The sequence below is a fragment of the Colletotrichum chrysophilum genome (genome assembly GCF_026319265.1).
Source record: "Colletotrichum chrysophilum strain AFK26 chromosome Unknown scaffold_44, whole genome shotgun sequence".
Classification (NCBI taxonomy): Eukaryota; Fungi; Ascomycota; class Sordariomycetes; order Glomerellales; family Glomerellaceae; genus Colletotrichum; species Colletotrichum chrysophilum.
This window is the reverse complement of record NW_026517331.1, coordinates 1-101,975: the sequence shown is the minus strand read 5'-3', so window position 1 is coordinate 101,975 and position 101,975 is coordinate 1. Positions and strand designations below refer to the sequence as shown.

The following is a 101,975-nucleotide window of genomic DNA, read 5'->3' as shown; positions in this document are numbered from 1 at the left end:
CATTGGGTCTGCTGCAAAAGTACAATTTTCTACCCTCTTGCAATGAGATTTTTGAGTGGAGCATGGCTTTTCATTGGCAGGTTGGGAGGCAAAGCGCCGCTAATGCCTCTCGTCATCGCCGAGTACACCCACCAGGAGGCATGATTCCTGTCTCGGGCTCGGCGAGGAATGTTTACTTGTCAGCCTCCAGTCTAAGCCCAGCATGCTCATTTGCGTTTCAGCAGCCACATCGATGTGTTGTTCACTCGTAGCCTGCCTGATTGAGACATCATCCCAGATCAACCCTTACTCCCTTGGAAGGGAGTAAGGCAGTCTTGTCAACAGCGTTACTGATGACGGTTGTTTGGCGAAGCCAGGGTGGGAGAATGGAGGCCAATTAATCGATTAGAGACATTTCAGTTGTTCCATGATATTCTTTTCAACCGCAACGCCCATTCCATTTTATCCTGTAGCAATGCAATGTCTCGCGGAATCTAGACGACATAATGTTGGGACTGACTCCTACATAGTTCTTCTACTCCGGTTCTCCATCGGCCCAAACAACAATATTCGCCGGCGGATCCTCCAACCCATTAAAGAACTCCACAATATCCTTATTACTATACCTCATACTGAAATGAATCAGTATAAATGTCGTCTTCGGCCACTTCCTTACCACCTTCTCCAAATCCTTCCACTTCGTATGCTTCGTCTTCTCCGCCTGCGCATCATGCTTATCATACAGAAAGCTACACTCCGTAATCACCACCGCAACCTCCTGCCGCAGCCACTCCGGCTCCGCAGCCAACGTCGTCGCCGTCCCATCCCCCAAAAACGCAAACACCGGCGTCGTCACCGGCGCCGTGATCTCCACGCCCGACTGCCGCAGCTTCTTGATCTCAGGGCCCGGCAGGGAAGTGTACTCGGGCTTGAGCTTGTGGTTCGTCGTGGAGAAGAGGTAGCCGACGCTCGGCACGTTGTGGTCGCACTTGAAGACGGAGACGGTCATGTTCTTGACCTTGCGCAGGGGCAGGGTGTCCCCCGGCTTGACGGGGATGGTGTTGTGCGTGCCGAGGAAGGCGCGCTCGCCTTCTGTCCTGCCGTCGGCGTCGATGCCTTGGCCGTCGACCTTGAGGCCGAGGGACTCGGCGTCGGCGCCGGTGTAGGTGCCCCCGCGGTTGAGGAGCGTTTTGGCGAGGACGTAGTCGTCGAAGAGTTTCCTGCACTCGGCGGGGAGGATGATGTCTGGGGGGTCTTCGCGTTTTGTGAAGGCTGGTGCGAGGAGCTGGCGTGGTAGTTAGCAAATAGGTTATGTGTGAGATGGTCTCGGGTAAACGAACGCAGTGGTCGCTATGTGTATGTGTCAGGACGATGTGTTTTGGTCTAAGATCGTTGACGACGAGGCCTGCGTCCAGCAGGAGGTTGAGTTGCGGAATGACGAAGCTCGTGTGCCATGCTGCCCGGGACTTGCCGATCAATGTGTACTGGTACGGCTTGGGGAAGTGCCACTCGAGAACCTCAGAGCGGGAGGACTGCGGTAAGGGCGTCGCGAATGAGAGAGCTGATTTTGCCATGGTGAGGATGGGTGAAGGTCTCTTGCAGCCTCCAGTTGGGGTTTTGGGGTAGGCTCAATCAGGATTCGGTTAGTTGTGACTGCCAGTCTAATCCAGACAACTACTAGTAGATTGAAGCAGTTGTTCTTTGAAGCTATATTGACCAAGGCCGGCTGATGTCTCTCAGTTTATGTTGTGATCTAAAATGGCGGCCTCAGTGACTCTTCATCCCTTGAGTGAGTCAAGCTGGCACTTCAGCCACCGTAGGTCGCGATATTGGGCCAACAGGTTGACCTCACAAACAGCAGCCGGCGCTTATCAAAGCTGATGGCATGGATCCAATGGCGGTCACTTTGGAGGTCGGACGGTGTGGCTGATGGTGTTTAGGCGCGTAGAGAGACAGTCACCGAGCAGAGGCAGATTTTTTGCTGATGTCATCTCTGCGTTTCTTAACGCCGACAGGCTTCGGCGTTAAGGCATCTTCCTCATTGCAAATCACGATCAATCATTGGCTGGCACTCTCCAAAGACACGAGAATGCCCAAGATGTGTCGCGGCCATTACTCAACACCACGGAAGTCTCATGCACAGTCATTTCAGAACCTCACTTCCGTCCGTTTTTGGCTATCTGCCGTGTTCAGCTGCTAAAAGGCAAATACGTGTGTTCCCATCTCCTATCAGACACCCAGCGTTAGGTAACGGCTTCGACCACCAAGCGCGCACTTGAATCCACGCCAAACCCAATTAGTTAATTTTACCCGACACCTTTTACCAGCGACACCGGTCCCGATCCTTGTCCCGAGCAAGGAACCCCACCCAAGATGCCGAAGGCCCGCCAGCAGACCGCGCGCTCCGGTCCCGGCGGTGGATGCGCCCTGCCACTTACCGTTTACCTCAAAGTAACACACCAACAGGGCGATAAGATAAAGATACCCGGGAGCTTATCGTGTCGCCCTTCCCCATCGAGCCTCTCGTCTCGTCTTTCCCCCCCGCCCGCCTTATTTGCCAATCAACCAATTCGAAGTTTTTCCTCAGTCTGTACTCCCCGCGTGGTCGCTTGGGCTAGCCTGAAGGTCCCTGGTTCCTCTTCCCAGCGGCCCAGAGAGACGGGCCAATTGGCCAGGCAATAGCTAATGCACGGCGTGTATGAGACGATCCCTATCTGGAGAGTCGAATGAGACCTGGCCCTCCAGCTGGGACTCCCCAAGTTCGCTCTGCGGAGAGCTCTTATCAGACACCAGGAATCTCCACCCTGCCTCTCCCAAATGACCTTATCGCTTCACTTCGGCTTACAACGCCTTTTGGTCATTGGATTGGCATGACGAGCCTCCCGTCCACGTCCCGAGAGTATCAGATGTTGGAATTGCCAGATCCGGCTGTCCGTGGCGGGACGAAGCCGCCATCACCCCGGCTCCCCGGTGAGGGGGCCTCAGTCTCGTTGCTGGTGTAGCTCCCCCAGATATAAGCTTTATCTAGAGCTCTCTCCAACCCTTCAGTCGCTTTGGTATCCTCATGGTTCTTCACTCTCTCGTGTCAATTCCCCTCCCCCTCACCTAATTGACACACGCGCAAGTTCACACAAACACCAACCATGGCTCCTCCGCACCCTCTAGATCCGCTCTCCGCCGCGGAGATCGAGAAGGCCATCGCCGCCGTCACCGCGGCGCATGGTGAGGTCTTCTTCAACGTCGTCTCCCTCCACGAGCCCCGCAAGGCCGAGATGACGGCCTTCCTCGCCTCGCCGACCACCGCCCCGCGCCCAGCCCGCATCGCAGACGTCGTCGTGATCGCAAAGGGCGGCAAGGTTTATGATGGTCTCGTCGACATCGCCTCGGGCGCAATCACAAAATGGGAGCTCATGGAGGGCGTCCAACCAATCGTGAGTATCCCTGCCCCCACACCATCTCATGCGCACCGCGACTAACACCCCCAACCCCAGATCACAATGGAAGAGCTCCAGATCGTCGAGCACATCTGCCGCACCGACGAGCGCGTCATCGAGCAGTGCGTCCTCTCCGGCGTCCCCCGCCACGAGATGCACAAGGTCTACTGCGACCCCTGGACCATCGGCTACGACGAGCGCCACGGCAACACCGTCCGCCTCCAGCAGGCCCTCATGTACTACCGCCCCGACCCGGACACCTGCCAGTACCAGTACCCCCTCGACTTCTGCCCCATCTACGACGCCGACAAGCAGGCCATCATCGCCATCGACGTCCCCAACGTCCGCCGGCCCCTCAGCAAGGCCGCCCCCATCGACTACACCCCGGCCGCCGTCCAGAAGCAGGGCGGCTACCGCACCGACCTCAAGCCCATCAACATCACCCAGCCGCAGGGCGTCTCCTTCGCCATGGCCGGCCGCGAGATATCCTGGCAGAACTGGAACTTCCACATCGGCTTCAACTACCGCGAGGGCATCGTCCTCAGCAACATCACCTACAACGACAAGGGCACCGTCCGCCCCATCTTCTACCGCCTCTCCCTCGCCGAGATGGTCGTTCCGTACGGCAACCCCGAGCACCCCCACCAGCGCAAGCACGCCTTCGACCTCGGCGAGTACGGCGCCGGCTACATGACAAACTCCCTCGCCCTCGGCTGCGACTGCAAGGGCGCCATCCACTACCTCGACGCCGAGTTCCCCACCCGCAACGGCGCCGTCCGCACCATCAAGAACGCCATCTGCATCCACGAGGAGGACTCGGGCATCCTCTTCAAGCACACCGACTTCCGCGACGACTCCGTCATCGTCACCCGCGGCCGCAAGCTGATCATCCAGCAGATCTTCACCGCCGCAAACTACGAGTACGCAGTGCAGTGGATCTTCCACCAGGACGGCACCATCCAGCCCGAGATCAAGCTCACCGGCATCCTCAACACGTACGCCATGAACCCGGGCGAAGACACCAAGGGCTGGGGCACCCAGGTCTACCCCGGCGTCAACGCGCACAACCACCAGCATCTCTTCTGCCTGCGCATCGACCCCAACGTCGACGGCCCGCGGAATACCGTCTTCATGGTCGACGCCGTCCCCTCCGACGCGCCCGTCGGCTCGCCCGAGAACTTCTACGGCAACGCCTTCTCCGCGCGGCGCACCAAGCTCGCCACCACCGGCGAATCCCTCACAGACTACAACGGCGCCACCTCCCGCACCTGGGAGATCGCCAACACGGACAAACTCCACCCGTACTCCGGCAAGCCCGCCTCCTACAAGCTCGTCTCGCGCGAAGTGCCCGGGCTGCTGCCGAAAGAGGGCTCCCTGGTCTGGAAGCGCGCGGGCTTCGCGCGGCACGCGGTGATGGTGACCAAGTACCGCGACGACGAGCTGTGGCCGGCGGGCCGGCACGTGCCGCAGACCTCGGGCGAGCCGTCGCGCGGCATCCCGGAGTGGGTCGGCGACGGCAGCGAGAGCGTGGAGCAGGAGGACGTGGTGTTCTGGCACACGTTCGGGGTGACGCACATTCCCGCGCCCGAGGATTTCCCCATCATGCCCGTGGAGCCGATCACGTTGCTGCTGCGGCCGCGCAACTTCTTCGCGAATAACCCGGTGATGGACGTGCCGCCGAGTTATTGTAGTACGCCGAGCCAGGTTGCGAAGGGGCGGGAGGGGGTGGTGGATGCGACGGACCAGGTGAGCAAGCTTGCGTTTGAGGGGGAGTCGTGCTGTGCTGGGAAGAGCAAGTTGTGAGGCGTTGATGGGGAAGTTTTAGTTCACGTAATTAGTTGAGACATGTTTTTTATTTTGAATGAATATATTATCGTCTGAATAATTCAACTCATTCTTTGTAAGGCGTCCTGTGATCCGATGAGATCTAGGCGAAATCAGGGGTTCAGATGAGATGAACGTCACGCAAACTAAATCTACGGCCGCCATCTGAACGACGGATGCTTCCAGTCCAAATCATTCTCCTCCTCGGACGAAACGCCGCTCAGCTCCTCCTCCGCAACCCGCCCCTCGCGCCGGCGGTTGTCCCGGTTCATCCAGATCAGCGTCACCGTCGACAGCACCAAAATCGTGCTGATCGTCGCCAGGTTGAGCCCGTTGCCAATCTTGTAGTCCGGCGCATCCCACGGCAGGAACGCCCACGTGCTAACGAGCCCGCCGCAGTTGCCCAGCATCACGTTCGTGCCGATGGCCGCGCTGCGCGCCGTGTCGGAGACGACGTTCGCCGACGCCTGCGCGTTCGTGAGCGCGCCGAGCGCGAAGACCGACGAGGTGATGAGGAATGTGGCGCCGTAGCGCACCTTGAGCTCGTGGCTGGCGAGGAAGAGGATGTAGCCGACCATGGCGAGCGGGCAGGAGCAGATGAAGAAGATCTGGCGGCGGTCCATGCGCCAGCTGAGCCAGGGCAAGAGCACCGTGAAGAAGGCGCCGACGACGTAGGGCGGGACTGTGAAGAGCTGCTGGCGCTCGACGGAGGAGCCCGGGAAGATGCCCTTGACGATGGTGGGGAGGAAGAAGGCGAGCCCCTGGACGGTGACGTTATTGAGCAGGAAGACGAAGGCGGTGGAGAGCACGACGGGGTTGAAGATGCCGCGGCGCAGCTTGCGGGTGTCCATCTTGTCGAGGAGGTGCGCCTGGCCGACGCGCTCGGAGCGGACGCGGGCCTCGGCGAGCTCCTTCTCGGCGGCGGTGAGCCAGCGGGCGGAGGCAGGGCGGTCGGTCAGGGTGATGAAGCCTAGGAGGCCGAGGCCGATGGTGATGATGCCCTCGATGGCGAAGATCATGCGCCAGGTGTGCAGGCCGCCGAAGTGCGGGAGGCGGAGGATGGCGGAGGCGAGGAGGCCGCCAAAGGCGCCGGCGAGGGGGGCCATGACGATGTAGAGGGAGAGGCGGAAGGCCAGCTCGGAGCGGCGGTACCAGCGGGAGAGGTAGTAGGCGATACCCGGCATCATGCCTGGTCACGTCAGTTTTGCGATGTGATGGACGGATGTTGTGCGTTGTGCTTACCTGCTTCAAAGATTCCGAGAAGGAAACGGACGCCCATCGCCTGGGGGACTGTGTGCACAAAGGCTGTGCCGAGAGAGCAGATGCCAAAGAGCAGCGTGATGAGCGGGATAAACCATCCTGGGCCGACGAGCTTGCAGAGAATGTTTGAGGGAATTTCGAAAATGATGTAGGAGATGTAGAAGACGGATAGCGTGCCGTTGTAATCGTAGCCTTTCATGCCCAGGTCTGTCTCGAAGCCAGCGATACGGGCATTGCCTGAGGCGGGTTAGCTTGGCTGGCGGACGCAATCACGAGAAATAGACTAACCGATGTTGGCTCTGTCGATGAAGCAAAAAAGGTACAGCAGGCTGACGGTCGGGACGATGGCCAGGTCGATTTTGAGTCGGAGCTTCCGCTCGGCGGCCCGATCGTACACGAACTCCTCCGGATGGCTCCTGTGACGGTGTTAGTGGGATCCATCCGGGTGGTTGTAGCTTGCTGGCGGTGTTTACTTCTCCAGGTCCGGCCTCTTGAACTCCGAAGATATCGTCTGGCCCATGTTTGCGTTGATGTTGTCGATGTTCTCGACAACCGGCTTGTCGTTACTCATTTTGACGGGAAAGAGGGGGTCTCCTCCTCGGAGACCGTCTCTTGCAAGCGAAAATTCTCGGTTCTTGGCGGAGCGATCACGGCGGTGACCGGGGGCGGCAGCGCTGGTGGAGCTCGGAAATTCGGCTGGGAGGTGGTACGGCCTTACTCAACACCGAGAGATGGAGCAAAGCTGTTGTGTAATGAGAATGTGCAGAAAGGGAGCTCAGGGTCCACGAAGATGGAGCAAGATCTCGCAGGGACGTGTCGATGTTTCTATACTTCGCGGCCACAACCACAAACAACACCCCTGGTCGTCTTTTCCCCCAGATTTGGGTGTGAGTGGAGAGCGCCGTGGCGGCGCGGCGGCGTACCCCAGACGGCTTCTCCCACACGCAACGCGGGGTAAGAACATCCACCAGCCCGGGAGGCGTAGGTCATCAATTTGCATCGGATGCCAGCTCGGGAGACGTCCAAGGCCAATCCGATTGCATCGCATTTGGCCCACGCCCGAGCCCTGGCTAGTCGGCGTCCTCGTTTCCTCTCCCGTCTGAGCCAGTGAGGGTGGTGCTTTTGGTGATGACGTGGTAAGGGAACGGCAATGATCTGCCTAGACCGTTGCAACGGCCTCTGGGTTTCAGGGATGGCAGGATGCAGGTGTGATGAAATGAAGACGGCGGGTGTTTGTTTACGCGTTTCTTCTCCTGTGATTGAGCTGCAGCAGCATTGTTGAATGTGACACCGATGCTTCTGAAGACTGGAGCGCTGATAAGCAAAATGCGACAGACAAGCTGCACATTCTGAAAGGAGAAGCTCGCAATAGACTTTTCGCTTTTTGATGCTGTCTTGCAAACGGGATTGCGGCGTCCTCGCACATTGGACTAGCCAATGCTCGGCGCGACTGTGGAGGAATGCAGATCGGAATCCATTCCCTTTTCTCGTTTCGGGATGAAAAGTCGGCACTCGACATCGGCAACCGGCGCACCGTTGGTGCTTGAGGTTCATCTGCCTTTATCCGATGGGATGGTCCAGGCCAGAGCTCCCAAGGGTGGCAGCCATTTGTGCTTGATGCCGGGGGTGGCCAGGGAAGCTGTAGCTCGGTCCTCCAATAAGACACCCTCCAGCAGCACCCATCCTGAGGACGAAATGCTCAAGGGCACACATGTCAACTGCCACATTGCAGCCGCAGGATCAACAGCCTTGAAGCCAAGTCTCGATGTTGGCGATAGCTTGTCGGTGGGAATGCGGTCGCGGCCAGCTCCAGACGGAGGCACACGCCGAATTCGAGACATATCTCCGGGTTTTCCGGCTGCGCGTGTCCAAGTCTGACGTCCGAATGCTTCCTTCTGCAGGTTGAGTCGAGTCAAGTCTCAGCTGCCTAGATGGTCGACCTGGAGTGCGTGTGTTTCTTGGGGCCGGCTTTCCCGCGCGCTGTTCGGCCGGTTGCGGTGTCTCAGTGGAGCAACGGAGGGGTCTGAGGGTCCGGGATATCCGATCCGGGCAGATTTATAATAATCTCAGGGCACCGTCGCAATCCCCTACAAATGCAAGTCGAGCCTCTCAAAAATGACATCTCGAACTGTTGAAAGATGCGATGGAATGGTAGCAGATGGCCCCTCGCAAAAGCCCCATATCGGTGTGACAGCCCTCGGACCGATTTGGATGCTGTCGCAATGTTGCTGCTTCAGGGAAGGGACGGAGGGAGGGCAACGGCGGCACTTGCCGTGATGCGAGGTTCATAAACCTGGGCCAGATACAAGCAGCCGTCGAGTTACAGGCCTCTTTTCGTCCTCGGGTGCATCGCGGCTTCTTGCCTCGTCTGGGACGTTCCTTTCGGCCGATGCTTCTTGTGCTCTGGGGCTCTCGGAGTTGTGCAGGTGCCCCGCGGACCATGCTGCCTCGGAAAGGTGTCGCCCGGAACTCGTAACTCGGAATATCGTAATCAAGCCGTGGGACAGGCGTCGACCGGATGGAGGTAAGCTTAACGGCGGCAGCACGTGGAGGCGGCCCGCGTCGTTGGGCTGGGGCCGTCACACGGATCCGTCAGGCCGTATTTCTCGGGGGCCTCGATGTGCCATCAGAGTAGGCATGTTGTGTGGTCGATGGCAGCGATAGGAAGTCCCAAGAACCAGTTCAAACCCGTGTTTGTGCTCCCTGGTTCTCGCAAAAGGTGGCTGTTGACGATCATCGAGACAGACCAATGCGACGTGGTTTGATTCTTCGATGGCCTGCTGGTGCTTTAGCAGGCGTCGTAAGGCTTGACTCGGACACCCGCGCAGGAAGGGTGCCCTGGTATTTTCGGTCGAACACGTCGAGAAAAACCTTAGGTCCAAGGTTTGGTGTTTGACACGAGAACCAGACGATGTTTGCTTCGGCCGGGAGCCCGGTGGTCAAGCCGGTCGACCTGGGGCAGACCCAGCGCTCAGTGGACACCATCAATGCCCAGGCCTGGATCCACTCTGTCGGCTCGTCACCACGTGCCCGCCAGTCGAGCCTGTTCTTATCTGTTATCGCAATTACCTAAGCAGATAGCCGAGAAAGATAACGCACTCCAGCGTTTCTACCATCGAGGTACGTAATGCACGGTCGTCCACTGAGGTACCTCAGCTTATTCGAGATCGGTTCTCCTCTCTCCTTCTCTTCCTACCTAAGTACGCGCAAATGGCATTTGTCCAGTGTTTTTTTCCAATCCAATCCACACTTCCAATTCCATCGCCAACAGAGTCATGACGCACATATCAGCCGTTCCAGCCGATTGGAATCGGTTTGGAATTGACAGCCTGCACCGCCGTCGCTGGCACACGGCCACACCTCGAGCACAATGCCAAAATCACAAGCATAATGCCACAAATACACCATCGCCTAGAATAGGAACACCCCGGCACCAAGAGCCGCCAGTCGTCCAATAGGGCCGCCATCGGGCACACAACGTCGCTTCCTCGGTGGAGATTCGCAATCAACCTAGGGCTCCTACGCGTCCCAGGGCTTCCTCAGGCCCTTCCTGCGGCTTCCAAGTCCCCAGGCGCCTCAGAACCCCCCATGCCCGGGTCTTATCGCTGCCGCTGCTAAGACGCTGCCGCCCTGCGTGCTGCGTGCTGCTTGGTAGGGGGGCCGTAGCCTGGTTGGGCGATGGACGCAGCGCACTGACTGGAGGCAGACTCGGTGCCCGACGTCATCGAGCATGGTGGCGGTCAAGTCCATCCCCGCTCGCCAGAGAGCTCAACAACGCACGCTGGCCGGCGCAGCTGCAGCAACAGTGAGGCGGCCGCACTGTGACGACAGCGCGACAGATTCCAGTGTCGAGAAGCATTCCGCGGTTGAGGCTGAGGTGAAGAGGCCACGAAAGGGAGGGAGGGACAGATGAGACGCGTTGCGAGGCCACCAGAAAGAAGCAGACGCTGAGGGCGACGGACGAGACGTCCCGCGGTCCAAAAGTCCAGACGAGACAACTGACAGCCCACCCTCGCCAAACCCGCCGTCAAACGAGAGAATTAACCTCTTTCCGCCCATCCATCCGCCGACCGGCATCCCCAGCATCCCCCATTCTCCGTCGATCTGTTCAAGCCCAACAACGGGGTCGTGGTCCATGGATCACCCGGGGGCGATGGGCGAAGATTTCACCCTCATTTCAGTCTCTTTCCCCGTCGATGGCTGCCCAAGCGGCGACTGTCAGGTTCGAATCGCGAACAAAAGCGGGTTAATCAACTGAGGCTAAAGGACGCGGTGGACCGGGTCTGGAATGGTCAAAGGCTGGAATGGAAGCGAAAGGCAACGACACGGGCCTTGGTGGGCTGCTGTCTGCAAGGAGTAGCCTTGTTGCTGCAGCCCCCGACTTCCCACCAAGTTTGGACGACGGTCGCTACGGCTCGATATGGCGCTGATGGCTGCTGTTAAGGCCCGGCAATCACTGCCCCTCTGTGCGGTGATGGCATTTCACGAACCAGAGCTTGTCTGACGATGAAACAGGCTTTGCTTCTCGAGTTCGGACGCAGATTCGCATCCTAATTGGTGTCTGTTTGCGGCATGCGGGAGAGCAACGGTCCATCCCTCGTTGGCAGCTCTAACAGCCGGCATCTCTGCCCTACCACCCGTTCTTCCCACCACCAAGTTGCACCATCCAGACGCCAGACGCCAGACGAGCCGGGATCATCGCTTCAACGAGGCATCACCAACACCCACCATCCTCCCCGCTGCCACCGGCGTCGATTTTCCAAAGCAGCCCCTGCCCCGGCTTCCGTCGTCAAAAAGCCTGCTTTGGCTCTCCACCAAGAATCTCCGTCGTGCCCAAAGACTAAATCTACAATTACAAAAACGCTTCAGCTCGCCCAGCCCCCTTCTTTTTCTCGAATGATCTCTTCTCTCAAGGACCCTAAAAGCGACCATAAGGCTGTCATCTCTCCCACCCCAGGAGCAGCAGTAACAGCAGCAACAGCAACAGCAGCAGTTCGAAAGACTCTTGTCGTCCAGTACGAGGGAGCAGCGTCGAGACCCAGGACCGTCCATCATCGGGTCTAGGTCACAGGTCCAGTTCGGTGAGGTCAGCTGGCATACTCGTGGGCTTTTCCTGGCCTTGCATCGACTTCTCATAGGCCGGCTACCACCCGCGTCTACCACCACACGAGGCGACTCTTGCTGGAACACCCAGTCATCCAGCCAGTCCCGTCGGTCTTGCATCACATCACCCGTTATCGAGCCCCATCGCTCGTCGGTCATCGGCCCAGCCAGCCAAAGGGGTCTCTCTGCCTCCCCCCGCGCCTCTCGCTCATCGCCGGAAACTCGCACTGCCACTGTTACAGTGTCGCAGCATCTGGACCCTTGGCCTTAAAGCAACTACGGTACTCGCACGCCACGCAACGCAGGGCGGCACCGGTACACTATTCCATTATCCAATCCATACCCACACTGGACCACTGAACAAGGCGGGTCAACGATCTTCACCGACACTACCAGCGCTATTCGCCCGGCTCGCTCGCGTTAGAGGGAACATTCCACCACTACGCAGCACACATTATCCCGCTTTTCCCCCTCTTCTCTCGCTCTTTCTCCCTTTTGAAGTGTCGTCATCGCTCTGAAATCTGGGATCCCGCAACACGAGCACTCACTCAGCATTTCTCCCGGATTCACCACCACGAACTTCTGTCATCATCCGACCATTCCACCGCCTAAAGGACACCGTCAGTAAACACCCGGTCCTCCTCTAGCGACAACCACGTTTTTCCTGCGAATTTTGTGATACCCTAACCCGACTTTATTTCGTCTCCAAATCCACCCATACACACGTTTCAACTGCCCACAATGGCCGGCCGCGCTGAACGCTGGGACCGCGACCGCTTCATGTACGAGCGGGAGCGTGACCGCAACTACGGAGACGACCGCCGCTTTTTCGATGAACGCAGCCGCTTTGAGGAGCGCGACGACTACAGAGATTACCCGCCCCCTCGCCGTGGCAGGGAACACTCCGATGAGCGTTACGACCGTAGCGAACGTGGATCCCGCCGCGGCGGCTACGACGAGGAAATCGTTCGGGACCGCCGCTACTATGAAGAGGATCGTTACGCTCCTGGACCCCCTGGACCTGGACCTCGCCGTGGTGAGCCTTTTGATCGCGAATTCGATCGTCGTCTGCACCTTGAAAGAGAGCGCCGCAGCCCTTCTCCCATCCGCCGCCCGACTATGGTCCGCCGTCAATCATCCCTCGACACTTACGACCGCAAACCCCTCCCTCGCTTCTGGGAGGAGCACCGTGAGGAGTATCCGGTTCCTGTCCGCAGAGAAGACATCCGCCGCGAGGACTACAGGGCGCCGCCTTACGTCCCCATCCCGCTGCCCCGCAGCCGTCAGCTCGCTTCTGCACCTTCCCAGCGCTACGAGGAAATCCAGATTGCCGAGCCAGGCTTTTACGGCGATGAGGAATACAGGGACATGCCCGAGCGAGTGAAGGAGCGCGAGGTCGTACGGTCGCGCAGACGCAGAGACCGCAGCAGAGAGTCCAAGGTCTCGAGATCCACCAGGACAAAGTCACACAGAAGCAGCTCCAGGTCCAGCAGCACCTCCAGCAGGTCGACCAGCACCAGCGGTGCCACAACCATCCGCAGCGAGTACCCGAAGAAGGGCAAGACTCGTATTCCTGCCCGCCTCGTTTCCAAGAGGGCCCTCATCGACTTGGGATACCCCTACCTCGAGGAGGTGAGTTTCTTTGTGCCGCTCACCGCATCAAACAGCCGACTAACGCCTGCAGGGTAACACCGTCATCGTTCTCAAGGCCCTCGGCCAGGACAACATCGATGAACTCCTCAAGTTGAGTGAGGAGTACAAGCAGAGTCAGTATTCTCATTTCAAAGTTCGTTGCACCTTTCTGACATGATGCAGGTGAGATGGAAATTGCCGCAGCTCGCTCTTCCGCCGGCAGAATCGAGGAGCGCCACGAAGAAATCTACACCATTCCCCCACCCGTAGCCGCGCTCCCGCCGCCTCCGCCCGCCTCTGTCCACGCTCCTCCCCCACCACCCCCCGTTGTAGTAGCACCCAGCGCGCCTCCCACAGTGATCGCTGCTCCAGCACCGCCGCCGCCCGCCCCCGTGGTTGTTGAGGCGCCGCCGCCACCACCCCTAGCCCCCGTCGAGGAGGTTTATGAGAGGAAGAAGACAACGATCGTTCGTGACGTCTCGCCTGCCCGCTCGTACACTACTACGACCTCAGGCACGACCGGCACCGTCTACGAGCGCCGTGAAATCAGCGAAGAAATCCCCATCGGACCCATGGCCATCGCCGAGCGCCGGCGCAGCCGCTCCCGCTCTCGCTCCCGTAAGAACATCCGCAGCGAGATCAAGGCCCTCGAGGCCGAGCTGCACGCACGCAAACACGGCCGCGCTCACTCCCACGGCCGCGAGCTTGTCCGCGCGGAGCAGATGCCCGACGGAGCCGTCGTGCTCTTCGAGGAGAAGGTCGAGAAGGTGGAGGAGCCGCGACGCGGGGTGCGGATTGAGAAGGACAAGAAAGGTAGGATGGCCATCAGCGTACCAAAGTACTACTAAGGTGCGCGTCATCTGTTGTACACCGGCGTCTTGTCGCAAAACATGTGGACTGACAATGGTCTCTTCAACAGGTCCTCCCCCGAAGCTCATGCGCGCCATGCTGGCGACCCTCACGTAAGGGCGCCACTCACCGCCTCACTGCTTCGCGGCCTACGCAAATTGTATGAATATCACACAAGACGAGCTACAGACCTCATCTATGAAGAGACGGACCATTTTTGTTGCATTTATTTATACCGGAATCTGGGATCTGGCATGGCGATATCATACTACTATTATTACCCTATAGAAAAAAAGGACAATCGGTTTGGAATTTTGGACAGGATACATGTTTACGAGTATGGAACTTTTGGCGGCGAACCGACGCCCGGGCGGTTGCGATTGAGGGAAGGCCTGACGGGCTTTCCGCTTCGTCCAGGTGGATGAAGACCTCTTTCTAACACGTCTTATAATGAATTTACGATTTTAAATTTCACTTCTTGCTTAAAGAGACATCGATTGTGAGCGATTTTGCTGAGACCGAACCTTGAGTGAGATTTCACTTGAGTTCCGGCACATCTCAGGTGAGATTCGGTCTCACGTGAGACAGAGTGTACCTGTCCTAGCGGACCTACAGTGCATGGCGTGCGGAGATGTAGCCAATCAGTGCAGATGGACTGGAGGTACAAGGTAGTGTTGTTTAGTCGCACCCGGTGGGATAGATATCTGACCTCAAAAGACTTTCTTGTCATATATTCACGTCGCTACTGTTTCTCATTTCTCTAGTTTCCTTATCCGTATTGCTGCAACTCTGGCAACGCAATTCTCTAGTAGGCATGAGGGTATATCGGCTTGACCTTGTCCTCTGTGTGACTCTTGACACTGTTGCCGTCGCTGAGAGCTACTACGGCCGACTTTCCGAAGCTCTATCATCTCTCCCATATTTTCCGTTCTAGGAACCTGGTTCGGATCGCGTCCAGAGCCGTCGATCGACAGAGCCGAGGTACGACCTCACGCTGACGATTTAGCACTAATTTATCGTTAGCAGTTTCATGGTGGGAAGTCTGGGTGGGAGATCTTACGCAAGCACCGAACTGGATGTCAAAAGTCAGCAAATGGTCATCAGCATACGAAAAATTTGGCGGTTGGACTTACACCATGAGCATCACCTCCGCCCTTGTTCTTCAGCACATTCCCGCTGCTGTCGGTGACTGTGCAGCTTCCAGTCACGGTGGTGCACTGGCGGTGGACGGGGAAGCCGGCGGAAAGACCTGGGTCCTCGGTGATCCAGTCGGGGTAGGTACACTGCGACTTCAATCAGCAACCTAGTTTCTTCCAGTCCAGATTGGGCTTGGGGGTGGTGAGGCGTACGCAGTAAACATTCTGACCCTAGCCATAAGTTAGCACGGCGCTGTAGGAACTTTGGAGTGAGGGACTTACGTTTCCGCAGTCGTTGAGTTGCGGGACCTGGTCGGTGCCGTAGTTGCAGTACATGTTTGGGTTATTCCATTGGCCGCGGACGACGGCCAATGCGCCCAGGTATACGACGAATGAGATTGCACGGAGGGACATCTTGTGAGCTCGAGGTGTTTTGCGGATAAGAGAGATCAGGAGGGAGAGTTGCGCAACTCAGAAGGTCAAGAAAGCTCAGATCTTATATCGAGAGCAGACTTTTAAATATAGCAACCGGAGTTAGTTGCAAGCACATCGCAATGCTATTTCTCTATTTTACTTTCTTGGTTAATCACCTAGACTTTCTCATAGTTAGGCACAGCACAGCACTGATTCATGTTGTGGCAGGGTTCATGTTTGCAGATCATGCGGCGCGCCCAGAGCTTCTGGAAAACTACACATTAAGGAATACCCGCCTAGATAAGTATGTGCGTTTTCAGAAGGCAAAACACAAGCAGTTGCCCTCACTATAAGTTGACTCGGTCCTTGTCAGCAATATGATGAACGTGTTGCGGAATTCAGATCCTGAACATCCAATGGAGTAGTAGCCTGTCCCCTGAAAGCACCAACACGGCGTGCATTTTGTCTCCCGGAGTTGATCCAGAAGCAAGAGGTGTCAGACTGGTTGCTGAAAGAGCTTACTTGGTGTCAAAAGATCTAAAACCCCAAAGATGAAGACCGCAACATGATAAACCCCTCGAGAACGATCACTCCCCAGTGACCGCCCGGCAGCAAAGCCGAGCGCCCAAACGGAGACCTCCCCTCCGCGCACGTGACGTCCAATTTCCGTCCCGTCTCATCCCAGTCCACCCTCACTCTATTTTGCTTCAACGCTCCACACTCACCACTCTACCCCACACGCTGTGCGGTTCAATCGGCACCTGTTCGGACGACGGGGAAGGAGAACGATGCGATGAACCCCCCTTAACAGAAAGCTTCTCGCAAGTTGAGACAATCGTTGCCGTGTTTTTCACAGGACTGTATAACTCCCCGAGTTCAGGATGGAGAATGCAGCTCGCAGACGCAGGGCGCCGACATACCCACCCTGCCAGGGAAAAAAGAAACCTCCTTCGGAGCGCCATGCCGGCTCCTTTCCCAACGGAGCCCGTCCGAGCACCCCGGAGCCCACCGTACCCCCGATCGCTTGCTTCCGTGTAAATTGAGGGGGCCGCCATCTGGGGCGACGTGAGATGTAGATTAAACATTTCCCCCTTGGTGATATTCCTTTCCTCGTTTATTAATCCCCCAGTTTTCCCGTCGATCTTCTTGAGGCTATCGCCCATCCCACCGGCTTCTTTCGTTTTTTTCGTATCGATTTCGTATCGGACGCCGTTCGTTTTTATTTAGACATACATTCGTTTCTTTGAGGTCGTGTTTCATTGTGCTGGGTACACGATGAAGTCTCAAATCTTGACAACAGGGCTGCTCGCCGCGGGCGTGAGTGCCGCCGCGACGGAGAAGAGGGCTTGCAGCGCCACGGCAGAGTGGCCTGGCTTCGCCGGCATCAAGCACGCTTTCGTCTTGTAAGTCGGCCCCCATCAGTAGTTACACATTCTTGCCCGAAATACTGACCTCGCATACCACAGCGGTGACTCCTACTCCCAAACAGGCTTCAACACCTCCCTCGCGGCCCCCTCCGCCGCCAACCCGCTCGGCAACCCGTCCTACCCGGGCTGGACCTCGTGCAACGGGCCCAACTGGGTCGACTACCTCACCGTCAAGCACAACGCCTCGCTGCTGTACACGTACAACCTCGCCTACGGCGGCGCGACCGTCGACGCGGCGCTGGTCAAGCCGTACGCCGACACCGTCCTCACGCTCAAGGACCAGGTGTCCGGGCTCTTCAACACCTCGTACGCCGCGCGCACGGCGCCCGCGTGGACTGGCGCAGACACCATCTTCGCCTTCTGGATCGGCGTGAACGACATCGGCAACTCGTACTGGAACGGCGCCGACTCGACGGGCCCGCTGAACGACAAGATCGTCGGCGTGTATGAGGGCTTGGCCAAGGAGATCTGGGAGGCCGGCGGGCGGAACTTTGTGTGGTTGAGCGTGCCGCCTGTGGATCGCACGCCGATGCTGACTGCGGAGAGCGCGGACGCGCAGAAGCTTTGCAAGGAGGACGTGGCGGATTTCAACGGCAAGATTGCCGCGATGGCGAAGAACGCGACGGCGTGGGAGGGTGTGAATGCGTGGGTTGTGGATGCGAATGGGGTGTTTACGGGGGCGATTGAGGAGCCGGCGAAGTTTGCGAGTACGGCGGGGTTGAAGAATACGACGGCGTATTGCGAGGCGTATGAGAAGTAAGTTCTTTTAATCCTGAGATGAGATGAGGGATGGGATGCTAACTTGAGGGACAGCGGTACTGATGCGCAGGATACGCTTATTGCGAGCTGTGGGGTGCCCGTGAATGAGTATTTTTGGTTGAACACGCTGCATCCTACTTATCCCATCCACGATGCGGTTGCGGAGACGGTTGCGGATGCTTTGGTTGCAGGACCGAACGTTTGCTGAGGCTGAAAAAGGAAAGATTGAGATTCTTGTAGTTACTTTGACAGATGTGTACATACGGACAAAAAGGAATGGAGTGTTTGTCATTAGATTATGCGGTGTAACGAAAATAAGCTTGCTTGCAAGCTATCTCATGTCGACTGGGACTCGGCCCGAGAGGCAAATATGCAACCCGCCATTGTGGTACCCGACATTTCTCTCTATCAAGAGAAGTTCGAAAACGGCCGTATGGTCGATAGGAGTGGCCTCATTCTTCGCCTTACAATGCCAAATATGGCAGACGCGAGGTGGACCATGCCTCAAGAGTGATCACCAACACAGGCGAGGGACCTGGTCATGCGCACGCGGGGCGCATTGAGAAGCTGAACTTGGCATAGGACAACTTGAACTTGAAAAGCAGTGAATTGGTTAGACTATGGGCTTTATGGGTCCTTCGCCAGCTGCTACACTCGGTTGGAACGCTCTGTTGGTGGTCGATATCTTGTTGGGACCGGGGTTTGGATGGCACGATGGAAGGGCGAACCCATGAGGCCAGTAAATAAGACCCAACCAACGAGCCAAAGATACCCCCGGTGACACTCATGATAGCCCGAAAAGGTCTGAAGCCCCAGTCATATCCTTGCCACAATATGCAAGTGCATGGTCCGTTAGCAGTGCGGTCCTTCTTTGTCCATGTCGTGTTGTCTTGCCCCAGGCCACCAGCTTGGCCACCGCCGAAGTACATACTGAGGCCAACCCCCGTTAGAAGCCCCCCAACCCCATACCTGTCTGTTTGGCACCTTTACCCTCCCTCTCCTCGAGCTGTCGGCGCTTGTTCTCGAACCCGAGGGGAAAAGCCCCCAACTCGCTTCTTGTCGCGATGAGGGCCACCGCGGTTATTTACGTCCTCGTCGCCTGGGCGGTTCGCTGCGCCTTAACACAGGAGCTGGAAGACATCCCGTACTGCTCCCGGATTTGCTTCACAGTTGGAAACTCTGAGTGGTGCAGCCTCGGAAAGACATCGAACTGCGTTTGCAGACAAAGCATCGCCAGCTACTACCGCGGAAAGTTCAAGAGCTGTATAGAGAGTAGCTGCCCAGGAGACGTAACGTTCAAAGGTAGCTAGCAACCCCGTTTAACCCCCTCTAGCCATTATGAGATTGTAATTTGTCGCGCTGACAAGTCCTTGCAGAGGCCTATGCCGCCTTTGCGGCGTACTGCGTCGCAAATGACTGGATAGATGCCGCCTCAACAGCATTGGGCGAAGCAACGACGGTCACCATCGGACCAATCGTCATAGCCACACTGGCAACTATAGTAACAGGTTCTGGTGGTTCTACGGCGACTATCACATCGGAGATCACTGCAACAACAGGAGAAACTGGGTCATTTACGACAGGATCAGCGACAACTGCGAACCCCTCTACTGAACCGACGGCAGAAACGGCACCCACGACCGACGGGAGCGACAGCAACAATAACTCTTCTAATGCATTGTCAGTAGGTGCAAAGGCAGGTGTCGGAATAGGAGCTGCGCTTGCGGTGGCTTTGGTGGCTGTTATTCTGTTTATCTGGAAACGGAAACGGACGGCTGCGTCAACCGAAAAAGACGAGGAATCGTCAGTCCCAGAGCTCGATAATGGAGACGTCTCTAACAGACATGAACTGGACTCGAGCACCATAACTTCTGGGCTGGACAAAACGCACTCAACGGCATTCTCAAATCATCAAGGCATGGTTGAGTTGGACGCAACCACTGCGTTGATCAAAGGACAGACGAGGCTTGTTGAAGGCGAGGTCACGCCTCCAGTGGAACAAGGCGCAGTTTCGCCGGAGGCTGGATCCATGATCTCGCATCCTATACCGTCACTGCCCCCAGCAACGAATATAGCACAGCCTATGATTGGAGATTATATCAATTCCAACTCATCGGAACCGTCACTTCCGAGCACGGCGGAGTTGGAGCACCTGCTTCACGAGGAGCAGCTCTTGAGGCAGAGAAGGCGGACGTTAGAGCAGCTGCAACGGATACAAGAGGATGAACTTGCTTTGGGAGAGCGTATAAGGTTGCTGAGACAGAGGCATAGTGGCCAATCAGCAGAAGGTGGGGGATAATGTCGACGTTGGGAGGTTTGTACCCGCGCGGTGGTCCACACCAACATCACATTGAGACTGAAGTCCTTCTGAGATTCTTGAATAAGTGCTTATGGCATCAGCGCCGTGGAAATTTCATGCTGGGTGGTGGAGGCAACTTGTGAGGGCGAGGCAACCATTTCGAAGATGGTTATTAATATTTGACTGATGACGTGGACACGGTGATGATGAAAGCTACAGGAAGTTGCCACTACTTGTACATAATTGATATTAACATGTTGCGTTCGTATTACTGTAAGTAATAATACCATGGAACGTTTGGTCAATCATATACCACCAAGGTCTTTTCCTGCCTACTTCAAGTTCCCCTTTAGTCCCGCACGCCGCGCACTCACGAATCCCTCAGTGCGCGGGACTGTAATATTAGCCCCTTCCTTAATCTCTTTTTGGTATATTATCACCTAAAAGTGGTTTAAATAGCAGCCAAGGCCACATCATTTGACAGGTTGCCGAAGACATTTCCGGTGTCAGCTTAGTTGACTCAAGGGACGCTTTCGCCATTCCAAATAGTCCCAAAAGCAGACTTTGGGCTCATTAGCACACTAGAGAAGTTCAACTTGTCATTTGGCACGTCGAACACATACTCAAATCACACTCCGGGACTGGGCGGAGCATTCAAGTTAGTGGTTGACATCTCGTTGGGACCGGGGTTTGAATGGCCCGATGGGTAGGCGGACTCCATGAGACCTGAAAATGGACCTGACCAACGGACCAAACAAAAGACCGACCACATTCTTATGATTGCTTGAAGTCTCATAGGTCTAATGAACCCTTGTATTCTCATGGATAAATGCATGTTCCGTTGGCTGCACCGCCAGTCCCGCTCGTGTTTCTTGCCCCCATGCAGCAGGCCACAACTTTGGCCCCCGCCAGGATACATACCTAGCACAGCGCCATTTCGACTCACTCTCTTTGTACCTCCTCTGTCTTGTTTATTTCGCCCCCTAGTCTGTGCGCCTGCTCATTGTTGGCGCATCTGCTTGCAGCAACTTGATGCTTGAGCTACACGCTCAGCTGTATCAGACCTCTTGAGTCTCATCCCTCCGTCCCCAATGAAGGCCTTCCTTTTCACCGCCGCGCTAGCCATACGCTTTGCCAGCGCGGTCAATGGAACGACATGGCGGACCAAAATGCCATACTGCGCGCAATACTGCTTCGTGACTGGCGGCGATTCCTTGACAGACTGTCAACTGGGACTTGATGACGAGTGCATATGCACTGAAAGTACGGATGACGTCCTGCGTGCGGTTATGAAGACATGCGTTGAAATCAAGTGTAAGCGATTCAACCGAAAGTTTCCAGGTCAGTTATCATCCACATGACTGGCTCTTGGAGTTAAAGTCATTGCATTTCGTTGGTCGAGTACCTATGGATGATTGAGCTCACAAGCCCAGGGGATATTTGGCCTATTTTTGCCGAATTTTGCGTCGCAGAAGGCTACCTCGATTCTTCCGAAACAGCGCTGCCTAGTAGTATGACAGCTACAGCCGATCCGTCAACCGTTACATCGGCGATAATGACAAACACTCCATCAACTACAACATCTGGAATAAACACGACGGAACCGACAAGCCCCGCCGCAGAGTCCAATTCTTCAGGCGGCAATGATGTTGACGCCTCCTCTTCGAATAGGCTTTCTCCAGCTGCGAAGGCAGGCATTGCGATCGGGGCTACTCTGCCCATGATAGTAGGCGCCGTATTACTCGCTCTATGGCGCAAGAGAAGCAAAGGAATATCGCCTGACAAGGATGGAGAGACCGCTATGCCAGAGCTTGGGAGCGGCGACAACGCCAACAGACATGAGCTGGGCCCTGAAGCAAAGCTGTTCGGGACGGGCAGCACAGCGGTAGCAGAGCTTGAGAGTGGGCATGTCATGGCGGAGCTAGACGGACCCTCATGCCTCGTCTACGGCGCGGAAACGAATAATACGGTGGACGAAACTAGAACAACGGCTGAGCTAGATGGCACGTCACCAGGGCCAGAATCTTCCACTCGTTCGCCAAGATCACCTGCGGACCCTGGAGGGAATGCTGCCCGAGCACCCGCGCGAGAACATTGCGAATCCAATAGTTCAACCTCGCTATCACCGAATGCTGGCGAGGGTGAACGACTGCTTTGTGAGGACAGAGGATCGGGGGAGGGGGCACCAGCTGAGGAGGAGTTGCAACGTAAACCGGATGATGAAGTTGCTTTAAGGGGTCTTAAAGCAGAGGCAGAGTACCCAGTCGACGGGTGTTGGAGAGCGATAATTGTGTGGTGGAGTAGAAATGTTCACGAGCCCACTACTGCGCGGTGGGTTTTTGGTAATTGCTTGTTTCGGGCATCCTTTCAAGTTCCCCATGAGGATTTCCGCAGCTTCAATGGCACTGAATGCAGGAGCACGCCAATTGAAGTATACTTCCTCTCTTACTTTTGGCATGATCGTCAGCGACAAAACCGTGTTGCTTATCATATTCGACTCTAAAGAGGAGTCCAACTGCCCCTCTATAATTGAATAGGGCAGCTGCATGCAGCGGCGTCCGTCCGTCCTCACCTTGAACATCTACATCAATGGGGGCAAAGAATTCTGTTCTAGTTGCCAAGGACCCGAGAAAAGATGATAGAGCTTGTGAAACGATTCAAAATTAAGGGAAGCACATTGTTGAAAGATCTTAGAAAGGTATCAAAAAGTCCGAGGAGAAATCCAAAGGCTGGGCTGCGAGCTACTGGAGAGTCTCAGCATATATAATTATTTCCAAGTATGCCACCTTTCTATTCTCACTTAAAGCCGTTCTCTACTGGATCAACTCGATAAAGCTGTGGGGTTCATGTTCCCGACCAGCCTGTCAGCATCCAAAGAAGCCTGAGAGGGGATGCACACTTGGTTGGACTTGGTCGCTAAACAGGTCTCCATTGCAAGTCTGATAACTATAAAATGGCCCCTTCATCCACACCTCAAGCGGATTGCGGCTTTAACCTCTTGTGATACGGAACCAATGGCTTTCTCTCCCGGCTTTCATTCTGCCAAATACCGCTTCCAGTTATTTTCTTTTGGGTCCATCCGTTTGCGACCCATTTTCGTATTTTCCACTACGCCAACTGACTTTTCCCACTTGGGATTGTGCGTCCATTAGAAGTTTTGCCTGCGATTTCGCCGATCAAGACCGAAGTCGCATCATATCTCCTGGTAGACACATATCGGCAATCAGGTTACAATGACGGAACATGAATGCCGACTTCCGACAAAAGCCCAAAAGACCTCTCAATTTCAATCCAAGCACTGGAGAACCTCCAATCAGTTGATACGCCATGAAAAATAAAGGAAACGAGCCCACAGACTTACAGCCACGGGAGTTTTGCTTGAAAATACTGGAGAAACAACCAGACAATGAACTGCCAACCCGTGCATTCAACATCACGACGGGAAAGGTGGAAGTAACTTTTGGAAGGATGGGCAGGTACGCCACCGTCAGCTACGTTTGGAATCAATACGACGACGAGACGCTGAAAAGAGACTTACGGAGATGCTTGGAAAGTACGGGAATCCACCTGGCTTGGGTTGATAGATGGTGCATCAATCAGCAGAACGCTGCTGACAAGACTATCGAGATACCTAAAATGGCCCAGTACTACAAGCAGGCCGCCCTAGGATTGTGTCTTGTACCCGAGGTGGAGTGCCTGCCTGGCACATGGGGCGTCAAGGAAAGCAAAAAGAAAGGGACGGAAAAGATGATCGAGATAAGAACGAAAGTGGGCAACAGTCAATGGATGTCGCGGGTGTGGACATTTCAGGAGGCCGAACTGGGACCGAACCCTGTTCTTGCAAAAGACTGAGACCTTTGGCCGCTGCCAGCGTTGCTAGGGATGAGATGGGCAACGAAAACAGAGGTTGGAGGCGATGCAGATCCTTTTGGATACACCCTCACGATGGCATACAGGCAATCAGCAACGAGAGATCAATTTGGGTTTCAAGAAGCAGTCCAGGCCATAATTAGTATGGGAGGACGAGGAAATGAGACCAAACAAACACTTAGTAGCTTACTGGCCCGGACGATCTTCAGAGAATGCACGGTGGAAGTGGACAGGATATATGGGGTGCTTGCACTGGCTTCAGATGCGGCGCAGGCAAAGATTGACTATCAGCGAACACACGGCGAGGTGGTATCCGAATTAGTTGGAACGGGACTACTCCCGATTCATTTCATAGAGGGAGACTCACCAACACCAGCGGCACAGGGCAAAAGCTGGCGCACCACTTCATCGCGGACCTCGTTTAACGTGTCCACATGGCAGGGAGTTTTCTCGCAAATGCGCCAAGAAGGTTTACCAATAAATGGAAGGGAGGTGAGATACGATAAACGGGGACAGCTGAAATGGAAAGTTGGAAGGAGAAGATACATGGCGATGTCAGATGGCCCTTGGGAGGCTGGGGTGACATATTTGGTAGCCAACTTGTGCGGAAGAAGCCAGTGTGAGCAGACACAGCATTGCAAGTTTCTGGAGCAACCGACGTGGCTGGTTCTTACCGGCCAAAGAATGGGTAGTAATGCGTGGCACAAAACGAAAGCAGACCTGATAGAGACCAAGGATAGAAAGACACTAGGGTGGAAGACGAAGGACGAGCTAAAGGAATTGGTAGTAAAGTGAGAACTACTTGAAGGGCTCCCATGTGTGGTGATCAAACGGTACGGCTCACCAGGATAGCATGTTGCTGGAGAAGAAATATTGTCGTAGACACCAAAATAACCAGCTTTCGGCTTTTTCCCCATCATCTACCCCTCATCTGGATCTCTTGTATGACCTGGGCTTTTCGCTACTAGATCAATTATCTTGACGTATCTCGAATTTGTAGGGCACCGTTGAACACGTATCTGCTCCAACTTTCAAAAGCATGTGTAAGACATGGTTTAAAATGGAATTGTTCCAATTGTCAATTTGGCGTCGAATATGTGCGTATATATTTACAATCATATATGCCATGTGTAACAAGAAGTAAATACAAAATGAATTATGTCCACAGAATGTCCTATGTAGGTGAAAGAAAGCCCTATACCCCCTCGACAGGCACAATCACATGCCCGTCCTCCATTTACCAAAATTGCTTAGAAGCTGAGAGTCTGGCCAGCAGTGCCAACAACCTTGCTCTTGACGTTGGCCTTACCGTACAGAGTGAAGCTGTAGGGAATCTTGCTGGAGCCGAGGTCGCCCTTGGGAGCAGTGTTCTCACCACCACCGTAGGACATGTCGGAAACGGTAGCGTATCCAGTCTCCTTCGAGTCGGCAGACAGGATGACCTTCTTGCTAGAGTTCTCGAAAACGGACGACTCAACACGGACCTGGGCGCCCATGCGGGTGTTGACACCGGTGCTGCCGACTTTGTTATAGAAGTTGTTGTAGATGTGAACGGTGCCGAAGCGGACGGACGGGTTGCGCGAGTTAACGTTGTTCCAGTAGTTGTTGGCGTAGGTGACGTGGAGCTTGCCCTTATCGCTGGTGTTGGTGTCGACGTGGCCGATCAGGGAGGTCTTGTAGTGGTCGTGGATGTAGGAGTTGGAGATGGTGACCCAGTCGGAGCCCTTGGTGATATCGAGGAGGCCGTCGTAGTAGTCCTTTCCGTTGCTCATATCAGACGAGACATCGACGTGGTCGACCCAGACGTTGGTGGAGGACTCGATGCCGATGGCATCGCCGTAGGCCTCCTTGACCTTGGCAATGGCCAGGTTGCGAACGATCACGTTGGAGACGCCCTTGATGTAGAGGCCGGCACCGGTGATCTTGGAGCCCTTCTGGCCGACGATGGTCTTGTCGGAGGCGACGCGGACCTTGGCGTTGCCGGAGATGGAGCCCTTGACGACGATGTTGAGCTTGCCGCTCGACTCGGCGGCCTTGGTGAACTGGGCCAAGGTCGACACGGTGGTGGTGGAGCCGCCCTTGCCGCCGGTGGTTCCGCCGTTGGTGCTGGCGTAGCCGATGTTGCAGGACTCGGTGATGGAGGCGCGCTTGACGATGGCGGCGGTGGACTCCTCATCGACGGTGGGAGTAGGGGCGGCGGAGGCAACACCCAGGAGGGCGAGGTTGAGGACGTTGGTGAACTTCATTTTGAAAGAATCAAGGTAACTTGGTTGGATGAATGATGGAAGATTTGCAAGTGTTTGGTAGAACCCAGTTCTCAAGAAGAAGTGAAAATGTCGAAAGATTGATGCGAAAAAAGAGTGACGCTGGTTGAGAATGAAGCTCAAAAAAGACTTGACTCAGAAAGGATTGACACTGGTTTATATGTATCATGAAGCAATACGGCGAGATGTTGCTCGCGGGGCGTATGCTCCCCAACTCCACTCATCTCGAGTCCCGGCCAAGATGGTTAAGTCGGCAGTGAGGCGTTGGCATCGCGTTGGCATCATTTCCAGACCTGCATGCCGCTTGCCCCGTTAAAGAAACAATGGCGAGACCCACTGGCCTACCCAAATCGCTGGTTCATGCCCGCTTAGGATGCTGTCGACATTCACGCTAAACTTTGATTCTTTCTCCGCATTGTCTTAAGTGACAGGACAATTGCCGGCAGCTCGATGCAAGTTTTCACGATTGTGACAACGCAAGTTGGAGAGCAACGAGCACGATACGGGCTCGTCGGAGTCGTCAAGATGTTCAGCGACTGTCGTTCTCGGCAGAGCCTCATTGCCACGGCGCCAGGAGGAAACCAAATTAGCCCAAGACTTTTAACACCTCTTGGGTACTATATATCCCCGGCGGACTCACGGAGCCATTCCGTGGGTGACCCTCGTGAGGCTCGATCGGGTCGGTAACTCGCTCAAGCCTGACAGGGCTGATGCCCACGAGACTCTGTGATGGAAGTCTGCCCACGCCCCCTATTCGTGGGCATCGTATTTCACCGCACAGGAGAATCACCCTTAAATTTACGGTCAATGTCTGGACCAGAAGCCAAGCGTAGCTAAACCAAAGTAGGCTCTTGGTATTGGGGGACGTCGTACGAACAGGTAGGATCGTTTCAATGCCGGGGTAGGATACAGGAGTCTCAGCCGCGATCAGCCTGTCATGTTGGGTTTTGTAAATCCGCAAATCATCAACAAGCTTGGATGCCATCAGATCAACCTGCAGCATGCAAGGAGGGTGAAATCACTGCCTGGGCAGCTTCTCAAACCACAAACATTCATGTTTTACTTCAACCAAGAGGGAGAGCTTACAGGTGAGATGGAATGTGGAATACGTACGCAAGCATCTCCACTAAGGTACAAGGGCCGGCTTCACTACCGATCACGGTGCAGCCTCCGAGCCCCTCTCGTGAGGTTTATTCCCGAAAGATGGCATTCTGGTGCTTTCGGACTCCTGAAAGACCCATCTGATCCATGGGCCAAGCAACCTTATATTAACGCCAAGGCCAAGAGGGATCTTCGGCATCGTGGTCTTGGATCGCCAGGGCGTCTTGGCATGGCGGAGCGGAGCGGACCAATCTATCGTCCGTGTGAACCAAGGTCGCAACAGACTTATTGAGTTGTATTAATATGTCTTGATCTTATAAGGTTTCTTGCCGCCATCAGTGTTCGTTCAAAAATACCTAGTAAATTCCGGGCTTTGTCAAATTGTCAACTCACTTCTAACTCAGCTTCGAGATTACTCAACCGATGTTCCCAAACCGTGCTATAATCACCAACTATGCAACGCTTTCGTAAGAGGTCCAGTGCAGATATTTCACTATGTGGAACGGTGCTGTTCGATTTCAATGAATATGTAACGTCGACAAATGATCAAATTCCAGGTCGTGTATATCGACTCAAGCCTGAAGAAATATGTGCATTTGCTTATCGCAAAGGACTCATGAAAAATAGGACAGAGCTAGGTAAAAGAAGAATGAAGATGAAAGAAACATTTTATAACCCGAACCCTCTCTCTTTCTTTTTCATCTTGAAAATTGTTGGATCACGGTTCGAGAGGCGCTCATCTTCAAGAGTGGGCAGCGAAAGTGGGAGTCTCTGAAGTGGGCGCCGTAAGTGGGGGAACGCCGCATTCGTGACGACATTCGCCCGCTGAAACCCAACCCTTTCACTATCTCTCGTACGACCAAGTCAGTGGTGAATACCTTATTCAACAAAACAATCAAAAATATTCATCCTTCCAAAGAGAGTCAAACGGCAAATGTTTGAAGCCTGGTTCCTCGGTACCCAGAATAACGCGATTACGAGGCTGACTAATACCATTGAAGCTTACGGAATCACGAAAGGCAATGAAGCTTCCACCAGTGACTCAAGACACGTCTCCGCACGAGGGGTCGCGATACAAGAATCCCGCTTGGCCCTTGGCGAAAGCTCGAAGCTGTTCCCTGTAGAAACTATACCAGCAACCCATACAATCAAACAATCAAAATGGATCTCATGATATGCGGCACTTGCGGCGTCCAATTCGACAGCCACGCCGTCAAGTCATGCAAGATCTGCGATGACCCGCGCCAATACGTCGCTGAAGACGGGTGAGACTATCTCTACTACGAGTCAGTCCTCAATTCTAACCTGACAATGCACAAAAGCCAATGGTTCACCACCCTCCGCGAGCTCCAAGACTCCAAAGAGTACACAAACACCTTCACAAAGGACAAATTCAACTCCGCCGTCATCGCGATCCGCACCGAGCCCCAGCTCGCCATCGGCCAGCGCGCCTTCCTTCTCCGCTCGCCCGGCGGCAACGTCCTCTGGGACTGCATCACGTACATCGACGCCGACACGTTGCGGCGCGTCAAGGCGCTCGGCGGCCTCGACGCCATCGTCATCTCGCACCCGCACTACTTCTCGACCGCGCTGCACTGGGCCGAGGCCTTCGGGTGCAAGGTGTACGTGTCGGCCGAGGACGGCGAGTGGCTGACGCGCCGCGGCAAGGCGCACGAGCTGTGGGAGGCGAAGACGATGGAGTTCGTTGGCGGGGAGTTTCTGGTCGTCAAGGTGGGCGGGCATTTTCCCGGCAGCTCGGTGTTGTTGTGGAAGAGCGAGAAGAAGCTATTTGTGGCGGACTCGGTGATGGTGGTGCCCAGTGGGGTATATCATGTTGATCGGCCGAAAGGGACGGCGAGCTTTGCGTTTATGTGGTCGTATCCGAATATGGTGAGTGAAATTCGTGGGAGACGATTTGAAGATGAGTGACTGATGGGGAGTTTGTGCAGATTCCGCTCTCGCCTGATGATGTGCATGGAATCTGGAAGGCGATCTCTGCGCTGGATTTCGAGGATGCGCATAGTGCATTTCCCGGCCGCGATGCGAGGGGCGGTGCGAAGAAGCGGCTGCTAGAAAGTGCGCAGTTGTGCGTGAAGTTCATGGGATACGCTAATCATGCCATTCACTCCGAGAAAATTTGAGAAAGATGGGAATAGAATCGCTGCCGTGTTGACGGATCCCTCTTTCATGGCCATGTCGCAACTTTATCTAGCAAGACAGACTTATTCAGTTGCTGGTGCAGGAGGAGTAGTCCATGATCTACAATGACACAAGACAAGACATGAACATGCAAAGTTATATTCAATTTCATTACTGGGGGTATTCCTCGGATATCCTAACCTCATTGTTCACCATCCAGCAGCGCCTCTAAAATCCACCGGTACCTTCCAATCTCTTGATCGCCCCAACCAAGCCCTTCGCCCAGCTGAACCGCCCAGGATCAACTCCCGTCGCGCCATCCGCCTCTTTCCCATTCTCATCTCTCCAAACGCCATCATCCCTGTTCAGTGCTCCATACCGATGCGTGTTTTGGTTCCGCCTCAGACCGTCGATCCAGACCTTGCACACGTCGCGGCTCTCTAGCATGATGTTGACCTCTTGGCTGTGGAACCAACTCTGCGTATCCTGGTTGCCGGACCCGACAATGGCGATCGACTCGTCCACGATCATGAGTTTTACATGGCATGAGCGCTTCTTCTTCTCTGCGATGATGGGTTGTATCTGGTCTTTGCCAATGTACCAGGAGTAGTGGAGGTGCTGCCGCCCTTGAGGTGAGAGCTTCTCGTACATGTGGGCGGCGACCATCTCGTTGTGACCTCCTTGCATCGGCAACAGCTCGCCCTGAGTTGTATTAGCAATCATCCTCAATTCCAGCGCTCGTCTTCAAAACTCACAGCATCATTGTACCCAAGACAGACATACGCAAACACATCAACCCCCCGCTCGCACGCCTCAATCATAGCCGGCACCAGCGGCTCCGCATTCAACGTCGGCGTCTGGATAAACACGTTCTTCTCCGCATTGCGCAGCGCAGACAGCCACGCTGCGTTCTGCGGGTTGCCCACCGACTTGTGGTTCGGCGGCCCGTACGGCGGCCTGTTGACGAGCGCGATCGGGAACGGCTCGTGCGTGGGATGCGGGATGTACGGCGTCATCTCGTCGGCCGGGTCGCACTCGGGGGCGGTGCCCTTGAAGTCCTTGTTGATGGTGTGGTTGAGGTGCCGGCTGATGGCCTGCATTTGTGACTCGTTGGGTTTTGCGGAGACTGCGGCTTGTACGCGGGCGATTTCGCCGGCGATGTCGGTGTCGTAGTGCGGGTCTTCATGGGTGTGTTCGGGTAGAGAGCCGTTTGCTATTACTTCTGAAGCTGGTGCGGTTTGGGAGACTGAGTGCCCGTTTTGGGAAGCTTGGGTCGGGGGAATCGTGGTGGTCGTTCCGTTCGAACCGTTGGCCTCGCTAGGTGTGAGGATCTGGTCGGCGCCGGGGCCGTATGCAGCAGCACGCTGGGGTATCCGGGCCGGGTCAAGCACAACTCTGTGTCCCTTCAACGTCCCTTCGGGGGTGAAGATGGAGTCATGACTGAGTCCAAAGCTACCCAGCTCACCGAGCGCAGCTGGTCTATCTCTAGTCGGCAGAGGCGGATCAAGCTTCTTATGCCAAGTAAGCAGCGCCATATCATACAGACTATCAACAATCGGGCCCTCCACATGAACCATCATCTCCAGGTTATCGTTATCCTGGATATTATTGCTCTGCACCACGCCAATCTTGCGGTCCACAACCATGAACTTGGAGTGGAACGTGCCGAGCATGGGGTCGTGGTAGTTCATCACCTCCAAGTCGATGTTGGGAATCTCCGCCTTCAACGGCAGCCCGACGGCCTTGCCCGTGTACTCCTTCTCGGGGACGATGTAGTGCGGCTCGAACAGCTGCTTCGGGCTGCCGCGGTCGTAGAGCACCTTCATCGTGAGCCGGCTGCCGCGCTCGCCGGCGCGGCGGGAGGCTTCCTTCATGGCGTTGGTGATGTACTTTGACGCGGCGCCGTTTTGCCAGAAATTCGTCGCGAGGATGACTTCTTTCTCTGCTCGCACGATGAGGTTGGACATGTGTCTTACGATGTCGGGGATGCTGGTGATTGGTGAGCTCATGGTTGGAGTCAATTGAGTCAGGGGGGACTTACACTGAGAGGATGGTGAGCGGGGCGACGCCGCTGCTGCCAAGCAAGGGTGGACTCGCCATCCCGTGAGCGGGATTGTCGTTGAGTGTGCATAATGCATCGTGATACAACTTTTCACGGTTAGCGACGCAGAATTTGAGATGATGAATGTTATTGTTACTTACCCTCAAAAATAGCCTGCTTGGCCTTGTCGTCCCCCATTTCCCACACTTGAACGCGACTTCCAGCTCATCGTCGCTCACCTCTCCTTGCCCAATATCTCTAATATCCTTTGGCTCATGTGAATTGCTCTTGTAATGGGTGGCCAGCTTCTTCCACGCATGGCCAGGCTGCAGCGTGGGATCCTCAGCAAGAAATCCGGAGACGGTGTTGCTCGACGCGCAGAAGCTGGCAAGCGGCTCGCTCAGCGTGTGCGCATTCCGATACTCCGACTTCGTCCGTGCGTGAGGCATCGTCGATGGATCAGAAGAAGAAGAAGGAGAAGGTATCTTTTGGTCGGGGACTCTGGGGACTGAATAGGCACTGTAGGGGAATTGAAACACGGTCTGGTAGAGAACGTTGCCAAGCTTTGGCAGGCCGGTCTGGCCCGGGGAAGACATGTTTGCAGTTATACCTCAAAAGAACAGCAGTTCTCAGTATGTCACCATCAGACGCCAGCAAGAGTAAGTTGAATGGGTGTGGAGAAGGATAGCTTCGCCCAGAGATGCGTCGTCGTCAGTGAGGGCGAAAACTGGCCGTTCTAGGCGTTATGTAGGTGCCGTGCCAGCCGTGCGGCCCACGGGTGATGATGTAAGACGAGTAAGGTTTGACCAGACCACTGCCAACTAAAAATGTGGCCATCTGCGTCACTCCCCCCCTCCAACTACCAACTTGCCCCCAGACCGAGCTCAAGCAGACGTGCCGCGCATCCGATACACTAGCTGGCGAGGCCGTGCCGGCAGCCCGTGGCAGGGCGTGTTCCGAAGGAGGCTTGTAGGCATCGGTGCAGCCACAGTTGCAGCAGCGAGGAACGTGATTGTTTCTTGGGGGCTGGTGGTGATTGATGGCGCACGGCACTCGGCCCATGGAATGCGCACTTCACCAGTGCTGCTGTGGTGGCATTCTTTGGTCGCAACCGAAACCAGGACATGATCCCTGCGAGGGAGAATCCGTCCCGGCTGTCGCTGCCGGTCTTGCTCGTGGGGATGACGCACGACAACTCTAAAACAGAGACAAAGATGTAGGCTCGGCGTGGAGTTTAAATTAGCTAAACGCTTGCCCGAATTGATTTGCCGCGCAGTGCACTGTCGTCGGCCCGGTGCATTGGCCTGTGGCCCCGTTTTCCAGCGCATTTCCGTCTTCGGCGTCTCCGAGTGCTGCTCGCCCGTCAGAAGCCGCCAAGGCTCCACATCTCCGGCGCCGGCCAGTGCAGGCTCGGACGGGGCAGAAGCTCGGGGTAGAAGCCCGTCGCCGATGGGTTTGCTCCGGTGATGCGGCGACAAGTTCGGACAAATTGTCTGTCGCCGTAGCTCAAGGCCTCAACCATGGTTTCATGCAAGGGTCGTCGACTGCGAGCAAACTGCGTTCTTTTTCAGCAGCCTTTAGAACAACCGTGACTGGACACATGACTACGAACACTTTCAATTGAACGATAGCTCATTAGACCGGTTTGAATACTGTCTTCGATGAGGACAGGTTTGTGGCTTTTTCTCTCGTCCCTACCCAGATACTCCTTTCTTCATCGTTTGTGCCACGATACCCACGCCGCCGCACGACTCTTCACATCAGCAAAGAGCAATTCGGCGCATTCCTCGCGAAAATTCATAGGTAGACTTTCAGATGTCGACGACGTTAACGCAAGAGTTCCATCAAGAACGTTCGTGTAATTTTCCAATAGTGGAAGTCCTCGGAAAATCTACCGGATCTGGCAGCTCGGCACCATTGCCCCCATCTGTCAAAATCATGGATACCATGATAATGGATCTATCCGTTTGTGTTCCCGAAACTCAAATTGAGCCCTATGAGACCATCTATCAGACGCCTGTATAATACGCGCGACAGGCAAAATATCCGCCGGCATGGAATCCACCGGAGTGCTCCGCTAAAGCAACTCATCATCCTCGCAAAGACTTCCGCCGGAAAGCTTACCTTTTGATCGCAGGTCGGCTTACTCAGGGTGTAAGTATCGTGACACAGCTGTATGATAGCTTTATAAGCTCGATGCAAAGACACCCTCAACTTTTTCATCATATATTCCCGCGATCATCAACTCGTAAACAACCCTCATTAACTTGAAAACTAAGTCCCATTAACTTCAGTAACCATCTCCCAGGCCTATTCACCCAACCTGGTTTCCAAACTCAACGACCGCAACATCTTACACCACCAACAAACCAACATGCCTCGCCTCGCCTCAAAAGTCTGCATAATAACAGGCTCCTCCTCCGGCCTCGGCCGCGCCATAGCTCTAACCTACGCTGCCGAAGGCGCTCACATCGTCTGCGCAGATCTACAACCCACAGCCCGCGCCGAGGTCGAGTCCGAAGGAATCGCCAACACAGACGACCTCATCCGCCAGAACGGCGGCAGGGCCATCTTTGTAAAAACGGACATGACGAAACCCGAGCAAGTCCAGAATCTAGTCTCAAAATGTGTTGAGGAGTACGGCAGACTCGACGTGTAAGTCTTTCCCTCTCCCACCTCACAGCGCTGGGCCTAGGTTACCAACACCCCAAAAAGCCTCGTCAACAACGCCGGCATCTCCCTCGAAGCAGGCCGCCCGCCACTCGGCATCCACGAAACCCCCCTCGAGACCTGGAACGTCACAATGTCCGTCAACGCCACCTCCGTCTTCCTCGGCTGCAAATACGCCATCGCGCAGATGCTCACCCAGCCGCTGCTCCCCTCCGGCGACCGCGGCTGGATCGTCAACGTCTCGTCCATCTTCGGCCTCGTCGGCGGGCGGCACAACATTTCGTACGCGGCGTCCAAGGGCGCCGTGTCGAATCTGACGAGGCAGGTCGCGATGGACTATGCGGAGGCGAGGATCCATTGTAATGCGATTTGTCCGGGGTGTAAGTGCTTTCTGTCTTGTGTGGGCTGAGTGAGGCGACTGACGAAGGGGAGTAGATGTCAAGACTGCGATTTTCGTGAACACGGTCAAGACGCTTCATAGTCCGGAGGCGATTGCCAAGCAGCACCCTTTCCGCGGCGTGGGTACGCCGGAAGATATTGTTGGCGCGGCTGTGTTTTTGGCGAGTGATGACGCGAGATGGATTACTGGGATTTGCATGCCTGTGGACGGAGGCTATACCGCGCAGTAGACGATGATCTACGGACACGGCTCACTGAATGACGAGAACGATAAAGCATATAAATCGGAACTTTTAGCATTTACCGTTTGAAAATGTCACACTCTACACGTCTATTCCTCCCGTGAGCGTCCCTGATTCTCAATAGCCCATAGCTCGCCAAAACGGCTCCCCTCCGTCTCCACAAGCTTCCTCGGGCTGCCCGTCTCCACAACCCGCCCCTTATCCATCACAATAACCGCATCGAAAAAGTCCATCACCATATCCAGCCGATGCGAGACCATGACGATCGTGTACCTTCCAAACTCCTCCTTGATAATCTCCTGCATCAGCCGGTCCGTCGCGTGGTCGACGCTCGAGCTGACCTCGTCCAGCAGCAGGATACCACCGCTGCGCCGCTTGGAGCGCGCGTCCTTGACGCGGCGGCGGAGGATCGCGCGCCCGAGGCTGAAGAGCTGTTTCTGCCCCGCCGAGAGGCTGTCGGCGGTCATGCCCTCGTGCAGACCGCCGCGCTCCTCGACGAAGGTGGAGAGTTGGACGGTGCGTAGGACAGAGAGGCATTCTGCGTCCGTGGAGGCGTCGAAGGGGTCGAGATTGGATTTGATGGTTGTGCCGTCGGGGAGGAAGACGGCGTCTTGGGGTACGGCGATGATGCGTCGGCGGAGGGTGGCGCGGTCGATGCGGTGAAAGGGGGTGTTGTCCATTTCGATGTTTTGTGAACAGCTTGGGAGGGGGTCGAGGAGGCGGAGAAGCAGGAGAATGAGGGATGATTTGCCGCTGAGGTGTGTTAGTGGGTGGGTAATGTGATGGGAATCAGTTGACTTGCCTTCCTGTGCGGCCGCAGAGGGCGACCTTTTGACCAGGTTGGATGGAGAAGGTGAGGTCTTTGAGGGCTAGGCTTGGTGGGGTGCTGTCGCCATCGAGAGTCTTCCCTTGGTCATTGCTATAATTTCACGTTAGCTTGATTCAATGAGAAGGTGGGTTTAGCTTACTTATACGACGCTGAGACGCCCTTTAGCTCGATGCTGCCATTCTCCGGCCACTCCTCAGGGGGCTCAATGTCCTCACCCTCAAGACTCTCAGGCTTAACCCTTTCAGAAAATGTCTTGATACGAGCGACGGCGCCAATGGAGGTTTCCAATTGGGTGTAGAAACGAATGAGGTAAGCGATGGTCTCGCCCCACGACATGAGCGTGACCAGGGAAGCGCCAGTGAAGCCAGAGTTTGCCCTCAGTTGAGTAGCCAGGGCGACGAGAACGACGGCGATGCACGCGACCATGAGATGCATCGCCACGACAAGCCACTGCTGAATCATCGCAAGGAGGTACGCCGGACGTTGGGAGGTGTCGAGGAGGTACTGGTTGTGTGCAATATCCCTACCTGTCCAACCGAAGGCGCGGATTGTGGCAACTCCCTTGATGGTGTCGAGGAAGTGGGTGCTAGACTTGGTCAGCATATACGATAGTTAAAGGTGAGGCTTTTGCTGACTAAAGTGGACTCTTGGACTCTAGATCCAGTAGACGAAGCTGCCGCGAAGTCCTCAGATAGAACTTTTGGATGATCCAGCAAAGCCCGATGACGAATGGGTAGCTGATAGACATGTACGGCGACGCGACCGCAATAACTGCTCCCATCGCCACTGCATCAAAGCCGGAGATAACCGCATTGAGGAGGGCGTTGGGCAGCTCGTTGTCAATGAGGGTCATATCCTGCGAGAAGAGGTTGGTGACGACGCCAGAGTCCGTGTTGGTAAAGAAGCTGAGTGGAGCGTGGATGACCGTATGTAGAGCCTGTTGATGGAGGATAGTGCCTGAGGAGGAGGTCATCCAGATGATTTGGGCAACACCGGCAACCAAGAGCGAAAGAAGCTGCAGAACCTTGAAGAAACCGAACAAGCCAGCGTAGTAAGCGCTGCTCTTGTGGAGAGTGTCTTCCGTCCAAAACTTCATCCAGATCGTGGGGAAAGTGTTCCAGAGGGAGTAAAAAGCGCAGCCTACGACAAAGATGGTGACGGCGTAAAGATTGAGACTCCTGAAGTAGTGGACATAGACCTTGAAGTCTCCGGTCTGTCTCGACTTCTCCATCAACTCTGCAGCGACAGCTAGCGGGCGCTTGGGTTTCGAGGACGACGCTGCTTTTTCTTGATCGGCGGGGATGTCGCTGGAGACGGACTCCGTGTCGGAGTCTGTGCCGGTGACGCCAAGACTGGCAACGTACTTCTTGTCCTTCATCAGATCAGAGAATGTGCCCTCTTCGACCATCGTGCCATCTGCGCCGAGAGCAATGATGTGGTCGGCCAGGGGAAGATACTTGACAGCATGCGTGCACAGAACAGCCGTGGCTCGGCGGCGGCGAATGATGCCGTCCAGTCCGAAAACGCGGCGGAAGACTTCGCCGGCGGTATCATTGTCGAGGCCACTGAGGATGTCGTCGAAGATCATGAGATCGCAGTTGAGATAAAGAGCGCGAGCAAGAGAGACGCGCTGCTTTTGTCCGCCACTGAGCATGATGCCATTGCTTCCAATCTTCGTGTCGTCGCCATAGGGGAGTAGGAGAAGATCAGTCTGCAGCATGCACGCTTCAATGATCTCGTCATATCTCGCTTGTTTGAATGTGGAATAGCCGACGATATTGTCCTTGACGGATCCGTTGGATAGGAATGGAGTTTGCTCGCAGTATCCGATAGCTGCGTTCCGTGAGGGCACAGAGACGAGACCACTGCTGTGCGGCACCTCTCCGAGGAGAACTTTGCAGAGGGTAGACTTGCCAGATGCAACGGGGCCGACGACGATGGTAAGCTGAGATGACGGGATCGTGGCTGTGATGTCGCGAAGTACCATCTTGTCCGAAGTCCACCCAAAGCTGCCGTCCACGATGTAGATGGACGGGGTCGAACCCTTACTCTCGGAGCTCTGCCGTCTGTCCTTACCAACGGGGCTCAAAGGGATGCCCTCCGTGTCGTCTCCAAACGTGGTGTCTCCGGATGATCGGTCTATCGACGGGCGGGAAGACTGGCGGAAGTCAACACGAGAGTCCGCTTCGAGGAACTTCTGGATGCGGTCGAGACAGGTGAAGCCGGCGACGACGGCAGGGACCATCTGGAAAAGCTGGCCCAGCGGTGCATTGAGGAGGACCAAGAACGAGAATGATGTGAAGATTGTGGTGGTATCCAAGCGCGAGGCGGCGAAAGCAAAAGTAATTGCCGGGGAAATCATATTCGGTGCGAGCGCCGCGAGAGCAGTGATGATGAGCATCCATCGGAACTGGGTACCGTAGTGGATCTCTTCGACACGCATCTTCTGTACGAATTCGGCGACAGGCGATGTGATGCCCGAGATGCGCAAGTACTTCATGTTGGAAATGACGTTGGCGGTGAGACCAACGCGTTTTTGAATCTGTGCCATCCATCGAGCCTGGCGCTCACCAGTCACTTGGGCGACAAGGACCGTCACACCCGTGCAGACCAGAATGACGACAATAGGCGCGAGAAACGAGATACCCAGCTGGCGCTCCAACAGCCAGCAGCCGAGGGCAACTTCAATAAGATTGGCCCAAAATTCATGGAGCCCGTAGAAGCCGCGGATAATGCGCTCGGTGTCGGTGCTCATCAGCGTCACCGCGGCAGCATCCCCGGCAGCGGTGATGTCGGCCTCGGTCGTCTTCTTGTAGATGACCGCTGACAAGCAGCCGCGCGACATGTAAAGAGACCGTTGTGAGAAGTAGTTGTACAGCGCAGTTGAGACGGCGATACCAGTGTAGATCATGACAGCGGCACCGATGAGGCCATATCCAGTGCTTTTCGGCGCCTCGGGGTCCTGCAGGTATTCCAGCAGGGTCTGGATGAAGAAGGGCTGGCTGAAGTTGAATCCGATCAATGCGATTCTCGGCGCGACTGGAAGAAGTAGCGGGACTGCAAGAGCCTTGCCGAGAGCCCTCGCAAGACCATATTTCTGACCGCGATAGGTGCCTTTCTCCAGCTCCTGGTCCAGGGTGATTTGCATCGTCTCGGCAATCATGCCTTGGTCGAGGGAGTACAAGTCGCGGACTGAGAGGACGTTGCGGTATCCGTGAAGGAAGAGGCGATTGAGCCACCAGTATACTCCAAGACTGAAGAGGCCGCTCGTTTCCTCAGGGCTGTGCTCGCTTGCCGTCCACCGGATCCATCGCGTCTTTCTCTGTGCCTCGATGAGGAGGATCACAATCTTCACAACCAGCGACGCGGTGAAGAGCCTGGCGAAGAGTTGGGTTGAGAATGTCCTGGCCATCAGCCAGGACGTTCGAGTTTGAGCGATGTCGAACAGAATTTGGAGGAACACGTAGGCTGTCAACAAGATCGACGGCCTCGGGGCTCTTGAGTGCTCGGCGTAAGACAGGCCCAGCATGAACAAGGCTGCGACGAAAGCGAGAGCTGACGCTGACACGGCGAAGCCATCAACGCGCGAGCCATTGTTTGTTGTCTGAAGAACGAGAAGAACAAATTGGAGCGTCGCAAAGACGGTGATCGTTGCCTATATACCTTATTAGATTCTCACGTGAAGGTCATCCTTCATCGGTTTGTTCATCACGAACCAGTTTAATCGCCTGAATGCTTTTGGCGCCCACGATCCGCGGTTTCCTAGCCAAATATGCGATGCGGGGTAATGAAAGAGCAGCAAAGACGGCTGCAGGAATGATGGCTAGAAATATCCTCTCAAATCGGAGGGTGAAATCGAAGTTGCCTCGACACCCTTGGACGCCGGGCCCGAGGGAGTCGTCGTTGAGACACCTCGAGCTCATGGTGGGGTGTGCCTTGGCGCGACGGCCGCTAATGTAACTCTACCACGACCGTACCGGGCTCGTGGGATTCAGGGTCCAAGTCTGATTTGAACTCGCAGCTATACAGAAGGGCGAGGTGACTTGGCTCAACGATTGACAATTTAAAGACAAATTGACCTGGACCGAAGGAATGGAGTCAGCCGCGGAGGGGGCTTGTCAAATAAGCTTAATATTGATATCGGCGAGGATGGTACCGAGGATGACGGTGCTCGTTGACTCACGTATGTGAGTGCCAGGGAGGGACCCCGGGGGCGGAGGAACCGGCGGGACGAATCTCACGCGCGGTCTGTAATACCATGTTGACGAGGCCTGATCAACGTCGACATAAGTGCCGCTTGGCTGGGCCTCCCGGCTGCGCTTGTCCGGGCTGCAGAACTGTGGCGTCGCGGCCATTTAGAGTCGCAACAAAGACGCGCAATGCTGTTCACAGTAATTTTGCTGGAAGCAGAGCTCTTGGCAAGGGTACGCTGGCGGAGCTCGCAGGTCCAGACGTTGGCTCGAAATTCTATGTGAGTGGTTCGGCCGCGAGTCTGGCTTTTCGCTGCCAGCTGCAATGGATTGTGGCCCGGGACGAGTACCAACATAAGCGCGAGGACAGAATAGGAAGGTCGTTAGCCATGGGTTTGGCGAGTTGGAGAAGACGCTTCGGCGGGGTAGCATGGGAGTGCCTGTTCAGTCGAATGAGATCGGAGCGGTTCCGCTGATTAGGCAAACCGATGCGCCAGGATAGCAGTGTCGTTGGTGCCGGGACCCATGATAGCACGTAATGCGTCGAGAGGACTTCTCAGGCGGCTGAAAGCTTCGAGAGATCTCTTAGAGCATGTTCCTGGCCTCGACAAAGCTCCTTCATCTCGTAGACAACCCAATTTCCAGTGGTCTGTGATCGAGTACGATAAACATCCAGCGCGATTTGCCGCCTCCGTTTGAATCTCTCCGCTATCGTCCATCCCTAGTCGCCTAACACCAGAACTTCCTACCAGGATAATTGCGGCCGTCGTTGGCTCTGGAGGGGCCGCAACAAGGCAGCGACATATCCACTTTGCCGGAGTCTCCATGTCAGTCGGGTAATCTTCACGCCGTGTATGACCGGCGACCAGTTGTGATGAGCGAGTGTCATCGCTGACGAAGCCGACCCATTCGATAAAAAGAATGGGAGTCACACATGGGCGTGATGGGCAAACGGTGAAGGTCGACGCGTCTTCTCAGTGCGTCGGGTGGTTCTCTGGAAACGAAACTGCTGACGAGGCCGGCAACGTTCGCTTTTGAAATCATTAGGCGAGTCCCGATCGACGTTGGACTGGGACCCAGAGGGCTGGTATTCGGTAAGCCAGTCCGCGTTCTTTATGTTTCGATGGACGCTTCCAAACTTGTACCATGGGTCCCTGGGCTGGTCTTGTCTGTTGGGCCATTTTCAGTTGATTGGGGTGGTTAGGTGCTGGGCGCGGGTGATTGCGGATGATGAACAGTGGCCGGGAATTATCCGGAGCAACTGATGGGTTACATAAGCAGCAACGACAACACCGCCACAGCCATTCAACTCCAGCCTCGAGTTCTCTCCCGCAAGCCACACCTTCCTTCCCCACGTCCAACACCAAAATGGAGAGACCAAGTCCCCCGCACGTCACAGTGCTGTCAGCTGCAATCAGCTGGTCCATGTACAGCGCTACCTTTCCCTGCAGATTCTGTCCTAGCAGGAGGCACGGAACGCTGGGCACAGTGACAAGGCCCCGACCTTGGAAGTCTGGCAGCCCACATTGTGTCATTCTCCGGCCGGCACCGCTGTCGGAGTGGACGAACGGGGACGCTGCCACGCTGCCACCAGCCGCCAAGCGTCCGCCGTCAGACGATGCATGACAACCCGAGGCCGAGGCAGACACACGTCCAAAAAGCCAAGCATACGTGTTGGGCCGAGCTGATCTTTGCGTTGCGTTTTGAAGGTGGACTGATTTTTTTGAATCTGGATCTGGGCTTTTTTTAAAAAGGAAGCGGCAAACAGACAGTCGAAAAGCTTCCCCGACAGTTCTTCAAGCCAAAGCAGAAACACCGAGAGCCACCACATCAGTCATTCATCCGTACACCACGTCCGGGCGTTGATTCATCCCAGCTGCTAGGTTGAAAGGATTACGACCCCCGCTATCGTTGCAAATCAGACCGAGGACATCGTCAAAGACGCAGGAAGGAAGGGAGAATACGCACACACGACAGACGGGCCATCAAAGAAGCCTGACTCGACAAAGAGAGGAACACCACTCCTGGAAACCGCCAACTCGAAAGACAGCAACGAGCACATCCGCCCACCATGTGCATCGTCCTCCTCACCACCGCCCACCCGGACTACGCCCTCATCGTCATCGACAACCGCGACGAGTTCATCCTGCGTCCCACCTCCCGGCCGCACTGGTGGACCCATCCCTCGGGCGCCGCCGTCCTCTCCGCCCGCGACCTCCAGCGCGAGGAGAAGGGCACCTGGCTCGGCGTCACCAAGACCGGCCACCTCGCCGTGCTCACAAACTACCGCGAGACCGATCTCGGCGACGCCACCCACCCCATCCACGCCGCCCGCAGCCGCGGCGGCATGACCAACCACTGGCTCGGCTCCGACCCCGCCGAGCCCGCCCCGGCCTCCGTCGCCGACCTCGTCAAGGACGGCGGCGTCAAGGGCGTCGGCGGCTTCTCCATGGTCGCCGGCAAGCTGAAGCGCAAGCGCGGCGAGGATGAGAAGCCCGCGCGCGCGCTCGAGGGGATCGCTATTGTGTCGAACCGCTGCGACCAGCTGGAGGACGTGCCGTGGATCGCGGAGAAGCGGGGCGAGGTGTACGGGCTCAGCAACACGGTGTACAACGACCCCAAGCCGTGGCCGAAGGTGGAGCTCGGGAAAAAGCTCGTCAAGGAGGCGGTTCAAGAGGCGGTCGACAAGAATCTGGACGAGGATGCCCTGGCCGAGCGTCTTCTTTCTGTGCTCGACACCGACACGCTGCCCAAGCATCCGGATATGAGCCTGGCGGATTACATCAAGGAGCTGAAGCAGAGCATCTTCGTGCCTGCCATCGGCGATGAGAGCCACCGCAAAGCGATGGCGGACGCGGTAGCGAGGGGACCGGGGCATTTCGCAACGGATGACCAGAAGGCAGCCGAGAGTTTGCAGCTGGGCGAGCGGCCTGACCCGCCGACGAAGCCTAACCTTGGCTTCGAGGTAGGGCTGTACGGCACGCAGCGACAGACCGTCATTATGGTCGACTGGGACGGCAATGTGTCGTATCGGGAAAGAGCGCTGTGGGACGGCAACGGCAACCCCATCGAAAGGGGAAAGGGCGACGAGGTTTTCCGCTTCAAGATTGAGGGATGGGAGAGCTAGAGACGCGGTCTAGGGAAGGTTTCATCTAGAGTAGAGTTTGCATAGGCTGGTGCGTGCAGTTGGACGCTCTTGCCGTGCATCGTGGTGAGAAAGGCCTGATGAAATGAGATTCATGAACAGCAGCCACGTACAAATGATGCAATGCGAGGCTACCTGAACGCAAGAGACCGACTATTCTCGCTCTGTATAAGTGACTACGTTTCCCGTATTCTCGGCCACTGCGATTTATGGACCAAACACTGGCCGAACTTCTCTTACTGGTTTACCACTCCCGTGCAACTTCTCGCTGGGCGAGCTATAGTTACGCAGATTCAGGATATCCATGGATATCAATGGCGTGTCTAAAACAACTGAGTGGTAACTAGATGCTCAAGCGCAAATAAAACATCAAAATGAATCATAGAAGAAAACCCACGGTAAAAGACAAAAAAAGAGTAAAAACAGAATAGATGATAGTGGAAAACTCATAAAGAAAAAGTAAGTAGAGAGAAAACAGAATGAAACAAAAAAGACACGCGGGATAATTGTCCCCTAATGTATCCCTAACAGAGATTGAGAGTAGGAAGTAATGAGAATAACAATAGAGATAGAGACAACAGCATTAAGTAACAACAGCAACAGCAACAAGGGACGACGACAAAGAACGACAACATTAGATAACGACGATAGACGTGACGATGGACGAAGACGATGGACGATGGACGAGGACGAGGACGATGGACGAGGACGATGGACCACGACGATGGACCACGACGAGGGACGACAACGAGAGATGACGGCAGAGGCAACAGAGACGACGGTGAACTATAGTCGATATAATTGCTATGTCACGCGCCATTAAATTAGGCAGTCGCAGCTCCTTCAATTGAGGATATAGAGAATAGATACAGAAGGCACTTAGAGACGTGATGTCTGTTGTTGTTGACCATCACGAGAGTTCCTGCCGTGTGTGAGGCAGATGCGCACCTTCCGCATATTATCATCCGTACCTTCCTTCCTTCCTGCAGTGGCAGAAGCTGCGACCAAAGAGCAGATTAATCGTCATCGTCCGTGCCTTCGGCGTTTACCTTGCGACGCAGTCAAATCATCCAACGACATCGAAACATCAGAGCACCTTTTTTCATCTGAAGCTGAACTTCACAGATCCCACGGCCCAATTCACCCAGCCCACCGCGCGTCTTGTCGGTTCGCCCAACCGAGCACTCTGCGGCCCGTCTGAAGGAGCCTTTTTCTTTTTTGATTTTTTCCTTCTCGCGACTTTCTTTCACTTTGACAATGCCCCCCGCGAAACCCGGGTCCCTCGGCTTGCTTCTGCTCTTCCACACTACGCGAGCACTCTACACCCTCATCGCCCACAGTCTCTACATCATCCAAACCAACCTCCACCTCTGCTTATATCTTGCCAGGACAGTCGCTGTTTGTTTTTCTATTTTTGCTTCTACCTTTCTCCACGTCGGCCAGATCTGCAGCACTGCTGTGGAAGGCGCGCTGGCCACTTGGACGATTTCCCTTTCCGTCGTCTTTGTCTGGGCCGTCCCCTACGCCATCTTCCTTTCCGGCGTTTTCTCTGTCGCCGTTTTCGTCGTCGTCCTGGAACAATGCGAGACCGTCTATCTAATTCTTCGTTCCTTCCTACGCGGAACCGAGGCTCCCGTCTCTCCGGAGGCGGCGTCGCCCGCCCGACAATCTCTGGCCCCGTTGGACCAGTCCGTCGCAATGACGGAGCTGACCTCCAACGAGCCGACGCCATCACCATCATCCACAGCATCAACGACGCAACCCAATCCCAGCCAGAACTCTCACAGCCGCAGCCGCAGACCAGTGTCATTCGGCAGTTTCATCGGCCAGGCCCTGCATCTCATCACCAAAAGACCCCCCGTGGCAGTCGAATGCCCCGATCAACTCGAGGAAGAGCTCCCACCCCGGGCCCGGATGGAACCATGGAGAAATTGCAGCAGGGATTCGGAGGACGAGATGGATCTGAGCAGTTCAACGAACCCCGTTTCTCACCTGAAGCACTTCCTGGTCTCAACGATCGTCACGTTCTGGGAGAAATATCCCACACCAACACGGACTCCGCCCGCCTTCCCTTCAGTGCCTCGCATGGCCACTTTGGAGACCCCAGACGCCTCCCCAAGCCCCCATCGACAGGCAAAGCAACAGGACACAGCGCTGCCTCCCATGCAAGACGAATCTCGGCAGGCTTCTCACACGGCGGACCCCTCTCCAGCAATCCCACGGTCGCCAGTTTTGACGTCAATGCCCTCACCGGAGCGGCTGCTCGAAACGATGAGAATCAGCCGCCTTTGTCAAAGTCCGGAGAAGTCACATTCACCTCTTCGTCGGAAAGCAGCCCGTCGCTTGCTCCTAGCTCAGGAATCCAATCCAAATTCAACTCCCGTCCTTCCAGCCGCGTAGAGAAGAAACGCATCCCAAAGTCACGGACTATGACCGTCTTATCCAACCTCACGGCATCTCTTTCAAGGACGTCACTCACGAGCTTCACAAGTGACCGCAAGGCATCTACTAGCAGATCGGTTTCCTCGCGCAAAGTCAGTGGCTCATCAACTAGCACACTTAGCACCACGGACACATCCCGAGTCCCCACGCCCATGAGCGCTGAGGTCAACCCTCTCATCATCAATACTGCCCAGTCATCCCAGTACTGGGCAGGTCGCTTTCAGTCTCTCCACGATCGCTTCCACAACGAGGATCTCCAGCCTCACTCTCTTGGAACCCTTGTTTCCGCCCACGCCTCAAGATCAACTGTTGTCCGCGACCAGCGAGCGGCTTACCAAAGCCGCGGCAATCTCCCTCTCAGCACGACTACCGCATTGGACCGCTACAGTACTACAGCTGTCAGCAGAGAGACCAAGGTTCTCGACGAGGAGGACAACCGCTGTCTGCGCGTCTTCTTGCATCTCGACTCGCTCTGTGCCACACCCGAGGCGCAGAAGAGCCTGCATGCCTGGCAGGAGATCTACGCGCGCCGCAACAACCGCGTGGCACTTCTGCCTCACGGCGCGAGCATGGACAAGGGGTTCGTGGCGAGGATTTTCGGCGGCGGACGACGCAGCATGGGCGCCCCTCGCCCTGAGAAGCAGGTGATCGAGGGAAAATACCGCACTGGCAAGCGTGTCAGTATGCTTTGAGGTTGACGTGGTTTGGCATGAAGGATTATTAAAGTGCGACAACATGGATAGGCGTTTTTGTTTTGGGCTGAATTGGAGGGATAACTGGGAAAAGCATCATCACATTGTCAAGACTCTCATGAGAGAGCTATCGCGAAGCCTGTACAACGGACACAGAAAAGTCCCTGCATCTGTATATATGGAGGCTATGAGAGACGAAAACTCAGCTGTAGACGAAAACTCAGCTGTTAGGACCAATACCCATTTACTTCTACACCGACCAGTCCGTGGTTCCTCTCTCCCAAACCCCAACGCCTGCTAATGCATTTCAGTGTGTGTATTTCCGCGTGTACTCGGCGCCTCTTCTGTGGTGTAATTCCCTTGGTTCGCCCGCACGCGCCCGCTGTCCAGTCCAGTCTATCTTAATCCTCCGCCTTCTTCCGCAGCTTCAGGTAATCCCTGATCTGCTCATGCTTGCTCGCAAAGAACATGCCCAACTTGTCGTTCCGCCACGTCAACACGCCAATCTCCGCCGCGTAGCCCGCAATGTCCTCGTACTCCCTGGGGCTGTCAAAGTCGCGGAACAGGAACCCGCTCGTGGTCGTCATGCGCTCCGTCTCAAGCTGCCACAGGCGGATCTGGTCGATGACCGTCGGCGGGAGCACGGGCTTGTTCCGGACGGCGGCGAAGCGGTGCATCTGCTCGTGCGCGTGGGACGCGAGGTAGGAGATGATCTGGTCGGCGGTGATGCCGCGCTCGACGGCGTTGCGGATCGAGTTGCGCGTCAGGCGGCCCGAGACCATGTCCGCGAAGCGCAGCTTGAGCTTGCAGAAGAGGGAGAGCACGGCGATCTGGAGAGGGGTCTGGCCGTAGGCGTAAACGCGGTAGTTTGTCTCGACGATGATGCTGCCGCTGCGGGTTTCTTCGGAGCCGCCGCTGCCTGGGGTGGCGCCGTTGCGGGGCCCGCTGCCGCCGGGACCGGGGCCGGATGCTGCTGCCAGGGCGGCGGAGAAGCCTGCGCCTGCGCTGCGGAGGGCGCTGGAGCTGCTTGTGAGGGTGGTGGCGAGGCGGGTGGGGAAGTACTGCTGGGGCTTGTGGGAGGGGATGTAGATGAGGCCGAAGTCCATGAGGGAGGGGAGCATGTTGCGGCGCTCCTCGGTGAGGGCGTTCGTGTCGTAGGCGCGACCGAGCTCGAGGGAGGCGAGGAGGAAGAGGAAGGAGAGCATGTCGGTGGACTCCATGCCGGCGGAGTCCTGGGCGTGGTCGGTGGCGTCGAGCCAGAGGAGAAGGAGGGTCCAGACCTGGGCGTTTGCCTCCTGGAGGAGGAAGGTGAAGCCGGCCTGGGTGATGCCGACGGCGCCCTGCTGGCGGCGGACGAGCTGGCCTGCGACGAGCAGGTTCTTAACGGACGACTTAGGCCCGCTCAGGTCGGCGCTGCCGGGGTTGACGGTGGCGACGATGTAGTGGAGGATGTCGTCCCACTTGCGGCGGGCGTAGCGGTCGAGGAAGGGGATGGTGATCTCGGGCGGGACGGGGAGGGTGGAGGGGACGCCGAAGGAGTTGTGGTGGCCGCCGCCCTCGAGGGCGAGGCGGAGGGAGGATTTGAAGTTTGTGGTGAGCTGCATCTCCTGCGGGCGTTCTTTCGACGGGACGGTGATTTGGAGGATGTGGAGGGAGCGCAGGGTCGAGATGGCTTGGTCTTTTTGCCTGTGGGAGGGAAGAAGCTGTGTTAGAAAGATTGTTGCTGCTGCGCGGTGGGAGAAAGGGTAACGCGTGAGGGAGAGGGCGTTGTACCGTCGCGAGTCGGGCTTCACCCAGAGATCGAGGTCCTCGAGGAGCATTGGCTTGGGCATGTACAGGATGGCCATGACGATGGTTTTTGCTGGGGAGGTTTGGATGCCTGGGTTAGCTAGCTTGTTCCATGCTCAGCGAGCGCCGCGGAGACGGCGACGGCGACGGCGAGGCTCACCCAGCGGGGGGATCATCCTCCTGAAGATGGCAAAGGCAGTCGACGGCTGGAGGTACAGCTTCCTGAAGGTCGTGCCTGGCAGCTTCTCCAGGTAGTCGGCCAGCTGGAGTGATTGACCCGAGCTGACCGACATGATGGGCGAGTTTGCGCGCGGTGGTTTTGGGGGGGAGGAGGAGGTCGGCGAGATTTTCGTGTGTTATCTCATGATCGGGCGGAGAGGAAGGCGCGAGGCTCGTTCGGGGGGTTGTCGCTGCGCTGGGGGCGTTGGAGTCGTGGGACTCGGTCGTGGTCGTGTGCTTTTGGGTTTGGACAAGTTCTCGACTATTTGCGACAGGCGATCAGGTCCGTCATTCAATCATTGAGCAGGGATTACTAGCCAGCGGAACTTTCCGTCTCAGGCCCCCCTGGTGCTGCCTGCGCTTATCTTATCGGCTGGTTATCGGCGTCTTATCCATGTCGGCTGTGAGAAGGGACGAAAGCCGGGAAGGCACGTCATATTAATAGCTTGCGGGCGGGTGCAACTGCCTCCAATTGCCGAAGACCGCCGAACTCTTACTCACCTGGACGAATGAATCTCATCTCAACAGCCATTCATCGAATTCTCAGTGCCAAGATGCCTCCCAAGCTGCCACCTCTTCGCTTCGTGCGATCTGTGAGTCTTTTATGAGTCAATTGGTTCGAGATCGGCACTGACCATCACTCCAGGTCCTCAACTCCTTCTCCAAAGACTCTGGGCTTGAGCCGAGGTGAGTTGGGGTTGCATCGAGATGCTCGTCCCTGCATTCTTGTGATATATCTTTCAATGTGCATGCAGCTAATGAAATCTTAGACTACTTGGTAACAACGTATGGAAAGTTCTTTAGTAGTAGTGTTATTGGCGCGAGACTCACTTCACTGCAGTTCAGAGTAACTGGCGCCTCTGTCGGTAAGGTCGAGTTCGAGCTAGCCATCCAGAAGGAGCATACGGTATGAAGTCCACGATGACCGCAGGGTAGACGTTTTTCGTGGCTCATGTCATTTAGAACCGTCTGCAAACCATCCACGGAGGTACTCTCGCCAGTCTTGTCGACCTTGGCGGTTCCCTCGCCGTCGCCTCAAAGGGCCGCTTCATGACTGGCGTATCCACTGATATCAACGGTTCGTCACATCAGGTCTCAGATATTCACCGGTACTGACAAGTCTAGTCACATACTTGAACCCCGGAGGAACACCTGGCGACATCATGACGGGCACTGCCATCTGCGACAAGAGTAGGTCACTCTGAATTCAACGCGCAGAAACCATTGTTGACGACTTGCAGTGGGAAGGACCCTCGCCTACACGACCGTTCAATTCTTCAACAATAAGGGAGAACTTGCTGCTAGGGGAAGCCATACCAAGTGAGTTTCGATAAGGGCGGAAACGGAATCGAGGGCCTGCTGACATGTGGCTAGGTACATCGCAAAGACTTGGGTCTCTGAGGATTTCGTTGCACCTGACGAGTACGTTGCCGAAGAAGAGAAATGAGATGACCTGCCAAGTCCGCAAAGAGCAGCTGGTGCTGGCGGCTTTGCAGACAATCTTACCAGGCCAATCTCAGGGGGCGTTTCAAGCCGGAGATCGAGATCTACAATTCTAGATAATAGACGTCTATTACTCATGTTCTGAGAAAGCAAGTGTATAATATCGCTCGTTTTGGAACGTTCTCATGCGGGATTTCCATTGATAACCCTCAATCCATTCCATGCATTCATACCAGTCTTCTTTGCTAATCATTGCTACGTAACAACTCCCTTAACTTCATGTCACATCATAGTCTCGTTCCGTATCTCCGTCTCCGACAACCGACTGCTCAACCCTCTCAAACGCCCTTGTCGGAATCAATGGCTTTCGATTGGTACTGCATCTTGGACATGGCGTAAGACTCCTTCGTCGCCACGGAGTAGAGCAGGACCAGAATGACGAGGGGTAGGTAAGTCGTCAGGACGATGTCCAAGACACAGAGCACGATATAGTAACCCCAGTAGGACCCGCCTCCGAAAAAGACGTTGACCAGGCCCCAACACTCGCGAACGAGAAAGAGGGAGGAAACAGTCACCACGATCTTGGCCGCCTGTAGTAAATGCATTAGGATACCCGCGATCTTGTTGCCCTGAGAGACGGGAAGCCCCAACGTACCTGTTCCAATCCGCTACCGAACGCCTTCTTGCGTGACTTTGCAGCATACACAACAGACCCGATGGCCATGATGATCAAAATGCTGTAAGAGGCAAGCATCAAGCATGACGCGACCAGATACTCGTATTCCTTGTAATATCTGCCGAACCTGTCGTCGAGGTAGAGACAGAATGCAACGAACGAAAGCAGGACGACCAAAATCGAGCCGCCAAGGGCGAAGCCACGGCCCTTGCGATAGGCGCTCGAGACCTCATCGCCCTCGGTCCGGAGCTGTGTCAGGGCGTGTGCCATGTAGAAGACGGCGAGGAAAAATGAGAGGTTGAGCACGACTTCGACGAAGAATTGCATGTAGATAAGCACATTGACGGCTACGCCGACGGAGTGTCGCGGCGCGAAGAACCTGTCATATGCAGCGCTGGCGAGGCAGGACCAGACGGCGATGTAGAGGAGGTGCGATCTGTTGAGTTCGTTTTGTTAGATACGTTTTCCTGGCATATTTCTGAGGGCGTGGTTGAAGGCAGCTTACAGCATCCAGAGGCCAAAGCCAACCTTTGTGTAGTCTACCCATCTGCGTGTCGTGTCATGGCGGTATCCTGGCTTGCGGACGAGCTTTGCGAAAAGGACCACCATCGGGATCAGAGCTAGTACGACAACGACAATCCGTACGATGTACATGATCTGCTCCGGACTGAGTGTGCCGCCCATATTGATAGTGTTCTTCGTATCCTTCTCTTTCTCTTCTGTGTAGATAGTGAATAGCAAATGTCGTCTGGTGTATGAAGCGTTCTCGAAATTGTTGTCTCGATGTTGTTCAATCCAATGATCAAGGGATAAGATGCCGTAGTCACACAGGGCCGCGGATCAAGAGACACCTTAAGTAATCTACACATCAACCAGAATTCCAACGGCGAAAACCGCATCTTGGCGAAGGAGCGCCGTAAAACTTGGCGGCCCTCACTTCCAAGACCCGCAGCCAGGCTTCCGTCTGCACCCCGGCCGGGCGACGGCTGTGCCGCACTAGTCCCGGGCACCACACGAGATCTGCCTCGCCCAAAGCTGGGCTGAGCAAATCCCGCACAAGGGCCGCGGAGCGCAGACCTGCAGTTTCAGTGCGAGTCGCCCACTGTCGTTGCCCGACGGCGTCTTGGGACATGGACCGCTGAGCGAAATGTAGTGCACACGGCGGTGATCTCGCTTGCCGTACGGGGCGAGACACAGCTTCGCCTCTGCACCATTGGGCGCGCCCCCTGCCGTGCTGCCGTCGGGCGTAGTCGCGTAGGTACGATGGGAGTAACCTGCAAGTGTTTAAATCCCGCTTTGCTGGCAATAAAGCGAAAGGTCCCGTGATGGAAATGCTTCGCGACACTCTCGCACTGCTGGCTGCGGGGCTTTCGCACGTACGTTGGCTGGGCGTTTTCCCCCATCTTTTGCCCTGGTCTAGCATCGCCTAAATTCAAGCTTATTTCTATGGGTGGACGCCACAAATGCCCTGCGACATGATCGACCAGTTCCATGAAAGGGATCAATAAAGACTGACGTCGGAGGGACAGTCAGTGGAGCGACGCATGTGTTCAACTGAAGTTTCTCATTCAGCCGTTGTTGATCCATGAGACGGCCTCAGAGGTAAACAAGGGAGCGAAGATCGCAACGTAGGTCAAGATGGAGGTCCAAGAATTCGTTCAGCCACAACGTTTTCAGGCAAGAGCGATGTTGCAACCATCACGTGAGTCAATTGCACCGCCTGAATGCGATGAGTCGGTCTTCCTTTGGTGGCTGTAGAGCACTGCGATCGACAGAGGCTGCCGCTTACATCCCTAGCCGCTACTGTGGGCAGTGTTGCTGCAGCCACCTTAGGTGATGGTTTCTTGGCAATGGTACATCGATTGCATTTTCACCTTCTCCTATGGGAATTTCCTTTCACGCAAGGAACCATTCCAAAGCTATGATATACTGGCTGGTCTCTACAGCGCATAAAGTGAGGCGGTCAATACGCTCAGACGGTCAAGAGAAAGAAATTAGGACATATGTAATGTTCGACCTAACGAAATTCAACCCATCTATTCATAACATAAGGGGTACTCATAGGACTCCTTCTAATCTAAAAACTTCCTGCCATAACCGGAGAGCCTAAGAGCGGTCAACACGGTCCAACAGATATTACATTGACAGAACTCATAATAATCCGCATACGTCCATGTTCTTGCCACCGAATTGGTGCCTTGCAGCAAAAGACGCTTCTTCCCTTCACACAACTTCATGATGACTCTTCAGAATCCAGAGGCTTCCGGCCATATACCGAGTACCTAAACACAGTCAGAAAGTCGATTGGCGATCGTGTCGAAGACACTTACAGTGGCCAGTACGCATGTATGGTCTTGTCCATGAATTCTTCGCGGCACAGGGCGTTGGAGACAGCCACCTCTTCCTTCGTCCACCCGTGAGCCCTTGTCAGCAACGTCAAGCAAAGGCCATCCCAGCCAGAAACAATGTTCTCGTGGCTCCATGCGCCGATATCCTTGAACCTCCTTTCCTTTGGCCAAGTGTTTGTGGGCCACTTGTACTTCAGCACATTGACGTCTACGAATCCAGCCCTGCTCAAAATGCCTTTGAAATTATCCACGTTCATCGTAGGCCGCCCGCTCTGCTCCATGGCCTCCTGGATCAGGTCTGCGATCTTCGCAATCTTTGCGTCCCTCGGGATGGTTCCGTCGTCACATTGAGGCTTGAGAGGGGTTTCGTTGAACTCAACCCACCCGCCAGGGTTGAGGTTGCTGCGGACGCCTGTCAGTCTATGCAGGTCTTTCGAAACTCATGCCGCAAAGCAAAATAACGAAAGCAAGACAACGAGTAGAACGTATCAAGATTTACTCACTCAAAGCACTTCCTAGCGTAATCCTCCCAGTCCTCGATACATCCGTTCATTAATCTGCTGTGTATGTAATCGAACTTTGGAGAGAATGCCCACTCCTCCTCAATATCATCAACCTCAAACGTGACATTCGGCGGCGGGCTACATTGGCTTTCAGGTTAGCAACGCAGTCATTCATGAACGGGGCTCAGAGGTCGTATGACTTAGCAAAGCTAGCCGAAAGGTCAACGCCAAGGACTTCGGCCTCCGGGTGTTCGTCGCCGAAATCGATGGCCCAGACACCTGTTCCTGTTCCGATATCCAAAACTCGCCCAACTTTGAAATCCCTGTCATTTGGGGGAGCGTTGCCCAGTTTGTCGTTAAAAGTGAGCAAGAACAGGTTATGCTGGAGCTCTTCCTCACTGTCAGAATCCATGTCTCGAAGCTTTACGAGTACTCACCAAGCCTGTCGTTCTCCGTTTCATCGTTCGGCAGGTTGTATTCTGGAATAAAGGTTAACAAGTCCGTCAATAATTTGGCTTCAGAAGCTAAAACCTACTGCCTTCTTTATAACCATGGTATGTCCTTCCATTCTCCATTCGATAGTCCATGACATCCGCGGCAAGACTCACATTTGACGACGAGACGCTCTACTCATCTATTAGCAACAACGCTGCAGCATGAAGCTGGAGTCGTCATATCTTACTGGGGCGTTTATAGACTCTGTGTCGTCAAAATCAGGCTGAAATGATGCAGTGGTTAGCAAGCCGTCGCAGCAGCAGTAGGCAAAACACTACCTCGTCGTCTGGCTCAATTACCACTCCGGGGTCGAACCTTTCTGCTCTAGTTCGAGTCGAAGACATTTTGAGGACAGAAGGACGGCGAAACGTCAAGAAACTGGACTTGTGATGGTCGAATGATGTGTCGCGGTGTCTGGGAGACGCTTGTTCGCGATATTTATCCGTCCTGGTCCAACAAGCGCCTCCGTGATTATGACGGCTGTTTGTCCCGAGATACCCATGAACCCACTCGTCGGACTTGGCTTCCTCATTGAGCTACAAATCCATGCATGAGTGTGCAGTAGGTCGGCGATGATAGGTCTGCGAGCATCGGGCCAGGGTGGTTCATATGCTGTTGGTGGTGCCCCTGCCTTTGTCGAACCACTAAGCGCCCACACAAACAACAGAACCCTCCACTTCGCCATCCATGTTGGTGCATGTGCATGCAATCACACGGCCAACCTCCAACGCGTTCGTGCACAAATGTTTTCAACTTGCATTATTCTATGAACGAAGTCTATCGCACCTGTCCATGATGCTTCTATGAAGACGAGCCTCCCGGTTCGCCACGTATATTATTGTTGGAGTCATTACAATGAGAGGACAAGTACTACTCGCAATGATGTTTATGGAAAGTTGTATTCAATATGAAAAGTCTAAACAAATACCACCAACTTGCGGCCGAGAACTAGTAGCCATTATCAATTAGCCCGTGTTGGCTAGGGGGTCGCTGCGACCTCTGCTTCAGTTGGCTTCCTGCCAAAAGCCGAGTACCTACACATGGTCAGTATATAAGCTAAGAACACGACTGGGCTGGAAAACTTACACGGGGTAATACGCATGGATGCTCCTGTCGTTGAACTCATTGCGGCAGTGCATGGTCCCAACCAGTACCTCCTCCTTCGTCCAGCCGTGGGCTCTGGTGATTGTCGCTAGGCATAACGGCTCCCAGCCTCCCAAGATATTTTCCTGAGACCACTTGGCAATCTCCTTGTATCTCGCATCCTTGGGCCACATATTCGTGGGCCACTTAAACTTCAGGACTTTAACATCAACATAGCCTGATCGGATCAGGACATCCTTAATGTCCTCCATGTCGGTGGCGACGCGGCCAAATTGGATAGTTGCCTCTCTCACCAGCTTGGCCATTCTGAAGATCATGGCGTCGTCCTTGAGAGTGCCGTCATCGCTTTTCGGCATTAAAGAGATCTCGTTGATTTCGAGCCATCCGCCGGGGTTGAGATTACTGCGGAATATCAGCGGCCGACGTTCGATAAATGAATGTTCCCCAAAGGGCAAGTCGAGATCGTCTTCTTACTCAAAGCACTTTCTCGCGTAGGCATCCCAGTCTGCGATACAGCCGTTCATCATTCTGCTGTGAATGTAGTCGAACTTCCGCGAATAGATCCAGGGTTCCTCCAAGTCGTCGACCTCAAATCTAACGTTGGGTGGAGTACTATGTTACGAGTGAGGAACAGGCTTTTCCTCCCAAAAGGATTCGGAGCTCACAATGATGGGAATGTAGCGGAGAGATCAAAACCGAGCACTTCCGCCTCCGGGTGCTCGTCGCCAAACTCACATGCCCAAATGCCGGTGCCGGTGCCTACGTCGAGCACGCGTCCCACCTTAGCACCCGGATCGTTGGGCGGCGCGTTTCCAAGTCGGTCATCGAACGTGATGAGGAAAAGATTGTGTTGTAAATCTTATTTGACGGTCAGTTTTACATCATAATAGCTTGGCACAGAAAGTCAGAGGCGGTGGCTTACCCAGTCGGTCGTTTTCCCTCTCATCGTTAGGCAGGGTGTATTCTGCGAGACTCAGTATCAATCTGATTTCCTAACTTTAGTCGGGGTGCTTGGCACTTGAACTCACTGCCGTCTTTGTAGGCGTGGTAGGTTCTCCCGTTTTCTTGGCGATAGTTGAAGATTGAGGCCGTAACACTTTGGGTGGACTCGCTCGTACTCTAGTAGTTGATAAGCACATGCCTCTCGCTATCACCGTAATAAACAGGCTTATCTCACTTCTCCTCTTTCGGACGCAGTGTCATCGAAGGGCTATTGGCAGATGAAATTAGTAGACATTCATGCAACCAGTTCCAGCAGGCCTACATTTTCATCGGCGACAATTTGTTCTTCGTGATCCAGCGCAGGCGCGGCGTTGGTGGGTGTTGCGACCGGAGAAGCTTCTTCCTCACGGCCAGGGGTCGCCGCAACGGTGGCGGGTGTTGCAACAGAAACCGCTTCTTCCTCGGTTGCAGCAGCGTTGGCGGGTGTTGCGGCCGGGACCGCTTCGTTCTCTCGGCCAGGCGTTGCCGCAGCGTTGGTCGGTGTTGCGGCCGGAACAGTTTCCTCCTCGCGGTCCACCGCAGGCGCGGCGTTGGTGGATTCTACGGCCGACATCCTTGAGAGTTGAATCCGGCAGTATTTCTTGAGAGTGGTTACAGGTGCGTGGAAAGCCTGCTCTCTCTCTGCATTGGCATGCGATCCGGGTTGGGTTTTATCTGTTGGTCCTGTAAGATGGGTCGGCTTACCCCTCCCTTGGCTGTTTGCACATCGTCGCCAAATGCGCGTTGCTCCCCCGCCAGCGGAGATGGTTTCCCCAAGCAGAACTGCGTTCCACGTATCACAAGCATGCAGCTTTGCAACGACAGGTGTTTGTCGGGAGTACGTGGGCCTGGTGCCGCCTGTTGTTGGTACTGTTTTCTCAAACAAGACGCACCAAGCCCAAAATCGCAGGACCCTTCGCTTCGCATTACGACCTCAAATACCTAGCCAATCAAGCTGGCAACGGCTCAGGTGAACCCGTGAGCCGTTGCATTAGTTTGGCGAGAGCATTAGCCTCTTTGATCACGTCTCCGTAGTATCCGTACCCAGCGAGGCTCGCAAACCCGACTCTGGCTATGCTACGGAACCGAACGTTTTCTCGACCGGTGATTCAAGTTTGGATCTCCCCAGGCGAGATCCAAAGACCCATTAAGGTACTTGGTGAAAGGGAATGGCAAGATCAAGCTGCAAAAGGCGGATTCCTCGGCACACCGCGGGTCCCAAATCCCCATTGGTTTGGTTTGTTTTCCGGCACCCCGGAAATAAGGCTTGCACCGAAGAGTCCAACACCACCCACGCTGTAGGAATGCCTATTGCATCAGCAATAGCCGAGTTGAAAACCCACTAAACACACCAGCTAGCGCCTTTGTCTTTGGTCGCTCTGGAACAGCCCATTCTAATAATCGTCAGTTGAGGACATGGTACGTATGGTGGCTGAGCTCACAATCAGGTGTTCACTTCAGTGACGGGCGGCACTGATAAGATCGATAACAATGTCCAATAGCCTGTTTAATACCCATGTCCAGTCGAAGACTGTGAAGATGTGGCAGTGTTGGCACACTGCCAGGTTCTGTCTTCACGCCGACCTGCGTGTCTCACTGTCAAATTGAGCTGCCTTCGAATGGCGGGACGACCACGGTTTGCCTCACTTGTAATTAGTAGGCGACGCGATGCACGTTGATTATCGAGAGAGATTTAAGCCCCCGACGCCTCCCAACCTTGTTTCTTTCACAACACATGCATATTCATGGAGAATTATGCCAATCAGCCTTCGCCGTGTCGCTGAACGCCATTCCCAGTCAGCGGTATGGCCAACGTAACAGACTATCTCGTAGCCAACGGGCTGTGCAGGGCGCTTGCAGACGTTGAAGATCCAGATGTCACGGGCCTAGGAGTATGATAATTTGACGTCAGCCACGAGGGTCAAATTAGACGGATATGCTAAAGTCCCGTAGGTCGTAGTCTCATTCATGATATCCATGGTCTTCAATTTCTTTGTGATTACGATGGCGTATGTCTTTGACTGGCTACCCGAATCAACCGACAGCAACTCAATTGACGAGGCCTTTCGCCAAAACTTGCGTTGGTTCTTTTCGTGCTCCAACGACCACAGCAGTCCCGAAAACGTCACCAGACTCAAGAGAATCCAGGCCTTTGAACCGTTCGTGCTTGGTATGAGCGATCAGCACTTCATTATCGGAGTAGCCCTGGCGATCGTTAGCATGTTCATGACGTTCAACAACAACCTGAGTGAAAAGTTCTCGGTTTGCTTCTTTCAGATCGCGACCAGACTCGGGTACTTCTCTTGCATTGTACGTCTTTGTACAATCTCTCTCCTGCGCGAACATTTCGAAGCTTACAAGCGCCTGAGGACATTCCTCGTATGTGTGGTGGCCGTACTACTAATCCTTTTGTAGTATGCATGACGATATCTGAATCGGTAACCTTCAGATTCAATCGCCACATCTCAGTCAAATGCGTAAAACAACATTTCAAATTTATCGACCCTGACCAGCCTTGGTACGTCTCGTTTTCATACAAGGTTGTGGTACTTTTGATTCAGAGGGCCCTCGTCTTGGTTATAGTCCTCGGCTATTCGAGGCGGTCCCTTGAACTTTATCACAAAGATGCCCGGGCGGACTACCACTACTGGTCTCGATGGTCTCTGCAACGACTGCTGGGAGAGCTAGCTGAAAACAAGTACAACAACGAGTTCACGCCCACGATGAAATCACTGTTTAAAGAACTTTGTAACAGCAGGGACGATCCTACTGTGGACCGTTGGATCTTGGCGTTAGACATATGGGCTAAGTCTATATCCAACAGCTTTCTCTGGGGAATACTCTGGCTAGGTTTCTACTTTGTCTTTAGAATGGGCAATTCCTGAGAATTCTACTTGGATGCAGGTCTGACGCACCAGATTGACGCAAACTTCGGTCAAGTGATACCGTTGATTCTTGTTTGTATTCGGTTCTTCTCTGCTTGGGCTGCTTCTTCATGTAAGTGCTCCTTTAATGCGTTGTTGAACTTAGCCAAACCAATGCATGCAGCCACAATCGCAACCCATGAGCAGCATTCGAGAAACAACCCATCCCAACCTCCCTGAACCCAGCCGTGTAACTCTCCACGGCGCCATGATGAAGAGGTAAGCTACAATACTAAAGTCAACGCACCGCAGACTGAGTCTGGAGCTCATAAGAAGACACAGGCAAGAGAGGGGATCATGGATTTTGCAAAAGAAGTCGGAATCTTTTTACGATGGTTGGAAGCCTCCACATTCATGTACGCTTTAGGGCTGACAGTATGGTCTCTGATGTTTGCAGATGTGATTCATGAGGAATTCTACTTATCAATTGTTGCCTGTAATGTGTCAATTGGATTTGTTGTTGCTGGAGCTGGAACTTGGTTTTTGGCTGTGTTTACCGTCTGTTGCGAAGGATTGGTCCCCATCATCTATGAATAACTTCACCGACGATACATTTTCCTGCGGTCGTTGTTCGGAAAAGGCATGACAGTCGAGATATAATTTGATGCAGTAGATAGATTGCACACTGTTTGAAGCACCAGCAGAGCCAGAAACTTGCTGGATGTAAAAAAAAAACCGCCACCGCGCAGAACAGATGTTTGGCCGAGATGACAACAGTACATCGGAGCGGGAATATTAACTTCAAGTCCACTACAACGGCTGGCATAAATTAAAATATGAAGGGAGCTCTGGCCAAATCTACTGCTGCGGTCAGAGGCTTCGCTAGGACCAGGGCCCGCCACGAGTCCGGTAACGAGTCCGGTATTCGTACTCCCTGTGCTTGCGAGGCGGGTTCAATAATCATCCCATAGGTACCTATGTCGCCAAAATGGTGACCTGTTTGACTAGGCTTCTTCTTCCTTGTCTTGTGTTTGCTTTCAGGACAGTATATTCATAGACCGGAGCCCTCGCCAGGTCACTATTTTGAACAGGCGTGTTTACTTTGCGCCAACTGGTTCGACCGACACACAAGCAGGGGCTAATTTCGGTTTTATCATGTAGCGGCGGCCTCTCGGGGTTTCAAGACAGTCCCTAATGGCAACGGCGGAAAGCCGGCATAAGGAGCATTGACAAAGTCCGGCAGTCACGAGTCGTGACTCGTAAGGTCCACAGGTGAGATTAGAACGCCCATTAAGAAACGTGAAATCTTGGCGCAAGTACGAAGTACGAGACAGCAAAAGATGGAGGGATAAGACAGGGAATGTTTGAAGATCACTTTAGATTTAATATGTCAAACTTTCATGTCATGTGACAAACTGGCCCAAGCATAGCGGTCAGCACCGACTTGTTGCGTGATATCGATGATTGACAAGGAGCCCGAATACGCGGTTCTCGTTCGCCTCGATGTTCCAGGCTTTATCGATGACAAGGTGACGAACCGCAAGGACCAACAGTGCGTCGCTGTCATCGCAAGCCCCCCACTTCAATCTAATTGAGTTTAACAATCGATGCATCACCTGGAATGCTCCGACAGTTCTTCAGCCTACAAATACTACATACGCCTAAATGTTCCTATCCCTATTTGAACTCCTCGTCTACCAAACTCACCATATCCCCGCCATCGGCCACTTGAAATCCCCCCAACCTAAACTCGACGTACCATCATTGTTTATCGATATGAAGTACTTGGCTGTTCTTTTGGCTTTTGCCGCCTCTTCCAATGCTGCTTGGTGCAACGCCGGATGGGGCAAGCCCGCAGGAGCCTCATGCCCGTCTGGCTACGTAAGTTCACTTGCAAAATTGATCAGAATCGTACTCAGCTAACCCTATCCTAGACCAACACCTACTGTGTACGATAGTCCCCTCAACCAAAATAATGTCTCACTAATATATGTGCAAAGTGTGAGGAGCCTGGAAGTCAACACGGGGACTTTGGTTCGCAAAAGGTCTGCGTTAACCCGTCCAACGGCGCCGGCACTGCGCCTGTCCTGAGTTCATGCCTGGGTAGCGGTGTAAGTATCTAATCTCTCCGCGCGTGCTCTAACGAACAATTACTGACAATCTCATCTCCAACTAGTTCGTGCGCTGCGTAAGCTATGCCTTCCTCGGTCTCGGTATCATTCTCACATTTTGCTATAGTGTCCGTAAATCCTTCGACAGATATCCTGTTGAGCAACCACCATCTCGAGGGGAAGGTTCCCCGATTTTATCTCATGCATACTGGGAGCGCAGACAGCACTTGATGATTAAACAGCATTTACCGATAGAAAAGGGCAAATAGGCGCTAGAGGTGCCCAGAATCTCACAAGCCTTTGGGTTATGGGAAAATTGTAACGACATAAGCATGGTATTCCAAGCCGAACTTTTAGGTTTTCATAATTCACAACTCCATACTGTACCTCTCGAAGGCCGCAACTGCGGCTCTGACTTGAGCGTCCATATCTACCCCATTTGTGAACATGCCACCTTCCTTCATCCGAGCCCGCATGTGCTCCAAGTCAATCTCGTCTCCGTCTTGGCTGTACAACCTGCCAAACTCTCTCGTAATGTCCACAACTTTTTGACTTCGCGGCCGTCGAATCTCATCGAAGGCTTTCAAACCTGGCTCAATCTCGTCAACCGATGTTAGCCGATTGAAGATGCCTGCTAGTATGGAGCAATCTTCGATGGCTTGGGCAGCTCCGTTTCCTGCGTGGGGTAGGGTTGCATGGGCGGCATCACCAAGCATGGCCACATGTCCTTTGTAATATGTCGGTGCATGCTCGTGATCTTGCAAGCTCCAATCCTCATTGTGGCTTTTCTCGACGGCCTAGTCCACATGGTTCAGTCAGCCGTTTGCTCATGGTGTCACCCACAAATACTTACAGATATGAGTGCATCAATTTCTGGTAGAAACCCTTTCCACAGACCCGGGTTGAATGGCGTCCCTTTTTGCGGGCATTTGGTGTCTCTTTGCAAGCAACCTATGCTGTAAGTTTGTCCGAGATCGACTGGAATGCCGATGATGAATCCATAAGGGGTGCAATAGCCGATGGCGTTGTCGATGCAATGTTGGGGAATGATTTGTTTGGCCCTTGTCATGGGGATTGCTGAATGAAACTGCCGCCATTCATCGTGGTTGACAGGCTTAGTAGCCGGATGTTCGGGCCCAAGGATGAATTTCCTGGTAGGGCTGAAAACCCCTTCGGCTCCGAACACGACGTCGAAAGTATCATCTGTGCCATCCTCAAAACTGACCTTAACCTCCTTTGTGATAGCATTGCCCTCGATGTCGACCAAGCGTTTGCCAAAATGCAGTCGCTTCTTGGGCATGACATCGTCTTCCAAGAGTCCTTCAATGAAATGTGCTCGATGGACCGTCCTCCTTCCTTTAGCTCTCCCCAATTCTGCAACCAAAGTTCCTGCATGTTTTCCGGCAGAAAGGAAAAATTGGGTTGCCATCTCCATGTTTTCCTCGTTGGCCATGAAGTGGGACTTTTTAAAATACGCCTTTTTGATTTCTGGCGATATGAGATCCATGGATTTAATAGCATTCGCATGCAAAGCGAGGCCAAACCCTCGGAATCGAACGTTGGGATGTCCTTCAAATAGGTGAACGTCAAGATGAGGGTTGCTGAGGAGGCCGATTGATAGACAACAGCCGGCGATGCCAGCACCGATGATGCCTACACGCACACGACGGGGTTCGAAGTTGTCGCCCATGCTTCAGATTTGTCACGCCGACTTTTTCAGGACCTCCTTTTTGCTTTGGTGTTTTTCGTCAAGTTTTGAAGCACAGAATGCGGGGTATCACAACTTCATCGGTTCGAGTTCAAATAGAGGATTCCAATCCATGCCGTGGGTCACCTCCATACATCATGGTGCTACGTCGACCCATGGCAGCGAACCAATACGACGCGCATCGTACCATTTCTCCACTAAAGATTTATTCATGCAGTTCTATGAGCTACACAGTCCACTAAAAGTGGCTTTTGCGTGGGACGAGTCGCACCCGTCATCCAGGCCAGGCGGCTCGTTGAACACAAGTTCAGCCACGGACGACATGATTGGCTTGAAGATGATAAGAAGTCGCAGCTTACCCTATCAGACGGCCAAAGCAGTACGTTACTGGCACAGAAGCACTATCAAGCCTTGATCAGCGGTGAAAGTGGAATAGGTGTTCGCGCAGGAAAGGCGATGTTGATGATAGATAAAGCCCTTCCAAAGGAGGTGTAGGGATAGATGCAAGCAGGCGGCAGAAACCGTTATGGTCATAGTAGTAGATCAATGTTACAGATGCTACATCTCTCATTTATATTTATAAGAAGCGCTGGCGACTTCAGAATATGTTCAGTTTGAATATCCAAGACGCTGCATTAGATGCGACGGAGCGACTTCATGCTGCGTCTGGCGGCGGAGCTGAGGCACTGAGAGTACCACTCATTCTGAACGACGCAAGAGGTTCCGGCGGCGCAAGTAGTGGCGCCAGTCCAGCCGCTGCCACCGCACTGGCTCCAGGCCTGGGCAGTAACAGTCGAGGAAGAACCGGACTCCTCGGTGGTGGCCTCCTCGGTAGCAGGTTCGGTGGCAGCAGGGGTGGTCGCGGCGGCGGAGCTCTCCTCGGTTGCGGTCTCCTCGGTGGAGGTCTCTTCGGTCTCGGTGGTAGGGGTGGCGGCCGTGGAGGAGCCCACGTTGGCGGGTCCAGCGCTGCCCTTGACGAGAGCGGAGACACCGGTGGCAGCGACGGGCTCGACGAGGTAGTCCTTAAGCTTGGAGAAGGTGGACAGGGCGGTGGTCTCCTTGAGAGCCTTCCAGGTACCGCTGGAGGAGTCGACGCTGTTGACCTGGCAAGCACGGCCGATGGAAGAGGTGCAAGAGCTGGCGGACGAGGCGTCGGGGACGTTGAAGCTGTTGGAGTAGGCCTCGCCATCGTAGGGGGTGTCGACGGACTCGAAGGCGTTACCCTCGATCAGGGAGACGGTGCCGGAGTAGAGCTCAAAGGAGTGGCCCTTCATGTTGGAGAACAGGTTGTTGGTCGCCTGGAAGGTTCCCTTCTCGCCGAGCTTGGGGGCGCGGCCGGAGACGTCGTGCCAGTAGTTGCGATCGAGGGTCATCTGGTCCCCGTCACCGTTGAGCATCATGGTCCAGTAGTGGTTGCCGTTGCAGGAGGCAGAGGTGGTGGTGACACCGTCGAACTCGTTGTTGGAGATGGTGGCGCGGGAGCCGTCGTAGTGGCTGACGATGAACTGACGGCCGACCAGGGAGATCTTGTTGTGGTCGATCCAGACACCATCGTTGCCTCCCTACAGGAAGATTAGCTATTGACACAGAATGATTCGAGAATTCGAATATAGTTTTACCTGGAGATCGATGGCATCACCTCCCCAGACAACACCAGGGTTGAGGTTGGTGATGGTGATGCCCTGGATGATGACGTTCTTGGCGTTCTTCTGGATGCGAAGACCCTTGCCGTTGAGAACGCCCTTGCCGTTGGAGCCGATGATGCTCTTGTTGCTTCCGACAACCAGGGGCTCGGTGCCGGCGACGTCGTACGTGACAGTCGCGACGGTGTTGTCGCTGGTTCCGCAAGACAGATCTCCGAGGTACAACTGTCCACCGTTGGTGGAGCTGCAGCTCTTGCGGTCGCATCCCGCTCCAGAGGCCGACTCGCCGGTGAAGTCGTACTCCTTGTCGATAACAATGGTGCGGGCGGTGTCGTCGGAAAGCCACTCGGCCAGCTCTTCGGCGGAGGACGGGGTGGCAGCCTTAGCGCTGCCACCGCCGGTGACGCCGGTGGCAAAGCCGTACGCCGTGCCGACGACCGACTGAGCGGAGGCCGTGCTGGCGGCAGCGGCAGCAAGGATCACGGATGCTGAGAAACGCATTGTAGCGGGATGTGGGGTGGAACGAATGTAGTTTTTGTTAAAGAACGGATGCGTGAAGTCGATAAACGAATGACTCGATCACGCCGGCGCGAACTTAGTCGAAGCTGAAGTTAACACTGGAAAGAGACGTCGAAAAGGAGGTTGACACAGAGAACCAACAGGTCAGCTCATCGCGAACTACCTTCGTACTTTAATAACAAGTCTAAATAGTGAGGCTCGAGCAGAATCCGATAAAGTGGCCAAGGGCCCACACAGCGGCAAGACTACCAAAACCGGGCGGCTGTTTGGTGAACTAAGCCGAAAGTGAGAGCCAAGACTCTGGGCAGCGGGTAGGTGGATTCAGGAACACCTAATATCAAGTTTCTTACTCGCCATAGCTGGCAAGGCCCCGTACTGGCGCATGCAATCAATGACCCCTTTCATTTGAGCGAGAGTAAGAGAGAAACCAACTCCGGAGCTATCCGCTGCGATCAGATTCCCCAAGTAGGATGGACCTACGCAACCACGTTTGCTTTCTCGGGTTTTACCTACGGTAGCGGGAAAATCCCGACTTCATACTAAGCCTATGTAGCACGAGCTTCAATCAAGTTGAAACAATGACGCTTGACCTGTAGCCTCTGAGGCTCTCCGCCAATACTTTCCTAATTCCCCGCTAGTAACCCATGGGCTCGGTATCGCTTACACGTCCTCGTGGTTGGCTGATCGGCTAAGGTTTCCAGTTCTGTACGAACACTGCACTGAGCTTCTTTGAGTAATCAGATTGATGGTTGACGCTGACGATTATGATGCCATCACGAGCCTATCTGCAACGTACCGAAGCGCCTCCTCGCATGATGCAGCCTGAAAGAATGGCAAATTTTTGGTCTTAGTAGTCTCAACTCGGTAGTTTCACAATGATTGGATGGCACTTACGGAGCATTGATTCATCGTTCATCAACAGAAGCCCCAAATCTCCTCCCAATGTCGCGTTCAACCGCTCCCGCCCCTTACGAGGATTGATCCCAGCCCATCTCCGCGCCCTGTGACTGGGTAGGTCAATATCGTCCTGGCGGTTTGTGTTCCGTTCATCTCAATGGAACTCCCAGAGACGGCCACTATCGAGTTGCGCGGAAGTGCGGTAGGGACTCATTTTGGCAGTCTGGTTGACACAGAATGTAAAGTGAGACGTTCCGTGAGGATCTTAACGTAAGGAAGTGAGATCTTTTCTGCTAACCTCAAGAAATAGCGGCTCTGGCCTTGTAGCTGGCAAGGTCCTGAGGTTAGAATTATCGGGCTCCACGCATGATCTTCCTCTCCTGCGCCGCATTGCCAAAACTGCGCCAGATGAAAGCTGTCAACATCACATAATTGCTAGACGAGGCCCAGGCTAGAATACGAGGAACATTGAGAAGGACGTAGTCTTTAGAAATCTACGTCCAAACAGCGGACGCAACCAACTGCTCATAGACATACCCGAGTCCAACGCCTGAAGGTATGATATCAGTCAACTTTGCTGTTTTATGACAGCGAAAAGCGTTCTTGACAATTCGCGTCAAGCTCTGAATTGCGCACGGAGACTCTAGCCAAGGAACATCATCTTCTCGTTAATGATGGATAGTCTCCACCTATCCACCACCCAGAACCTTTTCGGTTCCATTTATAGACAGTGAGTCCAGGTCTATCCTCGCAGTCAGGAGGCTGGACTACAGTAAAGATCGGCGGGGCTTCTCAAATGGCAGCTACACGCTGCACAATCACCTGCAGAATACCCGCAATACGACTATGGGAATTTCCGACATCCGTGAGGACATGTAATGATTTACTATTTGCTAACCATCACCAAAGCTCGCCACTTTGGATAGCTTGCTGGTTCATGGCCCCTCCGATGAGGACTACCACTCCTGAAGGCCTTGGTGCCCCAAAGCTGATTTCTTTTCGAGCAGGCCACAAAAGTCTACTTAGTCATCTGGCGCCTCAGCGACCACATGTGACGATAGAGGCTACGCTAAAAAGGCAGACGTCTATTGAAATAGGTAACAACCAGCTCTATCATGATGTCGTATCAACAGAGAACTCCATTACGCATCAAGGGCTCCCAATAATCGTCCTCATTCACCTTCCATTCATCAGTCAACTTCCTGACCTGATAGTTTGTGGCCCATCCCAGCTCCGTTTCGATGTCAGAGAGTAGCTTGAGGACCAACTCCTGCTCCGGTCGTTCGTGGAATGACTGCCCCGCAACAAATAATGGCTGCACGGAGTGGATACGGACGGCATCCGGGGGATCTGAAAGGCTGATCCCGCATATCTCCTTGCCGTGTCGGAGAACCTCCCTTTGGATGAGCCGGTATGACCTCAGACGCGCTGACACTGTCGAACGGATCGCTGTCGACTCTTGCGGCCGATTAACCAGTAGCAAAATGCAGGCCATATGATAGCTCTGCATTGTTGCTGCGCACATGGGTATGTCGTACCATATCATCTCCATATCCTTGACATTTTCTCCGCCCTCCGTCGACGTCGTGTACTTGGTTCTGGCACTCGGGGCAAAAGTTGGCGGGAGGCTTTCGTACCATCTTTGCAGCTCTATCTCAAGCTTCTCCCATCGCTGGAGCAGCAGCTCTTGTGTGACCCCAAGAGACATGCGTTGGCCCGCTGGTCTGGAGTAGTCTTCCGGTTTGATGCCGTCTCCCGAGGTAACGAAGTTTACAACCTTTCCGAGGAGCCAGAGGAGCTCGTTGCTTTTAGAGTCTTCGTCTACGTCGGTCGAGGCACGGATATCGGCGGTACAAAAGGGGCTGAAGGGGAGGAGGAGGCTATTTTCGTCTGTCGCTAGGCCAAAGTTCTGCCAGAGCCGAACGTGGTCGAGGTTCAGACGAGTTTGCGTCTCGCTGATGACTATTGTCAATCATTCGATTAGTTTTATGGTCCTTTGCATGAAGAAGAGACGCCACCAAAAGGACCTACACGCGCAGAGAAAGTCCTGCCTAGCCAAGCTCCAGAATATTGGCCCCTTGATTGGGGACTGTGGGATGGGTACTGGTGAGCAGCCAGTAAGGTTACTGTCTGACGCAGAATACAGGGGTAGAGCCGTCAGATGCGCCTTCCATGCGTTCCCCGGAGCATTCATCAGCTCGTACATGCACAGAATGGCAACTGCAGCGAAGGTATCGGTGTGTCGACCACCGTCCATATCTCGGGTATCATCGTATCCACCGAGAGCAATAGCATGCTTCAGGCAGCGGATCGCTTGGTGGTAGTATCGGACGGCGTGGTATTGCCAATCTGGTGTCCTGGAAGTCGGAGAGCTAAGTGATGCTCTAGCGCTGCGGGTAGATTGTTTCTCGCAGTTGTCGCTTTGAGTTCGTGATAGATGCTTCGCCGCTAGGGCGCAAATGGCTGATTTGAGCAGGGGCCGTGTAGTTGCTCGTATTGGTATCTTGCAAGAGAAGTGGGCACTTGTGTCGAAGAGATCCATCCTATTCGCACAAATTAGTCCATAACTATCTTCACTGAAGAGATTCGCTGTACCATTGCCCTGGACCTTCCCGGAAATGTCTAAGAAGTTGAAGCCCAAGGACACTTGTTTCTGGGTCGTTGATGTCTTCATCCACAGGAACATCATCGTCTGCTTCGAGTATCGGTGGTGTGTAGACAACAGAGCTTCGAGGGCCTCTCTCTATAGGAGGAGATACATTTCCGAAAGTTTCGATGTTACTGTCGTTCAACAAGATATCTGGTGTGTTTTGAACTTCTCGCGGAGGCTCTTGAGCGCAATCTATCCGAGACACCGCGTCAGGATCAAGCTGGCTTCCTGAATCTTGCGAGGGAGGCGTCGGTAAGGTGCTATCCCACCGGGCCGGCGGGATATCGTCGGAGCGAGTATAAGTAAGTCCATCACCTGCATGCCGCAATAGCAATTCGTCTTCGAAAGCCGTCGTGTCATCTTCGTATGGGTTTGCGATGTTGACAAACGTAACTGGGGGGTCAGTCAGCAACCTCTCCGTCCACTATAGAGTTGAAGCCAGAGTGTACTCACGGTCGCCGGGAATGTCAATCCAAACATGGTCTTTGGCAAAGAGCCCCTCAGTTACAGTACGCCCTGCTAATGTCTTCTCTTGTCCTTGCCCAAGCAGACCTTGGACGTCGAAATGGCGGAACTTCGTGTCTTGTGAAAAGATGCATTCTCTGTCAGATTTCGTACACTGTCCGCACGTAGGCTTGGCTTCGTCGCACTTGAGCTTTCGCTGTCGACATGTCAAGCTGCACAAGGTTAGTGCAAGCTGGCTTGCTGAGCAGTTGACAACGTGAGGGCCCACCATCCATGATGCGAGCGCATGTTGTCTAGAGCCCCAAACAGGGGGGCGTAAGCCAGGATGTCTCCTATTGGAAGACGTCGAAAAACTTGCCCGCACTAGACTGGAGTTGGAACGAACGCGGCATTTTGCGCGAGACAAGAGTCCGATACTTTCGAGACCGTGAATCAAAGTCCGGCCGGTTGTTCGGACACCGACATGAAGAGTTTGTGGAGAGGGAAACAGATACGAGAGTATGGGTTGTTATGCAGGACAGAAGCAGGAAATCGTTCCGGTGGAACACAAGAACACGTCAGTGCGGAGACTTAGGGAACTTCCAGAGCGTTGATGGTCTGGAACCTCAACAGTAGTGTAAGCGAATGGAATCCAATTCTCAAGTGATCCACAGGGTGTTTCAAGTCTTTCCAAGGGCGCGGATACTAGCTGCTTGGTGAATCGCATTAGTATAATCCCTTCAGCTGCACCTGCAGTTTGGCGAGAAGCCGGTCGACTTATTCTTCGCCGCTTAGGGTAAACCAACAGGACAAGTGCTTACAAGGTCCGTATTGTTGTTGGCTTAAATCATGCAGGTGATGATAGTTCACCATGTACCTTATGGGTCAATGGCATCGTATGATATGGAAGCGAAAAAGGCGTTTCCCAGTGTATCAAGAGCCCGGTGGACATGAAGCAACATGAAGTCGGCAATATTTCCTTTTTGGAGAGGCGACGGTCCCTGGGTACAGTCAGCAATAGTCAGACATGTGAGGCTTTCGGCAAATTTCCCTTTTCGAACTCAGGCGCTTATTCTGCCTAATCCGGTAGCGCAAGTGGCGCAATGTAATCCGGGTCACTCTCGGATTCGCTTTTCAATCTAGTAGCATCTTTGCCGAACTTACTCAGCACTGGGCAGCGATGCTGCAACTGATGCCAGCTGGAACAGTTGCCGGCCATTCCAAAGCTGGTAAATCCGACGATGTCTGGCGCCTTGTGAAAAGTGTGCGCACGAGGACCTTGAGAACTGGCAATCGAGCCGAGTCATTATCAACTACATGTCACAAGCACGTTTGCGGTGAAAGAGACCTTTTCACAAGCATGACCTTAAGAAACCCAATCATCGTGTCGTGTGCGGCTCTTATCGGGTTTTCTCCTTGTGGGAAGCCCGGTCGGCTCGATGCCTCATCGAGACACGATTAGAAATCTATGAGCAAAGCCAGACGCAGCCACCGGCTCAATATGCGGGCCCCAGAGATGTTTAAATTATTATGGACGGGCACAACCCACGGTCGCGCTGTCGGTAGCCAGTCTGTGTTATAGCAGAATTCTCATCTGATAACTCAAAGCTCGAATCTCCAAGAGAATGCAATTCACGAAGATGCCGGCGCTCTATGTCAGAGCGTCAATTGCCACGGGGGCCGTTATGATGTTATGGGGGTATGCTTCCTTCCTGATAATTGAGAAGAGTTTCAACTGATAAATGCTAGACTTGATACCGGTAGTATCGGCCCAATCACAGCAATGACAACCTTCACCGAGTCGTTTGGCGAGTTCTCGGCAACCGTACACGGAGCCATTGTCTCGACTCTTCTTATAACCGGAACGATCAGTGCCCTGCTTGCCGGCATGCTGGCAGACCAACTCGGCCGAATTGCCATGATTTCTACTGGCGCAGCCGTATTTGGAGTCGGAGCCGCCATCGAGTGTGGCGCTGTACACCTGGCAATGTTCATCGCTGGCCGAGCTATCAAGGGCTTGGGAACAGGATTATTCGTCAGCACCGTTGCCGTCCAGGTCTGCGAGATCACCCCGGCGAAGACGAGAGGATTCTGGGTCGCATTTTCCCAGTTCATGCTCACAGTCGGGCTTGCTTTGGGGTACTTCATGTGCTATGGCACAGGGCGCATTGCTGGGTCATCCGCTTCATGGCGAGTGCCCCTGGCTGTCGAGTCTATCCTTGGCTTTGGCTTTGCTGCAACAACTCTTCTCGTGCCGCCATCTCCCAGGTGGCTGATGGCAAAGGGCCGTGTCGAAAAGGCCCGCTTGGTCGTCTCGCAACTCGGGATCAGTCAGGAAGAGCAGCAAGAGATGTTAGCGCAAAAGGCTCAAGTCACTGCCCACTCTCCCAAATTGAGCATGCTTCAAAACATCCGAGAGACATTCAAGGACTTCCGCAAAGCTTTCTCTGGGCCGTACCGCTCCCGCACTGCCTTTGGGTGTCTCTTGCTGATCTTCCAACAAACAAGTGGGATTGACGGAGTGTTGTACTACGCCCCACTCATGTTTCGACAAGCAGGCATGGCCTCAGAGGAAGCAACCTTCCTCGCTTCTGGAGTATCAGCCTTGCTGATCATGGTGGTAACCATCCCGGCCACTATCTTCGCCGACAAATGGGGCCGACGTACGTCAACTCTTGTGGGAGGTATCGGCATCACCATCGTCATGTTCTTGATAGGATCGATGTACGCCGCGGACTTGGTCCATCCCGACGGCGGTGCTGGGAGATGGGTCGTCATCATTTCCATCTACATGTTCGCAATCGTCTTCAACATGACTTGGGCGATCTGCATGAAGGCGTTTTTAGTCGAGAGCCTCCCTCGTGAGACAAGATCAAGCGGCGCGGCGCTGGGGCAGTGTTCCAACTGGCTTGCCAACTTTGTCGTGGCACTGACCACGCCGCCATTCCTGGCTGCTTCATCCTACGGTCCCTACTTCTTCTTTGGAGGCTGCACGCTGCTCAGCGTGATCTTCTGCGCCATCTGGATGACTGAGACGAAGAATCAGAGTCTCGAAGCTATCGAAGCTGCTTATCTCCAGCGAAAGCTAGAGAAGACCGGGGGGAAGTCGCAGTGGAGTGTAAATGTTAATGAACAGACGACGGACACTTCGGAGAATTCTAGTGTCATCACCCCTCGCCGAGAGCGGGAGAGCTGGCTGGGTGTGGCGGCGGCAGCGGGACACGTCCATAGCAGCTAGGTTGCCGGCAAATTAAGTTACGAACAAAGAAGAGGCCTTTAAAGCACCTCTGTTGATAATCTGACGGATAGACAAAAAGATTGGGTCACATAGACAGGCATTTGAATAATAGATAGACGGATATGAAATTGCATTCTGCTTTCCCAGCTTCCATGTCCCCACATGAGTCTCGGCAGGTTAATCAGTTCTTTTCGACACTATGAAGCCGAGGTACAACATACAGCAAGGTACAGATATGGAAAAAGACCCAGCAACTCTAACAGACATAACCCAAGGAGACATCATGAAGCCTTGATTATTGAATCCACCAGGGGCAGACTCGCGAAAATTTCACTTTTTCGACATCCCGTCGGCTTGTCGGCTTGTGAATTTACCCCATGGGGTTCTCCTGGGATCTTGGAAACCAGTCCCACTTTACAGCGCCGCACCATCGCCATCAGTTTCTTACAGAGCGGCCAACGAATTCCCGGTTCTAAGTCATTATGATATAATTCATCTTATTAACTAATACGTGATACTTGTGAAAGGAGACACTTGCAGACCGTGAGTCCGTCGGAAAAATTGCCTTGGATCTGAATGGTAAGACCGGACGAACGGCAACCTACAGCCTCACCACCGAAGTAGAAAGGCACAAATCGATCAGTAAATCAAGTGTCATCTCTTTCAATCATACTTGCATGGCGATATTCCGGTCGGATACATATACGGTGCGTGCAGCTTCTCTATGTGATAGGGCTGCCGTATTGTTGCATTGTCGCCCTGAGTGTCAAGAGAAATTCTATTTGAGTTCACATTCAATTAGACACATGAGATTCTTCAACATACACATTCTTCAAGATACTCCATTTTGATCATTTGATTCGATAGGAATTCATCATGACACACGACGTTGACGTGCTAGTTATTGGCGCTGGCATGTCCGGCATCGGCTTAGCCATTCAGCTCATTCGTCAACACAAGACAAGAAGCTTTGAGTTGATCGAGAAGTCAGAGAGCGTTGCTGGGACGTGGTGGGTGAATTCATATCCAGGATGTGGATGCGATGTCAGTCAACCCGCAGCTGTAACGGGGTTCATACTCATGGGACAAACAGGTGCCATCTCACTTTTACTCATACTCTTTCGAGTTGAACCCGCACTGGTCTCAAAAGTATGCTTTGCAGCCTGAGATATATCAATACTTCACAGATGTGACTTCACAGATGTGGCAGAAAAATATGACATCCCGAAGCACGTCCGTTTTCGACAAGTTGTGGAGTCTGCCAAATGGGACAGCCCCTCGGGCACGTGGATCGTCACCATACGAGACTTGGAATCATCCCAGATCAGACAACGTCGCTGTAAGGTTCTAATCTCTGCAGTCGGAGCGTTGTCAATCCCGAAGAAGTGTGACATTCCTGGGGCATCTACCTTTCAGGGACGGATGTTCCATACCGCTGAATGGGACCAATCCTTTGACTGGAAAGGCAGAGATGTTGTAGTGATTGGTGGGTATGGTGCATCTGCCGTCTATAAGCACGTGCTAATGGTCCTCAGGAAATGGCTGCAGTGCCACGCAAGTCGTTCCTGCGATCAGCGAAGGCGATGAAGCTGCCAAGACAGTCACCCAGTTCAGTCGCCAATCCCACTGGCTGACAGAGAGACAGAACCCAAAGTACTCTAACTTGTTTAAGTGGACTATGAAATGGGTACCTTTTGCAATGCGCGCATATCGTGCGATGCTGTACTGGGAAAAGGAGAAGGGCTTCCAGGGCTTCAACACCGCCTCCGGCGCAGAGATCAGAAGAGGCTGGTCTGAGGAAGCCGCTGCTTACATTCGAGCCAACTCTCCGGCAAAATATCGAGACTTCCTGGTCCCGAAGACGGAGATTGGATGCAAACGCAGGGTCAATGACACGGGATATCTCGCCAGCCTGCACCGCGCGAATGTCGACCTGATCTACGATGACCCAATCACTGAGCTTACCAAAGATGGTGTTTGCACTTCGTCTGGCCGTCATGTTTCTGCCGATGCTATTGTGCTGGCAACCGGTTTTGAGACGCAGAAGGTCCTGTCGCCGATGGAGATCAATGGCAAGGACGGTGTGAGCATCAACGAACACGTAAGTCTATCAATATCTACTTCTACTACCATGATTTAACCCATTGTTAGTGGGACATAGTTAGCGACGGCTCGCCCTCGTCTTACTTCGGTACTTGCCTCTCCGGCTTTCCCAATTTCTTCATCATGATGGGACCAAACACCCTCAGCGGCCATCTCTCTGTCATTTACACTACTGAGTGTCAAATCAACTTCACCATGCGCGCGATAGCACCGATTCTGAAAGCCTTGCACAGCCGTAGGTCTTTGCTCCCTGCAATGGGCAAGCTCACGGATGTCATGGAGGTTACACCCGAGGCCGAGATGCGGGACATCAATGAGACTCAGGACAAGGCTAAGGGTCTTGTGTGGGGGACTGGGTGCACCTCGTGGTTCATTGACCCGAAGACGAACAGAAACACCATCATGTTCCCGGATTGGCAGTACAAGTTCTGGCTTCGAAGCGTTTTTGTTTCGTGGAATGACCTGAGATACACCACATCCGCAGCTGCTACGAAGGAAGAACAAGGCAGTAGACTGGGCTTGGGCTTACTTGCAACTGTTCTGGCGGCCGGATTGGTCGCAGTCGGCGCCTATTTGTTCAACTAATGTCTAGTATCAACAGAAGGATGCCTCTCCAGAATACAGAATAGAGTATGGTTGCACAATATGGTTGTCTATCAATAATATCATGATTACCAGTGGTGTCTGAATCTCGGCGTGGACTTGGCTCTGTATCTTGCAGCTTCCGACCTCGGTCTAGGCCAGCTGAAGGACTCGCTCCAGTGCACCCCTCTCACGTTCCTGGTGGCGTGCAGGTGGCAGCCCACTTCTGTCAGGGGAGATACATACAAGAGAAAGGCTAGAAGATGTACAGATCTACCTACCTAATACGGTCGAAAACCAACCGGTCGGAAAGCGATGCCATCTTCAGGTAACTTTCTCTTACTTCATCGGAAAGCGACACCTTCCAAACGAGATGTAGCCGGATGCATGTGGTCAGCGTGTTCATTTACTCAGGTACAGCGGACCAGCTCTGGTCAGTCTCGTAACCCTTGTTATGGCTTCATATGCCGTCAGTGGGTCATAGAATGAGGCGATCTGGTGCCTGACCTGGACCTTGATGGCGCTCTTTCATGTTTTATTGGGGCGTAAGGCGTGCCTAGCTGGGCGTGTTTGGTGGGTTCGACTAGCCCATGTCCGCAGTGGGGAGAGCTGGCAGCAGCACAATTATCAATGTAGAATGCTATGCCGGCAGCGAGTCTTTCAACTGTGATCTGCCCCTCTGTTCTACGTACTCCTGGTACTTGGCTAATTTCTTTTACCTGTGGTAGAGCACGTATCGGTCATAGATCACGGCTTGGAGTTCGTGATCGGGCGGCCCAGTTCAGTGGATGAATACGGGGATTGACTGTATGTACAGGGGGCATCATCGCTGGCCATGTGTCCGTGAGCGATAGACATCTCAACCTGAACTCAGCAGTTCAGCGTCCAATTCTGTCCAAGATAACCTCAGTGACCTGTTTACATCCATTCTCGAGGTCAAAGCACAGGGGCATCATCTTCTTGTCTGAACAGACAAATGATGTCAACTGACACAATCCTCAATGCCTTCAAGGTAGGTTGTGGGTGGAGATGAGCATTCAAGCTGCCAGATATGGTTAGCAACTAAAGTCAGGCTTAACACAGGCCACCAGCTTATCTCAGTTGCGCGTGGCACTAACCTACGCTTCCCATCCCTTCCCACATCCCCACGCTCTCTTCAGTCGGATCTTTTGTCCTCTGTTGACAATCATACAAGCGAACCAAACGCTGTGTTCTCCGGAAATGTATTCCTTCGTGACAAGCTTGGCGCGAGAGGCCCGGATAGCCGATCGGAGGCAAGTCTGGTACATTGCGGCATTTTTCATGTTATCTTAGCTACGGTCTACAAACCGAAAGTCACTGACGGCCACAACGGTTCCCCCTTCATTGAATCCTGGAGTCTCGACATCATGACGAGCTCCGATAACGTCTTTGATATTCATACTGTACAACCCAGTCAGTAACATCTCCTCTGTCCACCGCCATGTGCCCAAGCACCGCCGAATGTAACACTCGAGCAACCTTGCACCACCGACTCGCGCTCTTGTGCCTGGAACGCGCAGGAGCAGAGTGGTAGAGAACGGCCATGGGCATCCCACCCCCAGATTGTTGATACCACCTTGCGGGACGCACCTAGCACCAACGCCGGACCCCCCACACAGGCTCAAGATGGTAGGTCGGAAGGCCGCACGCAATCCGGACTCGAACTATTGGCCCCCGCCCGGGCTGCGCCGTCCCATCCGCCTCGTCCCAACAAGGAAGCTCGTGATACCCTTGGCAGCTCATCATCGATGACCCAACCTTCATCGGCATGCTTCCTCCGCGACGGCAGCTATATCCATGCGAAGAGGGGTCCCAAGCGGAAATTGCTTTCTGCTTGCTCAAGATAACCGCACCTTATTAGAACGCCAAGCCTGCACCTCTGTCGCTTCCCACCTGGCCATTCTCTGTCTTGGCTTGCATCGCCGAGCGACGCCTTGCAACTCTGCACTCTCCCCGCCATGAGACTATGTACGAACGCACCAAGGGTAGCTAGCTGCTTGCCACCAATGGCTCTATCCAATCGACATGATGTCGGATCCCCAGCATCACGTCTTTGGCCGGGGAGATGAGCTAGGTAGCTTCCTCGGCCTCATCTCGACCCTAGCTTCTTGCATGGCGAGTCGCTCACATGGGGCCATTGTCGTCTTTTGCCCAGAGGGGCTCCATACGCGCAGTCTGCTCAGCTCTCCGAGAGGGCATGAGGGTGGCTACTTAACTACCCAGGCTCCTCGCGATGCTTGGGGTTGAGCTCCATTCCGGTAGCTTTGCGCCCCGCGAATCTCCGTCGTCTGTCAGAAAGCCGGCAAGATGCGCATCTCGGCCACCGTCTCAGCTTTTGTCCTCGCCCTCCACCTCGGCGGCGCTGCGGCGCTCGTTCCTCGCCAGGAGGCCGGCGCCGACAATGAGGCCATCGCTTACGTAGCCAAGAGCTTCATCATTGAATATGCTCCTGTGAGTGCCCGCTGCGAGGGCTGCCGTCCTAGGTTGTAGTCCCCAGCTGACACTCACCGTCTTCTAGGGATCCAGTGCGCGTCGTCGTCGCCAGAACGTCGCTTCTACCGACGGTATCACGGTCGTCAAGGAGTTTGCCAGCGATGTGTTCTCCGGCGCCAGCATCGAGACTGAGACTTACACGCTCGACACTCTGGTTGAACTCCCTGACATCCTGAACGTCTGGCCTAATGAGCAGGTCAAGCTTGGACCTGTAGAGCCCCAGGCTGTCGCCGTTGAAGAGGCGCCAGCTTATACTACGCATAATGCCACTGGCGTGACCAAGCTTCATGCCCAGGGTATCTTCGGCAAAGGCGTCAAAGTTGGTGTCGTCGACACCGGTATTTACTATGACCACCCTGCGCTCGGTGGAGGCTTTGGTCCTGGTTTCAAGGTCGCAGCCGGTTATGACTTCGTCGGTGACGGTCTGTATCCACAGAGCGGACCCAAGGCTCCCGATGAAGATCCCAAGGATACTCGTGGCCACGGAACTCACGTTGCTGGTATCATCGCCGGCAAGAATGATCTGTGAGGGCTTCGTCGTATTACCTGATGTGAGCTGGGCTAACTTGCAACAGCTGGTCTGGCGTTGCCCCCGAAGCAACGCTTCACGCGTACAAGGTCTTCTCCAACGCAGCCTCTACGGATTCTGCCACTCTGATTGAATCTTTCCTCGCTGCCTACGACGACGGGGTTGATATCATCACCGCCAGTATCGGCGGTACCAACGGATGGTCTAACAACGCTTGGGCCGAGGTTGCTTCCCGTCTCGTTGATGAAGGTGTGGTAGTCACTATCTCTGCCGGCAACAGCGGATCTGCCGGTCCTTTCTATGGCAGCTCTGGCTCCTCTGGCAAGAATGTTGTCGCCGTCGCCTCCATCGACACTGAGGACTTCCCAGCGATCCCCTTCGAGGCCACTTTCGGCGACTCCGACACTCGCCGCATCGGCTACCTCCCAGCTGAGAGCTACTTCCCCAGCACCATCACCGACTGGCCCATCGTTGCTCTCAATACAAACACCGAGGACCCCGCTGACGGCTGCGAGCCCTATCCTGAGGGAAGCCCTGACTTGACGGGCAAGATCCCCTTGGTCCGCAGAGGAACATGCACGTTCCAGACCAAGCAAGAGAACCTGGCCGCTCTTGGTGCCAAGTACATCCTGATCTACAACAACGCCTCCCCCATGACTACACCTGGCACTAGCAACACCGACTCCGAGATTGCCCTGATCAGCGCCGATTCTGGAGTCTCTATTATCGAGGCTATTAAGGCCGGAACCAACGTCACTGCTGACTTCTCTAACAACCCTGAAGCCCCTGTTGCCCTGGACTACCCTGCCGGTAACCGTCCCAACACCTTCACCAGCTGGGGTCTTCTCTGGGACAACCAGCTGAAGCCCGACGTCGCCGCTCCCGGAGGTAACATCTTCTCCACCTACCTCGACGGCAGCTACGCTATTCTTAGCGGTACGTCGATGGCTTGTCCCTACGTTGCTGGAGTCGCCGCCCTCTACATCAGCCAACACGGCGGCCGCAGTGTTCAGGGTAAGGGTTTTGCTCGCGCCCTCTCCCGCCGCATCATCTCCAGTGGCTATGCTCTGCCCTGGTCTGACGGTACTGCTACCGACTACGGATACACTGCTCCTCCGGCCCAGGTCGGCAACGGTATGATCGACGCCTGGAAGGTCCTCCACTATGACACCCAGCTTGAGTTCGAGAAGATCCAGCTCAACGACACCCGCTACTTCAGCCGTTACCACGACGTTACCGTCACCAACAACGGTGACTCGGAAATTACCTACAAGTTCTCCGTCCAGCCTAACGCCGGCGTAGATGCCCTCGCCTGGATCCCCGCTTCTGGCGGTCTTCCCGGAACCAAGCGCGTCAAGACTTTCGCCCAACTCTCTCCCAAGACATACACTCCCGACATCAGCCTGCCCCGTGACTTCACCCTGAAGGCCGGCGAGACCAAGACCGTCTCTGTCAATTTCAACAACCCGGACAACCTCGGCTGGAACACCACTGGCCTGCCTCTGTACGGAGGCAAGGTCCTTATCCAGGGCAGCAACGGCGAGCAAGTGTCTGTTCCCTACGCCGGCGTTGGAGCTGATCTTCGCAACACCCTCGGTGGTGTACACGAGGCAGGATGGCCCATCTCCGTCTCCGCGACTGAGGAGATCGACATCAGCGAGAAGTCTTCGTACACCTTCGACCTTAGCACCGGCGCTCAGGATTTCCCCAAGATCTTCCAGAAGCTCCTCTGGGGATCCCGCCAGCTCCGTTGGGACATCTATGAGGCAGGCTGGACTGAGCGCCAGTGGAGCTACCCTCCCGTCGTCGGACAGAACGGCTACATCGGATCCGCAGCTTCCTGGGTTGGCTCTGGCGAGGTTGAGGTCTTCGATCCGGAGCAGTACGACCCCGATGAGACTTTCACCTACCCCATCACTGACATCTACCGCAACACGGCTGCGAGCTACCACGAGCATTGGTGGTTTGGCAAGCTGGGCAACGGTACGCAGATTGCTCCTGGCAACTACACCATCCGCTTTGCAGCGCTCCGGCCATTCGGTAACCCCACGCATGCGGACAACTGGGATGTCTTCAAGACTCCGCAGATCCAGGTTCTGGGGCAGTACTAGATTAGCGCGGGATGGGATGCAGGAGGACGTAATCGCGGATACATGGTATGATCTGGTAATAGCATAATGTAAACAGTCTATCCGATTATTCCATGTGTAGCCATGCCCGTAGGCAAGCTATCAGAATTGTCGGTGACATTGTCCTCGTCCGTGGAATCCCAGCCGACCAATCCGTGGATAGCCATGTGTCACCTCTATGTAGCGTTTGCAAACGTGTCATTTCGCATTGGATCTGGGAACGACACGATGCGCAAGTCGACCTCCAAAATCGCGCATCTCCTGAGGATGGAATGTGATGCATGACGCTACTTCAGCGATCTACGCAATGGAGCAATGATTCGCCTGCTTAGAGCTCAACCATGCATCGCTTCAGCAACGAGGTATCCACTTCGCGAACATGCGTGCATATATCGTACATATTGTTGCCCATAGGTAGTGAGCCCGGAACGGTCATAACCTGATCTCGGAGCGGGGAGAGGGGTCTCACGGCCCGCGCCGCAGCCATACGGGATGTAACTCGGGAAGCGAGGGGCCGGGGGTTGAATATGGGCTGAAGCATACGTCAGTCAGATCAAGCTGGTCTTACATGAATCCGATTCAATGCATGTGAAAACGCGAGAGGGGAACTTTCATTCGGTCTTGGAAATTGGACAGACCCTGCAATCAATGATGTTGGCGCAACCCTTCCATCTTACAAGTGTTTAAAAGACCCCTATGGGTCCTCCCAAATGATCATCGAACAAGCCCTAAGACGTCTTTTCCATTCAGCTTCATTGGCACCCAGAACTTTTCAATTGCCTGTGGCTTTGATGCTGTTCTAGCTCAAGAGAACCCATTCACTGTCAAAAATGACGATCGAAGAGCGACCTGACCAGTTCACCAACAACCGCAAAGCCGACTTCAACTCGATCTATATCCAAGAGCATACTTCAAGGCTCTGACTCCACTTCAGTATCAAATCCCACAACAAGCACTTCCGTTCGTGGAGCGAGTCCTCGAGCTCTCTTCGCCTTCGGAAGATGTTCAGCCTCGTAAAGTTCTCGACGTGTGCTGCTCGTACGGAATAAACGCCGCCCTGCTCCGCTACGACCTCACGCTCGATACGCTATCAGCCCATCTCGCATCTTCTCCCAAACTGTCTGGTCGGGACCAGATCATCTCCGACAAACGTTTCTTCGCATCCAAGCTCATCCACCCGGAGGTCGACGTCTTAGGTCTCGACATCGCTCCTGAAGCGATTGCCTACGCGGTAAAGACGGGCTTGATGAAAGATGGATGGGCAGAGAACCTCGAGACATCGGACCCATCGCTCTCACTGCGCGAGGGATTAAAGGACGTTGAGGTGGTAGTTTGCACTGGGGGAGTGGGCTATGTTGGCGCAAGCACCTTCTCCCGCATCGCTGACGCGGTTGAAGATTCTTCGAAGCTGTGGATTGTAACGTTCGTGCTCAGAGTCTTCTCGTTTGATGAGATTGCGGACGTCTTGGAGGAGAAACATGGACTTGTCACCGAAAAGATTCCCGGACACTTGTTCCGTCAGAGAAGATTCACAACAAGGGAGGAACAGAGTGCTGCTGTCGCTGACGTGAGAGCAAGAGGCTTGGATACAAAGGGGCTAGAAGAAGATGGATGGTTTTACGCGGAATGCTACGTGACGAGGCCGCGGGACGTTGCGATTCCGAGTTGGTGATGTACGGGGCCAGTTTTGGCACAATCGGATAGATGGGATGAATGTTGCATGTCAATAGATACTCTTAAGCATGAAAGTTGACTTGATATACACAGGTGCTATATGCTTTTCTAAAATATGTACTCAACAGTTGGGTAATATGTACCGGGTGAAGATGTCAAATTGATGAGGCCCAGCCTCTGTACCGCACGTCCTCAACTTACGCCACGATGGCGATGTCGATGCAGCTTTCGTAGGTCTGCTTGTTGGTCTCGGCGTACCAGAACCACTGGATAGCGCACTTGCCACCAACGTTGCAGGAGTCGGCCAGGGTATCGGGGATGGTGACGTTGAAATCGGCTACATCCTCAATTAGTACACTACATCACTGCCCGTGAGGGTTGATCCGACTTACTGTCAGCAAGGGGGTCGGGGTTCTCGGTCGGCCAGTCGTCCCAGGTGATAAGAGGCTCGCCGATGGCGGTGTTCGTCGCGAGGTCAATGACGGAGATGTTCTAAACTAGGTTAGTATTCCATCAAACATCAACTACTGTGCGGATACGTACGGCGTGGCCTGGTCTGTGGCCGGCGACAAGGTCGATGTGGAAGGGAATGACCTGTCCAGCAGTGACGTTCATGAGGAGGTCCACGTTATCCTCCCATTGGTATCCACGGCACATGAAGGCATTGCACTTGTAGTCGGCGTCGGCAACTGCCATGGCGTTCTCGATAGGTCCGGCAAGATCGCTGTCGAGCTTGTTGGTGACCGCAGTACCGCAGAGCTCCTCCTGCTTCGTTCCGGTCTGTAGATCAAAAGTCAGTTCGGAGCCGGTATGATACGGCGATCGGATCCGGGGCTTACCGTGCGAGGCTCCGGGGTCTGGACGACGCCGTGGCCCCAGACGCCGGTGACAAGAGCCGCAATGACAGCTTGAGTGAACAACATGTTGCAAGACTTTTGGGTTTCGGAAAGCGTGCCGATGAGTGACGATTGCGTAAAAGCAGAGTGCCGGTTTCCCGTCCCTGGGCAGAAAAAGAGGCGGTTTTAAAGAATCAGATGTAAAAACCTCCTAGCGCCCGATTGGGACGTGTTTCGCGGGTAGAGATTAAAGGCGGCAGATGGATCGACAGGAACTGTTCCTCCGCCGTTGTTTAATTCATCGCATACGCGTGGCACCCTCTATTCCCGGTGATTTCTCCACAAATGGCAGGGCAAGTGCCGCCAATTGAGCCCCTGATACAATTAACTTGCGGCACCACGGCTTGCGCTGTGAACAACCAAGAAACCCACCAAAGCCCCTGGCGGAACCGCAAAATGAAAAGAAAACATGCAACAATTGGTGGAGTTTTCGAGGCTCTGGGACCGATTGACTGGATCTCGAATGCAACCAAGCGAGAGACCAATTCAGATGGAAAAGGGGGTTGAAACTGGGATCATATTTCTTGACGCCAAGAAACCAGATACGGACGAACTGGCCAGGTGAATGCCTGCAGCTCCATACATGTGAGTGTAACGTATGAACGCTTCACTTGGACGACATTTAAAGCAGTTAAACCAGCTTGGAAAATTCATGGATGCGATAATGGTTTATAAGAATCCTGCGTTACGCAGTCTCGTGGATAGACCTTAGGGCAATCTTAAACTACCATAATATCAAAAGAAAAGGCCTGGACTCAAGATTCCATTTACGAGACAGGCGCACGGCGCTGTAGTGTGAGGTCACTTATTATTTTCACTGAAGGCCTTACCCACGTTGCGGGTACGCTATCCGGGGCCTGAACAGAAGTATGCCGATTTCATGGCCGCACCCTCGAGTCGCATTCATCACGCAGCCTAGGCCCCCCTACAGTGGATAAAACCTTAGAAAGACGTGGTGAGACCACTTCAAAAAGTGTGTCTTGTTCTTTCGTTGGGTCAACGGAGTGTAGAGATCTCGTTACACTGAGGAATGGTAGATCAGCCAGGGCGTGGCGGAAAGATCAGCGCTGAAGTACCTACCTGCCAGTGCATCATGATGAATAATCCCATCGTCAGACACGCCAGCCAAAGATGGAAGTTCAGATAAGATTGCTACTTTTTCCCCGCATCTGAACACCAATTCGTCAGCGCAGAGCATCAAACCAGCAAAGCATCAATCACGACGACTCTATGCCTGAAAGATCTGGGCAACCAACATGGCTGTTCCTATCCCACCTGAATCTCGGTTCATCCCGAACAACGTCGGAGAAGCAGAGTATCTCACGTTCTCGGGTGATCCAGAAGCTCTCATTCATGAAGCGCTAACGCATGTCCTCGTCGACACGCCGCCACTGGCTGAATACTCGAACGACCAATGTCGTGGTCTTTTTCGGGGCCCTACATCTCTCGCCTTTTTGTTACTTAAGCTCAGCGCCCAATATCCGTCGATGCAAGTACAAGATCAGTTGCTCAGCCATTGGGCAAGTCTCTATGCATCGGCGAAGCGTCCTGGAGAGAACTCCGCCCCTTGCGGTCTAGCTTGTGAGAGCGTTGCACTCTTGGCTGTTGAGACAATGATGGACGAGGCCAATGCTCACGCATTTTGTAGTGAGCTTGACCGACTAGTTGCTGAAGATCATCCCTTCGAGCTACTATTTGGTTACGTTGGACTACTGTACATGATCCGCGCGGTTGAATCATGGGTAAGTAAGTTCCGCACACGCTGAGTGCTTTCAACTGACCTTGAACCAGAGACCTGAAGTCGCATCCTCCCTGACTCTCGTCAAAGCCCGGATGGTGGAGAAGACTCTCGGCGCTGGGCCCGCGTGGGTCTTTCGGGGCAAGCGCTACATCGGCGCCGTGCACGGAGACATCGGCATTTTGACCCAGCTCCTGTTGACAGACCCGAAACTTGCTAGCAACTCGATGATCAAAAGTTCTCTGAGACGACTGCTAAGTCTCCAGCGGGAAGATGGCAACTGGACCACCAAAGATGACGATGATATTCGATACGAAGGTCTTGTTCAATTTTGTCACGGTGCTCCGGGGTTTGTCGACTCTCTATTGCACATCCGCCGCCTATTCCCGGATATGCACGACATCATGGATGAAGCCATTGAACGCGGACAACAGGCAGTATGGAATACGGGCTTGTTACGCAAGGACCCTTGCATTTGCCATGGGATTCTGGGCAATGCAATGTGAGTATCTCATCTTTCTGCCTTCACATCAAGATTATGCTGACCAAACCAGGGTGCTTCCTCCTGGGCCAAGGAGAAGCCATTTTCTGGCATGGGCCTTGCCGACGACTATTGAAGAGAAGCGACAAGAGGACGACACCTTGTTTGTCCCGGAAAGCCCCCAGAAGATGTCGGCGTGGTTTAACTACTGGCCTGGCGTGGCTTGGACGTGGTCTCAATACGCAAAAGAGATGCCCGGGGTAATTCTATATTCTGAAGTCTAGTGATAAGCCTTTCCATGCAATTAAAACATCACTACATGATTGTATTTGTTCGAAGCAATGACGCTGAACACATAGCGGGATCATTTCGAGACACCCTTCCTCGACTCAGACGGCCGAAGTGTCTTCGACAGCCGCGTCATGGTTCTTCTGTTGCGATGGAAGATTGACAATGAGAAGATACAGAACGTCCTGCTACAAGTGTTAGTGATGTGTTATTGGATTCCGCGATCGTTGTGCTGTAGCACTTACCTTTTGGAATAGACTCTTGATCATGTCATCGACAGTTTCAGCTGGCCCAGCCATCTTCTCTTCTTCAGCGGCTTTCTTAAGCCGTTTCTCTGCCACCTTCTTTTCCTTTTCTAAAGCCTTCTCATTCTTTATTCTTGTGCGCTTCTCCTCGTCTCTGATCTTCTTCTCCTCCTTTTTCTTTTTCCTTGCCTGTTCTTCTCGCCCCTTCTTTTCAATCTCAGCTGCCTTTTCCACTTCTTTCCGCCTTTTCTTTTCTTCTTTCTGCATGTCCTTCAGTGTGAGCGGCCCAATGAAGATATTCCCATTGTTCTCCGTTGATTCTTTTGACTCGTCAACATCATGCTGCTCTTGTTTTAACTGTGGTTGAAAATAAGCCCCCGATTCCGTTGTGCCCTTCGACGGTCCGTTCTCTGCGTCCGCAATCTTGATCTGCTTTTCATCTTCGATTTTGTTTTTGTTTTGTGTTGCATCCAACTCGAAATTTTCCTCAGAAACGGTCTGTTTCCGCTTGTACTGCCATCGCCCTCCAGTGACCAGGGCGACAACGTCTCCGCTGGCGGCTGGGTGAGTCGGATCAGCGTATCGTGATTTGAATGCAGCTTTAGGCAGCGCCTTGGCTGCCGAGAGTTCTGGATTCTCGTTTATCCATTCGACTTGAGCTCTCTTATCCATGTAATCGTCAAGCCAAATCTCCGCCCGATCAAGGCCATTGTTCTTCTTTTGTCCATCTCTGCCTTGTGCCAGTACAAGTTCGCTAGCTGCGGGAAACAGAAGGGGTGCTGGTTCGGACCAATCGAGGATGTGGTCATGGGATCTCAACCGTTCTCCTAGTAGTTTCTTAATGTGGCCCAACTTCTCGTTCTCAGATGAGCTTGCCTTCGGAGACACTTTGTCGCCTTTTGGGAATTCAACGGAAGGACGTTCACCAGCTGTCTTGTATTCGAATTCGACAGGCACCTCTCCGCAAATCTCGTCAGGTCTCCAAGTTGCAACAAAACACATGAGACCCCGCGGCCTAAAGAATTTCGCATTCATCCGGTCTAGAAACTTGTTGGATTTGAAGCGACTTTGACCTTCCATGACGCCTTCCACTGCGATGCCCAGCAAGACCCCAAAAGCTGTCAGAGCGGGGTCCGGTGTAATGATGTCGGCAAGCCCAGCGAGGTTGATGGCATAAAGGTAGGGATTCGGTATCAAGGACTTGTTGAGGGTGTCGATGAAGTCCAAGAATGCTTCTTCGTCGATACCCGCGGTAGCAAGAACCGGGGCATAGGCTCTTACAAACCCCCGAACTCTTGTCTTAGGTCGTCTTTGTGGCAAGACAACCGGCATCGTGATTCCGCTTTTGGTGCCAGTGCTGTCATCAGATTTGAGAGGATGCCTGTTGAGAAACGCAGTAGCTAGGTCGGTCGACTCTTTCACAGGCTTGGAGCCCCCGTCTTTGGTGTTGCCAGTATTGAAGTTAAGTTCTGTCCCAGAACCGACTTCGACCTCGTCAAGATCCCAAATGGCTGCATGCACACGTTCGCAGTGGGACTCTTGTCCTAGTTCTGGGGACCTCGAGTGTTCTTGTGAAGCCTCTGGGTGTTTGCGATCTCGTCGATAATGTGCGGCTTCCGACAAGAAGCCAATTCCAGAGGCTGAAGCTCTCGCAATGTCATCGACTATGTCATCTCGTTTGGGGATGGTGCCGCTCGTTCTGACAAATGCTTTGTCGCGCTCGCGAACGAGTTGTTCTACAACACCGGAGGTCGCCTTGGACCAAAGCTCCTTTCCATCCTTCAAAAGCCCGGAGCTCATCGTGCTTAATGTAATCCAATAGCATAGACGTAGAGAGGTTTCGACGCAAGTTGAAACGTTGAGTCCCAAGAGATCGTCCCCAATGGAAGAGGAGAGGGTCTGAATGATGGTTTTGTCTCGATTGTCTTTGGAAGAGCCGGTAAAGCGAATTCAGTGATGCAGAGGCTCACATGCAACGCATCATACCGATGGATGGTAGAGCATGTATATATAGAGGGGTCGTACTTTCAATCACGCACATCATGGCACATGCAGACTCTCGCACTCGCATCTGCTGCGCAAGCCTTTTGTGGCAAGGGTTCAGCTGTGCTTGGCATGTCAGCAGCCAAGCCGACCATGTAGTTCCGCGGAGAGCGAGATCTTGGCATGCATGTTGGTAACTAGCTCTGCACCTTGAGGAGCAAAGATCCAGCATTTTTTTTTATCTTACTTCACGGGAGACAAACAGACAAGGGCTGCTGTCGACCGGGCTATGAAGGGAAGCCCAGAAACACGATGTGGGCCCATAATGCAGCACACAGTAAGGTACGAAAATACGCACTTGATTCAAGGACCTGTTAGTGAGAATTCAAACCCAACACATCGATTCATCAGTGTTGAGCATGGGAGATTTGTATCGTATATAAACAGCAACTCACCATGGATTTTTCGGGCAGATATCTCCATCATTAAGGTGTAGAAATGAGCTTCGTTCCCTGTACAACGGGAGTCCAGTGTCAACCCAGGATCGAGTACGCCAATGTCGGCTGACTACAGCATCTCCACTCCCAGTAGCGATGTGCAACATGGATCATCCGGCGTTGTGGCAGAGTGGTCTAATGCGCAAGACTAGAAATCTTGTTCCTTCGGGAGCGTCTGTTCGAATCAGGCCAACGTCGAATTTCTTTTTGCATCTTTTACGACACAACCAGTGGTGGTCGTAGACATAATGACACTCTGTCCTTGGTCCACCATCAAAAAAGCACCCATGTCAAGGTGCCAGAGTGGTTAATGGGCTGCCCTGCTATGAACATCTGACTCCGGTTAGCATTCTAGTTGTCTAGGCAGTGGCTTCGGTCGCGCAGGTTCGAATCCTGTCCTTGACGTTTCATTTTTTGCATTTGCTTCTTGTTTGAATTACTGTGCTCTAGTTGGCTCTTGCGATTGAAAGATATGCTGGCGGGGCTAAATGTTTTGGATAAAGAGACAAAACCCCCACCGCTTTCAACGCACAAACTGATCAGCGAACGCCGCCCCAAGCCCGACCTCCTCATAATGCTTCTTCGCCTTGTTGAGCTTGCTGAAAACATCCTCCACACCGACAGGCACTCCATCTGGATCGACGTAAATGTACGCTCCCGTTACATGAAACATTGTAACCATTTCCTTCACATCGTCCGGCACTTCGAGCGTGTGAATATCTCCCGGAGGCTCATATGCGTAGCCTCCCTCAGTGGCCCACCATGGATGCTCAAGGTAGTGCCATCTGCCTTTCAAGACTGTTGCATGAACAGCGCCGGCGTGACGATGTCGAGAGAGGATGCCAGAGCGGCGGACGCGAAGAATGTTGACAAAGTAGCCCCCAGAGACGGAAAACAGGAGCGGACGGAACCAGACCCCCGGGGCCTGCGGAACCCAAAGACGTTCGTCACATTCGATGTCAAAAATGCCGGGAATGACCAGATCGTCAGGAACCGCAGGAAGACGAAGGCCGCGGTATGGTACAGCGGCTTGATCGGGGCGATCGTCTGCCTTAGGTTCTGTAGCGGTTTGTGTCGTGGTTTCCATGACCGTCGTTCTGGACAACAAGGGTTGAATGACGATATTGAAGAGGTGGACTTAAAAGGCTGAGACGAGATGATGTTTATGTGATGTTGGTGATGTGGTGTCTGACCTGGAGAAAGCTGCACAGAGGTGGCGTGCTTGAGACAGTGATAAATATCTTGCATATTGTGGCGAGCTAATTTGGCTAACCTAGAAGAAACGGGTCATAATGTAGTGTGTGATAAGACCAGCTTTGTCTACTAGATATCTCGTCGTATGCGTGGCGCTAACGGCGGTGGTGCTCTAAAACGGCGTCAACGGCGGCACAGTGACGCGATCTTAGAATTCATCGGGTTTGTTTCGGAGAGCCAGAGGACACTCTTGTCTCATGAGTTGATGCGATCGTCAGAAGCAAAGAAGGCAGATTGGATCGCATTCGTTTCAATAGGTATCATGTAATAGCTAGCTTCCATCCGCGATGCTCAACGATATCCAACCAGTCAACCTTGTCCTGGTCGGGACTCCGCGACCCCGAAGCCCGCAGTCTCCACACTTCATCAAGAACATCAACGCAAGCTTCAACATTCCGAAATCTACGCAGTTTCACAATCATTCCTAGTCTTTCTCGAATAGTCTCGACGTGTTCTGTGTCCCGCGCTTCCCCGCCAGCAATGAATAGTGGAAAGACAAGGGTGCACTCAGCCAAGCATCCTTCGGGCATTCTCCCCACAAGATCGCAGATCTCCTTCACACAGGTCTGGATCTTGGCTTCGAGGACCCCAGAATAGCCACGAACATGTCGCCTGATTGTTCGATACAGGTGTATCAGCGCCGCATGTCGGTAGGCCTCTCCTAGTTCAGTCAGAGGCGAGCCTTCATCTCCTGATGGACAGCTCCAACTCCGCAGTTCGCTTTCGAGAAGGCGAGCACGATCCGAGAATGATGATCGAGCGAATTCACTGCCATCGCCGCCAGCAGTTTCGGGAATAATCACGCCATCTTCTTCCATAGATGCTTGCTTCGCCCCCACGAAGTCGGCGTTTAGAACGCTGGTTTCTGAAATAAGAAATAAAACCCGCGAAGCGAATCCGAAGTAAGGGTCTGCGAGGGAATTGTCCTCGGACAGCCAATAGTCCCCAACTAAAAATGGCCGGCAGTCCATGGAGACACTCATCAACACGTCATGGTAGGCAAAGTTCCGAAGAAGCCATTTACCCTCAGGCGAAGATAGACATACGCCTTCGGCCTCAGGATCTAATCTTCCCCCACAAGGCGTAGTCTTCAACGCAGCTGCGGCACCAGCGAGATGGTGATACCAAGTATCTGTCGCATCTGATATCGACTCCATTGAGCATAGAACCATGGTCACGGCAAGACACATTTCCGGGGATAGCTCGGAGTCTCTCATCGCTGTGTTCAGTTTGCTCAGGGCAAGTCCCCGATGTCGCAAGGCGACATCCTTGAACTCACTTGACCGCAACGCCAAATGAGAGGAAGCCGAAGCCGCCAGGGCATACATCAGAGGTTGACACTCAAAAGCCATCGGCATGAGAACTAGTGATCGTCAGAGGTAATTACAACCCATAATCAGTAAGGCCACAAACCTGATAGAAAGCAGTTGTTCTCTAGATTGGTCGTAAGAAGAAATGCTAGAGTGACTGTGTAATATCGTAACATCGATCGCCTACTGGCAACGAGGTTGGTGGGCTCTACATTGCCGGAGACAGTAGACACAAGGTCTAGAGGTTTGCATAATTGTGCGATACGAACGATCTCCTTGTGTGAACGGCAGTGACAAATCACAGAAACATCTTCGGTGTCTGTGTTGCTTGGGTCTTTGGAGGGAGAAGAGGAGGGTTTCAGAGGCCGCGGTGTCTCTCTATTGCAAACCAGATTGAGGCGTGAACAGTGCCCACAAATCGGGTACACCTGGTCGCATTTCTTTTTCCTGGATCTCTGAGCATGAATGATCAGGACTTGAACAGCGGAACATTATCATACCTCTGTCGACATGTCACACACCCGCGTCTCTGGCGTGTGTACCCACCTCTCTTGTTCCCATCTCTTGGTTGTGGCATCGCGCGGATGCAGTAGTACCGGGGCAGTGACGGGCGGGCTGATGTTCGTCTCGCGTCGGTGATAAGAGTAAGAAGAAGGATGATCACGAAATTTGGCAGTTCTCGGCGCTATGGGCGGTGGTGATATGGGAGAGGTTGGAGGTGAGGGGGATTGATGAGCGCGTCGTCCTGATAAGGAGGGCGGATAACAGCATTATGCACGGCGCCAACGGCGGGGTGGGGCAGACAGGAGGCAAATTGGGGGTGTCAAAGTAATCAGGGGTATGCTAACTTTCAACTAGCTAGCAGGCAAAAGCTACGCCATTCAGTTCTTAGTCGAGCACTAGCTAATGTGCCAATTTATTGATAATAGTGATGGTTAAAGCTGATAGCGGTATTCTGCGTTGCGTTATCCGCGATGCTTGGGACAGAGCGTGCTTTTCAAGTATTTGCCCTAGTATAATTGATTTGATTATTTGCGCGCAGTTGTCCGAGTCACTTATGGACGAGCCTCCACGTCAAGATTCACACAGTAGCATATGGTCAACTCCTCAATGACGTCTCGTCAAAACAATATTAATGTGACGCCGGGAGACATGGAGGATAGAGAAATTATGTTATTTCAGAGACTCAGCTAACTCGTGCTGCCTTGGTATTGATACTATACGTAAGCTACAGACGAGGATGCTGAGATTCAAGGAAGTCCCGGCTGACATCTTCAATTGCACTTTTCAAAATCCTCACCATGCGCTGCAACTCCGTCTTAGTGACAATGTATGGCGGTGACATTATCACATGCTCCACATGAACCTCCCCAGTCGTGCCCAGGTTCCCCAGGACATTCAGCCCCAGCGCCAGAGCTCGGTCAACGACTCGGTTGCAGAACTTAGACTCGGGGGAGAAGGGAACTTTTCTCTCCTTGTCTCTCATGAACTCGACGGCCCAAAAGAGGCCACGTCCTCGAATGTTAGCAACCGGCTGGAGATCACCGAGTTCGGTTCTCAAGAGTGTTTCTAGCACTGCTCCCATGTCGGAAACATTTTGGAGCAGGTTTTCGTCTCGAATGATCCGCTGAACTTCGACCGCCGCGGCGCATGCAGCTGGGTGTGCCTACGAAGGCGGGAATGTCAGCCTGTATCCCAGGCGAAACCAGAAACACAAGACACAACGCTTACCTGGAAGGTGTGGCCATGGGCCAGTCCACCTGAACCTGAAGCTAGCGCTTCAAATATCTTTTCACGGAGAAAGACACCTGAAAGGGGAATGAAGCCTCCGCCGAGGGCTTTTCCGACCGTCTGAATGTCTGGGCCCGAGATCCCCTCCTGCTCCCAAGCGTGCATTGTTCCAGTTTTCCCCATGCCGCACATAATCTATGCAGGAACCTTGTCAATCTTCGAATTGAAAGCCGGCGAAAATATGATGCTTACCTCGTCTAGTATGAGCAGAATATCATACTTGTCACAAATCCCTCGCACAGCCCTGAAATAGCCCGGCACAGCAGGCAGACAACCAAGTGTTGTTCCGCTGACAGTTTCTGCGATGAATGCAGCAACGTTCTCGGATCCAACGCGAAGAATTTCGTTTTCCAATTGATTTGCAAGACGATGGACGTACTCGTCGTCAGTTTCTCCAATGCCTTTCAGACGATAGGCGTAGCACGGGTCGACAAAGCTGACGTTGTCAGAAAGCCACTCTCCATACATCGCTCGTCGCGACGAATGCCCAGATACACAAAGAGCACCAATAGTGTTTCCATGATAACTCTGTTTCCGCGCGATAACATGTTTCTTCTGGGGCAGTCCTTTCTCGTGCCAGTATTGCGTCGCAAGTTTGATCGCAGCGTCGGTTGCTTCGCTACCAGAATTAACGAGAATGGCTTTCGACAGGCCGCCAGGTCGATTTTCGAGAAGGATCGAGGCCAATTTCTCGGTCGCGTCGCAGGTTAATGGTGCGCCGGAGTAAAGGTAGGCTAGTTGACGAATCTGTTGCGCAACTACTTGAGCAACTTCATCGCGTCCGTGGCCAAGGCAGGAGACGGCTGGGCCGGCAGAGGCATCGAGAATCTGTTTTCCAGAGTCTAGAAAGAGAGTCACACCCGAGGCTGAGACGACTCTTTCCGGAAGTCCAGAAAAGCTGCGGTGCAAGACGTTGGAGTCAGTAACAAATGGATGAGCCATCTTGCAAGCTTGCTTCGTTGTTGTCGGCAGAGTGTCGTGGCGGTAGAAGCAAGTGAATGTAAAACTAAGATGCGAGAGTATCTGTTGGAAACCCAATGACGTCCTGATCGTGATTGTAATTACTTCCAGGCAGTAGGATTGTACGTTTTCATGATGGCAATTTGACCTCACCTGGGAATTCCTTATCTAAGCTTGATGCTTGTTCCAAGGTTCTAGGCGCGGCCGCCGTTAGCGCCCGCCAATTGCAACACTTGATTAAATGCTAATGCTTGACTCTGTGGGGTGCATCAGATAATGCGGAGAGATTGGAGATATGTCGGGGTTTTGGTCTGTCAGCGATAGGGATTGATGAAGATCAACTGGACCATGCTAGGATGGGACACGCAAGCCAAAACCGGAGTTCAGCGTAGTGAAATCCTCCCGCAGTCATAATCCAAGATGTCTTGATTGCCAGTCATGCAGGATAGCTCATGGGTAGTTCCAGCCTTTGCGGTTCTTGCCATAATTTGCACTGTCTGATATTAAGGACGGAGAAGTATGAAGGGCGTGGCTCCCTTTGATCAAAAGCCGCCACTATTAAGACCTATCTTATTCGTCTGGGTCAGTTTTGGTCTTACTTGACTTGTCACTCCAAGGAGGGATTCTTACATTAAAGTCTGTCATCCCACTGACGGCCCTTCGTTCTCAACTATCGTACTTGTATTATACCCGATGGGTTTCGGCTCTAGACGCATCCCGCGTTGATATTCACTGATACTTTCTCCTTCACTTTTATTCTGCCACTCCGCCTCATTCTCTGTTCCCTCGGAAAAAATGGAAACGTCGTTAGAGAAAGAACCCATCACGGCGCCCCTCGGAAGCAACGGCTCACTGCCTGAGAAACACGAAGAGACACTTAGAAGAGTTGAGAGCATCCAAGATGGCGCTCAAGAGCCCAAAAGAAACGAAGAAACCCATCGTGGTTTCAAGCCTCGCCACTCGCAAATGATCGCTATCGGTGGCGCTATCGGCACCTCCCTTTTCCTAGGCACAGGTCAGGTCTTACGTGCTGGCGGTCCAGGATTTCTCTTGGTCTCATACGGCATTCTCTCCATCTTGGTTTATGGTATTGTGACCGGAATCGCAGAGGTCGCAACCTACCTGCCTGTGCCTGGAGGAACCATGAGCTACTATGGGAACAAGTATGTCTCCCGTAGCCTGGGCTTTGCGATGGGTTATCTCTACTGGTACTCGCTCGGAATCTTGGTGCCCTACGAGCTTGTTGCCTCGACGCTCTTGATCGACTTCTGGAATTCTCCCGTCAACCCAGCTGTCTGGATTACAGTCATTCTTATTATCATTATCACCCTCAACTTTCTTCCGGTGCGCTTCTTCGGAGAAGCTGAGTTTTGGAGTGCTGGGATGAAGATCCTTCTAATCCTTGGTCTTATCTTCCTATCGATCGTCCTATTTTTCGGTGGAGGCCCAAATCATGACAGACTAGGGTTCAGGTATTGGAAAGATCCTGGTCCAGTGAACACCTACCTGGAGGAAGGCGATATCGGTCGTTTCGTTGCCCTACTCCAGTCCTTCGTTCTGGCTTCGTTCGCCTTCGTCCTAGCCCCGGAGCAGCTCATCGTCACAGCCGGTGAGATGCAGTCACCAAGACAGAACTTGCCTCGAGCTGCAAAACGTTATTTCTGGCGGCTGATCATCCTTTTCATGCCGACTGTGATAGGCATTGGAGTTGTATGTCCCTCCAACGATCCAAGGCTGAGCGCTTCCGGGACCGCAAGTTCTCCTTTCGTCACCGCAATTCGCAACGCCGGCATTCCTGTATTGGATAGCATTGTCAACGCGCTGATCCTTCTTTCGGCGTGTACCGCAGGTAACGCTTTCTTATACTCTGCATCCAGGAACCTCTACTCCCTGGCTATTGCCGGAAACGCCCCAGCCATATTCAAGAGATGCAACAACTACGGTCTACCCTATTTTGCCGTGGCAGCCAGCGCTAGTTTCAGTCCCCTCGCATACCTCAGTCTCTCGAGCACTAGTCTCACTGTCTTCAACTGGCTCATCAACATCACCAACTCCGCTGGCTTCATCAGCTGGATTTGTTGTGGGGCGATATACCTCAGGTATCAGAAGGCAGTCAAATTCCACGGAGTTGAATCTCCGTATCGATCGCGCTCGCAACCTTGGGGAATGTGGGCGGGGACGATTGGTGCATTAGTTTTGATGCTCATCAATGGATTTCAGGTGTTCCTCCCGGGGCAGTGGTCCGCGGGGGACTTTCTGACCGCCTACATTGGTATTCCGGTGTTTCTGGTCATATATTTGGGTCATCGGTCCTATTTTAGTCAAGATGCATGGTGCATGGAGGTTGATGAAATCGACATGACTGAGGGTTTGGATGAAGTCCTGGCTGCAGAGCGGCGGACCCCGGCCCGGGCCACGCCTTAATCGAATAGCGAACCCCTTCTGAGCCGTTGAATACAAAGAGCAGATAACACCCACGCATCGCTCTTCAATTTAGGATCACGACGTCGAGAGTTTTGGAAAGTGTTTTCTGCGCTTTAAATAGGCCATCTTGTATTTCCCATGGTCATGAAACTACAATCACCCTAGTGGATAACGCCAGTCCCGGTAGCTCTCAGTTCGGCTTGAGGATTAGCCTTCGGTACGTAACTAAAGGCATATCGTTGTTGTCCGTAACGGACAAGATCAGATGCATCGTCTGCCGCAAAATCTAGTCAGCTTGGTCTTTTTGGCTGGTTGCAATGATTTTCTTACCTGGTTGCGTTGAGGCTCAACGGCGACAACGCTGCCGTCGGAGTTCAGGCTGGTGATGTTGAGATTGTTGCTGACGAGTGGTATACTGAACCCTTCAAGACCCCTTGCACCGGCCTCGCGGTAGTGAAACCACTCATAGTGCAGCTCGTCATTGTCTGGGTCCCAGCTTTCGGAGGCGTCGAAGACGATTTGGTCGCCAAACTTGTAAAGCACTTCTGACGCCGCTGGCCCGCAAGATCCGTTCACGACGACAACAGGCTGATGGTTGTTATCATCAAAGTTGCCATTGATGGTCCATTGCATGCGCGCAGCAAAGTCATACTGGTACGCTTCTCTCCATCTCCAAATGGTCGCAAACCTGCTGGAGTATGCCTTGCCATCCGCGCCTTCCACGTAGTCCGCGGTATCTGAGTACACTGAGCGGTGAGCAGCAGTGGGTGCATCAACTTGTACGTAACGGCCGCCCCAGCTTCCCCACTCCGGGTGGTCAATATCACCCAATCCGTTCTGGACCAGAGTGAGGAAGGCAGGGGTGTCTCCCTCCATGATGAATGACCAGTTGAGATAATGCGCTCCAAGAGGACCAATCCGGATATGCTGTTGCAGCCATTCGTTGGAGACGATGGCCGAAATAGGGCCACCAACGTCGAAGTGCCGGTATTCCTCGCCAGAGATGCCGATCCAAGTTGGCTGGGTGTATTCACTCCATCCATGAAGCGACACAATGTAGAACAAGGCGGGGTATTGGGCTCGAATCCATGAACCGGCATCGTCTTGATCTGAGATGGAGTAAACCCTGAGCTTGCCGACGAAGGATTCTACCGCAGCTTCATCGCGGGTGTTGGAGACATGCTGAAGAGTCTCAGCCAGAACGGCAGCACCACCCCAGACAGAGACCCAAAGAGGGGCATCTGAATCGTCGGTCGCCTTCACGAGATTGGCAGCAGCGTCGCTGAGGTTGTTGGCCTTTAGAACCTCAAGTCCATATACCGGGTGAGCAGAAGAAATTTTCGAGAGGATTTCTTCAGTCGATGGATATGAAGCATCAGCGGGAGCGTTCGCACTGAGGTTATCAACGACTTGTCCATAGCCGTCTTGGACAACTTCGCGGATGGTGTCGGGGTCCGTACGACTTGGGAGCCATGTTGATGTGGTTGCAGCAATGCCTTGGATATCGAACTCATTGGCGTAGGTGAGGAAACGAACTAGACTCATTTGGTCGTCAGGCTCATTACTCATATCTGTAAGAACAAAAACACGAGGCTTGCTTCCATATCTGGAAGATTCACACTTCTTCTCCTGTGCCAGAGAAAGACCATAGACGAGGAAAAAGAGGGCCCAAAGAAGGGCTTTCGAAGTATGAGTCGCCATTTTCGACACAGAGCCTGGAAAAGACTTGTCAAAGTGTAGGCTTGCCTGGATTTCATGCCATTTCTATTCGTCTCTTATTTATGCTAGAACTGCCATCGGACTCAACACTTGGCGAGTTCTTCGAGTTGCCTCATTCACTCCAGATGGAATCATAAGGGATGCAACTGCCCAAAAGGAAGCCAAAAGATACGCGTAAAGCCCTACTTTCAAATCGGGGAGTCTCGGCCGCTGAATTGGTGAGCAAAGCGGTCACCACTCAGTGACTCGGGTGGTTAGAGCCCACAAATTAAGAACTGCCTGCAGTAGGGCTTGGAAAATCTGCAATTAATGGAGGGAATGGATCGGACTTTTCCGCTTGTTTCCCCGAACAAGACGTGGTTTGGATGCTTTCACGAGTTTCTCCACATCGATCTGCACTTCTCGTGTCCCGAATGATGACAATGTTGCATTTCCCCACGATGCGGTGTCCCCAAACAAGGTAACGTGCGGGGTACCCCGGGACAACAATTACGGAGACGGAAGAAAGGGCGGAAGAAAAGCGCTTAACATTGCCCATACTGGTCATGTCAAGGTAGCTTGAGCACACGAGAAAATCCCTCGCTGACCCCGCATGCTGCCGTGATGGCGACATGCGGTCGACGTTGTCTTTACTCCTTCTTCAAGCTCTGGCAGACGTAGATTTGGAGAGCTTGCCATCGTGAACCCGTTGCTTACCGACGTTTGAAATTGTGAACTGCCGGGTGATGAATTTCCACAAGCTAGTCACGTTCACAATGTTGAAACGCAAGACATATGGGTTCATTGCCAAGACAGACCCCTTTCTGTAGGGCTGGCTGAAGCATCACAAGTTTACTACGAGTGGCAGTTGACGCGTAATCGCTAAGGCCCTTGCCCACTAATTAGTGCTACTACTATGAGTATCGACTGATTGTGTTGAGGGTAGGTAGCCTCATCGCAGAACCCAGTCTGCCGGATATGACCTTTCCTCACTATTTGCATAGCCAGGAACTACCGCCTTAGAGTGCCGTTTAGCCGGACGGCAACGGCATCGATGGTATCTTGCTAATCTGTTGGGCGCAGAGAACATCCTCTTCCGCGTAACCCAGCCAATCGGCAATAGCGAATTTCCATGCTGGCTTCATGAGCCACAGTCAATCTTGCGGGGGTGGCGTGTGTCTGGTCGCAAAGCAATCAATTAAGCGACATTCGCTGTCCGACGCACAGTCGCGGGGTCTCACGATGGATCTTTAGCGCAGTCAGGGGCAGACCAGGAACTGTCTCAATAGCGTTGACCTAGTCGTGGTCGCTCGCGGAGCTGAAAACCAAGTTTCCTGATTGTAAAGCGGGGACTCTGGGTAAGCTTAAATGTTCCGAGAGCTCGGTAACGACAAGGACCGGCAGCCTTTGGCATATGTCATGCATGCACGTAGTTTCTAACTTCTCGGGCTGAGTTTTGGGTAGTAGATCCTTTTTGGCACTCTTACCGGAACAGATTGCAACCATTGGGGCATGACTGCTCACGAAAGGTGAAGTCGTCGTTGGTTGGGAATTCAGCACTTCGCTCTTTTGCCCTAATGTTGTTGCAATAGAGAAATATGGGCCAGACCCTATGATCATCACCGGCAGTGACAGACTTGACGTGTCGAGTTCTGGCCTCGCGTGGCACCAAAGCCGACATGGCGTTCAAAAACAACCTATTGTCTTGGCAAGTAAGCTTAACGCAGCTTGGCTCAAGTTGGTGGCTGCAGCTAGGCCCGAGATGGTTCAAGTCGTTGTTGGACACACGGCAGCCCACAGATTGCGTTCTTCGTGCATTGCCGTTGATTTCTTCGCGTGGAGATTAGGGGGCGTTTTGGCTAGCTCCACGGCCTCTCATCGCCTTGCTGGTGCCGCTGCCACTCGTGGTGACATTTTGGGCTGTGAGGGGGCTGCCCCAAAGAGGAAAGGCTTTCAACAAGGAACCAAGCCGGAACCAACGATGAATCTTCAAGCTACAGGGCGGGGAAGCTTCCAGGGACCTAAACCAAACACTTGGGATCCTTAGCGTCGAAATAGATTCCCATAATCCAAGAGGCAAATTGTTCCAGCCCAAGACACTCAGCACATGTGGGGGAACAATCCAGTCCAGGTGCTTCGGACAGGGAGTCAGGGCTGGAGACGGCTTCCAACCCAATAACAATTTCCTCTGAAATCATGTTACATCGGGATATTTAAGACGATCAGCATGTCCGATCTAGAATGACGAGATAACCACCACTCATCACCTCATCTACTCACCTTCTCACTACCACTCTCATTTCTCGAGTTGAATACTCGGACGTCGACTTTCGTTTTCACCATGTCTTTCGCTACCTTCTCCCGCATCGGCCTTATGGCCATGCCTCTGATGGCACCCCTGGTGTCTGCCGCTGCCGTCCAGGTCCAGCCCCGAGGACAGCTTCAAGCTCGAACCTTCGCCGACAAGGGTTGCTACTCAGAGCCTCCCAGAGACCACGGCCGTGCCCTCAAGGATGCGAGCTTCTCGTCTGACTCGATGAGCACTCAGATGTGCTCCGACTTCTGCAAGGATTACGTGTACTTCGCAACCGAGTACGGCAGGGAATGCTACTGCGGTGATGTCCTCACCGACTCTGCTCTCCCAGCTGATTCTGGCGACTGCAACATGCCTTGCAACGGCATGGACGATCACTCCAGATGCGGCGGCCCAGGTCGTCTCAACCTCTACCAAACCGACGGCTACAGCGGACCCTCCGTGAAGGATTTGTACAACCGCGGCTGGACGTATCTCTACTGCCACACTGAGGGCGATGGGGGTCGTGCCCTCAGAGAGGACGGGTACTCCTCTGACAACATGAAGGCTGAGGACTGTGGTCAGTACTGCTCCAACAAGGGATTCAACTTCGCTGGTGTGGAATACGGCCGCGAGTGCTACTGCGGCAGCACCATCCACGGAGGTAGCATCGCTGCCGAGGCCGACTGCCAGATGCGCTGCTCGGGAGATGCCAAGAGCTACTGTGGCTCCGGTGGACGTCTCAACATCTATGCTCGCACCGTGCCTGGACCTGTCAGAACCGATCCCCGAGCTACCTTCACTTACGCCGGTTGCGCAAAGGACACGCAGACTCTCCGCCTCCTTGAGACTGGTTCCAGACTCACCGCCGACGACATGGACGCCTACAAGTGCTGGTCTTACTGCTCCAACTACAAGTACTTCGGTGTCGAGAATGGCAACGAGTGCTACTGCGCCAACAGCTACTCCCTCAACCTCGAGCTAGTATCTGACTCCGAGTGCGGCACTCCCTGCTTCGGCAACGGAGTTTACACTTGCGGTGCCAAGGATCGCCTGAACCTCTACAACACTGGCAGAACTCTCGCTGTCTCCGTTTCCACCTCCCAGTACTCATACGTCAAGTGCGCCCAGGAGACTCCAGGCGGCCGTGCTTTGGATGGTGACCACTTCGCTGACGACAACAACATGACCGTCGAGATGTGCGCTGGTCTCTGCAACAACGGCAAGGGTGCTACGCACTTTGGTCTTGAGTTTGGCAAGGAGTGCTTCTGTGGTACCGGCGAGCCCGCGAACGCTGCCGATGAGAGCCAGTGCTACTACAAGTGCACCGGTAACTCTGGTGAACTGTGCGGTGCCCCGGACCGTCTTTCCGTATACAAGTACAACTAAGAAGTTGGAAAAGGCATTGATCAAAAAGAGAGACTACAGAAGCACAATATTCTGCAGTCAAGCATTGTCTAGAGACATGCTGGAAAACTTTTGTTTGGCTACTTCAATTCATTCAGTGGGGGACAGTTTTTTCATTGGCATCTATGCCTTGGTAGATATTTTACTTTTTCCGTTAGGTATTTAATTCATTGCGTTTCTCAAGCATCAAAAGTGCCTATATTTGGGGGGCTTTACCTTTCCACACAATTACGGCGTCTGCTGGAGCTAAATTTGCATGAACAGTGACTTCTGTTGAATGTGACATGTACCCACCGGCCCATGAACGACTTGAGGGACCACTTGGAGATTTGGTAGCCAGTACATCAAATTTGTCCCTGTTCAAGACAGCCAAAATTCTCCCCTTGGTAGTATAGATCACCTTACCGAATAGGCGGATGGCATGTATTGCATTTGTACGCCCCCAGTATCCCGATGCACTAGGGCGCTTGCGCTTGCGCTTACACTTCCGTCAAGTAGTTGACTCCACACGGGCTGTCATCGACCCACACGCTCTAGATTCGATCTCAAACTTGCTTTTCTTCATCTACCTGGCTTTCATCTGATCTCGAATGTTCCAAGACGGCTATTCGATCGATTTCTCTAATTGGTGAGTGATATTTTAGCATATTTGTAATCGCAAAACCAGAAGTATGACCCTGAGTCAACTTTTGTGATTCCGTTCTAGCGTTCGCCGGTGACGTCAAGCTTCGCTCGGCCCGATTTACCAGCTGGGCAACGACTACATTCGAGGCGAACAGTAAAGAAGGTTGAGCATTACTGCTGATTAATGGACCGAATCTCCTTTATGCAATCGATTGTAGGCTCTCCGATTTCCACATCTCTCGCAGGCTGCTGATAAATCCATCTCTCAGATGTGAAGTAAGGCCTGTGGTCGAAGCTCCAAGCTGAAGCTCAAATACGGTCATAAACCCCGCAAAGATGAGAGAAACCACAGCAACAACCTGAAGATTCCGTTCATTTTCATATCATAACCTCTGCAGCGCCCATCCTGACACTTGGTCCCGCGACTTCAACAATGGCGTCCCAGCAAGTCTTCCGCTTGCCCCAGCGCAACTCCATCCAGGACCTCCAACTTGGCACCGAGCCTATTACTTCTCCCTCGTCCTACGAAGTCCTCATCCGTATTCGCAGTGTTGCTCTCAACTTCCGCGACTTCGCGGTTGCGACCGGAAAGTACCCCTTCCCTGTCAAAGACAATGTTGTTCCTTGCTCCGACCTCGCCGCCGGCGCTGCCGTTAAAGCCAATAAATTAAATAACGCCAAGATTTGACTGATTTGATTGCCCCTACGCCAGTATTGGTTGATTTGCCCTGTTGGCCAATATAACAAAGCAAATCCATAGAACACGTGACTCAAAGCCGCCAAT

General features: G+C 53.7%; 32 protein-coding genes and 2 non-coding genes across 34 annotated transcripts; 18 read left to right on the top strand and 16 right to left on the bottom strand.

Moving 5' to 3' along the window:
• Positions 1–514: 514 nt before the first annotated feature.
• Positions 515–1,553, bottom strand: COL26b_006120 (uncharacterized protein; the record flags this gene model as incomplete). The annotated part of the gene is made up of 2 exons (XM_053178944.1): positions 515–1,264; positions 1,320–1,553. 2 exons carry the CDS (start codon positions 1,551–1,553, stop codon positions 515–517), a joined length of 984 nt encoding a protein of 327 aa, XP_053037070.1.
• Positions 1,554–3,122: 1,569 nt separating this feature from the next.
• On the top strand, positions 3,123–5,216 carry COL26b_006119 (uncharacterized protein; the record flags this gene model as incomplete). The annotated part of the gene is made up of 2 exons (XM_053178943.1): positions 3,123–3,410; positions 3,471–5,216. 2 exons carry the CDS (start codon positions 3,123–3,125, stop codon positions 5,214–5,216), a joined length of 2,034 nt encoding a protein of 677 aa, XP_053037069.1.
• A 173-nt stretch (positions 5,217–5,389) lies between these two features.
• COL26b_006118 (uncharacterized protein) lies at positions 5,390–7,068 on the bottom strand (the record flags this gene model as incomplete). Its single annotated transcript, XM_053178942.1, has 4 exons — positions 5,390–6,426; positions 6,480–6,734; positions 6,786–6,913; positions 6,971–7,068. 4 exons carry the CDS (start codon positions 7,066–7,068, stop codon positions 5,390–5,392), a joined length of 1,518 nt encoding a protein of 505 aa, XP_053037068.1.
• Positions 7,069–12,341: 5,273 nt separating this feature from the next.
• COL26b_006117 (uncharacterized protein) lies at positions 12,342–14,198 on the top strand (the record flags this gene model as incomplete). Its single annotated transcript, XM_053178941.1, has 4 exons — positions 12,342–13,232; positions 13,285–13,366; positions 13,416–14,045; positions 14,152–14,198. The coding sequence occupies 4 exons, from the start codon at positions 12,342–12,344 to the stop codon at positions 14,196–14,198; spliced, it is 1,650 nt and encodes a 549-aa protein (XP_053037067.1).
• Positions 14,199–14,886: 688 nt separating this feature from the next.
• On the bottom strand, positions 14,887–15,631 carry COL26b_006116 (uncharacterized protein; the record flags this gene model as incomplete). The annotated part of the gene is made up of 3 exons (XM_053178940.1): positions 14,887–14,985; positions 15,215–15,364; positions 15,500–15,631. The coding sequence occupies 3 exons, from the start codon at positions 15,629–15,631 to the stop codon at positions 14,887–14,889; spliced, it is 381 nt and encodes a 126-aa protein (XP_053037066.1).
• Positions 15,632–16,906: 1,275 nt separating this feature from the next.
• Positions 16,907–17,818, top strand: COL26b_006115 (uncharacterized protein; the record flags this gene model as incomplete). Its single annotated transcript, XM_053178939.1, has 2 exons — positions 16,907–17,034; positions 17,098–17,818. The coding sequence occupies 2 exons, from the start codon at positions 16,907–16,909 to the stop codon at positions 17,816–17,818; spliced, it is 849 nt and encodes a 282-aa protein (XP_053037065.1).
• Positions 17,819–25,236: 7,418 nt separating this feature from the next.
• COL26b_006114 (uncharacterized protein) lies at positions 25,237–26,232 on the bottom strand (the record flags this gene model as incomplete). The annotated part of the gene is made up of 1 exon (XM_053178938.1): positions 25,237–26,232. The coding sequence occupies one exon, from the start codon at positions 26,230–26,232 to the stop codon at positions 25,237–25,239; it is 996 nt and encodes a 331-aa protein (XP_053037064.1).
• A 2,280-nt stretch (positions 26,233–28,512) lies between these two features.
• COL26b_006113 (uncharacterized protein) lies at positions 28,513–29,492 on the top strand (the record flags this gene model as incomplete). The annotated part of the gene is made up of 3 exons (XM_053178937.1): positions 28,513–28,616; positions 28,674–29,241; positions 29,301–29,492. The coding sequence occupies 3 exons, from the start codon at positions 28,513–28,515 to the stop codon at positions 29,490–29,492; spliced, it is 864 nt and encodes a 287-aa protein (XP_053037063.1).
• A 226-nt stretch (positions 29,493–29,718) lies between these two features.
• Positions 29,719–32,127, bottom strand: COL26b_006112 (uncharacterized protein; the record flags this gene model as incomplete). Its single annotated transcript, XM_053178936.1, has 4 exons — positions 29,719–30,192; positions 30,246–31,479; positions 31,532–31,638; positions 31,693–32,127. The coding sequence occupies 4 exons, from the start codon at positions 32,125–32,127 to the stop codon at positions 29,719–29,721; spliced, it is 2,250 nt and encodes a 749-aa protein (XP_053037062.1).
• A 1,778-nt stretch (positions 32,128–33,905) lies between these two features.
• Positions 33,906–34,830, top strand: COL26b_006111 (uncharacterized protein; the record flags this gene model as incomplete). Its single annotated transcript, XM_053178935.1, has 3 exons — positions 33,906–34,186; positions 34,247–34,560; positions 34,637–34,830. The coding sequence occupies 3 exons, from the start codon at positions 33,906–33,908 to the stop codon at positions 34,828–34,830; spliced, it is 789 nt and encodes a 262-aa protein (XP_053037061.1).
• Positions 34,831–34,931: 101 nt separating this feature from the next.
• Positions 34,932–35,522, bottom strand: COL26b_006110 (uncharacterized protein; the record flags this gene model as incomplete). The annotated part of the gene is made up of 1 exon (XM_053178934.1): positions 34,932–35,522. One exon carries the CDS (start codon positions 35,520–35,522, stop codon positions 34,932–34,934), a length of 591 nt encoding a protein of 196 aa, XP_053037060.1.
• Positions 35,523–35,631: 109 nt separating this feature from the next.
• On the bottom strand, positions 35,632–39,368 carry COL26b_006109 (uncharacterized protein; the record flags this gene model as incomplete). Its single annotated transcript, XM_053178933.1, has 4 exons — positions 35,632–35,761; positions 35,811–36,257; positions 36,307–39,326; positions 39,351–39,368. The coding sequence occupies 4 exons, from the start codon at positions 39,366–39,368 to the stop codon at positions 35,632–35,634; spliced, it is 3,615 nt and encodes a 1,204-aa protein (XP_053037059.1).
• Positions 39,369–41,932: 2,564 nt separating this feature from the next.
• COL26b_006108 (uncharacterized protein) lies at positions 41,933–42,988 on the top strand (the record flags this gene model as incomplete). Its single annotated transcript, XM_053178932.1, has 1 exon — positions 41,933–42,988. The coding sequence occupies one exon, from the start codon at positions 41,933–41,935 to the stop codon at positions 42,986–42,988; it is 1,056 nt and encodes a 351-aa protein (XP_053037058.1).
• A 1,940-nt stretch (positions 42,989–44,928) lies between these two features.
• COL26b_006107 (uncharacterized protein) lies at positions 44,929–46,140 on the top strand (the record flags this gene model as incomplete). The annotated part of the gene is made up of 1 exon (XM_053178931.1): positions 44,929–46,140. The coding sequence occupies one exon, from the start codon at positions 44,929–44,931 to the stop codon at positions 46,138–46,140; it is 1,212 nt and encodes a 403-aa protein (XP_053037057.1).
• Positions 46,141–46,541: 401 nt separating this feature from the next.
• Positions 46,542–48,221, bottom strand: COL26b_006106 (uncharacterized protein; the record flags this gene model as incomplete). The annotated part of the gene is made up of 2 exons (XM_053178930.1): positions 46,542–48,019; positions 48,089–48,221. 2 exons carry the CDS (start codon positions 48,219–48,221, stop codon positions 46,542–46,544), a joined length of 1,611 nt encoding a protein of 536 aa, XP_053037056.1.
• A 480-nt stretch (positions 48,222–48,701) lies between these two features.
• COL26b_006105 (uncharacterized protein) lies at positions 48,702–49,594 on the top strand (the record flags this gene model as incomplete). The annotated part of the gene is made up of 8 exons (XM_053178929.1): positions 48,702–48,740; positions 48,794–48,834; positions 48,918–48,933; positions 48,989–49,054; positions 49,111–49,225; positions 49,273–49,338; positions 49,389–49,467; positions 49,522–49,594. The coding sequence occupies 8 exons, from the start codon at positions 48,702–48,704 to the stop codon at positions 49,592–49,594; spliced, it is 495 nt and encodes a 164-aa protein (XP_053037055.1).
• Positions 49,595–49,928: 334 nt separating this feature from the next.
• On the bottom strand, positions 49,929–50,950 carry COL26b_006104 (uncharacterized protein; the record flags this gene model as incomplete). The annotated part of the gene is made up of 3 exons (XM_053178928.1): positions 49,929–50,180; positions 50,246–50,702; positions 50,772–50,950. The coding sequence occupies 3 exons, from the start codon at positions 50,948–50,950 to the stop codon at positions 49,929–49,931; spliced, it is 888 nt and encodes a 295-aa protein (XP_053037054.1).
• A 1,642-nt stretch (positions 50,951–52,592) lies between these two features.
• On the bottom strand, positions 52,593–53,167 carry COL26b_006103 (uncharacterized protein; the record flags this gene model as incomplete). The annotated part of the gene is made up of 2 exons (XM_053178927.1): positions 52,593–53,016; positions 53,118–53,167. The coding sequence occupies 2 exons, from the start codon at positions 53,165–53,167 to the stop codon at positions 52,593–52,595; spliced, it is 474 nt and encodes a 157-aa protein (XP_053037053.1).
• A 1,424-nt stretch (positions 53,168–54,591) lies between these two features.
• Positions 54,592–56,271, bottom strand: COL26b_006102 (uncharacterized protein; the record flags this gene model as incomplete). Its single annotated transcript, XM_053178926.1, has 7 exons — positions 54,592–54,646; positions 54,699–55,118; positions 55,191–55,310; positions 55,382–55,574; positions 55,639–55,680; positions 55,745–55,835; positions 55,981–56,271. The coding sequence occupies 7 exons, from the start codon at positions 56,269–56,271 to the stop codon at positions 54,592–54,594; spliced, it is 1,212 nt and encodes a 403-aa protein (XP_053037052.1).
• A 6,744-nt stretch (positions 56,272–63,015) lies between these two features.
• Positions 63,016–64,524, bottom strand: COL26b_006101 (uncharacterized protein; the record flags this gene model as incomplete). Its single annotated transcript, XM_053178925.1, has 2 exons — positions 63,016–63,942; positions 64,000–64,524. 2 exons carry the CDS (start codon positions 64,522–64,524, stop codon positions 63,016–63,018), a joined length of 1,452 nt encoding a protein of 483 aa, XP_053037051.1.
• Positions 64,525–70,316: 5,792 nt separating this feature from the next.
• Positions 70,317–71,771, top strand: COL26b_006100 (uncharacterized protein; the record flags this gene model as incomplete). The annotated part of the gene is made up of 1 exon (XM_053178924.1): positions 70,317–71,771. The coding sequence occupies one exon, from the start codon at positions 70,317–70,319 to the stop codon at positions 71,769–71,771; it is 1,455 nt and encodes a 484-aa protein (XP_053037050.1).
• Positions 71,772–73,470: 1,699 nt separating this feature from the next.
• COL26b_006099 (uncharacterized protein) lies at positions 73,471–74,459 on the top strand (the record flags this gene model as incomplete). Its single annotated transcript, XM_053178923.1, has 2 exons — positions 73,471–73,872; positions 73,923–74,459. The coding sequence occupies 2 exons, from the start codon at positions 73,471–73,473 to the stop codon at positions 74,457–74,459; spliced, it is 939 nt and encodes a 312-aa protein (XP_053037049.1).
• A 2,325-nt stretch (positions 74,460–76,784) lies between these two features.
• COL26b_006098 (uncharacterized protein) lies at positions 76,785–79,610 on the top strand (the record flags this gene model as incomplete). The annotated part of the gene is made up of 3 exons (XM_053178922.1): positions 76,785–76,928; positions 76,996–77,495; positions 77,546–79,610. 3 exons carry the CDS (start codon positions 76,785–76,787, stop codon positions 79,608–79,610), a joined length of 2,709 nt encoding a protein of 902 aa, XP_053037048.1.
• Positions 79,611–80,458: 848 nt separating this feature from the next.
• COL26b_006097 (uncharacterized protein) lies at positions 80,459–81,300 on the top strand (the record flags this gene model as incomplete). Its single annotated transcript, XM_053178921.1, has 2 exons — positions 80,459–80,484; positions 80,505–81,300. The coding sequence occupies 2 exons, from the start codon at positions 80,459–80,461 to the stop codon at positions 81,298–81,300; spliced, it is 822 nt and encodes a 273-aa protein (XP_053037047.1).
• Positions 81,301–81,499: 199 nt separating this feature from the next.
• Positions 81,500–82,225, bottom strand: COL26b_006096 (uncharacterized protein; the record flags this gene model as incomplete). The annotated part of the gene is made up of 4 exons (XM_053178920.1): positions 81,500–81,639; positions 81,695–81,794; positions 81,846–82,082; positions 82,142–82,225. The coding sequence occupies 4 exons, from the start codon at positions 82,223–82,225 to the stop codon at positions 81,500–81,502; spliced, it is 561 nt and encodes a 186-aa protein (XP_053037046.1).
• Positions 82,226–83,814: 1,589 nt separating this feature from the next.
• On the top strand, positions 83,815–84,553 carry COL26b_006095 (uncharacterized protein; the record flags this gene model as incomplete). Its single annotated transcript, XM_053178919.1, has 3 exons — positions 83,815–83,940; positions 83,990–84,373; positions 84,491–84,553. The coding sequence occupies 3 exons, from the start codon at positions 83,815–83,817 to the stop codon at positions 84,551–84,553; spliced, it is 573 nt and encodes a 190-aa protein (XP_053037045.1).
• Positions 84,554–84,806: 253 nt separating this feature from the next.
• Positions 84,807–86,750, bottom strand: COL26b_006094 (uncharacterized protein; the record flags this gene model as incomplete). The annotated part of the gene is made up of 2 exons (XM_053178918.1): positions 84,807–84,890; positions 84,951–86,750. 2 exons carry the CDS (start codon positions 86,748–86,750, stop codon positions 84,807–84,809), a joined length of 1,884 nt encoding a protein of 627 aa, XP_053037044.1.
• A 796-nt stretch (positions 86,751–87,546) lies between these two features.
• On the top strand, positions 87,547–87,628 carry COL26b_006093. The gene has a single exon. It is a non-coding gene; the product is annotated as a tRNA-Ser (tRNA).
• Positions 87,629–87,719: 91 nt separating this feature from the next.
• COL26b_006092 lies at positions 87,720–87,835 on the top strand. Its single transcript has one exon. It is a non-coding gene; the product is annotated as a tRNA-Ser (tRNA).
• Positions 87,836–87,953: 118 nt separating this feature from the next.
• Positions 87,954–88,517, bottom strand: COL26b_006091 (uncharacterized protein; the record flags this gene model as incomplete). The annotated part of the gene is made up of 1 exon (XM_053178917.1): positions 87,954–88,517. The coding sequence occupies one exon, from the start codon at positions 88,515–88,517 to the stop codon at positions 87,954–87,956; it is 564 nt and encodes a 187-aa protein (XP_053037043.1).
• Positions 88,518–93,540: 5,023 nt separating this feature from the next.
• COL26b_006090 (uncharacterized protein) lies at positions 93,541–94,417 on the top strand (the record flags this gene model as incomplete). The annotated part of the gene is given in 2 exon segments (XM_053178916.1): positions 93,541–94,354; positions 94,374–94,417. 2 exon segments carry the CDS (start codon positions 93,541–93,543, stop codon positions 94,415–94,417), a joined length of 858 nt encoding a protein of 285 aa, XP_053037042.1.
• Positions 94,418–95,359: 942 nt separating this feature from the next.
• Positions 95,360–96,714, bottom strand: COL26b_006089 (uncharacterized protein; the record flags this gene model as incomplete). The annotated part of the gene is made up of 2 exons (XM_053178915.1): positions 95,360–95,443; positions 95,500–96,714. 2 exons carry the CDS (start codon positions 96,712–96,714, stop codon positions 95,360–95,362), a joined length of 1,299 nt encoding a protein of 432 aa, XP_053037041.1.
• A 2,494-nt stretch (positions 96,715–99,208) lies between these two features.
• COL26b_006088 (uncharacterized protein) lies at positions 99,209–100,549 on the top strand (the record flags this gene model as incomplete). Its single annotated transcript, XM_053178914.1, has 1 exon — positions 99,209–100,549. The coding sequence occupies one exon, from the start codon at positions 99,209–99,211 to the stop codon at positions 100,547–100,549; it is 1,341 nt and encodes a 446-aa protein (XP_053037040.1).
• A 1,075-nt stretch (positions 100,550–101,624) lies between these two features.
• COL26b_006087 (uncharacterized protein) lies at positions 101,625–101,879 on the top strand (the record flags this gene model as incomplete). Its single annotated transcript, XM_053178913.1, has 1 exon — positions 101,625–101,879. The coding sequence occupies one exon, from the start codon at positions 101,625–101,627 to the stop codon at positions 101,877–101,879; it is 255 nt and encodes an 84-aa protein (XP_053037039.1).
• Positions 101,880–101,975: the final 96 nt, after the last annotated feature.